This window comes from Colias philodice, chromosome 2 (genome assembly GCF_061535455.1).
Source record: "Colias philodice isolate Cphi_HAF_F1 chromosome 2, ilColPhil1 Martin Lab GWU primary, whole genome shotgun sequence".
Lineage (NCBI taxonomy): Eukaryota > Metazoa > Arthropoda > Insecta > Lepidoptera > Pieridae > Colias > Colias philodice.
Window position 1 is genome coordinate 12,679,880 of NC_143087.1, and position 144,179 is coordinate 12,824,058.

The following is a 144,179-nucleotide window of genomic DNA, read 5'->3' on the forward strand; positions in this document are numbered from 1 at the left end:
CTATATATTCTTGCAACTATCCTAAAAAAACATAAGGCTATTACATATGACCCTAACATAACGAATCGTAGAAGAAGAGACATTATTCCACTGTTTCATAAAACGAACACATTATTTAGTAAGCGTCAGTACAATAGACAGTCAGAAATTTTATACAAAAATGTAAATAAAATTTTAAATATATATGGAAATCGATATAACGAATGTAAAAAACATACCTTAAAATGGCTTAAAGAAATTAGTTATACCGAAGCAGAAGACATTTTAAAAACATGTAAATAGTAGGGAGTAAAATGAAGATGTAAAATAAAATAAAAAATCACATTGTTTTTAATTCTTGTACATTACACAAACATAAACATGCGAACACACATACACACACACACATACACACACACACACACACACACACACACACACACAAACACACACATACATCCATTCTACCAATTTTAGAGTATTTTTATGTTAACATTACCTTATTTTTTAAGCTTTCTTTTAATTGTTAACGCCTAGTAATTGTTATGGAAGAGAAGCGCCTTCTAACACAAGTGAAATTTATCACTTAAATGAAGGCACTTACCTCCAACCCAAGATGAAAACTTGTTTAAAAGAAATAAACAATTTTTATTTATTTATTATTTATTTATCATTGTTTCGCTTTTGTTTCGAGAACAAAATAAGTTACTTATGTATGTCAGAAACCGTAATAAAATTTTAATTCAGAAAATATATAATAGTGTTTAGCTAAATATGTAAGTGCATTGATGGGTTGCATCTGGAGGTTTTAATTAAATAAAACAAAGAAATCAAACAGTCGTGTTTTTATTAATCAGACTCATTTCGATACAAAATAGCTTATTTAATAATTACGCTATACTTCTATAGACGTGCACCGAAGTGGCCAGACTTAATAATTAATTTTATATAATTATACACAATATTTACACGCAAAACCAGCGGATAATATTAGTGTCTTTTCTTTTTAAAAGAAAATTGAACATATTATAAAAAAAAACAAAGTAACCACAGATTAAACAAAAAAATAAAGTAATGTATTATTGTCACGTACACTAATTATCTAAACTTGTTGGCTTTTCCCAGGCAACAAAATTTTAAATGAACAATTTTATGAAAGGATAAAATATGTTATGCGTTTATATTCCTAATGTAAATGACTTTATAATATAAGATTTATATTTACTACCTATTTATTTCAAAAAGCTCACACTTTTTCTACGGTTTCATTCTACTATACTATGATCTTTTTTGTTTCAAAAATAATCGGCAAAGGTCTAATAACGATTTGTTACGTTATTATAAAAGCATAATAATTTAGGGTAAAAATAAGATCGAGAGGTACTAGAGCAAGAGCTAGAGCACCAGCTTGATATAAAAAATGAAAGCAAAAAGAATAAAAATGTTGTGTGGTTTTATGAAACCACGGTAAAAGTGAAACTTAGGCACAAAATTATTGTATTTGTACGATAATTATTATCGTACGGTTCGACCGTCACGCGACATGCGCTACACAGACCAAAAAGTTTGAGACAATGTAATAAAAGTTTCACTTTAAAAACTAAAGTTTTAGATGGAATCTATTCTCATTTCTCAAAATTTATTTTATTTTAGAAATTGTGGGAATAAAAGTAAGAAAAATAAAGATACATATTTAATTTAATGTTCGTATATTTTAATCCACATTTATATTTTAGTAAGTAATATTTTTTTATATTTATCTAATGGGAAGGAACAAAAAACTCGAGTCTGTTTTAATACTGAATGTATATTTAAGTGACACAGGGACAATTATTTACAAAAACCTCCTTTTTTGAAGTCGGTTAAAAACACTTTTCAGCGATAAACATGAATATACAGTAGAATAATGTAAATGTGGGCTGCCATGTTCATTATTTATTATTATTACACTACTGAACAATTTTACTGCAATTTGTTATGCTGATAGATGTTTTTAAAAATAGTTGTTCTTTTTAGTAATTACATGTAAATTACCAGTCTTGGCTCATAAGTTTAAAAGTTAGAATGGTGGCTTTTTTTATATCACAAGACACTAGCTAAAAAAAAAATTTTTTTATAAGCAAAATAGGAACAGCAGAATAAAGGCTTGTTGCCTATAAAAAAGTACAAAAATATTTAACTGTAATCCAGGAAAAAATCACATTAACACCACCATTAGGTCAAATCAATATAGAAAAAAATCTTTATTTAGATTCTAAATGAGGCACTTATACAAGAATAGACATATATATACACGTCTTATACTATATTTAAACAAAATATCAAAAGCAGTCAGCACAAAATAATATCAATATAAAGTCTAATCAGTTTATAACTTTTCAAATTGCCACAATCACTTTACTAATCATATCAAGTCCATTTTAATCAAGACACATTAACATCTGCACAGTTGCTTAATCTTTGACGAGATTTGGCACCCCCCAATTTTCAAAAAATCAACTACTATAACTCCATATCAGTTTCAATTATCATCATTGTCCTTCATAAACAGTTTTATTCCCTTGAACACTGTAACTTAGTTAACACTTAGTCACTGTAACTTAGTTAACACTTAGTCACTTAGTAAAATTTTGTCACTTAATTAACACTTTGTCACTTAGTTAACACTTTGTCGCTTTACACTTATGTCGAGTATCGTGCACAGGCACAATGGCAGCAAGTTTGTCAAGCGGTGTTCTTCACCAACGCCTCGGTGGCCATCAGCAGCATACGGAACTGCCTGGTGAGCCCGTGGCCAGGGTTCGCTTGAAGGAAGGACAGGATCTGCTTCTGCAGTTCACGGATCACTGTGGGTAAGTGCTCTCGGGTTACAGGGTTGGTTGTGTCCAAGTTCATGATTGCTTCTTCCAGGTATCTGTAAATGGAGGATGTAGTTAATTTATATCAAGTAAATGTTTTATTGAATAATGAGATTTTCTTGTCTTTGTTCGTCAGTTTAACATTGTAATGTATCATATTCCTTTCCGATAATGACTTTTCAAATGAAGATTACACGTATTGAAGTTTGCATTGATCCTTCATGTTGTTTTGCCCTCTAATAACACCACGAGGTTGAGCACTAGCTGGATCGCTGTTTTGCCGTCCTACTAACACACCAGCAGACTAAGCGCGAGCTGGATCGCGCCGCTGACGTCACACTCACCGCTGCTTCAGGTGCGTGTCCCGCGCCATGTCCGCCGCGAGCTGCTGCACGAGCGACAGCAGCACGTGCTGCTTCAGCCGGCAGGTGACGTCACACTCACCGCTGCTTCAGGTGCGTGTCCCGCGCCATGTCCGCCGCGAGCTGCTGCACGAGCGACAGCAGCACGTGCTGCTTCAGCCGGCAGGTGACGTCACACTCACCGCTGCTTCAGGTGCGTGTCCCGCGCCATGTCCGCCGCGAGCTGCTGCACGAGCGACAGCAGCACGTGCTGCTTCAGCCGGCAGGTGACGTCACACTCACCGCTGCTTCAGGTGCGTGTCCCGCGCCATGTCCGCCGCGAGCTGCTGCACGAGCGACAGCAGCACGTGCTGCTTCAGCCGGCAGGTGACGTCACACTCACCGCTGCTTCAGGTGCGTGTCCCGCGCCATGTCCGCCGCGAGCTGCTGCACGAGCGACAGCAGCACGTGCTGCTTCAGCCGGCAGGTGACGTCACACTCACCGCTGCTTCAGGTGCGTGTCCCGCGCCATGTCCGCCGCGAGCTGCTGCACGAGCGACAGCAGCACGTGCTGCTTCAGCCGGCAGGGCGGCCCGAACACGCGCGTGGGTTCAGCTCCCCTACAAGCACCAACTACGAGGCTCAGGTCTGATGCGGATAGCGCGAGCTGGAACGCGCCGTTCACGTCGCCATTCATTATGAGCGATTGGATCTGGCTCACTTGCAACTGTGGAACGAATGGAGTTGTAAGATACTTGTCATAAAGGGAGATGATGATGGTGGTTCATTTAGATTTTAGAACAATGTAAATTTTGTGTGACATACATAATGTTAAACGACTGAGGCAGCGAACTACTGAACATAAAACTAAAATACATTTACAATAACTTGTTGTCACTAAAACTGCTACAGGTACAGAGTTGTAACTTGAGAAAGAAGTGTTATGTAGTACAGAATGTTTCTAGATGTAGTAAGTATTATAATTCTCACAAATTTCAAATCTATTTCATACAAATTCGAAACATAAGATACTAGATTATTGCAAAATAAATTCTACAATAATAGTTAAACATATTATACTCTGAGTAAATATGGCAAGGACTCTTGGACACAGTTTCGGGGCATGTTTCGGGAGCTTTTCTGAAATCGTTATTGAGTTTTATAATAATTTATTTTGAGAATTTAGAATTATTTTGTTTCGAATTTTTAAAAGAAAGAGCATTTTTCAACCAACAATAAAGAAAATTACTTATTTTTATCAAAAGTAACAATGCTTCAATAATCAGTTTTAGTAATGTAATGGGCACTTTTAACTGCCATAAAATTTTTAAAAACAGAAAAAAAAATCTCAAAATTGCATTTTCACGTACAAAAACTTCCCTACCACCACCACCCTACGACACATTTTAGAACCTAAAAAATCCCAAAAAAAACTATCATACAAAACAAACAAACAAACAAACAAACAACGCACCTGTCTATCAGCCAATGAGAGTGCAGGCGTGGCGGGCGAATGCGCGCGTGAAGCTTGCGCAACACTACGCGCTTGTTCACGCCACCAACTCATCTCCTTCTCTAATACGCTGTAAAACAATATAATTAATATCACAAAATAATTTATTGGACACCATAGAAACAAGTAAAAAAAATTATGATTAAATCAAATCAAACTAAAATATTATTTACTGTGCACCACAGATATAAGTACAAAATATTAGAATAAATGTCAACAAAAGAGCTACATTACTGTGTCATCCGGCTCGAAGGACCAGTAAATATGTGATTTTTTAGTGGTTAGGTGCATTGCAGATGGCATTGGAAATGTGGGTGACGGTGACGTACTTTATTACAAATAGAAACGATTATTAAATATCATATTATGTAATATGCTTGTACGACTTGCTAATATAGAATAAGCTGCAGTTGGCGCTCCCTGTGCGAGTTCAGCTGTGTAAACTGTCCCTCTGCAGCTCCGTTAACTGGTTGTTTAATGAACCGCTGCGACTGCGTTTACTGTACCGCTGCACATGCGTTAATTGTACCTCGGTAGCTTCATTAACTGTGGCCCTGCAGCCGCGTTAACTGTAACACTGCAGTCGTGTTATCTGTACCCCTGCAGGCGCATTAACAATACCATTGCAGCCACCTGTACCTCTGCAGCTGCATTAGCTGTATCCCTGCAGCTACTCACTGTACCCGTGCAGCCGCGTTAACTATTCCCCTGCAGCTGCGTTAACTTTGCCTTTGCAGCTGCTCTTACCTATGGGCCACCTCCTGCAGCTGCGCGGCGAAGTGCTGCGGGTGCAGCGGCGCGGCGCGGGCCAGCGCGTCCGCGTGCTGCTCCAGCGCTGCTCGGAGCGAAGCAGCCGCTGCTGCGCCGCCGCGTTCCGCTGCTGCACGCGCTGCCGCTTCCGTGTTCGCTGCAACTGTTATGATGACAAATTTTAAATAAAATCTCATTTTTTTACAACATCAAACATTACAGAATTTAAATATTGATTAAAATTACTATTCGTGAACAAATATTTAATACTACCCGCAATTTTGGGTGCAAAATTTATTTCACTTATAAACTTTGCGTTTAATATAGGCTGAGCAATGATTTTTATACAACACGCACTATGTATTCATTTAAATTTAGCCCATAATCATTCATCAATCTACCCGCAATCTTTATTCAACTACACTACTTATGGATATTTTTACACGAGATCAAAAAGTGTTCTAGGAGTGAGTACTACATTATATACCCAATAAGTGAGTAATACATTATAATATAATACACAAGCTTTCAACCCGCGGCTTCACCCGCGTTTTCAAAGAAAAACCCGGATAGTTCCCGTTTCCAAGGGATTTCTGGGATAAAACCTATCCTATGTTTTAATCCAAGTTACTCTTTATGCTAAATTTTATTGTAATCGGTTCAGTAATGTTTGCGTGAAAGAGTAACAAACATACACATCCATCCTCACTTTCGCATTTATAATATTAGTAGGACATGTAACATACACTCCTTGGTGCCGGCCTGGAACGCCTGGTTGATCTGGCGGAACACCTGCGCGTGCGCCTTCTCCATGAGCGGCAGCGCCTGCTCGAGCAGCGCGTCCCGCAGAGCAGCCCGCGCTGCTTCACCCACCGCGCCCGCCACCAGGCTGCTCAGACGGTCCGCTAGCACCTGTGTAACAAACATTTTAATAAATACGAAACATTTTGATCGGACTGAAGTTAGGCGCGAGTCAATGAGTGGAACGATCCCCAACAGCTCTAACCACTAGACTGAAATGTCTGCTAGGACCAGTATAACGTAACATTCTTTTAACGTGATAACGTTTTTAAAATCGTTTTAGTCAGGTGACATGTTCAGAAACTTGTGTCACACCAAAACCTCACGAGCGCGATCGCAGGTATAACGAGAGAGAGACGGACCGATCTCCCGTCTCATCTCGAGCGCTGCCGTCATCACGTAAACATCTCGATCGTAAACCTACTTTACAAACAACCAATTTTTTCATGGATACAATAATGCGGAAATGGTCCGCTAGCGCCTGTATGTGATAATTTAATTAATAAGTGTATGTAGGTTCGTGACTAATCACGTTACTTACAACAAAATCAAACAATGCTGAAATACACACAAAAAATGTGTAGTATACTTATAATATACTTTGATTTACAAGCTGCTCATAAATTTGAGTGCATATATAGATCAGATTAAAAATTACATTTCACACTGAATAATTTGAAGAAAAAAACAGATATTAAAAAATATTTTTCAATCATCCGTGTTTTATCTGCAGCAGCAACAGTGGTTATATCATGTTTCAAAAATTGTACTTGTATTGTATGCTAACCCACACGTAAATTACAAATGTTACTGTTCGAGTAGCACCAAGAATTAAGTGCTACTTAAGTTATGGACTATGGTAGCCCAACATTACCTTGCTATTAGCGATCTTGTCGATATTAGTCCGCAGCATCTGATCAGTAGCGGCCAGCTTGGTAGCAACTTCCCGCTGTAGGTTAGTAGATAACTGTTCCAATGTCCGAGTAGCACCAAGTCCTGCAGCTTGTGCAGCGCTTATACCGGCTGATTCGCCGATACGAGCTATACGTTCCCAGCTGTAAGAAAATATGATAAAAAAATCCTTATTTATATGCTATTAACAAATTTTAAGTAACATAATTGTTAAAAATTTTGAACACGCATATACCCGCATATAAATTAATTTATGTTGTTGTGTAAGTTATGTTCGTTAAAATACCCTCCAGGATTTGTGTGGACGTATATTACAATGTGTGTGCTCAGACATGTACAACCGTAAATATTAAAAAACCATTTAAAAAATGCAATTCTGTTTGTCTGTATCGGCGAAAAGTTATCATAGAGTTAGACCAATAGTAGTTCAAGAGTTAACATTAAGGATAATATTATACTATATTAAAAAAAATTCACTCCTAAAAAAATGTTAAAAGCCCGTCTGCGGTTATTTCTCTTGTAAAACACGGACGCCCACAAGCCTACTACCTATATGATTGTTTGATTTAACGCGAATATTATTATTCATTATGAGATTAAATGGATTTTAAATGCGATTTATTCATTATATTATTATTCCGACGTTTCGCACACTTTGTAGCGAAGGTCGTCACGATTAAGTGCGTCAACATAATGAATAATTCGCGTTTAAAATCAGTTAAAATCCTTAACAAATACACAAATAACATTACCCATTAGCAAACGCCGTCTCCATAGCAACATTAGCTTGTTGCGTGTGCTCGTGCAGCACGCGCTCGAGCTGCTCCCGCGCACTGCGCGCTTCGCCACGCGCCGCGCGCACTTCGCGGGACTGCGCTGTTACCAGCTCTGGGAACACCATAAAGAATAGTTTATTAATTAGGGGGAAATACGGGCTTATTAATGTGAGAGGGTAAAGTCCAGTCGTGGAGCAGGTAGAATTTCGTACAATGACCTCTTTACCTACTGACAGTGGTCACAAACATTTTTGAATGAAGTGCAGTTTACACGAAATATTTAGAGGAGAAAATGTTTTTTACTAACTTATTAAATAAATGTATTTTATTCATTTACAATACTTATTAGTTACAGTTTAATTTTTTCAATAACCACGATATATTATATGATACGTTTTGTCGTGACTCAAGGTCAATAGAAAAACCACATGCAATCAAGAACAAACCTTACGCTCTCAGGTTAAAGGTTTACAATCCCCGAGGACGGCGGTCATTACGGTGCGAGCAAGACACATTATATTTACGCGGGAGTGACAGTGACAGGTAATAACAGGTTAATGTACGAAATTCTTCCTAGTTCGCGTTCGGACTTTATATATACACACACACACACCATCTCATCACCTCCTGCTGTTACCAGTTCTGGGAACATACGCTTATCATAGCATGTGTGCAGTGACTGTAGGGCGGTGTAGGTGTGTTCGGTGAGGCGGGGTGGGGGTAAGAAAGAGCACGAGTCAGAAGTTAGAAAGAAACAGAACGGTCGGTACTCTCCCCAACCTCGCCGCGCACATACACAAACAGCCCGACAGCCACTGCACACAAGCTATAATAAGCACTCATATAAACACGCATACATGCCCACTTATACATACGAAAGGGATATTTTTATCAATATATCCCCCACACGCACACACACGTACACGCAATGTCGTGAAGAACCACCATAATATTGGCCATCACCTGTTACGCTCATAAACGACAGTAATTACGCATTTCTAAAATTAACACATTAAATTGATTTCAAACAAAATCCATTATCAAATGAAGAAATAATAAAGACTTGGATGAAGAAAGAATTAATACATTTTTCGAACAATTTCTTTAACAAAAATCAGCCGATCTGATGGAAATCAGTACAATTAATTAACCTGTACAATTATATACCTGTCAATTTATCAATCTTCTGTTCGAGCGCATCTAATTTAGCTCTCGTGACGTCATCCACAGGAACAGGCGGCGCCGGTAGCGGTTGGCTTGTTTTATCACTAGAGGCCTTCCTTTGATTGGCTTCTGTGATCTGAGCTAGCGATATTTGAGGCCAGGATACGTCGCTATCTGTAAAATGATTGATTTGTTATGTATTGAGGTACAATGAATAAGCAGATTTACAGAAAAATTGTCCAACACAAAACTCTGCTTACGCGTTTGTTAGGCAGAGTTTTCTAATGAGCGTATACAATACATTTTGAACTTTACTGCCATGAAATATGGTGCTTATTTGAATGGATATTTTGAACAACGCCGATCGGACATTTTTTGACGACCTTTTAATAGATAATTGTGAGTGTTGTTGTTTTTACTACTTCAAAATCTGATAGAATAAGGATTATTAATTATGTACATATAATTAATAATTATATTAAATATATCTCACTCGAATGTTGTAATTTGGCAGGCGGCGGTGGTTTCTCGGGCGACACGTACAAGTCTGCAGGGAAAGTTGTTTCCCCCTCCACGGGGGATGGTTGAGACTCTTCTTCTTCTTCCTCCTGTATAACATAAATAAAATATACAATAACATTAAAATATATTTTTTGAACTCATAAAATGGTACAATATGTCAATGTAAGGTGGCATGATTGAACTATCGTAAGCGAAAAAGAGGCTAATTAAAATAGGCAGTAAATGTGGCTAATTAGCCACTTTTCTTCATGCCAATCCTGGATGGATAATTACTTATATCTACACTTTTTTATATATTATGTGAAATCTATGCTAATATTATAAAGCTGAAAAGTTTGTTTGAAAGCGCTAATCTCAGGAACTACTGGTCCGATTTTCTTTCGGTGTTAGATTGCCCATTTATCGAGGAAGGCTATATATACCTAGTCTGGTCATAAGTTCTGTCACATATGTTTTATTGAATAAACAAAAAGTTACTTTTATATATTTATTGTTTTATATGTGGCAATAAAGCTTACATATTACTTAATAATTTCGTATAAAAATTATTCAAAATGGCATCCATGTTATGCGATACAAGCTTTCAACCTCCGCGGCCAGTCGTCTATCGCAGCACGCATCATGTCCATGTTTATTTCAGCAGCTACTTTAATAATGGATGCTTTGAGTGACTCCAAATTTGGGTGGGATTTAGCGCAGGTTCTCTCCTCTAAATATAACCAGATTTTATAATCCAGAAGATTCAGGTCCGGGCTAGAAGTTGACCAATCTTCATGACGAATGATGTCAATCTGATGGGCGGCCAGCCAATTTTGGATACTCTTGGCTTTGTGGGCAGGTGCTGAGTCCTGCTGGAATACCCAGTGCTGATTTTTTAACATGGTCTGAGAAGGAGGTTTTACGAGGTTTGTCAGGACCGTATTTTGGTAAACACTGGAACTTATTTTCACACCCTTTTCACAGAAAAACACCTCTGTTAGGATAAAATAAGACACTCCCAGGAAAACCATTACTGATAAGGGGTGATGGCCGCATTGGACTCGAAATACACGTTGACACGCTTCTTCACTACTGTGGGTATACACTTTGATATTCTGTTTGTTGCAGCACTCCTCCACTGTAAAAATTTTTTCATCTGAAAACAGGATTTCACGATACATTTTTCTCGCGTATCGTTTAAGTAAAGCGTGACATTTATCCAGTCTTAATTTCTTCAGGCGTGTGTTAAGAAGATGCGATGTTTTTCTACAATAAGCCCATAGTCCTAGGTCCTCGTTCAACACCCTTTTAACTGTGGTACTGCTAAGGCCCATCTGCAGTGCTAACTGTTTTCGATTTCGGACCGGACTTTTTCTTATTCGCACCTTTACTGCATTTATCACTGCTGTCGTCCAAATCGTACGACAAAGACCACTTCTATTCCTATCTTCTACTATTGAATGTTACTTAAATCGTTTTATAGTGCAAAAAAAAAATCTCTGTGTTATTTGTAAATTTTAAAGCAAACTGAAAATTTCTCTTGGCGCGTAACCGCTACGATGCAGAGCGAGAACAGCGACTCTGTCTTCTTTTTGCGTCCACTACATTGTAACAAATACGTTAGTCTACTAAAGTGTGTCGTTTTTTAACGCGTAAAATAATCAAAAATCGAACGTGAAAAAGAAATTTGCGGTAAACATTAAAAATTTGAAAATCTGACATAATGACAGAACTTATGACCAGACTAGTTATATATCATCACGCTCAGACCAAGAGAAAAAGGAGAGGAGCACTGCGGGTAAAACCGCAGGGCACAGCTAGTCTAATATAAATCCAAGAAACTTTTCATAAAATAGTATTTAATAGAAAACTGACCTTGTAATAGTCATTGTGCGACATAATCTGCTGCACTTCTCTACTTGGCGATGAGCCGCCCGACACCTGCTTGACCGATCCCTCGCTAACTAACACCTCTTCTTCGCATTCTGTGCAAATTAATAAATAAAATCTTATTTAATACCTATTAAAATCACACAACATATCGACGACAGCGACAAGGTGATTGCACAAAGTCCAAAAACCATAGAAAGAAACAAACAGATCATTTATGTAGAGACTGTTTTGTTTTGAAAAGTGTTACATAGTGCACTGCACAGCTGACTGCTGACTTAATAAGCATTCTTTATAATAATTGATTAAAATATATTGATAATCTAGAAACTCCGGTCGGAAAACCGAGCAGAGAGGTGTATAACTTCATCTTTAATTATTTTAAAGTAGATCTACGGCTGTAGAGCTCGTAATTCCCGTAAAAAAATCATACAACATAGACAAAGTGGTGGGCGTTTAATAATATCTAATGAAATATCACTTACCAGCAGCCAATAGGGGATTGCCGTTCTCTTGTGCTGTGACAACCACTTCCTCTTCGTCGCGTTTGCCTGGCGAACTGAAATAAAATATATATAAATATTTTATCCTATCAAACTAGCTGAATAAAGCAATATTTGGATGTTTGGATGTATAGAAAATTAGGTTCAGAGATGTGTATTCAAATAATGTTACAATTCACTTGTTCCAAAAGCATGCTATGAATAATATTGTAAGATTTATTTATTTATTTATGACACTTTATTGTACAATACCAGTAATAAGATTTTATTGTTTTTCAATTAAAGTGCATTCAAACAAAAAATAAAAGATAGATGCATGATTTTTGAAGTGAAACTTCTTTATCGGGGTTGGAAAAAAATTTTGTGTAACATTTTTTCGTGACGCGTGACATTTTTCCGTTACGCGCCATCTTTTTCTATCACGCGACATATAAGGATAATAATAATGCGAGCGAAGCGTGTAGAACACTAATTTATTACCTAAAGGCATCTGGTGTCATCAGATTCAACTGCGGCATGCTGCTCGGCGATTCTGGTCGAGGATTGATTAGGCTATTTGGTTGTGGCTGCAAATAATAATAGTAATTATTTTACACATTTTATCTGGTGAGTATCATCCGAGAAATATTTTACATGCTATAAAAGTAATAGTGATCAAATATTAAAATATTGATCCACAAAAAATACTATCTGTTTCATGCATCTCATAATAGATTGAACAAAAATATTAATAATTCATTATACAGTACAAAGTTTGTATTGAAGTCTATTTATCATTTTGCCATTCAAGCCTACATAAGTTGATTCTCTAAAAATCGCTAAAAATTTAGCCAAATCTCGACACTATACCATAAATAAATCACATTTAAACCCGTTAAATCGACCCACCTGCGCTCTCATCAGCAAATTCTTTAGTTGCTGCGTCTGCTGCTGTAAGATATTAGCAGGCATCTCATCCTCTGCGGGCTCTTCTAGTGTTAGACTTTCTACATCTGCGTCTAGTTGTATCATGTCTGTAAGAGAATAGTGTTATAAAATTGTTGGACTTGTGATCCAGGTGATCATATTAGATAGAAGTAAATGTTAAAATTTTTATAAAATCGTGTGGAAATAAATTAATGTATATTGTTTTAGTTTTTTTTTTATTAATTCACTCTCTTTATTGAAAAAGTGAATAAATTAGTCGAATTGATAAAACTTAATAAGAAAATTGCTTTCAAGAATATTTTTTTTTTGTTTTGAGAAGAATGTATGTGTGTGTTCCAACCTTAGATCATTAAGTAATGGATGGAGCACGCTGGCAAATGTTCTAACTAAACTTTCTGCCGGTTTTGGTGCGGGGAGGGTAACTCACACTTTGAAACACAATCACACATTCACAAAAATAATTTGTGTCTTTACAAACTCAAACTATTACAAAATGGACAGACTAGCATGTTTTTGCACACATACATCGATTACACAAAAAAATCTCTATAAGTACATATACGTAATAATACAATCGCTGTAAAGGGATGTAACCATATCGATATTACAAAAATAATAATTTTGTTGAAATTAGAAATAACATTAATATTATATTCATAAAAAATACTACACAGGTCATTTGTAACGTTTTCATCATTATTATATGCATACGAAAAAACAATAAAACGCCATTTTATTTGTATTTAAATATGTATTTATTCAACACATCACATATTATATTCAATAAAATAAACATCGGGCCAGAAATTTTTATTATTTCTGTACCGAGGTGTCCATTCTGATTTTCTCCCACAGCATTCAATCCACCTTAGCCTTAAAGCAGGATTTTTTGTAAATCTGAAATATACGCAATATTCGTACATACATATAAACAAAGTAGCTGCTCCGCGCGGTTTCACCCCCGTGGCTCCACTCCTGTTGGTCGTAGCGTGATGATATATACCTTCCTCGATAAATGGGCTATCTAACACCGAAAGAATTTTTCAAATCGGACCAGTAGTTCCCGAGAATAGCGCGTTCAAACAAACAAACAAACAAACAAACTCTTCAGCTTTATAATATTAGTATAGATTACATAATATAAAGGTTACAAGATTAATATTACAAAAAAACGGCTAAATGCGAGTCGGACTCGCGCACGAAGGGTTCCGTACCATTAAAATGTTCTGCCAGTTAAAAGTAACCGAGCGTAAATTTTAATAAATACATATATACATTATACAAGACTTACAAAATAAACATTATACTCCTTTTTATGCAGTTGTGTAAAATTTTAATATAATAAAGATTAATTCTCATCTCATTTCAAATTATACTTAGAAAAATATTTTTTTATCGACGTTCAAGTTAAAAGCAGTCCGTCACTAAGAAAGTCGTAAAAATTTACGACCTTTTAAGCGACGAGTTTTTAAATTCAACTCTATCACTAAGTTCATAAAGATTAAATTTGAATTTCTCTTCAAGATAGTCTCGCTACATCACTTTATAGTCTCGTGGGGAGTGCGGTTCAATATCGCGTTCTAAATTCAACTTTATCGCTTAGTTCATAAAGATTAAATTTGTATATTTTCTCTTCAAGATAGTCTCGCTACATCGCTTTATAGTCTCGTGGGGAATGCGGTTCAATATCGCGTTTTAAATTCAACTTTATCTCTTAGTTCATAAAGATTAAATTTGTATATTTTCTTTCCAAGATAGTCTCGTGAGGCCGCATCAATGATCGAGTACACACATGACTCGATTATTTGTCTTGATCATATCGCTAAACGATACATCGACGATTATTAGAAATTGCATTTAATTAGAAATGTACGTTAAAAAAATAAAAAAATATACACAAATGAAAGGTTATTCCATCTTTTTTAATATTCGACATGTTTGAATTGCTTCTGCAAGACTTGACAGTGCAAAACGGCATTTTTAGCGGAGCACTCGCAGACGTCCTTTCGATGTTTTACGAATACGCAGAGTGTTCGTAATCGATTACGCAAGTAGTTTTTATGAAAGCATAAGATTTTTCGATTCGAATAATCTTATACCTCGGCAAAAGGGGAAACGCCTGCGTGTGTTATCCATTACTTAATGATCTAAGGTTCCAACACACCGTTACCGTGCGAATGGCTCGTGACTGCGCGGTGCGTATGAGTGCGTGCGTGTACGCATATGTGCGTTCCCGCGTAATTGTATTTGTGTGAGCGTGTTGTTTATGACTGCATGTGAGTGTGTATGTGCATATTTCCATGCGTGTGTGTATATTACCGTGCGTGTGTGTCTCAGGCGCGCGGTGCATATACAGCAGGTCGGCCTCCTGCAGGCCCTTGGGTTGCACGAGATATAATCGTAGCCGTGTTCGTTTTGCACCTGCGCCTATATCCGCGCACGTTATGTCGTTGTCCTGTTGATAAAGATAAAAAATTTATTATACAGGATGTTCCTGTAGATAAGAATTTTAATTATACAGTGTGTCCCAGATTTGTTGTGCTATTGTATTTTGGATGGTGATTATATAAAACACTTGATCACAGTACACCGAATCTTTTGCACCCTGTATAACATTACACAACACTTAAACAAAAACAAAAAATCTCCACAATTTCATTGTTTAAAACAAATCTTCAATACAGCACAGCACTTTATATAAATTTAACATAGTTTTAACTTTTAATCACTCAAAAATCACTTTTTTACTTATCAAATTTTACTTACATGTAAGTCAAAGTGAGTTGGTGAGTCGTCAGCGGCTGAACCGTTCCTGTGGAAGGGGTCTTCGCACCGCGACTCGCATTTAACTGCCTGCTCCTCTGTAGGACAAATAAAAAAATCACATACCAAATGTGTTTGAGTGTGTGGACACACATACATAATATGATATTTTACTCATACAATTTTTGATATATATAGTTCTTTGGAAGTCTATTATGCGAATATTTTGTGCATACAAAAATATTACATAAATTTAATAGACTGATTAAACTCATATGACTCATATGAGTTGAATCAGTTCTTAGATTTTTCATGAGTAAGCAAAATATTTATCAAAAATGCATAAAAGGGCTATATTGTATGTCACTACATAGTATAAAACAAAGTCGCTTTCCCTGTCCCTATGTCCCTATGTCCCTTTGTACGCTTAAATCTTTAAAACTACGCAACGGATTTTGATGCGGTTTTTTTTTAATAGAGTGATTCAAGAGGAAGGTTTATATGTATAATAACATCCATTAAATAGTGGAGAAGTACTGTTATTTTTGAGGTTTCTAATGTGATGTCGTAAAAAATTACATTTTTTTCCGCTTACATTGCAAACGCAGGCTGAACCCTACGAGTTTTATCAAAATAATGTACTAAGTATTATACACATTGAAAAGGTCAACAGAAAAGTCTGCGATGGTATATGTCTATCTCTTATGGATAACCCACAATAACTTTTTTTGTCATTTACTTTTTACGACAAATAATGGCTAATTTTCTATGTGATTTTAACCAATACAGCATTAATCCTTAACCAATTAAATACCTTGAATACATTGTTCATTTAATATAGATCTATATGGCCCTTTACACCGAATGATTTAAGTGAATATTTTCGAAGATATTACAGATTTAAAAATTGCGGGACGTAGCGTTTGCGGTACCCGTGCGAAGCTGGAGCGGGCCGCTATGTTTTTATATACAACGTTCACAGTTTTTCTGTAGGTAGTGTATTTAGTATCAGCATTGCACCCGTGCGACGCCGGGGCGGGTCGCTAGTGTTTATATATGAATTTATAACCGGCTAGCACAATATACAGTATAGTACATTCTATACATAATTTTATTGTCATGAAAATATATACATCCACTAGGAAATCAATGTTCAAAACGTTAAACACCCACCGGCATCCACAATACAGAATCCCAGCACTTGATACGGCAGCAGAAACTCGGCCACACTGCGACAATACGCGGCGCTATCCCCACCATCTCTAGCCATGTTCAGCACATATAGACTCCTCGCTTTGAAGTCCGACAGTAACAAGTAATTAGCACTGATATCCAGTTGGGCCTTCATCCCGAGGGCCGGTTCTGATCCTAACGGTGGTGTGAAGGTGATGCTCTGGAGACAGGTCCACGATTTGCAGGACCAGATCTTTATGTTTGTGTTATTGTCTGCCCCAGTTACCGCGAACTTCCAGAATTGGACGCTGTAAGGTAAAAATTACGTTAGGACAAACGAAGTTCGATCTTCTGAATATATTTCAAAAAAGAAAAGATAGTGTGTGTGGAGCACACGTTTCAGAAGTGAAATTTCTTTTGCAAGATTCAAAGATATCAAAATCGTCGCCTTACTCCATGACGCGACCTTGAAATTTAACTTTCAAAGCGCCTAAAGAAGTTCGCTTCAACAACTATGTACATATCTTCAATACTCATCAATTCTCTTGAAGTTATTCTTTGCGAAATGTTACATCGGAATGTAAGATAAGCATTGAATAAAGTCACAATTTTTAACTATTGCATTTATTGCACGCCTCATAAGCGAAGCGTTGAGGTGGGTACTACTGTCACTTCGCGCAAAACATCTGATTTTTCAAACTTAAAATGTCTTTATGTATCATACTTTGCACTTGTAAGATAATACATACACACACATATTAAGAAAAAACACTATTTTTAACGTTCATGATATTTTTGATGTCATTTTTGTTATTTAAACTAGTTAAAAAACAGTTTAAAAAAGTTCTGTCTTGGACGTCCGTGTGTCTGTATGTGCGGATCCTTTTTCTTGTTAACACGATAGCGACCGAAATACTTTACTAATCGAGTCTTTTTTTTTCTCTTACGCTTGAGTATGCTCAGGAATAGAACCCTTTCATTTTTCAGGGTCTGATTCGATGTGGTTTAATTGTTATTAAATAAACAAAAATAATAATTAATAAATATTTATTAAAAAAAAATTATGAGGCGTGCACTTTTGGATTTTCCAAATTATTTTTGAACTATATTTGAATTTAGAAAACTTAATTACTTACTCAGCATTATAATTTTTGTGGTTGTCCAAAAAGAAGAGGCAAGTGAGCGGCTTGCCTTCGTGCGGCTGCCACTTGTGCAGGCAGCGGGGACTTGTTGAACTGTTTATGTACACCTATAGATTTGTTCAGCTACATTAATTCGGATTTTAATTAGATTTCTTTTTTTGTCTATAGGCAAGCGCTTGACCACAAGATATGGGATAGGCAACTGCAGGATTGTTTTGTTCTTTGTATTCGCTATGTATTGAATTTCAAATTAGATTCAGATGATATTAAAAAAAAATAGTATAATTTTATAACGTTGTATGAATGCAACTGCTCTAATTCAAGGATTTTTAAAAATAAATTATTAATTACGAAACATTTAATGCACCAAACCAACTTACTTTCGCATAATAATACAAAAGTAATTTTATTATCGCTTTCGTTGACACAGTTATATCCAAATAAATTTTACACATCTCATCTTATATATATAAATCTCGTGTCACAATGTTTGTCCTCAATGGACTCCTAAACCATTTAACCGATTATAATAAAATTCGCACACCATGTGCAGTTCGATCCAACTTGAGAGATAGGATAGTTTAAACATGTAGGTACCACGGGCGAAGCCGGGGCGGACCGCTAGTACAATATAATGTGTAACACCCTGTATCCCACCCACCTGCGCAAACATAACATAGCCATCATCCGCCGCGGTGGCCAGCGCAGTCCCATCGGGCGAGAAGGCCGCCGCCCGCAGCGGGGCCGCGTGCGACCCGGCCGTTCGGCCCGCGCCCCGAGCGAGCGCGGTGCTCGCTGCCACTGAGGGCGTAGCCCCCGTGGGCGTGACCAGTGCGCATACTTCGCGCACGTTCCACATACGCGCTGTGAATAACATTTTATGTTTTAGCTGGAAATCGGTGATTGGCACGCGTGGTAAAAAACTACTAGTAAATGTAGCTTTAGATAGTGAAGTAGAATTTAGAGATTACTATCTCCAGGTTATAAATCATAACATAAATTCACTCCTTTGCGACGTGAAAGAAGGACAAACACAAGATTATTATTAAAAAAACAAAATACCCGACTGCACACTAAATAAAGGGAAATTTAGAAAAAATATTATTATGTCTTTATCCCGTGGGACTTTTAGGATAAAATGTATCCTATGACACTCCCGTAATCAAGACAAATCTAACGATACCTCATACATCAAAACCCATCAAGCCGTTTAGGCTACAGGTGGTCACAAAGGAAAAGACATACATACATACTTACATACACTCGAAAAACATTACCCTCCTTCTTTGGCAGTCGGGTAAAAAAACACATCTCCGCATTTATAATATACTAGCTTCCGCCCACGACTTTGTACGTGAATCCCCGTTTTTCCCCGTTCCCGCAAAAATTTCGGGAAATCCTTTCTTAGCGGATGCCTACGTCCTAACATCTACCTGCATGCCAAATTTCAGCCCGACACGTCCAGTGGTTTGAGCTGTGCGTTGATAGATCACTATATCAGTCACCTTTGAGTTTTATATACAGTGTAAACTCTATATAACGTCACTTATGGGACCGTGCATTTTTCGACGTTATAGAGAGTGGTCGTTAAATGGAGAGAAAGGGAAAATTGCATGATTGGTCCAGAGACAGGAATATTATTTTGACATTGCCTATGAAACCATGTTATCATCGCTTGATCAAGGTCTTCATATTGAGGTTTCTTCAATTTTTTGGCAGATCGCCCATCTTCTTCGGCATGCAGAATTTTTTCTTTATTTTTCTACGACTGCATTTCTGAGAATCTTCGGTATGTCAGTAAAAAAGAATGTAAACAACTACATTTTCATTGATTTCGGCAACTTAGCCAGTACTTCTTAGTCCTAGTTCCTAGTGTTAATGTCTTATTGTGGTCGTTAATTAGAGTGAGCGTGATGCTATATGGAGTGTATTATTGTATAGACAACAATATAAACCAACCAAAGTCGAGAAATCTTGACGTTATACGGAGTTTGACGTTAAATGGAGTGTCGTTATATAGAGTTTACACTGTATATAATATATTATGACAGGATAAGGATATTGGTTATAACAATCAAAGAGAGACCTGTGCCTCAACATTAATTTCACACTTTATATAATATTAAGAACAATTTATAAACATCACTCACATTGCAATAAAAGCAGGTTGATGTGATACATTTTTATACAAAAAACTGAATATTATTATTTTTTATAATGTTTGTTAAATGCCAAAGTATTAAGAGAAAATTGTGTGAACTTAAAAATGCATGCACAGCAGTTTTTCTAGAAAAATACCACTAGTATATACAACACCTATCGAACTACTTACCAACATTAGAATGTGTGGTCAGCAGCATCTTAGCGACATCGTCATCTGTGGAGTCATCCTCTTCGTCAGGTATGTACGGGCACCACGCAAGGAGATGGGCAGAACCACCCATGCCAGTGTCCTCTTGAATCTCCACCATTAGTGTACATCTGAAAATTTTAATCCATACTAATATTATAAATGCGAAAGTAACTCTGTCTGTCTGTCTGTTACTCAATCACACCTAAACTACTTAACCAATTTTCATGAAATTCGGTATGGAGATATTTTGATACCCGAGAAAGGAAATAGGATACTTTTTATCCCGGGAAAATGACGCAATCCCGGAAATCCCACGGGAACGGAAACTTAGCGGGTTTTTCTGTGACTGCGCGGGCGAAGCCGCGAGCGGAAACCTAGTAGTGAATAAATGAAGTTGCTTTTTCTTAGAATATTCTTTTGTCACAATTTTCACGAAAAAAATATTTCAAATAAGGCTAAGTGCTCACTTCTACATTACATGTTTATTAATGCTATATATCTTTACTTGAAAATTTTATTATCACTCAAAATTTATAGAATAACTGGGTAAATAGAAAGGAAAAAATCTTTCTATATTTCATACTCATCAATTAAAAAACAAGCAGCCAACAAATTCATTTATAATCTGCGTACCTTAGTCTATTATCTATTAGTTCAATTTCATGGATGTAAATGTACCCCAGTTCATCGATACAAGCCAGTAGCACTTGATTCTGTATGAAGGCAAATGCTAAATCTTGAACCTGAAATAAAACATTTCAAATTAACTTACTGGCCACTGAAATTTATTGGTCAACTTATACCTATACTTGCTATTTGAAAAAAGAAAAAAACAATTAAAATTAAAAAGCTGCTATCTATATTAGTTAGTTTGCAATAAATGTAGGAATTGATTTCAATAAGACATGAATGTGACTAATTATATTTGATACATGTTATTTATAAATCTATATAGATCTTGTGCAAAATAAATATTAATCCATGTATATAAAAGAAAGTCGTCTTAGTTACTTCACTTATAACTCAAGAACGGCTGAACCGATTTAGCTGAAAATTGGCAGAGAGGTAGTTTAGAGCCAGGAGAAGGACATAGGATACTAAATATGTACCACGGGCGAAGCCGGGGCGGACCACTAGTATTTGTATAAAATATGTACAGTATTCATTTCATATATTAAGTTATTTTAAAATATTTTTAAATTCATTCAAATTTGAATAGTTGATCTTTGAAATAGTAACAAATTTTTAAAATGCAATGTATATTTTAAATTTATTATAATATAATTCTGTTTGAAATAATCATAAATATTTACCTCTCCTTTCATCCCTTTGATGAGTGATCTCTCATTGACACCTGGCTCCAAATACACCACTCTGACCATACCATCCACTGAGCTAGGTGCTAAAATGTATAAAAATTATAATTAATGATAATATACTGTGAATTAAATCTCAAAGGGATGGCATATGATAGAAATATTTGTGAAGCTGGGCATGGAAGACTGTTAATATAAATTAATAACAAAACTAACACAGAGAAACAGGGAATTCATGTTACTCAACAATGCTTTAGTGCACATTTATATTATGGTGTATATTGTTGTTAATTTACCTCATTAATTTAAATATTTGTGAGATCCACATTTACATGTATAATAAATGTGTTACAGTCCCATACACTCACCCTTAATACAGTATGCCAAATATTTTCCACTATTGTGTACGTCTATCAACCGGCCAGGGTAAAACTTAGCCTCCCAGTTGTAATCTACGAGATTCGTAAGCTTGACTTTGGAACTCCCATGGTTATGATTACCAAGATTTGAAGTGACCACAACGTCAGTGGCGAACACCTCCGCGCTGCATGTATCATCTTCCTCGGAAAATGATCTATGAATATAAATTGAGAGTTAAAATTATTATTCAACTTGTCAAAAAGACAGCAGGTTATGAAAGAAACGAGTTTACGAATTGTTTTCTAGATCGTAAATAATCTGAGGTAACATAGCTTTAACTTGAAATTAAAATTGTATTATGAATGAGTTGTTTTGTGACCATCATCAATAAAAATAAAACTAAAATTGATATCTTACATAGTTTGGGTTGTGTCAGAAAGTTTAGGAAGCATTGTTGTAGGTTGCATTTTTCTCCTAGTATTCCACTCGCAACATTAATAATGTGATAAAGAATAAAAGTGATAGTATTACAGTATTATCTGCAAAACTTAAAGTTATCCAGGCAAATGAATATAATTTGCAAAGCCGACACAATCTTCAATCACAACAATTTTTCGCCATTTAAACAGATTAAAAAATTTTAGCTAGGTATGAACTAAGGTACATTTAATAATTTTAAATATAATATATTAACAGCATAGCATAAAATTAATTATTTAAAATATATTAAATGTATATATTCATATAATCTGATACAATTAAAACTAATTTTTATTTTTTTAGCTATTGTATAGCTTCTTTCGCGGGCCTTGAACGCGGGGACCGAATCCAATCCGAATTCCGAATCCAGAAATTTAGTAACGAAAAACCTCACGCTCCCCACTACGACGGGCGCATAGGTGTGGCTTGTCCCCGAGTGCCACACGTCTTTTTTTTCAAGTACTGGTCATTTGCTTGCTGATGTAAAACATTCGTACTAGCTATAGATATGTAATAAAATATTTAAATCTGAAAAAATACATCTGTAAATGCTGTCGACTACACTTCTGGGTTTGCGTATTTGTCGTGGGCATGTGAATGACTGTTTTTTACCTACGCATAAAAATAAATTCTTATCAATCTGTGTGAAATGAGCCTTTGCATGGCCTTTGCCAAATTTCTAACAAAAATTGACTGCGTTTGAGTTTTGACAGCTGACACAGCAGTGCCAACTGCCAAGGCGATTGATTTTTCGAAGATGGTAAGTGGAGTTAATAAATGTAAATAAAATGAATATTAAGCCTGAAATGTATATTCTTCCAACGTTTCTTTCTATTTTAGTCCTTCGCCAACAAGATTTCTATGTTATGGGCCCGCCCAGGCGCCGATAATGTCCAGAAAGATGATGTTCCTTGGACACTGCGTTACGCTGGTCGGGGGTTGGGAACAATTGGCAGTTTCAGTACGTATTTTATTTATATTTATATAATGAAAAGAATGAATGCTAAACAATGCAATAAGTGCATTGTTATGACGATGTGAATGTTTCATTTTATTTACTTTCTTTATCTTATCAGTTTGGTATTCAAACCTGATTATTTTTTTATTTAATCGTGACCGCCTCTTTAAAATGATATTATTTGCATAGTATTTTAAAAATTATACCTTCTAATTATTTTCTATATACTAGAATTATCTTGACTGTTTCTATACTTAAAACATATGTTTCAATCAAAAGGTTAATTATACTTTTAGTTGTTATTAATTAATTGCGTATATACCTATTTGTGAGGTAAATCTTAATAATTTGTAGGTGAAGTAACCCTTTGTTACTTTAAATTATATTGTACAAATAAAATCAGATATTTTATCAATGAAAAATATTGAGTACAAAATCATTAATAAAAACAACACAGAGCACTTTCAATCTAATCACATAAGTAAAATCCATTTAAAAGTCACTCAAGTGTGTATATCATTAATTGTATTATAAACACTATTGAATAACTAACTTTAGCCTGCAGTTTTACTCTCTTTCATATAAAATATAGCCTAAAAGAAATACAAGTCTGTTCTGTAATAAATCTTCAGGGAAATAAGTACCTTTAGAATAATTATTTATGTAATAAAAAATTCATTAGTAGGTTAGTTATTAGGTAACAAAGTATATTCCCTGTACACTGTGAGCGTAATACATAATTGATCATATAATTATTATGGTAACAATTAGAAAGTATGAAACATTAATTTCATGCAACATGTAGTTATACCTATTTAATTTGTTCTTTCTTATTCATGTAGATAAGACTTTATTTTTAATCAAACTAGTTTGCAAAGATATTATTAGTATCATCTTTATCAACATTTGTCCTTTTTCCTAATTATATTTATGAAATCTTGAGTTTTTGCAATTAAAAAATGCCGAGTCAATAATCCCAGTCAATGATCATAAAAATTGCAATGTCATTAAAAATAAAATAGATAGCTTGATTTTAAGAAACTAACAATTTTAGTTCTTTACAATGGAGAATTTGTTTTTTTTCCATGAATTTCCTGACAAATGCAATGTTTTTTATTGATTATAACTCAACTTGAGCAAGCAAAACTAATTAACCCTTCAAATTTCCAGTTGCAATAGTACTGGGCCTGATAAACTGCACGGGCATCATTGTTTTTCAAGTGACCTGCCTCATAGCTGGTATATGGCAGATGCTCGCTGGCTTCATAGTGATTGTGTGTGAGGCGCCTTGCTGCTGCTTCTTCATAGATTATGTGCAAGCGCTGTCCGATAAGATAGAGGGCCGGCCGTATTGGAATAAGGCAGCTTTGTATATTGGGTGAGAATTAATGTTATTAAAACTAGGTACGGTTTTATAAATTTTAGAGGAAAGAAATGAGCAGTTTTAGGCTGTGAAATTAAAAGTTAAAACTCTACTTACTGTTATCTGTTGGTCAGTAGCTTGTTTATAATTGAAAATACTAATTTTAATTTAGGTAATTTAATAAAATCAATGAAATTTAGAAATAAACTATCTTGTATTCTTAGATATTATGTTCAAGAATATAATATTTGTGATAATATAAGATGATACAGCATTAATACTTAAGTAAATTTGAATTTTAATGTGGTAATTCCCATGTGCCACTCATATTTTAAATGCGAAAGTAATTTTATACCTCTGTTACGCTTTCGCGCTTAAACCAATGAACCGAAATTGATGAAATTTGTAAAAGGCATAGAGTTAGAGAAAGATATTTTTTTTAGCCAAGAGCACAAAACTTGAAATGAGTGAAATAGGGTATGGAAAAAATTATGGCTTTGATAGCGAAAAGTGTAAGTGAACGACTAAATTCGTAAAACTAGTTTTATATACTACTACTAAAAATAATTTCTCAATTATTGTAAATTCTTCAATAACTAAATATTGAATTTAATAAATTATTATATGAATTAAGAATAGTATGTTATACAAATATTGTCATAGTTTATAGAGATAAAATAAATGAAGTGAATTAAAAAGTCCATTAACTAAATGTATATTTTAACCTTGAATGACAAAGCAAGAAAACCACTAGATTGTATGATGTGACTCATAAATGTTTTATTTATGTCGAATATTTATTTCTATATTTAAAATGAACTCGACGACGCCCCCGACATTTTTCATATTATGTGAGATTAATGCCCGTTTTCACCAACATCCCCTAAGTTTATGGGATCCCCTAAACATGCTTAGGGGACCGTTAAAAGATGGTTTCTGTTTCACCAGCCATTAGGGGTCAACTAAACGTTAAAAAGTCCCCTAACTTTAGGAGGCCGACATTTTGGCCCATAAACCGGCACATAAGTAAGTGATCCTTTAAGAAACAAAGATGGATAGTGATTTATATGAGTTTTTAGAAAATTTAGACACGGTTTCGACTATATTCGACGTAAATAACCATCGTAGACCAAAAATATACCGAAAACGACCAAATTACTTCGAAAGTTTTGATGAAACTGATTTTTTTCGGAGATATAGGTTAAGTAAATCATCAGTGTTGTATTTATTGGAAAAGATTGAACACGCCTTAGAATTTCCTGATAATAGGTGAGTACAATCTACTAATTACAAGCTTTTATAAATAGGTTTGTATTTATGCACATGCTATAATAGTGCGCGTGGTATTTTTTTTTGTTTCTAGTTACGCTACGATTATATTTTCTTTCAAAATTGTGTAGTTACAAATGCTGTCCTTAACTATTTCATTTGCTTTTATTTCAGAAATAATTCTATATCTCCAATAAATCAATTATTAATGACATTGAGGTTTTATGCTACGGGGAGTCACTTGTTAGCTGTGGCAGACATGGGTGGTATCAGTGTGGCTACTTGCAGTCGGATAATAAAGCGAGTATCTGCAGCGATTGTAACTCTACGACCAGAGTTTGTCAACTTCCCTAATACAAGTGAGGAGCAAGAAAACGTTAAGATGGAATTTTATAATATTTCAAGATTCCCTAATGTTCTTGGCTGCATCGATTGTACACATGTGAAAATTCAATCACCAGGTGAAACTTCAAGACTAAACTTTATTATGTTAACAAGTCAGTATTTTACACAAAATAATGTCGTTTTGTATTTTTTTTTTTAAGGTGGCGATGATGCAGAGTTATTCAGGAACAGGAAGGGATACATGTCCATAAATGTTCAGACAATAGCATCAGCTAATTTATTAATAAGGGATGTTGTGGCACGTTGGCCAGGTTCAACACATGACTCGGCTATTTATCAAAATAGTCATACATATAGAAAATTTGAAAGAGGAGACTTTACTGACAGCTATTTACTGGGTGACAGTGGATACCCGTTGAAGGTAAAATAGTTAAGCAAGTACAAGTATTTATAAAAGGAAAATATGTATAGAAATAAATACAATCCATGTGTCATAGATAATCAATTTATTTAAAAAAATACAATTTCTCTATTTAGTCATTCTTTGGCACACCAAATAAATTCTTCAGATTGAAGTTTCCACCTGTAAAGTAAATTATAATATTATGAACTTATAAAACAGCAGATATTTTTTTCTTTTCAGAACCATTTGTTGACTCCTTATTTAAATCCTACGACAAGAGGTCAGCAGAAATACAACGAGGCTCACATAAAAACCAGGAATGTGGTAGAAAGACAATATGGAGTCTTAAAACGACGTTTTCCTGTGTTAGCTGTTGGTATAAGACTGGAATTAAAAAATGCAATAAATGTTATTATTGCGTGTTGTGTTTTACACAATATATGTATTTTAAGAAAAGAACGTGAGCCGGTGAATGAAAATAATGTTCCTAATATAGAGGAACTCATTACAAATGGGCAAATAGGAAACATTACCAACATCACATCTCAGAACACACATGGATACAGAAGACTACAAATTACAAATTATTTTGAAAACCTGTTACGTGAAATAAATTAATAATAGCATACCCTTTATTTGGTTAAGAACTTCTATTTTTATTTCTAAATCTTTTCTTGCTGACTCTATTTGTAAACTGTGTAAGGTTCTTTTAAATTCTATTTCTTCTTCCAGCAATTTCTTTTTTAAATCTTCAATTTCAATTTTTTTTTCATTTATCCCCCTGAATCCTGTACACAGGGTAGACACAACTTCCGTCTGGGGATGGTGATTTTCTTTGAGAATTGGTCTACGCCTTTTCCAAAGAGGAGTTCCTAATATATTAGAACATGATGGTGTGTTCACTACATTGTGTTCGTCTCCCTTAACTTCATTTATACCCATGTTCTGGAAACAAATTAATGTACTTTAAAAATTGTTTAGTTTTAAATTTTATACTTTTCTTTTATACTATTTATTTTCTGTATTACTGTGTGCACTTTGGTGTGTACCAATAAACGTTTTTTCTTTTACTCACATGTAGCTTTTTTATATAATTAACATAAGTAGCCCGTCCTCTTTCTATATACAAAAGAGTCATCTTGTTTGTCAAGATCTGATCGGCTTGAGTATTAAGTGAAAAAGTAATTTAAGAAGAAAAGAAAAGATAGAAAAATCCTTTTACACTTTATTAACTTAATACAGTACTAATATTGCCTATAATTAAATTGTTGATTGAATAAAAATTATATATCTAGCAGTACTTACCGTAACCAGTTCAGCGTCTAAAATTGTACCCTGCGATTCTTCACTGGTCACTTCTGGATCAATAACATTGATGGATGAAATTGGGATAACTGAATCTGAGTCTAGAACATCAGCAATACCACTGCAACCTCGACCCATTAATTCGCAGACTTGTTCTAATATTGGGTCTGTTTTTATAGTTGAGGGTCCTCCACCGGTTCCAGTTGCACAACTCCTGTTTCTCGAGTTGTACGTTTTTGCTTCGCTTTTCATTTTCTCCCAGACTCTCATGAGAGCATCTTTACTCCTACGATAAAATGTAGATATATAATATGTATAGCTGTTGACCATGTGGTAGTTATCATTAAATGATAAAATATGGCATGTTTGTGTTTATTTAACTAACCTGTACATATTTCCCGTTGCATTATATTGAGAACAGAGGTTTATCCAAGCCTCGTTCTTAGCTTGGTTGGTTGTACCATCTGTTCTTTTATTTAAAATGATGTTTTTAAAAATACACACCAATTTCACCAACTTATCTTTTTCGTCCACTGTAAAATTTTGACTACGCTTCCTTTTTTCAGCCATTTTATTATGATAATCGATTGTCGAACGCAACTAAATTATTTGTGAAATTTAAAAATAACACGGAAGCTAAGAGGCGATTAAAATGAGATTAAAACAAACATAAATGTCAACCAACTGTCAAATACAAGTTACCACAGATTAAATGCATGTTTCGTTATGCATATACAGAGTAAAAATGCTAGAAAATATTAAATTAATTAAAAAAATGAATGAAATTATATTTATTATTGCTATGAAAACATTATTTATCATAAACTACATCTATTTGTGTAAAAACTTCAGAGAATTTTATGAAAAACGATATTATTTAAAAGTATCGATAAGTCTACAAGTGAAACAATCACTAACATCGAAAAAAAAACGTCACATAGTTATGTAACCCCTAGTTAGGGGATAGAAATGATGGTGAAACGCAATTTTATATAGGGGCTAGTTTAGGGGACCTTTTAAGTAAAGGGTCCCATACTTATGTGGTAGTATAGGGGATGTTGGTGAAAACGGGCATAAATGTCTAGTATGTATCAAATTAATTCATCCAATTAAAAACAGTTGATAAAAAAGAGTTATCTGGAGAAACGGAAAGATAAATAGACAAATAACAATTGAAAGTTCTTGAATAGCAATGATGAAAGATTGATACATACATTTTAATTTTATTGATGTATAGGTGTAGACTATTAAATGAATTTTAATATCTTCAGTATCATATAGAACCTAAATGGAAACATTAAAAAGTAATTTTCGATATGTGACGACATTGCAATAAACTTCGTCTTAAATATATATTTGGATGGTGGGTAGTTGTGAAATTAGGTAAACGAAGCAGTACACACACAATGTATCTTTTTATAACGAAAAAAGAAATAACTTTGTACTGGTGTGTGCAGTACACCTTTTCCTTTATTTTCCTTTGTTCCTTTTGTATAAATATATTTTTAAATAATAATAAGTAAAAGTTATTTAGTTGTTTTGACATAATCTTATATATAAAATTCTCGTGTCACAATGTTAGTCTGCACTCTGCATACTCCTCCGAAACGGGTGGACCGATTCTCATGAAATTTTCTGTGCATATCGGGTAAGTCTGAGAATCGGCCAACATCTATTTTTCATATGTACCACGGGCGAAGCCGGGGCGGGCCGCTAGTATAATCTATATACATATTTCATGTACAAGCTTGCTTTCTGAACAACTAGATGGCATCAAATGCAATGTCCAGTGATACCTATATTTACTTAGTTGTTTTGCAAGTCCTTAAAATTAACCCATTGAGCCCCGAACGGCCTGATCGGTCCACGACACAATAGATTTTCTATTGTGTCTGTGATTCCGGGGCCTGAGTTATTAAAACTATTTTTCGCCTTTCCAGATTATCATTGCCACCATTTTTTCTCTGTTTCCTGAGTCTCAGTACATGGTTCGGCAGTGGATTGATATTCGCAACGGGCATCGTGTACGGAATGATGGCGCTAGGCAAAAAGTGAGTAATTCGTTACATCAATATAGCACTTGTCGCTTAGGAAATAAGGTTCATAATGGGTTGAATGCTTTATACAGTTGTGGTACATTTTATGTTGGAGGATGTATGTGTTAAATGTTTCTTTTCAAAGATTATTCAAGTCACAATCGTTTTGTTGGTATGAATTATTAACAGTGTGTTAGCTTTGCTTTAATGTTGTTTATCTAAACAAATAATAATAAAATATATGTTTGTGAAACTAATACTTACGACACACATATTTGTGTGATGTTTTTTTATGTGTGTTTTTAATTATCTAATGATTTAACATTGAAAAAGTGGGGTAACAATATAATGACGGCTGATTTTAATTAATTACTTATTGATAAAATTTATTGAAAGGTTGTAATGCAATTTTCACGTAGGTAAATTCTTATGAATTTGTCTTTATAAAATTCGATGGATCTATCAGTGAACCTGATTTCGATTTGTAACTGCAAATGTAACGAAAATTGGAAGAATCCGTTATTTTATATTACTTCGAACTTTTATAAACCCTTGCATTAAAAAAAAATATTGGTTGTCTGTAAAGTTGGTTTACTGACGATAGTTGAACGTGACAACGTCCGATTGTACTTCTTTGTCGCTCGTTCCGCGCTCTCGCTTGCACTTCAAGCCTTACATGGAACGCCTCAGAGCGAGGTAACGCCGCATGAGTCATGTTTTTTCGTGCGTGCAACCGGCTCTATCGAATTATAAGACGTTGTCACGTCAAAAACAAACCAAACAGTCATGATCTGCCGATAGCAGCAAAAACTGCTAATAATCTTAGTAATGCAATTTGAAATTTCACAATCAAAAAGAGCTCAACAAGGCAAAATTTAATAATCAAGAAAATCTTCAAAAATGTTTAATTTGTACAAACTAATAACTTAACTCGGTAATTAAATTTTAAATTACTAAACCAAGAAATGCTAACATAACTTAATAATGTTTCACTTAGACAAAAAATATGCGGTAATAAGCTACAAATTACATTTCAAAAATGCCAAATTAGCTAAAAATTACGCAAAAATAATACCAATTTTTTTTTAAATTACACTAAACGACTGTCAAACTAGCTAAAAATACATTAAAAATACCAAATTAGCTAAAAATGACACTCAAAGAATACCAATTTACAAAAAATTTAAAAAAATGTCTATAAATAACACAATGCCGAATTATATTGTTACCCTTGGTGGGCGGTCTAACATTGCGTGCGGGTAGGGGCTCGCGGGACGACATGGCCGCGATGGCGGGCGGCACTACGCCCCCGGGCGCGCCGGCGCAGGACCACAGCGTCACGCTCATGGAGGACCCAGACGTGTGGCGTCCTAACTAAGGCAATACGAGTTTGGGGCACGGTGGAATGGGGGTTGGATGATAAATGGTGTAGAGTGTGATCTAATTGAGAATAGGAATGATGGTCTTTGTCAAACGTTGTTTGAAAAGAGTTAATACAAAGATTGTTGCTTAACATAGATTATTATGAATTCGTTTGAATTAACAACAATCTGTCGTCGAATCGATCTTATTCTTAGTTGGATCGCAAAGTACATCACCTTTTCTGGACGTTCGCGTAGTCTAAATCTTGATTTTAGACTTTTATGAATAAAGAGAAGTTTCTTATTTATCTTCATTCCACCTTTATCGATATAACCCCACTGCTATGCTTTGCACGATATTTTCTTGTTTTTGGGTGATTTTGCTTGGCACGATTTATTTTCAATAACCAGTGTTACTTTTACATGATTGTATTTTAGTCTTTAGTCGATGTTCTTCTTTATAGTTTTCCTTAAAGCTATTTATTTTTCATTGCAAGTAAAAGCTACTAGCACATTGATGTCGGTGTTTAGTTATTCGAAGGCACTTGCTAGAAATATAGCGACGGTAATAAATTGTGGCCCTTTCAGCACTTTTCATTTATGCTTCGCAATGAATAGACTTACGGATTGCATTTATTTTGTTGTTGCTTAGTTTAAATTAAATCTGTTGCCTTTAGAGCGTCTATTGAAGAAATGAGGACATCAGCGGCAACGTTAGAGGCCGGTGGTTTCCAGCCCACGACGGCGCCGCGAGCTAACCTCGTCACCAACGAACAACCATTCAGTTTCTCAGGACCCCCTCTCAACAATTGACCTGAAAATAGATTAAAGTGACTTTACATACGTCCTACATTGTGAAATCACTGCGCTACCCACAATAATAACACATTAGTCATTAACATATACGAGGAACAAATGTGAACCTTATACAGATCCTTGCGGTACACCAAAAATGTTATGAATACTGTGGTGAAATAACTGTTTAAATTTTTTCCGTTTTAGTATCGTGTGCTCAAGTTAGTTAGATTGTTAGATTTCTGAAGCGTATATTTTTGAAAGTTAACTTCGTAAATAACTGTATTTGATTACATATAGTAAATTGTGAAAGCAATCGTGACTGGACGTGAACAGAAAAAGGCTATAATGCATTTAAGGTGTAGCATAAGCACTTTAAATATAAGTCTTGCGTGGTTTGCGGGTGAAATTTGAATGTTTGTTTCATCGATTTCCAATATAATATGTCCTCCATAAAAATAGCATATTTCACTGGCGTGAAAACACAAACTTTGAACGTAAATATAAGTGTGAACAATACGTCAGTGCGAAGCCAAACGAAGCAACTTTCTTTGCTTAGACATAAGAATTTTGAACTATTTAATATCGAATGCATAATTTTGGAAAATATTGACCAAATAATTTCCAAAATTATGCATTCGATATTCTTGTATTCAAGGAAAATCTTGTATTCAAGTCGACGATCTTGGACCAATCTTCATCAACATCTCTTTGAAGCAATTGTTGTCGCTTTATGAATGTCTTGTTAATAAACCACGTAAAGTTATTTCTAGATTTAACGATCTCTCACAAAATAAGACTTATTTCGATTGATACGAAAATAGGTCTAAATTGAAACGCGAAAAAAGACTGCAGAAACCGAAAGATTAGTCATAATTATGCTGGCTATATGGTTTTGTCTCACTTGCACGTTACACATTATCGCGCACGACATTGTTGCGAGTGGGATAGAACTATACCAGCCAACATTTTCAAATCGATTCTTTAATGATTCGGACTATTCAAGAGAAGTCTTTTACGTCGTTAAATTATTATAATATATCTTCGCGTCATTCTTTGCGTCTACATTAAAGTACTTATGACGTATAAAATAACTATATCACTTTGTTAAAGGTTGACAAATGCAGTAGATAGATAAATTGTTATTCGTAGGTAATTATTTCATTTCCCGTTAGATATTTGTTTGTGATATGTTACAGCTTATGAGTGTTTGTACGTAGTTTAGTTCATGTTGAATTAGAACATATCTATCGTTATTTATAAGTTGATTCGATACATAAATATATATAGCATGGATCAAGAAGCATAGACATAATACACTGGAGATTTCAGTATGAACATTAACTTGTAACAAGAAAATATGACCTTGAATGACGCCTGTATGTTTTTTTATCCCTTTCACACCCACTTGCCAAGTTAGGAGTGAAAGGGATAAAAAACATACAGGCGTCATTCAAGGTCATATTTTCTTGTTACAAGTTAATGTTCATACTGAAATCTCCAGTGTATTAGATATAAGCTTCTTGAGCATGGATAATAAAGATTAATACATACATGTGCACGATTCCAGTGATCTAAGCCCGCTAGTGTAGCATACAAACAGATGATGTCTTAACCATAGGCCTTTTTTAGATAATAAATAGTGCGTCACTCCGTAGTCATTAAAACAAATAGGGTAAATTTTTGTATGCGTGACCCTTTTGTATTACTTTTAACACTTCTAATTTTCTCTATACCCCTCCCCATTTAATCTGTTTAAACTATGAAGAAGATTTGATATTATATATTACATGCTAGCTTTGTTCGTATAAGTTCACAGAATTTGAAACAATTCCTCTTATTTCATACTAAAATATCATTTTAAAATGTAAACGGGTTGGCCCTTAATAAAAAATGAAAATGATAAAATTTCAGTCCTTAGAATAAGCTGTCATAATATAGTTCCTAAGGATTTTATTCTATAGTATTTATGTTAAACGAATTATTATTATAATGTTGTATACATTCCAAATTCCAATAGGGTCTCATTTACATACGTCCTTATGCAAATTAATTATAATTATTTTTTAATGTACCCACGGCTGTAAAACTTTTATATAGAAACGTGTGTCAATTCATGCTATCTGCCCTTGAATGTTCGAATTAATCATAATCAAGTGTGATTTGAAATGTACCTTTTATGGCGTGATTGTCGTTTTTTTGTAGCTGATTTGCCGTGCCATCGCCGCAAGTGGTGTTGAATTTTTGATCATTATTGTTTTTATAATTTTAAGCACTTACATTAAATAATGCGTATATAGGTTCATACTTATAAACTTTTATAACCTAAGTATATCTTATCTTTTCATTTTTGTTTTTACGCAATGTGAGAACGAAAGTATTGATAATTATAATCAGTGTAACGCAGCTATATAAAGTTTATTATTGAAGGAAATACACATAGTTTAAATGTATTATTAACTGTAACGGGAAAAATTAGAACAATTTTTAAAAAGCATGGATATTTTTATTGTTAATTTTTAAATTAAAAATTTAAGACGACTAAAGTAGACCCTAGTCTCATAGTTATATTTTATCATTTGCTCATCTAAATTGAATTTATTTGAATATTTTGTTCGAAAAATTGTATCAACATACAAATGTATTTTATGTTTAAAATATGTTAATTATCTATGATTTGCTTCCATAGACAATCTGCTTGTGCTCCTTATTATTTTACGTTAAAATATGGCAACTAATTATTATGTTAACCTCAATGTTCTTCCTCATTCAAAAGCGAATCATTATTTTATTACATTGTAAGTGTAAATTATTCCCTCTTCAGTTTGTATATAATTTTATGAATAAAGCACTAAGTATAGATTAGAATTTGTTGTTAAGATTAGCGAAACTGATATATGTTGATGTATGAGGCAACATTGTTACCAGAATGGCCTTCAAAAAGGAAATATTTATGTCATATTTACGGTTTCGCAGCGTATATGCTTTGTTGGTATTGAGGTTTGTTCGAAAAATATCCCCTATAAATAAATAACTATGAATTATGTAAAAGATTTCGTAAAATATTGTGTAAATAAATAAGTAAATCTGGATCAATGTTTCATCATTTTGTAGGTATAATCATATTTAAATTACTGTGTGACGTCATTTGAAGGCTTTACATTTTGGAGTTAAAAAAAATAAACATAAATATTGGCGATTTTCTTATTTATTTACATAAACAAAATATACTGATTATTTTATTTTGAACTAGCTTCCGCCCGCGACTCCGTCCGCGCGGATGTCGGTCTTCGCGTGGATGGTTTATTTCTCCATTTTGAGTAACTCTGACAATGACATCTTATAAATATCTATTGGACCCAAATACGGCTAGGCCTATAATAATACGCAAAGTGTGTTCGCGGTTCTACAGAACAACGTCTATGGATAAAACTGAAAAATTAAGATTATTTTTTTTTTACGTATTTTTCCAGGATAAAAAGTATCCTATTTTACGCCCAGGATAATAAGGTATAATTATACCAAGTTTCATCGAAATCGAACCGTTAGTTTTTACGTGATGCCTGAACATACAGACAGACAGACAGACAGACAGACAAAAATTTTTTTAATCACATATTTGGGTTTGGTATCGATCCAGTAACACCCCCTGCTATTTATTTTTTCAATATTTTCAATGTACAGAATTGACCCTTCTACAGATTTATTATATGTATAGATAATATTTTATTGAGGCTTTTTACATATCTTGACAGTTATATGAAATCATAAACATTATTTACAAAAAAAAACATATTTATCAATGAAATAGTATTATCATTATGTACATAGAAATTAATATGAAATTTATAATAACTTAAATCTTTACTTCTATGGCAGATAGACAGGTCCAATAATTAATAACAAAAAAAGATTTCATTGTATTTAAAACAGATTTTTATTAGAGTCCAGTTTAACAAACTCTGGTCTCTGATAAATTATCTTTTAATACTGTAAATTCTTATTACATATATTTGTTACTAGCGGTCCGCCCGTGGTACCTACATGTTTACGATTTTTCATAAGAACCATCCTCGTACTTCAAGGAATAGATTCCGCAGCGCACGCGATGACAGAATTTTTATTAAGGAATTTTTTACACCTTGGGTTACATTATCGTATTTTTGGTAAGGATCTCTAATTTTTTTTAAAATGCAATATAGCCTATGTTGCTCAGTGAAGATGCAGCTTTCTAATGATGAAAGAATTTTTGAAATCGGCCCAGTAGTTTATGCGTGAAAACCATACATACATACATAATTACAAATCTTTCCTCTTTATAATATTAGTATAGATGAAATTGGCAATGTTTAGCAATTTTGGTATATAATTCATATGTATAATAAGTAAAAAAATATACAAATAATACAGAGCCTCCATTTTAGGAAGTTTTTAAGCAAAAGACAAACAATTTTAAAAATATTGTCATAGCCCATATTTCTCTGAAACCTGCTTTTGACATATTTTTAATACATAATGTGTACAACATCCATCAGGGCCTATCCAACCAGTCATATTGACTGGTTGAAGATACTCCCTTATTTGATGGAGGAATTTCATCCTCCTTCTACAAGCAAATTTGTTTACAGTTCACCGTAATCTCTATATATAATAATGAATCCCTATTCCCCTTGGTCACAGCATCACACGTGAATGGCTGGACCGATTTTGATAATTATTTTTTTATAATATTCTTTAAATAACAAGGATGGTTCTTACGGGAAGAAAACACAAACATGTACCACGGGCGAAGCCGGGGCGGACCGCTAGTACGCGATAATTTTTGGATCTGTCTAATCTTTGCTAATATAAAGAAAATCTTGAATATGGTATGTAGTAACAAGTTGAAGTTATATGTATGTTTGAGTATGTTATAGTTGTAGAAGTGGTTACTGCATTGTTCTTGTCATATATTACTGTTAGGACAGCATATCTGTAATAAATGTGTGTATATTGCATTTTTATTGTATTATTTCTACATCCCTGCCATAAACAAAATGTTTTTATCACAGCTATGATTTGTGAGGTGTTTCTTGAAAATGCTTTTTATAGAAAACTAGCTTTCCGCCCGCGTTTTCAAAGAAAAACCCGTTCCCGTAGGACTTCCGGGATAAAACCTATCCTATGTCCTTTCTCGGGTATCAAAATATCTCTATACCAAATTTCATGCAAATTGGTTCAGTAGTTAAGGCGTGATTGAGTAACAGACAAACAGACAGAGTTACTTTCGCATTTATAATATAAGTATGGATAGTAAATGTACGATCACAGGAATTGAAACAAGGAATGAAGTAAAAAAAAAAATAATTTATGCATTTTCTCATCTGGAGTAAAATCTTATAATAGTATCAGTATCCAGAGATAATTATATATTCATAAATAAAAGAGGAAATAAAAGAATATACCTAAAATATGGAATTTAATAACTTAATTTATTAAAATAATAACAAAAAACTTAAAAACATAGCTAAATCTATATAGATACATACTCATGAATTCTATACATAGTTAAATAATACAAAGAGAGATTTAATAGAACTATTACATTGTTATAATAATGTATAACTACTTTCTTCCTTTTGCATAATGTTCAATTAATGTGTATCTTTACATCATTATTTAACCATTTAAAAATTGCCATTTAATTATCAAACACTGCCAAATTAGGCGAAATATTTGTCACTTGTGTTTCTATGTCTTCAATTTGAAAATTCCTCCTGTAATAGTACCGTGCCGTTGAATCAAGCACATTTTTTGGTCAGTCTCTAGGCACACGGTGGGCGGTTTCAAATTGGGCTGTAGCTTACAAGCCTGCTCGGATATGGCTACGAGAATCCCTGCGGAGTCTACATGAGCAGCGCCTTTGGCTGCTAAACACAGGCCTTTGTGATCAGCAAATATACACCCAGTCACGTTGGGTGTTGACATTATTTCCTCAACAACTTTGTCCAAGTCCTTTTCCATGGTTTAATTTGTTAAGTTGTTAACGCTTACAAATAATTCACCCAATTAATTAATGAGACAAACTCAAAAACACAATTTTAAAATGTTTATTTGATTTGTAACTATTGTCACTTGTCAAGTTGACAAGTTGTCAAATTCAGATTGCTAGCCATAAATATTGTTTTCATATTTTCCAATGAATGGATCTTGTGAATGAGTGTGAATGGATAGATTCCTGTGAAAAGATCAAATTATAGTCAAGCCAGTTTAATAGGCAAAATTTGACTGTCTATTCAATTTTATCAATTTTATCTTCGAAGAGAGGAGAAAGTGAATTAATCGTGATCGATACGGACTTGAAACATTAATTATTGTCAATCGAACTTGAAACACATGTCAATTTTAAAATTCATCAGGCGAATTCCTGTCCCAGTAATACACTTTCTTTCGTAAATTTAAGGAGCAAATTAGACAAGTATCTACTTAATTAAAAAAACACAACGCATTTATTAATTTATGGTTATTTTTATTTACAAGTAGGTAATCAATGCATTTGATTCTAGATGTCAGATTTCGATTTTTATTTTTTAGAGTAACGTCTCTGGTATAAAAGAAAAAAAAATTGGTTGTTTGTAAAGTAGGTTTACGATCGAGATGTTTACGTGATAACATAATGCGGTGGCAGCGCTCGAGATGAGACGGGAGATCGGTCCGTCTCTCTCTCATTATACCTGCGATCGCGCTCGTGAGGTTTTGGTGTGACACAAGTTTCTGAACATGTCACCCGACTAAAACGATTTTAAAGACGTTATCACGTCAAAAAGGTTTATTGCCACAAAATTGTAGGCGTCGACGTCAGTTCTTTAAATCAGAAATTGTTTATTATGTTTAGAATGGTTTATCAATTACTTAAATCAAATCTTTAAATTACGTCTTGTATCAGTCATTATTATTATAATTAATATGTAATCGTACTTAATTGAAAAAAGTTAAGCAAATTTGAAGTTCTAACAAAACGAAATACAACAACGTAACCTAGTAACGGCGACATAGAATTACGTTTTTGAATTTTGTTGAACGTTCAAATGTTGCCTACTAAAATTGATGATGATGATGATTAACAATTAATTATTTCAATAATCATTATATAGTTTAGACTTTAGAACTTAAATAATATGTACCAATTATAAACAAAAAAAAATCTAAAATGTCAAGAACGACATCATTCTATTCCGTTTTATTCCAAACACAAAAGATTAAATTTATCTCAAACCGTCAATAGTACCTATATTTTATATTTGTTTTATATGCGTAGAATATTGCAAGAATTTAAAAGTACAACAACGTTTCGTAAAAAAAGACATCTGAAGGTTTAATAACTTAGCCATAAACAACAGCTGTACAGGGTTTAATAGCGCTTACATTTACATAATAATTAACAATTAACCATCTATAGAATGTAGTTAGCAATGCTATATTCTAATGCGTATAAAATAATTATTGTCAACGAAGTATAATGTCTAAAGAGTAAGGACAAACCTTTTATATGTGTATGGTGTACACAGTAAGTAGTAGGTAGTTTTCCTACCATAAAATGAACTAAGTATAATTTAAAACTATTACTAACCAAACAAATCAAATATCTTTTTATTAAATATTTAAGTAATGTATTTAAAAAAGAGTTGAGTATCATTATTATTCGTAGATAAATTCTTATGTTAGCTAAAGACCTAAGATCAAGATACAAAATAAGATTGTAGAGATCTCATTGAAGAATTGATTGATTCAAGAAGTTGTAAAAATGTAAATCTGATATTGAAAGTCAAAATTTTATCAAAAATAAATAAAACATCGATGACGCGTCATTAAAAGGACACTGCATGCAGTATTACCTACAAGATGTTTCACCATGCACGTTAATCCTCTCTCGCGAGCCGCAAGTCAGTGACCGGAACCAGTTAGGAATCGAATATCGATATAAAATAAAAAGCTTATTTGATACAATAATCTTATCACAATGATGGAGTTTTTGATTTATTATTTATTAGGAACTTTAGTATTTATATTCTTTTACGAAGTCTTCAAGTTTATGAAGAAAAAAGGTATTGGAGCGAAGATTTGTAATTTTGGTATGTATAAAAATGTATTTATAATATTTATAATATTTGCAATATAGCTCTATATTATAAAATAATTTGGAAAATCCAAAAGTGCACGCCTCATAATTTTTTTTAATAAATATTTATTAATTATTATTTTTGTTTATTTAATAACAATTAAACCACATCGAATCAGACCCTGAAAAATGAAAGGGTTCTATTCCTGAGCATACTCAAGCGTAAGAGAAAAAAAAAGACTCGATTAGTAAAGTATTTCGGTCGCTATCGTGTTAACAAGAAAAAGGATCCGCACATACAGACACACGGACGTCCAAGACAGAACTTTTTTAAACTGTTTTTTAACTAGTTTAAATAACAAAAATGACATCAAAAATATCATGAACGTTAAAAATAGTGTTTTTTCTTAATATGTGTGTGTATGTATTATCTTACAAGTGCAATGTATGATACATAAAGACATTTTAAGTTTGAAAAATCAGATGTTTTGCGCGAAGTGACAGTAGTACCCACCTCAACGCTTCGCTTATGAGGCGTGCAATAAACAATTTTTATATTGATTTGGACTTAAATCAATTTATAATAATGAATTATTATGAAACTACATAAGTAGGTAGTCTAGTTGTTAAGAACATTATACGAATATAGAGCAAGTTTAACGATTGTATTTGATTTTTGAATTTGCATACAATAGGAATTATTAATTGCATGTTATGACGTCGCGTTTTTTTTTAATTAATATTATTAAAATTTTGCAGCGAAACCAAATCAAAGGAAGGAAATAGTGATAACATTTGAAGAAAATGGCGGGAAGGGAATAGAAAGTACAACCAATGACGTCATTGCATAAGAAAACGAAAATGCGTTTTTACTTTTTGTTATAAATATATGTTACCAATACGTTATAAATAAAAATTTTACATAGTTTTTGTTCTTTTAATACGAGTTTTAACTTCAAGAAGTTTAATTTCATTCTGTAGTCATAAATATTGAGTCATAAATATTGAAGACTGAGGATGTAGAGGCTGTATGAATAATGAATATGATACCTAGGTACTTTCATCGAGGAAATGATTGAGTATATAATTATATACGTTACAGACAATACACAGCTTGTTGTTGATATTTACATTTAAAACCTTCAAAAAATAAAAAAAGTATTCACTACTGTACCTATGCGTTTCATTGCCAACATTGCATTGGCTAAAATTGACTTTAAAAACGTGTTACATATTTTAATAAGAACATATTTTTTTAAGTATTTTTATATTAATTTTATGGATAAATTTGTATAATACAGAATATAAAGTGATAAATTTTAATGCATTAACCTAGCTTATAACTAAAATGTTTACGTGCGATATATACGTTGTACCTATACACGCTCCAAAATATAACTAAGGAAGTCAGGTAATTGCCTGAATCGTGTAGGCGAGTAAACGCAATGTAATTTTTTTCAGGTTCTACTACTACATTTTATACCGGGAGTGAAAAAGTGCGGCTTATAAAGTAGGTACTTGTCGTTTTGAATAAACCTTAAAACGATCATTTTATTTTGGATTTCTATAAATATTTAAGAGTTAAAACCTACTCGCATGAACAGGATATTTTGTTAATAATATTGTTATCCTTTAACAGCCTTATATTTTTGAAAAGAAATAACGTGTTATGCAAATAAAATGAATAAAATTATCAAATTGTTTAAACTTGTTAGACAAGACTATCCAATTTTGAGTTTATCAAGCCATTGTGTTGATATCTATCTTTATAAATGAAAGAAGAATGTAGCGTAATACACAACTTATAACTCAAGAATGGCTGAACGAATTTTAACGATTTTTCGTTTGATTGATTTGTCTCCACTGTAATTAGGAAAATAACTAGGTGGTAATATGTTGAGATGGATAAGATGCCATCATGCCTGGATATCTAGGTACTTAAAAAAAATGTGTGCGTGTACCTACTTGTGTACCTACACACGTAAGAAGTGAAACTTCTTTATGACCTTATTTTTCAAAAAATAATTTACTATATGCAACTTTACAGAAATACGTTGAATGGTAGGGATAAGAAAAAGATGGCGCGTAACGGTAAAATGTCACGCGTAACGAAAAAATGTTACACTAAATTTTTTTCCAACCCCGATAAAGAAGTTTCACTTCAAAAATATCTACTCAGGTAGAGTCGATCCGTTCTGATACATATTTATAAAAAAAATCTGGAAGAAGCTTCTATATTATCTATCTACTTCATAGCATGCTTCATAGTATGTATGACGTATGTTCACAGAAGTTCAGAGAACAGAAAAATATTTAATTAAATTTTAAGTAATTTATAATTTATAATCTTAGGAATTCAGGCAAAATTATATTACTACGAGTTGGCTTTAAAAAGACTAAGGCGCAAGAAATTTGATTGACGACCGCGACGGAGCCGCGGGTGTTTGTTGGTATTCTACCGCGACCAAAAAAAAACGCATCCTAAGGCCGCATTACGATTTTTTTCCGCAAGCGGTGAATCTTAGCGTCTTTAATAATTAGTTAAAAGAATTATAGTTATAATTAATGTAATATGCAGATACTTTACCTAACAATTATAATTTATACTAATTAAGTTTGGCTCTACCTAAATTTTTATTGTAATAAAATACAATGTGTCGAATTGAGAAACTTTTTTGTTTTGCGTTATCTCAACCAATCTTTAAATAAATTAAAGCTTTACCTTCTGAATGATAAATTTTAAAGTACATGTGAAATACTGCTATAGTATATATTGTAATAATTGGCAAAACAAAAACCCTCCGAATGAAAAATGTAAACTTGGAAATTTTCGTTGCTGGTAATTATGGTCGCGGGAGAAATTGGGAATAATATTATTATGATAATTTGGTAGGTATTCGACATAAGTTTACAAATGTTAGACGATGATCAAGTATTATTCAGTAATTTGATGCTCTTGAGTCCTGACCATAGAATTGGGAAATATTTACCAAATTCACAAGTGTGAGATTTTACAATAATTTATAGTACATAAAGTGCGGGTAGTTGATAAGAATGATTTTGATATTTGGTAACTCAGAAAGAGCTCTACATCTAAATTCTTGTACTAAGGTTAGGAGCAGACTAAATCTTAAAAGCAAGTAATATCCTACAATTGAATCGATATGCTAGCCGCTAGATTATGTCAGGAAATAACTAACAAACGTAATATCAACAATGACATAAGCATTGTAGGTCAACAAGATTTGATAGTTTAACTTTTGATACAACTCCCATGAAGCAATAGTCGACTGTGAGTTGTGACCGTATTTATTATAAATACTATTTAGTTGTCGACGAGTCGTCGCGTCAGTATGTTGTGCGCTTACTAAATTATTGTAGTGAATTTATATTTTAACCATGTTTTTGGTATTTATATTAGCTATTGTAGGCGCACTGGCCGTCGCATGCATTTTAATAGATTCATTTAAAAGTGTAGTAGAATTATTAATATCTTATTTAACACCGTATTTTATTCCTGCTGAAGACTTTCCACTATGGAAGAAATATGGACATTGGGCTGGTTCGTACCTTTGATTTATTTTGAATTAAGTTGTTATCGTGACATTGACATCAATTAATTATTGTATATTTGTTTCATTTAATTAACGATTGTGTGATCTGTCATCTGGTATCATTTTAAAATATATATATGTTGTCTTTGAAAAAGAAAAAAAAAAAAACAACAAAATTAGCGGGAAATATTGGGGTTTCTTTAGAGAACTGCCGCACGTATTATAGGTTTTTTGTGGGGGGGGATGGGGGGGAGGAGGGGGGGACCCTCCCACCAAAAGGGGAAAGTTAGGAAACCAATAGTTTTGGAGAAAATTCAATTTTCCTATTCTAACCTCAAAATGTATGGAATTGGTGTAAAATAATTTTAACTAAGCATTAGACGATAGTAACATATTTTACGATACATAAATAAAATACAAACAAGTTGTGAAAACCTACGTAGTTTTTTTTATTTGAGTGGGAATCGCCCTAAAGTCGCTTCTGGCACTCGCCGGCCGCTGCCGCGGCACGCTCGCTTCGCTCGCTCGGCTCGTGCGGCAGTTCAAAAGTTAACCTAACACGCTCGTCGCTTCGCTCCTCGCTACCTATTTAGATATTAAAAATAAAAGTTTAATAGTTTTTTAACCTACCTACGTAGATTATTTTTTGTTTGAGTAGGAATCGCCCTAAAGTCGCTTTTGGCACTCGCCGGCCGCAGCGTAAAGACACAGTGCAGTGAAATGAAACGTCTTGGTCCGCTTTTTTTGCACAACAAAACGGATAAATGCACTTTTTTCGCACAAAAAATTATTAACTTTAAAAATTAATAACTAAAAAACTACAAGTTTCCTAACGATAATATTTTGGAATTACAATCTTACATTACCTAGCTAACTAAAAATATAAATATTTCCAACAAATTCGTGCGGCAGTTAACTAAAGCCAACCCGAAATATTTGTTGCCTATGTCTGATTGTTGACTATATTATTATAGTTTCTTAGTGACTTTGAAGAAACGTGTTTAACCCGATTCGACCATACAAGTTAGTTTCGTATAACAAAATACATGACATTCTTTTAAACAGCTGATTTTTAAAGCGCAAAGCGCACTGTTATTAATTATTATTTTATGCACTGATAAGATAAGAGATATCTTCAAATTGTTGTGGTCATTCACTTATTGTGTTTACCCGAGGAAAATGATAGATAGATAGATGTGTAATTATTAAGTATTCATTATTTAGGGAGTTAGATAGGTATATTATCATTCTAAATTTGAGATAAAAATTATGAACGAAATACATATTTAATTTTTGTTGCGGATATTTTTGGTCAATTTGTACAGCATTAAACTAAAATTTACGTTCTAAAATAAAACAAAATAGTTGTATAAACCTTTACTCTTTATGAAGACCAGTTAAAATATTATTACTTAAGTGAATAAAATTAAATGTTATTTTAACCCACTAGATCTGTGTTTTAACCACATTTTAAAGTGAAGGAAAAGAACTTGACCGGTCTATCGAGTTTCCACGAAAATGTAATACCTAGTAATTTGTAATTACCATTATTTTAACCCGTTTATTCTAAAAATAATTAAACTGTCATGTTTGCCTTACATTGTTATCGGTTTAAGTCTTAAGTATTGGTTATAGCTCATTTCTCTGTCTCATATTATGATCATTCTGAATAGTAGGTATGTACCTAACAAGTACCTACCTACCTAACTACTTACCATCTACTTAGGTACTAACGTTTTTAACCCACTCTCTCAAAACTGTGAAAAGCTGTTGGCTGTCATGGAAAACTACTGATATATTTTTTCATTTCAGAATAATTTCACCTGAAATTTTCACTTATAATATTTCCTATACATCAAATAACATAATTTTTAAACCGCTTAATTCTATGTATAAACATGGTTTTAAATTTTAACAATTATTATATAATATTTTTATTAATATATTTATTTCAAAAATTACATCGCCAAATAGTTTAGGTACATATCCTAGGTACATTGAAATTTGTTTTAAACTTAACTAACTATACACCAACTGCAACGTACCTACCTACGTACTGAATTTTCAATCTTGTCTTCTTTTTACTTTTACATGATGAAACAAATACAGGAGGTACGTATATTCCAATAATCCTGCTCTAGCTGAGTGTTCGTTATCTGCGCAAATCTCTACACTAATAATATTGCTACCTATTGATTTGGGTACCTAATTGGGTAATATACAGATGGTAGGACCTTTTGATTTGGGTAATTGGGTAATACCTATACAGATAAAAAATGCGTAGTTAGGTCTTTTTTGTGGTAGACAAAATTGAATTAACAAAATAAAAAAAAATGTTATAGCTAGATCAACATTCCTTACTATGGGAAAACCTGTTAAATATAGCAAAATGTATTTAAAAGTTCGCTCGTCTGAAGGACGCGCAAAAAAGTTTAGATTTTTGAACTTTGATATTTTATCTAATTATCTTAATAAAAAATCGAAAATCTTTTATTTTTATGATTTAGGTGTTGAATGTGCTGTGTGGCACCTTTGACATTCATTTTATTCATGTTTTATTACACATGCATTTTAAAAACAAATTAATTAAAAACTAAAAATATTAATACGACCGGAAAATTTACAGCCGCTGTTTTGTTTGTTAAAATTCTATGATAAAAAATATAATTTTTAGACTGAAATTATAATATTGTATTTTCTATAGCAGATTATAATAATTATGATGACTAAGTAAGTAAGTACCTAATTAACATTTACGTGAGACGTACCTGACTACAATCATGGACAAATATAATTTAAGGTTATATTTGTCTATGCTACAATACAAATTACAATGCGATATTAAATATTAATATATTTTAATAGTTAACTATCTCATAGTTTATTAAGTAACACATATGCAACATACTTATATGTACTTAGTGATATATAAAACTTCCTTCAATGTATCTATTTGATTAAATCTTAAGATTAATATCTGGCCATAATATTTACGTAGGTAGATACGTAAATAATTAATCTCATCAAATAAATTCTTAGTTACTACACTTCGTACATATTTCAAAAGAGATATTGAAAATACAGCTTAAGGCTTATACATGCGCTAATAACCTTGACCATACTTGACGGATCTCAAACCTCTCCCGCTGCACCTTTTTTCCTCGCATTTTGTATTTAAAAAGATACCAATCAGTGAAACAAAAAATCCTCGTCAGGGACTGTTGTGTAACTGATAATTTATTTTATTAAACATAAAATTTTCAGAGCTCTAAGTCAGCAGGTTACGAAGTTTATAGAGTATTTGCGGAAAAATCGATGACCACGGCACATTTTTTTTCTAGAAATCTATTAACTTTGGAAAAAAGTCCTCGCGAGCAATTAAAGATCAAAGACCATCCTATTTTATATATTTTTTTCGGTATTGTGCTTTATGTTGTACCAGACTTTATAGAGGTTGAACATAGTCGAAATTGCCGGGTAACGCCTTAAGCTACCTAAGTACTAATGTGGTCTATTTCTAACTAGAGGTCCGCCCCGGCTTCGCCCGTGGTACATATTTCGCAATAAAAGGTAGCCTATGTCCTTTCTCGGGTATCAAAATATCTCCATACCAAATTTCATGCAAATTGGTTCAGTAGTTTAGGCGTGATTGAGTAACAGACAGACAGACAGAGTTACTTTCGCACTTATAATATTATATAGTATGGATTACAAGTATGAAAGATATAATATAAATATAATTAAGAGAAGTACACAGAAATTAAATTTGCCTACACTTCATACGAATAATATGCAATTATAAGTTTTTCAAAATAGGTTGTTACCTAGCCAACTGTAAAAACTAAAAACTGTAAAATCGTTCATTATTTTTTTGTTTATTCTCTGAATGACATGAAGAAATATTTAATTATCAGTAGATATATAAAAACTTAACTGTAATTATGAAAATTAAATTATGTATGTGTGTATTTCCAACAAAAGAATTTTCAGTTAATTAGCATAAGTATTTAAATTCAAAATATCTTCATTTTTGCTCATTAAACCGAAATATGTAATTTATTTAAAGCTATAAGCCTATAACTACGTAAGTACATACTATACATCAATAAATAATCAAATGGTTGACAGAGCTATCAATACTATATCTATAGTTAGCAAAATTAAAAAAAAATTATATCAATCTACAAGTAAAATGTAGATCATGCATGAAAACAATTCGACTTACATACATATTTTATGCATAGTTTTCGCCTTGTACTCGAAATTAATTCGTGGGTAATTATTTGATAAAATAAATAATATGTTATAAACACATCAAAAACCGATTTTTAAGTAGATAGGTATATGACCATATTTATTGCTCTATCTAATAAATGTAGGCCTAGTTCTTCTTCTAGGCGTTACAATGCTAAAGTTGTTACGGTAAGGTACCTAAATACCTAATGAATTTTCGTAATGGTTGATTACATCACTACGTAGTATAAAACGAAGTCGCTTTCTCTGTCCCTATGTCCCTTACTCCCTTGTATGCTTAAATCTTTAAAACTACGCAACGGATTTTGATGCGGTTTTTTTAATAGATAAAGTGATTCAAGAGGAAGGTTTTAGTATGTAATTTATTAGGTTTTAGAAAAAGCGGACGAAGCCGCGGGTGGTAAGCTAGTAACTTATAAGACAGATTAAGTTATGTCATAGGTCTCTGGACGAGCGCCAAAATGCAACAATCTACAAAAATAGTCAAATTTCAATTTTCGGTAGATACATATTATAAAGTGTGATTTAAACCGATGAACCTGCGTTTTTCTAATATATTTCTTGAATACTAAAAAGTTACCCTATGAACCTATATGCATTTTTAATAAATCAGACGCCGTTTTGTATTCTATATCGTATTTTTATACGAAAATTCTTATACATCGGGAAGTTACATAAATTATAAAGGATAAGTTACTATCCTTTATACATATGTGATTTCCCTTCAAAATAACAACAACAAAATCATTCCTTTGCCAGCCCTAACGACGAAGTCATTAACAGTGAACAATGGAGAGAAAGTCGTGTATGCAATACTTGCATAACACTTCGAAGATGATTTTCGTCATGGGCTTGAAGGTTGAGCAATGTTCTGCACGTTTGACCGATAGGTACTGCAAAACACTTGGGAAAGATGCTATGAATAAAATCCTAGGATTTATCTCTGAATACATAATGTAGGTTTATTTTTTCCTATCCGATCGGAATAAAATTGAAATTTTGGTATTAGACTGTAGTTGTAGCCGCGCAGTAAGAAATATTCCTATATAACTGCGAAAAATACGAATTCGTTGTTTTTATGGATCACGGGTCACGATAGGCGTAATAGTTCATTCAATTATACCTTATTGGAGCATAAAATGCTGCAATTTTTCACACAATTTACCAGGTACTAAGATTATGTCGTCGCGAAGTGGTAATAAACTCAAGCTGCAGGTAATGCAGTGGGGATTAGTCTAAAGAAAGAAAAGGTATTTATTGCCAAAAATAATTAAATAAATACACGATTAAATAAATTTATATGAAGCAAACGGAGAGAAGCTTAAATTTTTAAAGTGAAACTTTTTTAGGCGCGTTGAGAGTAAAATTTCAAGGTCGCGTCATGCCAATACCGTCACGTCATGGAGTAAGGCGACGATTTTGGTATCTTTGAATCTTGCCAAAGAAGTTTCATAGGTGTCACTTCTGACACCTGTGCTCGGCACACACGCTCTTTTTAAAGTGAAACTTTTATTACATCGTCTCAAACTTTTTGGTCTGTGTAGCGCATGTCGCGTGTATCGCGGCTGCCGAGTAGGTATACCTACTCGGCAGCCGCGATACACGCGACATCGACGACAATCGTAAACAATGGACTATTGTTAATTATTTAAAATAATAATTTAAAAAATATATACATGAGTTTTCAATCTATAGTGGTTTAAAGTTAACTCAAAAATGGAGCATTTTCGTAAATTTTCTAAAAAATCTTAGAGAAAGTATAAGAAATTTTATAGTATGCTATATATTCGTGATCTACTCAATAAGTTCTTTCATTTGATACCCCACACGGCATGTTTTGGAAATTTTTATTTTTTTCTTTGTATGCCATATTTAATTACCGGGGTGGGGGAGGGGGACCACAAAACTGGTTGGCAACATCTGTCTATAGGATGTCTGGGATCTATACAATATAAGTATATCAGAAGTCAGATTTAGGTCCGCTATTTTTGCAAACGAACATCTCCTTGGAGCCTGCTCTATGAAGGAAGAAACTTATGTGTGTCACATTTTTTCTTTAATATGGATACAAATAAACATTATCTTTTCACATTGATTATACATAATTAAGAAATCAACTCCTCTGAAACGGCTTGACCAATTTTTATTATTTTTTTAATATAAGAATAGCTAAGCTAATATTTATTTGAGCAGTTGCTAAGTTGTATTATATTATCCGTGGTAGTATTATACATAATTTTAAACCATTTTATAATTAACTTATCGCAAATAAACAAAATTAAAACATCGGGTAATATGAATCGTGACCCCGCACTTTTTCTTTCAGGAAAAGTATATAATTTTTTATGTAAATTTATTTTATATTTGCATTTTTTATTTTAACTAATGTGCCGTTTTGCATATAAATAAATTAATATACCTAAAGACCTTTAGGATTACATTATTTTGCTTTAGTAGTTCTCGTAATGGTTATATGATAGATAATAATAATTTTATTCCACACCATTTAAGATTTTAAACTATTTGTTAATAATTTTAAAAGCAACAAAGCATAATAAATGCGTAATATTATGTGGAAGTAAAGGTATCATATTGTCGTAAAATTAAATACTTTGTAAAATACTTTATGCATATAAACATAAATAGAACCTTGAAATAAATATAAATTTAAACTTCATATAATAGAATAATGTAAATATTTAAAATAATGTATTCAGTGTTTATTCGGTTCAAATGCTAGAATTTATATGCCGCAGTGAAGTAGTTAAATCGGTCATTTCATGAATAGTCAAGTCTCTTTATTAATCTTTACTTACTTACTTATTTTCTTAATGTAAAGCGTAAGAGTGTTTTTTTGATTGTATTTCATTTCATTCACGTCGCACCGGAGCTGTTTTAGTGTGCTTTTCCACCAATAATGTGTGAGGATGTGTAGCGAGGAACAGAGGCGGCTCGCCCTAAGGAGCGCTGGTGCAGTGAACTCCCATAAATAATTATAATAAAATCATACTCCTTAATTTAATTATTAACATTAATTATTACTATTTAAAATCAATCGTAATCTTTAAAACTACTGTTAATACCAATGAATATATCCATCATTCCATCATCCCATACACCTGTATAATACCTACTGTATTATGTAACGCGCGAAGCGGTGCGCTCACGATTGCGCTCCAATGAAAAAAGATTTAGTACATTTCCTAATACGAAATCCAATAGGAGTGAAAGAGAGGGTTTTGCCAGAGCCCTGCGCGTGAAACAAAAGATTTTCTATGGAAAAGTAGCAAAATTCGGTGCGCCGCACCCGCAAACGTTGCCGGTTCGTTTTTACCGCCCGGCAGGACAGCGATTGCGACGTTGCCAGTTGCTACGTCTATAATATAAACAAACACTCGACTCTCGAGTCAACTTCAATGCACGCGCGCGATTCATGCAATTTTCTAATTAAAATTATAAAATACGTGTTGAAATAGCCTGTACTTATCAGTATTACTTGTGAGTGTTAAAATGAACAATAATTATAATGTGGCGTTCATTAAAAAGTGTGATAAAACGTTACAAATTCGGCTTGAATGTAAAGCTAAGGGACCGCCACGGCCTGAACTTGATCTTACGCAAAAATGTACGACAAAAACGAAAACATATACGCGTGTGTTTAAATCTGAACAATATGTAAAAAAAACCGTGGTTGTGTGGTTGTGATGAAAGCAACAACAGATATTTACGAATGTCTTGTCGCTTTAAGTTATAGATATTTTTGCACACCAAAAAGAAAGACGTATGTATTTCCTTTATAAGTAATTTTTTTGATAAATGTACTGCTTTACACCATGTATTTTCAGTGTTTTATTTCAAGTGAACACCCATAAAATTTTGTCACGAGCCGCCTCTGGCGAGGAATATGTTTGTAAATAACAAATAGTATCACTTCAAACGCTAAAAGCTTCAAACTTCAAACTAAATGAAGCGATATGATTGGTTATTTAAAACACATTCCTTGCTACACAGCCTGGCACAATATCGGTGGAAATGTACCCTTTGATTTCGGTGTTTGGAGACAGTTTCGAGGATAAAGAGGCTACAGGCTTTTTACCACAGAAATACATCTCGTTCACATGAGAAGATCGTTTACGATGCATATTATAATCACTCCGAGGCACTTCATTTTTCAACTGCGTCGTTTAATCAGGAACTGGGCTTTAAATTAAACGCCTGATTTACCATGTTGGCAGCGACATATCATGAGTCAATCTTGCGCAGGTCGTCTTTCAATCACTTAACTGTAATATGTATTCTTGTTAAGATTATCCAGCTAGGAAGAACCTTGATGCACGACATGAATGTTTTTTCAATTTCAATTTACTATAAAATTCATAATTAACTACAGAAAATAGAAAAAAAGGCAAGTGCGGTTTGGAAGATGTTAAAATTTTGTTTCATGCCGGTTTCCTTTCGATGTTTTTCCTTCACCGTTTGCTATTAATGTGGATAATGTGCAGATAAATTGAAAAATTAATTTATTATTGCACGATTGTCTCGATCCCTCCACTTTTAGAGGTCCTAACCACGGAGCCAATACAGCATATTATATTTGAGACACAGATGAATTTGGATTTTCCAAGTTATAGAGGAAAAAATGTTGATTTTTATGAAAATTATTATTTTTAAGCATGTCAATTAATACGTAGATATTATTAAACTAAGTTCTAATATTTAATTTAGGTGTTCTTATTACTTTAAGTACGAGGCAAGCGACTGACGCATACTTATAATTTAATCCGAAAGTTACCTTCGTTGGATAATGATAATAATTAATTACCTCAAATTGTATGTGATGAAAATTTTAATTTATTTCATAATAAATGAATAATTTTGTTTTTTTTTTTTAACGGCCTACGAATAAATTTATGCAAAAGTTACGGCAACAAAAAGCGTACCTACGATTTTGAAACATGCAATATACAAAAAATGCCTCCTTGAAAATTATAATATCGTAAAAATATATTTAGGCAATCCTCAATTAAAATTCTGTTTTAAATTATTGGCCTCTACTATTTAGTATTTACTAATCTGTCGTCTGTGCTACTACCTACTATACCTACTTCTATTAAGCTAGACTTCTTTTAGAAAAGCTTTTCAATACTACATTGCAATTACTATACAAATTTTGCAATCAACTGCTTCAACACATATAATAACCTTCCAGAACATTCTAAATTCATTTTCTATAGATACATTGTGCATCATAATGCTGTGGTCACGCCACTCGTGTCACGACTCAATCCTACCTCGTGACCCTTATTACAGTACTTAGTACTTTCAAGTAACCTAACCTCACTTACCTCATACGTTGTGGTTGTGAAAGGAGAATTTTGTAAATACATAATTGTCTGACATACTAGCTTTCCGCCCGCGGTTTCGCGTAGACTTGAGAAATCCCACATAGTTCCTGTACGACTAAGTACCCTAATCATACAAAGAATGGGACATCGCGAAAAAGCCCGTTCTCGTGCGATTTCTGGAATCCTAAAAACTAGTACTATATCATTCGTACCATATTTCATCCAAATCGGTTCAGTGGTATAGCCCTGCAGAAGAGACAGACAGACCGCCAAACAGACAAGCAGTTCCTTTCGCATTTCTTATATTTTAGTGAGGAAATAAGGATATAGGATCTCATACCGCTTCATCGCTTCCAACTACTACTTTCGTTCCTTAGTGAAGACATCATCAATAGCTGTTTCTTTATTTTCAATTCATCAGTATGGAAACGTTTTTAAAAATATTAAGAAATAATAACTGCAATACTTCTTGATTGCCTGTTATTTTACTTGCATGATAAATTCACATTTGATAACTTTTTGGTGGTTATTATCAACACGCTCGCCTTTCTCACTGTTATGTCACCATTTTGTAATCAAAAGCTTACTTATATCGATTTCTTTATGATATTTTTATACACTGGTACATATGAACTAAATATTTACCTACACGTTTGTGTAATCTCTATCAAGGCTTTTTCAAGATTATCCATTCGTATGAAAAGAACATCCAAGTTTCAATATTTTTCATTCATTTTGTGTTATACTTAGTTTCTGCAAAAAAAATAAACAATAATTTTTTGTTTATGTTTTTGCCGGAAAAACCATTTGGAAATGTACAAAAATATATATGCAATCAGAATAAAGACGTGTACACACTACACACATAATACTCTTTCAATATAGCATACCCAATCCAAATCTTGCAAGATAGTAGTCTCTATATAGAGATTCCAAATTGAGGCATTTAGATATTTAGAGAATCAATTATACCACTTCGTCTGGTTCGTCATGAAGCCCTAGCACATAACAGATTGTGTACACCGGTTGTTGACACATTGAAAACGGTGATATTTCCAAAACTCCACAATCAAGGCCCGGTTATGATTTTGTAACATTTTCGTAACTTGTTGCAACAGCTATCCGATTCGACTTGTATAATTATTGAACGGGGTCAATGTCAGATTTGCTTCATGCAAAGGTATTCTATAAGTTATAGATAACGCCGCGGCCGTGCGAAAGAATGGTATTAATTAGGTACTTAAGATTAAAAGAGGTATTACTAAAAAGAACGCTTTTATTAGGATCAGACTTCAGAATGGACCATTGTTAAACTCAAAAAATTGTCATTTATCGTTTTTAGGAATTTTTCGTTTATTAATTTGAGAATTTTGAGAAAGAATTTTATTCTTCTTATTCACCATAGTTTTTTTTTTGTTAGCGATATTACCAACAGGTTTTAGTCTCCATCATCCATGACAATCGTCAAAATATTCAAGTTATCAAAACTTGATTTAATTAGCCCCTTTTAACATGATAAATATGTACATAACAATTCTAAGTCAGAATTCAAGTTTATTTCAATGGAATATCTTTATTGATGAATTTGAAATTATTTTATCATTTATGGTAGTTTTACTGGATCCCAAATAAAACAATCACAAATTAGTTAAATCAAAATCCTTTTTACGATGTGCATCTGCAAGAAAATTTTCTTACGACATAATCTTTTGAAATAGAGCAATTGTTTTATTACAAGAAACTTCGACATTTCAGTAAATTAGATCAAAAACCACTTATTTTAATGTCGAAACATTAAAATATTTAGGTTCATCTCATCATTAAAATATCAGGTTAAATTACATTTTCTTGAGACGAAATACCTAGTATGATCTGCAAGATTCATCACTCGATTACACTATTATATCGATATTACACTTACCTTAACACTTACAATGTTATATCGACGCGCGACGTTCGTAGAGACTCATTTAAGATTCTTATGTTGACTGCCGTTCTTTAGATAAAACTCAATTACTGTTAAGTAATATTATAACCTATGTATTCTTTAGTATTACCTAGTTCCGGAAAATCAAGTTCAAAAATACTATAATTAGTAATCTATACTAAAAAGTAGTACGGCAAAATACGCAAGTTCAAGTTCCACCTCATGATGGAAGCTTTTCCTAATCTTTAGGTAAATTTTTTATTATTTTAAAAATATTAATGATCAATAATTATTAATTATTTATATTTATGAGCATTTTATTTTATAAATCGCATGGAAAATTAACAAGGGCGCTTATGTTAATAGTTTAATTAAATTGGACTCGTTTATTTATATTTATATCTGGTAGTCATAAAAATTATAATTTGAATTTTATCTAGAGAAGGTAGGTGTCTATTACATAGGTAGGTTTTAAACCCATTACATACTATTATGTTTATCGTATGTTTCGAAAAAAATATCGAATCAAAGGAGAATTTTAACACATTTGATACGTCATCTTCTTATATATATGTTACGGCTAAAGGTAGGTGAGAACATAAACTTAAGATTAGCCGGCTAAACTTAGGTTTATTTTCGACGAGGTGTTAATGTTAGTTTGTTCTATCTTTAGCCGGCTAAACTTAAGTGTAACCGCAGGCCCGTGGCTAAAAATGTCGGGGTGGGTAGATTTGGTTACTATAATACATGTAAGGAACAGGGCGAGTGTTTTCTGGCACTTCGCCGGCTGCTGCCGCAGCACGCTCGCTGCGCTCGCTCGGCTCGTGCGGGTCTTAAGAGTTCTAACCTAACCTAACCTAGCCACCAGCTTTCTGCCCTGAGTCGGGGTGGGTAGATTTGGTTACTATAATACATGTAAGGAACAGGGCGAGTGTTTTCTGGCACTGTGCGGGCCCCTCAAGCCCTCCACCGGCCCGGCGCTAACCAAATCTACCCACCCCGACATTTTTAGCCACGGGCCTGCGGTTACACTTAAGTTTAGCCGGCTAAAGATAGAACAAACTAACATTAACACCTCGTCGAAAATAAACCTAAGTTTAGCCGGCTAATCTTAAGTTTATGTTCTCACCTACCTTTAGCCGTGACATATATAAAAATGAATCGCAAAATGTGTTGGTAAGCGCATAACTCGAGAACGGCTGAACCGATTTCGATAATTCTTTTTTTATTATATTCCTTGAAGTACGAGGATGGTTCTTATGTAGAGAAAACGTAAACATGTACCACGGGCGAAGCCGGGGCGGACCGCTAGTAATACAATAATTAGATAAATACCACTTTTGAGAAATTCATAAATTCGATGCTAATGTACAAAAAAATTAATTACATTCAAACCGGTTATTTATCCAAATAGACAATTATGTAGTTGCTTTGCGGATACCCACAGCTTGTTAAAATTATTATTTGAATTTTAATGTAAATAATAAAAGCTAAGTGCGAGCGAGTTGGTCTTGCTCTCAAAGGGTTCCGTATTAAACTTTTTATATTGAAGCCAAATCATCGAGCGCATTTCATACCTTATTATTTATTATTATTAAAAATAACTTAATATCCACCATACCAATCTCCATAAGAAATAAATTAACAGTACCTTTAAATTACTTTAATTCTGTTAAATACAGTGTCAATACATAGTACAGTGACTAATGCAAATAAATCCCGTCCGACTAGGGCCCGTTCGGCCTCCTCCACTCAAGCGACGCCCTTGCGCATGTCGCTACCAGGGTGAACCTTCCAGTTCACCCAAGCGTTCGTGTTAAGATGTAGAAGACCTTCTGATTACATCGAGAAACACCACACAAAAAAATGCAAATAAGTGACTGGAATCTATGCGACACCTTTTTTGATACAGAACCCTAAGTTTTTACCATGATTTAAGCAAACTTGGTCAGTGTTATTACAAAAAAGATGTTAAACAATGTCTAAACACGTGTTTAGTTAAACAGCATTTAGAGCTTTAAACTCTGTCTAAAGATGTGTCTAACTTTCTCTATTACAAAACAGTGTTTATCTTTTGATTAGCTAAAACATCGTTAGGCAGCCAAATGTTATTTTAAAATAGCAACACTACATAACTTTCGTTCAAATGTCTACAGTTCATTCCATAACGTTCCTTTTTAAGTAAATCAGTTACGTGATCCTATGCAGAAAATTATGTTTAAATCGTTTAAATAGTCTTATTATATATTTGGTTGCTTGTATTCTGCGAATATTTGTACTATTTTAATGAATACGCTGTTATACACAGCTGTTATAAATAAGTTTTGGAACAATGAAAATAATCTAACAAACAACAGTTCGAAGAAATGAAACGCGCTTGTCAGTTTGTCATTGTCAGTTGTCACAAATTATTGTTGCGATTTGTATCTCTATTTGTATTTTCGTGACGATCGTTTAAGTACCTATTTGATACAAATATGAATGCAGAGAACGAACTAGTAAACAAAAAGAATGGATGGTTCGTGGATCTATAGTTTGACCGCGAGCATCGTAAGGGAAATCTTCTTTTATTACATCGTATATTCGATTAACATAAACTTTACTAAATCTAGTTTTCCTTTTGAACCTAAGATCATCAAAAGTTTCAAAAGGATCTATATACGTGTACGATTCACTTGGCTGTCTCGAAAATTATCCATGTAATCTAAATCTTCTCTATCAATATCATCAATAAAATCAATGAAGCCTAGATCCATTGCTATTGATGTTTTTAATTTGTTTTAATGTTTTTAGTTTTGTTACAAAATTTTTATAGCTCACACTCACACAGATTTAATTATTTAGCTGTAACTTTGAGGTTAAATAGGACTTTAGACAAGCGTCGACTCGTGTCTAAACTTAAACAGTGTTTAAACAGTGTCTAACACTAATCAGGGGTTAAACGCGGTTTTGTAATAGACAATTTTTTAAACACGTGTTCAACATGCGCTTAACTTTTTTGTAATAACAGTGGGTATGTTTATCGAGTTTCAATCGCTCATTATGTTTGCGTTGCTACGGCCAATTGTTGCTTGAGATTTGTTGATGAAACTGTTTCTTAAGGGCTTGGTCTAGTAGTGCAAACAAATGCATCCTGTCATCCTATATGTAAATAATACAAATGTACTAAGGGAAAGTTGCTCCACTTAATTTTTAAAAATTAAATCATTCGTATGCATAATTTAATATTCGTAATAAGTACCAAAAATGACAATTTGAAACAATTTTCGTGAAAATTACACCGGGTAATTTTTTTTATCAGTACACAAAATTTGCGAATACTTTCTATAATTGATATCTTCAACTTCATGTTTATATAACTGATCAACTTTTACAAAGAAATTTGGACGAAATATAAAAAAAATAAGCTTTCCATACAAAATGCATAACTCTATACATTTTTTTCGACCTAAGTTTCTTAGTGAAAGTTGTTCAGTCTAACTAATAAAACGGATAAACAAATTTTGTATATAATAAAAAAATGTAATGTTTGTGTTAAAAAATTATAAAATAGAAAAATACGCAAATGAAAACAAAAGATATTTATTTCTGACTAGCTTCCGCCCGCGACTCCGTCCGCGCGGATGTCGGTCTTCGCGTCTTCTACAGATTTATTATATTATGTATAATATATAGATTTATATTGATAAACATAATAAATATTTTGCTAGCATTCTGATGTTTTATCGGTTGCACTGGATTTATCTCTTTTTTTTTCAATCGCTTGAATGATATAGGATGGGTCCTTGATGGGCATCGAATGCTGAAGTCTCGAATCAATCAATTCTGACAGTAGGCAATTTATGTAAAATCTTGATAATGGTCCATCATTTTATTTTGCCTAAACGTTACATAATTTTTTATATATTCTATTTTTAACGAATGATTCACTCCAGTCCAAACAGCAAAGACTTCTGCTTATTTGTATTTCAAAAGTGTTATTTTTTGCATTGTATTTCAAATATTATTTTTTTTATTTTTAACCGCATCTTCCGCATTCATGTCTTTTGCCGGAATTAGACATTTAACTTCTACTAGTCCCAATTCCCTTTTTGATATGGGAGTGTATAAAGTAATTTTTTTAGATATTTCTCGTTATACTTTTAAAAAGTTATTATTGTCATTTTGCTCATTAGGTAAAGTAATTTCGATATCAGTTTTAAGTTTTTTGATACCTGCAATAATAACGTCATAATCGCCCGCACATACTTAACGATTACACCCTGTATACAATCCACCATCCACATTCATAATGTTTTCCTGTCCTCCTCTCCTTTACGCTGTTCACCGATACATTTTAAATGAGTAAATCTGCTACCACTGAAGGATGTTTCATTGTGATCAGCAAATTTTCACCACTGTTGTCGATTATTTGTTTTTCATTTTTAATCAGCAATTGGGAATCATCAGTTTTGTTTTTTGCAGATTGGTGATGTACCCTAACAAATTAACAATACGTCGAAAAGGGAAAGCATCAACGAATTATCGTTTTCGTCCTCTTTTTTTATTCTTCGCGTCTCTGTTACTTGTGTTTGTTTAGTTCTCATCACCCACTGAATTTTCTATGTTATTGTGATCTTCCATTACATCTGAGTTTTGATGATGTGATGATAATCCATTCGTTTTAATATTGGTACTTAGAGTTGGTGGACTAAACTAGAAATGGCGGACTAAATTTGTCAGCGCGTCTGTAAGATCAGAATATAAAACCAACATCCTGTATTTAAGTTACAAAATTAATAATCAAACAACATGCCGCTACGTTGAAAATGACTAGAAGAAAAAATTAAAACACCTCGGGACATAATTTTGGAGTAAACAAATCATTTTCCCCGTATGGGGATTTCCCCGGATGAACTTGGGAAGTTCAAGTTCTCAATACAAGTTTATATTATATTTCGTATTTCTCAAACGAAACGAAAATGAAGTTCCAAAAATGTTTATTCATTTTTGGAACTTCAAAAAAAATATATAATAAGAAAATTTATGAGCTTACTTTAGTTTTAAAGAAATATACATCCCTTTACTGACACCCCGTAAAATAAAGAAATTGTTGCCAATCGCCTTTGCAATCTATTTGGTTTCATTAACTTTATGTTCGAAGATAATTTTTTTTCTAGTAGTTACACGCGTATTTTTTTCGTTTATTTTCCATATCGAAATCAAATGTTTAAAAATACGAATATTTGCACAAAGCTAAGATAAAAATAATCAATTAACAAAAATATTAAATTTAATGAAGTAGAGCAACTTTCACTTCGGTATGAAGGAAAATCGAGCGTAGAGCACACGTCAGAACGCTCCGGCCCAAGGAGCGCGACTAAAGAAATTCGCTAGGATTTTTCCTAATTATTTTAAATATTTTTTTAATATTTAAAGAATTATCAAAATTCAAAAAAAAATTTTTTTAAACGATTAATACTCATTGGTCTTCAACCAAGTCGAATAAATTAATGGAAAAAATAACTTTTAGCAGTATTTATCAATAGATTTTGTAAGGCAAAAAATGGGAAATTTAATGAATTTATAACGTTCTAATTAGGAAAATCATAAGTTTTTCGGAAATTGTATTCAGCACTTTTTAATAACGACTATATAAGGATAATAATGCGCTGATCAGATTGTATAAATTGTAATCGGTTGCAACGTAGTGAGTGCACAAACTTAGCTCGAAATGTCTTTGGGGGAAAGAGACTTATCTTGAAGGCCTGATTAAGGTAACATAAAGTAACTTTATAAATGTGAAAAAATTCACGCGCATTGCGTATATAACACTAATTGATAAACAAGAAAAAAAAATTCAGTTTATCATTTCATTAGCCGGGAAAAAATTGTCAAATAACTTGTTGAAAACGCAATTTTGCTAGACTGCAGCCTTAACATCGATGATGCAAAGTTTGCTTTTCGAAGATGGCTCTGCAAACAAATATATGCTTGTTCATATTTGAATAGAACATAATATAATCGAGAAATGTTCATTATACGCACGATTTGAAAAAAAAAACATTTTATAACCTTAGCACCTATTTAACATTTGGGTATTTAAACAATAATGTTTTAATTGTCAATAAAATTGTATAAATATATCTGTACATAGTTAAAAAATATTGTAATTATTTGGATATATCATTCTCTGAAAAGCACGGTCATTTTTATCGAATTAGATAGTAAAGCATGTAAACGGAAGTAATGAGATAAACAAAAAAAATGCTGTACTAAAAATTAGGCCGTTCAAAAATCAAACATAAATAATAAAACCACTGATCCTAACAATTCAGTTATCATTCTTTCAATATTTTTATATTCGAAAATGCATTATAATAACAAAGAAATACATCTTTTCAGTGATAACTGGCAGTACGGATGGCATCGGCAAGCACTATGCGCTGGAGTTGGCGCAGAAGGGAGTAAACATTGTCCTCATCAGCAGAAATCCAGACAAGTTGAGGAGTGTCGCTGGAGAGATTGGTGAGTTTTACTAGATATAATTAAATATGTAAAAGGGATGGTTACACGACTGATTAACTGATATACTTAACACATAGCTCTTTTTAAGAGTCAATGTTTGGTATGAAACTCGGTCAGTATGAAAATAAAGTTAAATCTAACAATACGATTGAATAAGATAAACTCATGATATTATTGCATTGTTAGGTAATCCTTGATAAGTTTTCTTAGGTTCGAATTTATCCGTCCGTCTATTTATGGCGGGTCGAAGTAAAGTGCAGTGAGTTGCTTAATTGTAAGTAGATACTATAGTTTTTATTTTTAACTTACTTTTATGAGAAAAATAGAAGAATTGTAACTGACAAACTTGAAAAGGCAAAAAAAGACTTGGTTTATCCGAAACTAATGAAATACATTTTATTTCCAGAAAAGCTTGGAGTAAAGACGAAAACAATCGTCGCAGACTTCAGCAAGGGGGAAGAAGTATACCAGCATATAGAAGAAGAACTGAAAGACATACCTGTCGGTATATTAGGTAAGATTTATTTCGAAAGAGTGGAAATTTCTGTTTCAAGAGAGTGAAATTTTATGCATATGTATCAATATTCTTATTGGTTACTTAATTTTGATAATTTGTTTGTATCAGCGATTTTATTACCAATTTCAATCATATTATGAATGTTGTAGCTTTTAAAGTCGACCATCTTATGAAAAGTTTAGCAAAATCACACATGTTACATCAATTTAGATTTATTATCAAACTAGCTATTTTCCGAGGCCGATGACATCAATGTTTAATATGTTGGTCTGGCCCGAGACGAGACGATATTCAAAGTCAATATTTAATGGACTGGCCAAATATTGGACTAATTTTCACACTTTTTAATGCTAATTACCTAGCAGTCAATATTTGTTAGACGTACTTGAATAGTCGGAATAAATTTAACAAATTGATCACATTACCTTTTTTCTATTGAATTAATAAAAAGGGGCTCAAAAGGGGCTCCTCGGGGAGCGATATTTCAGATGTGAAATAAATAATAACTAATTAATGGGGATGGCAATGGTATAGTATGATAAGAAGGAAAAAGTGATGCCTTTTCTTTTTGTTACTACTACCGAATTTTCTCCGTAGAAGTTATGCTCGAAAACTATCGCTTACGATTCTATAAAATTAACCAATGATCTTCACCTTTCCAGTGAACAACGTAGGCTTACAATACGACTACCCCATGCCGATATGCGAGATGCCCCTCTCGAAAGCTTCCGAGATCATAAACGTCAATGTTCTGGCCGTGACCGCCATGACTCGGCTGGTGCTACCCGGCATGGTGGGGAGGGGGAAGGGAGCGTTGGTGAACATCTCCTCAGGGTCGGAGCTGCAGCCGCTGCCGCTGATGGCTGTGTATGCTGCCAGCAAGGTGGGTAAGAGAAGATGGATCTTATAGGATAAAAGAGCACCTATATGATCGAAGAGTAATTATTATTGTTGCGTACTGCGTAGAAACTTTTTCATAATCTACTAGGATAGTGATATGGTTCCTAAATACAATATGAAGTAAAACGTGTAGAATCAATACTGATTAGTTGTGTTATGATTTACGTTGTTCAAATAGTCTCTACTTGCAACAATTTTTTGATATCGTGGTGTGCTACGTTTGTACATTCAGTAGATATTTTCTCATGTGCTCATATGCTGTCAATCAAAACACTGTCCCTAATTCCAGTGCCGGCGTTAGGGGGGGGGAGAGGGTGCGATGGCCCTGGGCGACAAATTCTGGGGGGCGCACATGTCTCTACAAGCACTAAATTAAATTGACATTTAACAGGTCTACGTCCGCAACTTTACGCTAGCAGTGCGCAGGGAATACGCCCCACTGGGTATCCACGTGCAGCACGTATCCCCACTGTTCGTGGCGACCAAGATGAACGTCTTCTCGCAGCGGCTGCTGGATGGGAACAGTCTCGTGCCGGACGCGCGCACGTTCGCACGTAGTGCTGTCAACACACTCGGGAGAGTTAGTGATACTACTGGCTATTGGACGCATGGCATTCAGGTGTATATTTCTTACTTACTTACTAGACTAGCGAATCCTGCGCCATCTCTTGCCAGTTTTCAATCTGGAGGGTGCGCAGGTCTTTGGCTATTTCGTCTTTCCAGCGGTACCTGGGACGTATTACGTTATTATATGGTGTATTTCTATATTATAGAAATTATAATGATTTTAATAAAATTGAGGTCATGATTAGGAGTAGTTAAAAAGTTCCTGAGTTTCCCAGATTGAAGGTTTTTTGCTATAACTATTTTTATGTAATGTCTGGTTTAGATGAGATTTTGGGGGTACTTAAAGTGCCAGATTTAAATTTACTTGACGAAACTAATATTGCTTTTTAATTTGGTAGTATGTATATGTATGTTCCTATATGTGAACCATTTGGTCACACATTTGTGATTTGGGTCTCTGCTATTCATTTCTATAGATTTAGATAATAACAATACCTCTTTTATATTTCAGTACTTTTTCATCAAATGTGCGCCAGAATGGTTAAGAATTTACTTCGGGGAGCGATTAAACAAGGAATTCCGTCAAGAATACTTAGAAAATGCGAAAATCAAGGCTCAATAAGGAAGAAAATAGAACATTCTAAGTCAAATAGTCAATGGGTTTAGTAGGTATCGCAGTTATTAGATTTAGGTAATAAGTTGTAAGACTTGATACAAATACCTACGTGAAAACAAATAAAAAGGCAAATGAGCATTTAAGGCAAAGGTATTCAGAGCAAAGTCAATTGATGTAATTCTTGTCTCTTTCTTTTACAAGTGCAAAAGAAATGAGATAAATGGTCTTAGACAAATTGCCTAAAATCTAGACCATGTCTACGAATATTTCGGATGCTTTTGCTTAAGTAATTATAATATATCACCCTAGAAGAAAAGGATAAGGGCGGGAAAATATGAAATTATTCCATTTTAATATTTTAAAAGCCTTGTATATATATAAATACAGGTATGTGAAAAAGCTGAAAATATTCTGTTCAAATAATTTTTAGTTTAAAAAATTCAAAATGGGTTTTATTTTGTTTGTAAAATACATATCAAGTTTGTTGCATTGAGCTACGTAGTAATGATGCATTGAGCTCGTGAGTGAACTACTCACGAGCTCAATGCATGGTTCGTTGTTAAGGATTATTAATAAGAGTTGATCATTTTTGCGATGAGATGTTAAATAAGAATATTAAATATTAATTATTACAATTCCTGTGTTTTATTGCAAACTATATCCCGAGGTTTAATTCGCAAATATTTTACTTAGTGTTAGTGTTAATGGACAGACATTAACAGGTTTTTTATTTATTCAGTGGTAAGTGGTAGTAATTTAGTGTGTCAATTATAAGTAAAGTTGGGTAGATAGGTTATTAACACAACATTCGATCTACAAAAACGGCTATTCTGCCCAATTAGCCATCTTCCAATGCGTCGGAGCGCTTTTAACCTATCCTTTTGAATTCATGAAGACACTATCCTGTGGTAATATTATGTGATTAAGGTCAGGTGGGGTAAGAGGAACATATTTCATTTCCAGTAAAATATTTTGACTGCTAGGAACAACATTTATAGCTTTTTAAGATGTTTGAAACACACAGAACTTACCTTTATGTATTAGCTTCCCGTAGGCTAAATGTCATTACTCTAATAACAGTTCTTACGAAGATATTGACATTAATGTCAAGATTGAGTAATCGTTCCTCTTCCCCCTTACAAGGGGTAAGAGGGACAGTCATTGTATTTCCTAAGATTGGAGTTTGAATTAAAATATTCGTTGCTAAATGTTCGTTAATTTGTAGATAGAATGTCTTTGGTCAATATTAGATCTTAATGTCGATGAAATAAGGTATAATTTGGAATAAAAAACAAGAATACATCAATTCGGGGTAAGAGGGACATACAGGTTCGATCAGGGGTGGCAAACTAAAAAGAAGTCGACTAGTTATAATTCTATTTTTATTTAATCATACATAGTAATGGTAAACAGTCTGTCCCTAACTAGTTTTCCTAGTTAGTTACTCTTTAAAAATAACAATGGCACTATGTGATGAGATCAATATTGCGAATCAATATTTTAATTCATCTATTAAGAACCTTCTCCTTTTTAAGAAGTCAGTTAAAAATATAAATGATCTTCTTGATCCAAAAGAAATTCTTTGGAATTTCTGGAATTTTGAGACAGGCGAACTTAGCGAAACTTGGCGAATAGTGGTGCTTGCATCACTGTGTTCCGGTTTGGTGGTGAGATGAGGCCCTGAAGTAATTACTGGCACAGGAGGCATAATCCTTTAGGCCAGCAACGCACTTGTGACTCCTCTGGAGTTGCGAATGTCCATGGGCGGCGGAAATCGCTTAACATCAGGTGATCCGTATGCTCGTTTGCCCGCCTATTAAATAAAAAAAAAAATATAAAAAAAACACATGAGCGAGAAATTTTTAGTTATAATTTAAAATTGTAATAGGTACAGAACAGTCAGTCACTTCTTTTCATTTTATCCACATATAATTATAAATTAATCAAAATGTTGGTCACCCCTCACACGGGGGAAGAGAAACATATGTTCCTCTTTCACCGTCAATAGTGAGCCTCTTACCCCAGCTATTGTTTTTGAAGTCTAGGATTTTCAAGCGAAAGAAACTCACAATATTTAGTTGTTTCTTAACTAAAATGATTAATAAAAGAAATACTTACAGTTTTCTCCGTGTATCAGGATATTTAAAATATTTCTAGCACACTTTTATCACTAAAATATGGGTTCGCAAAAAAACGAGCCAACTTGGTGTTAGCCGAATTCGCAACTGTCAAATTTGTTTACATTTTTTGTGATGTCTGTGCTACGTAGCGACATCTACTCAAAACCGCTCAAACTAATTCGCCTTCACTTTTTTATCGACGGAAAGTACATAGTCATAAACGCTTCGGTTTACTAGTTATGGTCTCTAGGCCCTCTTCCCCCAGTGACCCTCTTACCCCACCTGACCTTATAAACAAATGTAATTTTGTCGTCTTCATAAGGTTATTGAAACTTTTTGAAAGAGTATTCTTGCAACAAATGTAATTTTGTCGTCTTCATAAGGTTATCGAAACTTTTTGAAAGAGTATTCTTGCAACGCTATAATTTATTGACTTGTCACCTCTTGTCACGTCTCATTGGACGTGATGAAATGATACTAAACAAAGAGACGAAAAAGTTTATTTCCTAATTTGGCAAGACCTTTGTATTGTTTTTGTGCTATGAGAGAAAGTAAACCAAATATTGCCGATAGTAGAGGCAGTGATAATTCTAGAGATGTGGAATTGCTTGCTATTTTGGAAAGAGATGAGGTACGTGGAGGTTATTTATTTACTATAGGGATACAGTACAACTTGTCTCCTGGAAAATATTCTCTCCGATATTTTCAAAATCGTCGAAGTCTCTAGGAAATCGTTCTTACCCTACTGAAGCGACACAATTATCTGTAAATATGCCTATCGTACAAGCATATCGTATAGTAATAGGTTTTAATAACTTTTTAAAAAACCCTACAATGCTTTACTGCTCTTAAGTAATTTATTATTGTTCTGGCTAAGGTTTCAGGTTTAAGCTTTTATTCTATAAATCACAATAATTATAACATTAGATGCAAGAGCTGCTGAAACAATGTCTAGAACATTCTAGAATGATATTGATGCAAATTTTATAGAAACAATATCCCATGTGGTGGTCGCACGACAGCATCATGCGCACCTTCTACCACCTCCCGAACAAAGCTCTATGGAACTGCTACATTTGCGCCATAGTCCTGGTAGCGTTGGTCCTGGTGGCAACAGTGAAGCTGAAGGGAACCGTCGTGGACTGGATATATAACGTGTCATATACGATACATGTATTGGCCATTTTGTGCCAAGTGCTGGGACGATTGCAGTATTCGTATATCGATTTTTGGACCGCTGGTAATTTTGTTTTGTAATATGAAAAGTAGGTGCTATTGTGGGGTTATACTCAATGTTAAATGTAATTGCTAAAATGATAGTAGTTGTATAAGGTAAAATAAATTTGCAGTTAGTTTTCTGATGGATCTGTTCACGTATTCTCACTACATGGTGCAAACGGGTGATTTTGAGCTCTATGAGATTCTCTGCTATTACATGCGCCTGCACAGACCGTTGAGATATCTTTGTAAGTACATAACAAATAAAAACTTGCCTTGATTTTTAAAGTGAAACTTTTATTACATCGTCTCAAACTTTTTGGTCTGTGTAGCGCATGTCGCGTGTATCGCGGCTGCCGAGTAGGTATACCTACTCGGCAGCCGACCGACACGCGACATGCGCTACACAAAGCAGTGTTCGGAACCGTCCGAACAGTTTCACTTTTACCGTGGTTTCATAAAACCACACAACATTTTTTTATTTATTTATCTTTTTGATGTATCCTATGAAAATTTGCTGAAGTATTTTTGAAGTGAAACTTCTTTAGGCGCGTTGAGAGTAAAATTTCAAGGTCGCGTCTAGGCAATGCCGTCACGTCATGGAGTAAGGTGACGATTTTGGTATCTTTGAATCATACCAAAGAAGTTTCACTTCTGACACGTATGCTCGGCTGATACGCTTTTTTTAATTCTTACAGAATTTATTGATTTTTTTTCATTTTCTCAGCTATAGGTCTACAATATTGGATCCACCAATACAGGAGAAGACTACAGCAATATTGTTTATTTTTACTTGCACAGTAAATCGAAAATTGTCCTTGTCCTTGTCCTTATCCGAAATGACAAATCCCGCTTTTTTAAAAATACTCGTTTTCTCTAGTTTTGCTCTACAATCACACCCAATTAAATTTAGTAAAATAGATTTAGTGAGCCATTGCTCGTCTGATAATATTTATCAGTGTGTTTATTTATTTATAGTGTGAAAAGCTAAACTCTCCATCAATGATAATTATGATCAAATGCTCTAGGGTCGTTAAACAACGAGAGTATGAAGGGAAGTGTTTTGGGCACTACACTGAAGTACTGCTACATATTCCTTGTATTGAGAGTGACATGGGCTCTCATCTGGTTACGCTTGGGCATTGTTAGTATTTATATTTAACTAGCTTTCCGTCCGCGGCTTCGCCCGCATTTTCAAAGAAAAACCCGCATAGTTCCCATTCCCGTGAGAATTCTGGGATAAAACCTATCCTATGTGTTAATTCAAGTTACCCTCTATATGTGTGCTAAATTTCATTGTAATCGGTTCAGTAGTATTTGCGTGAAAGAGTAACAAACATACACATCCTGACATCCATCCTCATAAACTTTCGCATTTATAATATTAGTAACTAGGATAGGAAAGTAAGTGGGATAGGAAGTGGGATCTATATTAAAACATGACAATTTTGAAATATCACGTTCCAACTCGATTTTGTATGGCAACACGATAAGGCACACTGACTCAAACTTATCACTAAAATAAGTCCATCGAGACCTTTCAGAGCATATTTAGAAAATACTGTACTTCATACATTATATTTATTTAAACTAGCTCTCTATCTCCTAAATAGTTTCTACATAGTTTAAAATTTATTTTACACAGTTTTCAGAAGTATATACTAGAGAAACAAAAGCCAATGTGCGACAGCTTTATAAACCAGGAAAGAAACAAGCGAGCGAACCAATACAGTTCATAGTCGTCTTTTATATTTTGAATAAGATGTTTATACCAATTGGGTAATGTTCTAACCACAAATTATTTAAAAGAATGTTAAAAAAATATGCAGGTGAAAATAACATAGAAATATCATGTAGGTACATCTACAGGTAGCTTTTTTTTTAAGTGAAAACTTCTTTAGCGGCGTTGGGTATAAAATCTGATCGAAAAAGCGTAAGACGGATGGATATCAAACATGCTCAACGTTATTATTCAAGTTTTCACTTCTGCCGGCACTCCCGGAGTGCAACCCGTCTTTTTTTAATTGACACCCGTCATCTCAGGGTGTTTGTTGTCTAAGCCTCCTCTGGAAAATAGTCCAGATTCTTTATTTTCTATTTATGTCCATTACAAATAATAAATATAATGCTTTAAATGCTTTAAATTCTTCACATTTGCAAGCCAGATATGCTACGGTCTACCGTACAGGTATAACTGCGTATACCAATCATAGGTAGGCTCAAAAAGTTTCAAAGGACTATTTCTTCACATGTGGTCTGTGGACGATGGACCTGTCAGGTGTACCGTACCATGTGTGGCAACCATTAAGAGGATATAATATATCCAAGATACCAACAAAATGATAATATTATGGTGGAATTGTTAAGATACTTGAGCGTAGTAACTATATTTTGGTAATCTGTCATCTGTGGTAGAGCTAATAGATGATCGTAGAGTGTACAAGTAAATCCAAAACTTTATAAGAACTAATAATAGGACATCTGTATTACCAACAAATGACGGGGAACGCATCGCGTCCCTACTAGTTATGCTGACCGGATGCTTCGTGGTGACGGGGGTGGCGGTGGCCTCTCTGTCCCTGGTCATAAGCCTGTATATGAGACCAGAGGAAACTTTCCGATCGAGATATAGACTGATTATCAAGGAAATGGTTAGATCACAACTATTGACACAGAATACTATTATTTGGAATTATTTTATAGGCAATTTCACTGACTCCATTTAAATTTATTTGTAAGCATACGTATAGCGGAATCTTTCTCCATATCCAAAGGTATAGAGCTAGAACAGAATATAACGACATAAAATACTAGAATATGATGTAGATCCCAGATGACGAAATCATGAAAAAGATTTCTAGATTTGCAGATCAAGATAATTAAGTGGTATCAAGTATCCTATGTGCCATACAATTATTTCTTTTGGTATCGTGTACCTATTATTTATTATCTTCAGAAAGACTCCCACGTTCCACCAGGCCTGCGTCACAAAGTGGAGACGTTTTATAAGATGTACTGGCATAAGCAGCGCGCAGTGTCTGCCACACGGCTGCTGCCGATATTTCCGCCTACCCTCGTTGCTACCATTTATACCGATATTTATTTTAGGGCTACGCAAAAGGTAGAGTCCTAAGGTTATTTTCATAACTTTATGAATGCTTATAGAAACTTTTTTTTTGGGTATTGATACACCATTTATTCAAGTTGAGTTATAAGTTTAATTCAAGTTAAATTATTAACAACCTTTATATAATTAATATTTTTACAATTTACCCATAACTTATATGATTTTTGCATCACCTGTTATTATTTACATCCATAGAGCCGTATTCTACGCGAGCTTTCATATCAGTTCTTATCAGAATTGGCGAAGAAAATGCAAACGATTCACTACATACCCGGCGATGCTATAATAAAGCGAAATACTAAGAAATCCTCTATTATTTATGTAACTTATGGTGATGTAGAGGTGAGTAAAAACACGATAAAATTAATTAAGTATTACACCATTAGTAGAAGTTCTATTACATAGATGATTAATGTATGAACTTGTTTATTGCTGCTATACATAATAACTCTTATTTATACATAAGTTATTTCCTTGAATTCATAGTGAATAGATTTCCACATATTTTTTTTGTTTATTCAAAGAGCTTAGTCGTTCAGCGACTATAACACTCAGTGTTCACATAAAGCCACTCCCACAGATGTTAACAGCAGAAGACGACTCGACAGCAATACTACGCATGACGCGCGGCACGATCCTGTCCCCGTACGCGGGGTGCGTGGTGGCGTGCGGGCGTGCGCACGTGGATATCCGCGCCGCGACTTTCTGTGTCGCGCACGTGCTGCACGCGGCCGAGCTGTGGAGGACGGCGCTGCGATACGGCCAGGGCAGCGTGATACTGGGCGCGTTCTATGTGAGTGCCATGTGGATATATGAAACAGAGAATATTCCGCATCTCGACACATACAGTTGGTATGTGTCGAGATGCGGAATATTCGATATAGCTAGAGGAAGAGGACCGTGATATTGGGCTCCTTTTCAGTATTGATCACAGATATTTGCCATATTGTTAGAAATATTTTGTGTAACGACGTACGAAAAGCTCGAAGACTGGTCTGTCAAAATGTATTTTTTTTTCCAGGATCATTTCGAGAGAGTCAAACGGCACTACTTGTGGAAAAATCCTGAAGTTGCACCGTGTGTACATTTAATTTTATTTTTGTATTTTGAATTCTATCCCAAAATTAAAACAAACACAAAAAATACTATTTTGTCTGTGTCCAGATTCAAGAGCAGTATTTTGCATTTCAAAAGGAAATTATTAGAGTTGAAAAAAGATAAGGATGAGAACGAATTGCCACAGCTTGCGAAGACAGACGTGATGATGGAAATTGCTGGGTCGTATGTGATGAGAAATGTAAGCTATGATACGAAACTATGTAGTGCTATACCACGTTATACGTAAAAAGTGGGCTGGAGACCCAGATTCTTTCTTAACATGTATAGTTTTCATAACATTTTTTTTCTTTCTGGTACATTACTCATATTCATAATCAATTTCCTTACATCTGTCTTAGTTGAATAAACACCAATTTATTTAAATTTACATTTTAAATGACCTTCCCGATTCAATAGTATTTATCCATGCTTATCAACATCAACAATATTATAATACGAGTAAACCACCTTTTTTATCTTTTATTTGGCGACATAGACCATGCTCCTACTCCTCTATCTACGTCAAATTATGATGTTAAATAAATATTAAATGATAAATAAATACCTACCTCAGAGGGCAGACGCATCCCTCACGGAGGAATCCGACGCCATATGCCTCCGCACGACGTTCCCTTGCATCCTGCAGCCATCATCCTCGCTGCTGGTGGCCTGGCACTCGTTCGTCACTTGCTTGATAGTAGCTGTTTGTATTGTACGTATTGGTTTTTTTACCGTTTTAGATTATAGAGAGTAACTTTCCAATACCTTGCAATTTTCTTTTGCTCAAAGTGGTAGATAAAACCACTTTGAGCAAAGCGCGGCCTCCCCTATCTGTGGTAGATCAAAAAAAAATTGTTATTCATAAACATTTATTAAATTTTACATTAATATAAAATTTATGAGGTTGAATAAAAAATAGATTTTCCATATTTTTTGCTGGAGTTATGGCCTATACGGCTATACACTTATGGTATGGAATTGAGGGAAATTCGAATATTGTACAATAGAAAGATGCATTTAAATTTATTATTTGGATATCTTATATATCTGATATCGGGTTCAACATTTAATTTTAGACTCATCCGTACTATATGGTGTACAAGAAAGAGATTCCAATAGGATTCCGATTCTACGACTACGCTGTGACCACCGTTTTCATATTCGACCTAATCGTCCACCTGTCCACTGGAGATAATGTTGAAGATGGTTATTTATTTTTTCATTTTTATAATATTATTAAGTAGCGTAGTTGTTTGAGGCAATTAGAAAATCCTCTCAGATTAACATTTGAATGAATGAATGAATGAAAAATACTTTATTGCATCTAAAATACATAAATACATATAACAAAAACAAGATACAAAAACAGAAAAGAACAAACAATACATTGATAAATGTACAAAATAAACATATACAAAGCAAACAAGAGTACTTACTAATAGTAATATAAAATACCTACATAAAAATAATTAACATTTTCTGCTTCCTGAAAAACATCACCCCTTTAAAATGACCAAGTGATCCGTTATTTTTGACATTTTAAATTGGGAACATTATTCTTTAACAGTTTTCTCTTCTTCAACGTTTTTTAACTAGGTGTACCGATAACTCTTGCGCAGACAGCGTCCCAACAGGCACGAAGCCGTTGGTTTCTTCTCGACGTGCTTGCTACTTTACCCATTTTTGAGTTCATAAAAGATGGCCATTTTGCTGGAATGAACAAAGTCGCTCGATTACATAAGGTACCTAATCAAAAAACAACCAATTATTTTATATTTCGAGACCTTTTAATTAATTTTGTTATTTTCCCTTGCCCAAATACTTTACTTATCGATTTTATATGCATAAATATTGATGATTACGTACCTTTCCTGCTATGCCTAAAGTCTCACTAAGATGCAAAGCCGCTCGATTTTAGCTCAAGCTTAGCGTTATGGTATGGTAGGGTGGTAAAAGTTTTTATGCAAGCGTGTCGTCAACGAAATATCCTCTATATCTGAACCAATTATAAACCTTGGCATGAAACTTATCCTAATTATATTGCAGTACGCCTACGCCACATAAAGCAGAATAAAGGAACAATCCTTAGTTAAATGTTTAAAAATTTGTAGTTCTCTATAAATGCCATATAAATTATAGTATCTACATGCAGGTGTTCCGCATGCTCAAGGCCGTGGAGGACGAGTGCGTGTACCACAGCAACCTGCTGCGCTTCTTCTCCTATTCCTTGCTGCTTCTGATCGCCTGCTACTTGCTAGCCGCCCTGCAGCAGGGCTTTATGTGCTATGGGTCTGTTTACGATGCTCTAGTTCTACTTGTGATTCAATTGAATTATGCTAATGCCAATAATGGTGTAATTTTTCGAACCATGCAGGGTCAAGGACAGCTTATTTTTAACATGTCGTGCTCATGATTTTAGAAATAAATTAAAATTTGGACATAAAAATATTACCTATAATGACACAATGGTTTTTACTTTTTTTTAAATAAGATTATATTTTGATAAATTTCTCACTGATGAAAGAAATAGTTATCGTATAGGAGCTACCAACGTTGACAAGAGAGAATTTTAGTATATGTAGTTGGTTCTTTGATATACTGTTTCTCTTCCTATTTCGGTTAGAGTCCGGGCTGTCTGGCTGGTCGCAGTGGTTGCGTTTATTAGTGCGCATCTTATCTGCACAGGAAAATATCCGTAATTTAAAGTCATTTTTTAACGCGTAATTTTTAATCTTTTGCCTTTAGATAGATCCATCAGACATATTTTTTTTTATTGCAAGACGTTTTTTTCGTTGTTAAATAAGTGCCAGACGCAATTTTTTATTTCAAAATCATTAGAATGTCATCGAAATAAGTGAAATTCCATCGAAATTCCATTCCAGAAATTACGCGTTAATAAATGACTTTAAATTACGGATATTTTCCTGTGCGCACTAATAAACGCAACCACTACCGCCAGCCAGGCAGCCCGGACTCTAACCGAAATAGCAAGAGAAACAGTATATCAAAAACCCAACTATACTAAAATGACTATTTTTAAAACGTTAATAGCTCCCGTACCATTATTAAAATCCCACATTAGATTCTTCTTTCTTCAGAAGAGTAGAATTGAATAATTAAGGTTAGATTTATTAAACATTTTCTCTATACTCATTGTACCATTCAGTTTCGGCTACTGCCTCGTGAAGAATATAACACACTCGCCATTCTGGAATGCTGAGCCACTGGACGATACAGTCGAGAGCAGACTCACTTTCAGCCTCTATTGGTCCATATCAATGATTACTTTTACATGTAAGTACTAACTAGTAATTACATTTAAATGTTCAAATACAGATATTGTAATTTTCTTGATGTAGGGACTATTCTATTAAAGATAGTAGGATATATGGTAGATGATTGATTATGAATTTATTGTCCAGCAATGTAACAATTTATTTAAAGTGTTCAAAAATCCTGCACAGTGGTAGGTAATTATAGATACTGTTGTTTAAAAACAACATGAACAACGTAAAGTCAAAAATATAAAAGGGGTGGGTACAAATGATAGCTCCAAGCAATGTTAATTAATTTTTTTAAGCCCATTGGAACCTTCTGAATCATAATTTATCCATAATAACAACGCAATTGCGTATAAAATAGAATAATGTCCCAATATTTAGCTTTTAAAAGGAATATAATAACTCCCAAAAACTTCCCAGCACATATGGAAGATTTCGGCACTGGGAATGAAGAAAATGTTATCTTCATCATGCTGGTACTCGAGCTGTGTATAGTTTTACACATCTTCATGGAAGCTGTCTATTCTGCTACTATTATGGTCACTACTGCTATGAGGTCTGGTTCTTCCTCTTCTCTATTCTCTTCCTCTTCCTTGTATATTCTTCTTATAATATAACTCCAATCCATCTTGAAAAAATGTATCACACAAAGTACTTATAACTTGATCCATTTCAATTGATTCAGCATTTTAGATGAAAATGCAAAGTAATTTCAAAAATAATAAAAATTACTAAAATTTTAGTTTTTTTAGTTAATTAATCAAATATGTTCCAGAGAGAATTATGACGCATGTATTGAAAATGTGACAAACTTTTTGAGACGTAATGAGGTCGAACCAATTCTGATACACCGCTTCAAATCTTATTTGGAACTCTGCTGGTATACCGATAAGGTGAAAATATAATCATAATAGTAATGATGTCGTATTGATAAGGGTATATTGAGAAACAAATGAGTGTGGCTAGTGGCCATAATGATGGGTGTAAAATTAATGCGTAATCTTGCAGTTGTATTTTATTAAAATTTGAAATTAAGTAGGTATATTTTGTGACAAACAGGCATATTCTATGACGAATAAGAGGAAGTCGATATTCCACGACTTGCCACCACACGTGCACCAAGACATAGTGACAAGGCAGAGGAGTAAATACATGCTGTGCATACCGTTTATGAAGGTAAGTTAGAGTAGGTATATAGATTGTCCTCAATGATTCGTAATAACAGAAGATTTCAATTTAAAGGAGTAGTAGCTATAATACATGTGTTCGTCATTGAAATTTTTCAACGTGGCCGGATTTTGATAAAATAATTGTACTTTTGTGTTCAAGAAGTATCCTAGATCTTAAAATTCGTGTAGAATTCGACAATACAAGCCTTAAAAAAGCTTTTGAATAAATTTTAATAATAAATTTAGTTTCTGCACAAAGAAGAATTGAAAACCATATCATCAAACGCGCGGCTTTTCTGTTCGTGTCCAAATGAAATACTTCTGAGCACTGGGGACATGTCGAATGAGATGTACGTCATCAAGCAGGGCATTTGTGAGGTAAAATGTTAATTTCGAAGAGGTTGAGATTGTGTTTAAAAATTATTTCAAACTCGGCTGCTTTCGCGTGGTCCTTGGATAGAGCCTTAGTGCTATTGTTAAATGATAAATAAGTTTTAACTAATTAAATTCGAAAACCAATAATAAGTTACCTAACATTAATAAATAACTTCCTTATTAAAACCTAGTAGATGATTGATTATGAATTTATTGTCCAGCAATGTAACAAAAAAGTAGGTATAAGAAGTAGTGGTAGTACTGCGTATATGCTAATATTTTTTGTTAAAAAGGTACTGTGTCCAGTTACCAAGACGGTGGTTGGAGAGTTATCTGCCAGAAATCATTTTGGAGTTGTCGCTTGTTTGTTGCGTATGTACATTTTTAAATTGTGCAGAAATAAATGTTTCAAAATCTATTTATTACTACTGAATAACACATCTAATAAACGTTAATAGGATTTCGTTGTTCCCTAGATTGCTTTTATTCGTCCAAAATTTAAATAACGAAAAAGAAGGGAACAATGATTGGTTTTCAAACTTTTGGAAATTTTCCCAGGATTACCAACCTTTTACACAATTCGAGCTGTGACGCACGTGCAAGTATTTTCTCTATCACGGAAGTATTTGCTAAACGTTATCGAGATACCGCAGATAAAGGATGCAATTGATCACGTCAAAGAATTGCCTGTGAGATATTTTATTGCATTCCTTCAAATGCTTTTGATTTAAATATACCATTATTTTCAACCAGAGTGAAAAGAGCTTTTTCTTATTTATCATAACTAGGCGATTGGAAATTACATTGTAAAATGCAATTAAAACAAACCAGGAATGGTTTTCATAGCAAATGGCGCCTCTATTGTAGCTTAAATTTTTGCTTCATTTTTAATTCCAGGGGAAGGCTCTTTAAATTTGTCCTATTTTCCGAAATTCCGAGACGCCCTTTTTTGTCTTATTTACCAAACATTTGTCGACATACTGTTATAATTATGAATTATATCTCAGGAATACGAGTATTTACAAACCCCGTTCCCACCCTTCGTTTGGTACGAGCCCGCGCCACCCACGCCTTGTGTGGAGCGCTTCCCATTGCCGAGGAAACATGAGAAAGATTTCGCGTTCCTGCATCCTTTTAATAGACTTGGCTTCTTGTCTGTACTGAGGTACGAATAGGCACTGACAGATAGATATCTAGAATACAGAATACCATAAAATACCTACATTTGTAGTTGTAGTAAACTTAATTTAGATGTCTGCGTTTTAACATCTCTTTTATTCAATTCTAACTGTGATTCTAACATACGTCTTAATCTTAATTCTTTACCTGTTTGATTTTTAGCATGCGTAGGTACACTATGCTGATATAATATGTCCTAACCTAAACTGCTAAAATATACAGACAAAATATCATGTATTCCAAATACATATTATTATCTATTACTTGATTAAAATTCTGTTTCTCACTATATCTGTTTCAAAAGTCTTCAACAAATAACAATAGATACATCTTCCCACGCTTCACGATTCGCCCTGACGGGCCGTACCTCGCCCGCTACGAGTGGCTGCGCGCCGCGTGTGCGCTGCTCAGCGCCGCGCTGTTCCCCGCGTACGCGTACCTCAAGGAGTATTGGGGCTTCGTCGAGCCCGTGGGCAACGTGCTCGATCTGGCCGCTTATTTGGATATGTTAGTATTGATATCGTCTAACCTTATTATTATTTTTCTAAGTCATGAAATTAGGATGGCCATACACATCTAGAAATGTTGCTTACCCTGTTCAAAATGTCATTGGCGTAGCGAAAATATTCGATTGTCGTAGAGAAAGACTGCGAGTTGCTGTAAATTTTGCTATAATATAATCGTGAACGAATCTAAATGTAAAAGGTGTCACTACTAGTTTGCAACGAATCCTCGTGGGCTACTACAACGAAAAGGGCTTGCTGGTGTACCACCCCGCGAGCACGGCGGCTCACTATTTGAAGGGCACCTTCCTGATTGACCTGCTTGCCTGTCTGCCGCTTGAAAAACTGGAGCTGAACGTTAAGGAAACGTATGGTAGCGTATTTTATCTACTGTCTTTCAATGTTAGCAGACTGGTAACTGGTATTTGATGAATACCATCCGCTTTAAAAAAGGGTTAATAATGATAACGATGATCTAACAGACGAGAATCTATTTGGTATTAAATCTATATATTTTAGAATAGGTCACGTTTCGTGAGAAATTTCAATAATTTTAACGACAAAGAGATTGAGATATTAAAAAGTTAGGTTAACTAATTGTTTCTGGTACAGAGGGTCAATACCATCTGCGGCCCATGTCACAGTACTTGTGTCTGAACCGTTTGATCCAGCTCTACCGGACGCCCAGTGCACTCATCAGCCTTAAGGGATATGTTCGACGGGACATTATTATTGTGTATGTATCCCAACGATTCTATTCCTAAACTCTTCCTCCATCAGATTACCACTCACTCTTTAATATTCTTTCTTATGATTTGCATTGAAACATTTAAAATATTCAAATCTACAACTACATCTTTAAAATAATTACCGAATATTCTGGATATTTTTCTTGTTTTGTTTATAATGAAAATATGATTAATATAATATACGGTTACTTATGTCTTTTAAAAACGTAACAGCTAAGATATAGTCGGCTGATTTTTATCAAATGATTCTATATTCACGTAAAGCACATATTGTTTCCTTCATTTTGCATTAAATTGTTTACCAGTTTGAAAGCGATCCCGCCGTTTCTGGCACTATTGAACGTGCTGACCTGCCTCATCATCTTTAACTCTGTTAAACTGCTTGAGTGTAAAGAGGGTAAAAAATTCATACCTTTCAATGACGATGGTGAATCGTGGATATATTTGTATCAGAATGTGTGTGAGTTACATTTCTTTATAACTCAACCCATAGTCACATTTATGCTAGTTACATTTTTTGGAAGTGCTTTTGAAGCACATAATCATCATTCATCAGTCATCACTTTACAATTTAATTAGAATAGAATGTAATATTTAAATCAGATTGAAATAGCTGGAATAATTCAAATAACTTATTTAGATTTCTTAATCTTAAAATCCTAATTGACGACCATCTCCTTGGTACTTTTGTTAACATAGCGATCACCGTTGAACCGTTAAGAACTGAATCTCCCTTTGAGTGTGGTAAATAAAATAAAAAAAAACTCTGTCAAGACGGAAGGCTAAATCTATTTGCCACATCCATAAAGTTACACGTGATTTCACAAGAATATTGAATTTGAATACAGTCCGTTTCAACATAACCGAGAATCCTTGGAACCTGCACTTGGCGTCGTACTTCTGGGCGGTGTACGAGACCACCAGCACGGGTTACGGCACGTTCAACCCGACCAACTTCTCGCTGATGAGGATTCTTATCGCTGGCATGATTATTGGTTAGCATTAAAGAAAAACTGATTCTATGTATTCTTAGAAATAATTGTTGAAGTCTTATGTAGATATTAAGCGAAGAAATTCCTTGCTTGATGGCTGTATAGTGAAAAGAATGTTAATCAATTGGTAGAGTGAACTATGCTGATAATGGCAATGGTCAATTGGCAATGGAATGACCATTATTCTTGTGACATTAGGTTTCTTTTCCTTGTAAATTAAAGATAATTAGGAGTTTACTTCAAAATTTGAAAATATAAAACTTATATAGCTTTATTTTAATAAATATAACTCAAAGATGTTTTCCAGGAGCGATGATAACAACATACTTCTCTGTGCGGATAATCAGCACGCGCTCGAACGTCAACAAGTCACTGGCGTCGTTCCAGCAGCACATGAAGGACATCGCTAGGTTCATGAAGCGGGAGAACTTGGACCCACGGCTTAAGGAGTAATGAGAAATGATTTTAGTTAATTGCAGAAAAAAAAGACGGGTTGCACTCCGGGAGTGCCGGCAGAAGTGAAAACTTGATTATTAACGTTGAGCATTAGGGTGGAGTGAAAAATATTTTTTTTCATTTTCGTTTCGGCATACCTGTAAAAAGATGTCATTATTGCTCATAAATACACATGCAAAATTATACTTTGCAGATGATACATTTAGAGGTGCCCCCAACATCATGAACTTTCAGAAATTCAAAAAATTTAGTCGAAAATCATTAAAGTTTAATTTTGACAAATTAACGCTAAATCAGATTCTGTGTTATCTCGTTGGTTGCCAACGGGATGACACAGAATACATAATATTTCAATATATAAAAAAGTGGCTATCACTGGCTACCAGTGGCTCTGGTCGGTGGCCCGTTTGCGTCGACTCTTATTGTAGGAAACGTAGGAAAATTTTAAACAGTGCCGTTAAGGAAATAACACTAATGTTAGTAATATTTCTTAATTACATTTTACACGTAAATACAATTAAGATCATAATTTAATATTTTTGATGTGAGTTCTATCTATAATTTCGCTTTGTTACAGTAAAGTGTTGCAAGTCAAAATACGACAAACGACATGTTGTCCTGTATTTTGTTTGCCAGAGAAATACCCAGTGTCTCAATTACCAACTTATACTGATGCTAAGAAACTATTAATTATTTATTAGATATTAATTTAAACCTGATAAAATAACAAAATTCATGATTTATCCGAAAGATTAGCTACGGAAATGTTTGATGTGTGGCGGAAAGCATCGCTTCCCACTATTAGCTTTAATAGAGTACTACAACTTATTCGACACACCATATTCGATGAATATAGACGCTTATTAAAACCTTATCAAGACCGACAAACTAACAAAAAAGAACAAGAAAAGATAACTGAAGTATTTTGTCACTCAGTACCAAAGGTTATTTGATATTTGAAGTTGCAAATGCATTTTTTTTTAACTCTCTTGTACTTGCTCAAAAGATTATACCGACTTAACTATGTGGCAAGAATGTAAGAAAACTGAGCCTCTGACTTCTAATTTATCTGAAGAAACCTTAAAAGACATCGTGAAAAGCGGTTTGACTACGTTTCAGAATATCAAAGATTTTCTATGCCTCGCCCAGGCCGTAAAGCATATTATCAAATTGGTGACATAGGCTTCAAGTGCAGTTTGCTGAAAAAGTAAACAAAATGATTTTATAATGGTAAGAGCATCAGTATCACGACTGCTAATGCCTAATTTTGAAAAAAAAAAACAGCGTTATCTATACTAATATTATAATCTATACTATAATATTATAAAGCTGAAGATATTGTTTGTTTGAACGCGTTAATCTCAAGAACTACTGGTCCGATTTGAAAAGTTCTTTCGGTGTTTGATAGCCCATTTATCGAGGAAGGCTATAGGCTGTATATCATTACGCTTAGATTAACAGGAGCGGAGCCACGCGGGTGAAACCGCGAGGCAACCGCAAGCGCAGCTAGTACTAAATAATTACTTATTTCTGATATTTTCATTCCTCTTTAATATCATTTTCATTAATGAAATACGTTAAAACAACTAATCAGGCTATTATTTAGTGTATCACAAAGAAGTTTGTTATATAATAGACTTGACGGCCATAAAAATACTGTGATTAAAAAAGAAATCAAAGTTTGCGAAAAAATCATATTTTTCTAATTTTCAATTGGGTTGGGGCACCTCAAAACATCAAGACAGGTAAACAATATTTTGTATGCTGAATTCACTCATTAAAAGGCACCTTTCTGTCGCTATGCCGTTTGAAAAAAACAAAAAAAAATTTCTTTCATACATTTTCACTCCACCCTATTGAGCATGTTTGATATTTTGTCTTACGCTTTTTCGATCAGGTCACCTGTCCTGACGCGAGTTTAAGATTTTATACCCATTATAGAAAAAGTGCTCAACACCGCTAAAGAAGTTTTCACTTCAAAAATATATTTACAAAATTGTGTATTTAAAATGGGGTTATTTATTTCACAAATTGAAAGAAAGGCTAGAATAGTCTACAGACTTGTTGAATCGTAATAAAATTGGACCTCTGTTTGTAATGTCAGAATTATCTATAGCTTATTATGCATTTATCAACCTGATAGCATGTAGTAAATTTATAAAAAAAAGACGGGTTGCACTCCGGGAGTGCAACCCGTCTTTTTTCTTTTTTCTTTTTTCCGGCATAAGTGAAAACTTGATTATTAAGGTTGAGCATGTTTGATATCCATCCGTCTTACGCTTTTTTGATCAGGTCACGTGTCCTGACGCGAGTTTAAGATTTTATACCCATTACAGAAAAAGTGATCAACGCCGCTAAAGAAGTTTTCACTTCAAAAAAACTACAATTAAACCTATTCGTCAGGCTTGCTGTCTTTTCTCACTAATCATCGAAACTGCCAGACTAATAATTAAATGTACCTCCTCCAGTAGATACATTACAGGGGATAAAAATACCCTATTAGCTAATTTGACCTTTGCAATTCAGACAAGTGCTCGAGTATTACAAGCACAAGTGGGACAGAATGGCGGGCATGGACTACCGGAAAGTGCTGAAACTGTGCGATCAAATTACATTACGCACGGATGCTATATTACACATCTATGGCCCTACGTTCTCTAAGGTTTTTATCCAATGAATCCTAATTATTATCATGAACATCATCCTATATGGTTATATTGGTTACCCCACACACACCTGTCTTAAATATATAAACTTATACCATTATGATATAGTCCATCTTGCTACGCTGCCTTTTGTTCATTGTTTGATTGAATTCTAAGCGTGTAAACACTGCTCTACCTCTGATCTTGATAATTATAAACTGTGTAAAGCAGAATGGCATCATTTAATGCATAGAATAGCGGCTGCCTATTAAAAGGTAATATTTTTTTTACTTTTAGTGTCCCATAGTAAACAAATGTGAAGTATCCCTATTACGAATGATCGGTCGAGCTGTGCGCACGCTACATTTCCTAAAAGACACTAAAATTATTTCCCGCGACGATATCGTCACAGACCTGTACTTCGTTGACCAGGGCGTGCTTGAAGTACGATATGAAGATATGGAGAGTGTTCAGTTGGGGAAAGGAAGGTTAGTATTGGGAACAATGAGACAATTAATATAGTTAAAATGTGTCTTTAAGTATGACAATAATATGATTACCATCTTTAATTTGAACACTACATAGAGCAAGCTAAATGGGGCAAGCTAATTTAATCTTTGAAATGACACTAACATTTCTCTTCTTCTTCGAAATCTTACGTATACTACGTGGAATTTCCTTTAGAGCTAGCGCGCACGAGCAACTTTGTCTCCGAAACTTTTTTGTCTCCGCAACTATTTTGTCTCTCCCACCTATGGGCTAGTATGAAAGTGCGCGCACGTAGCGACGCAACTCCCCATACAAATTGATGGGAGAGACAAAATAGTTGCGGAGACAAAGTTGCTCGTGCGCGCTAGCTCTTAGAATGAAGATTTTTTGTTCAGATTTGTGTTATATTTATTATTTATTCCAATGAAATATAATTCAGATTCAATCTTTATTTATCAGTATTTTTGGGAACTTAAGCTATGTGGAATCTATCCGGTCCCCAGTGGAAGTAATATCCATCAGCCAAGTGCATCTTCTACATATAAATACAATAATATTCCATGGCATTATTGCTGATTTTCCAATTGCCATTGACGAATTAATGGCTCGTTTAAAGTATAGTCAGGTAAAGATAGAAAACAAACTTAATTGAGATTAATCTAATAGAATATGTTTTCTTACAATTTGTAAAGACCCTTATCTGCTAATCTTTTTTCAGCATTACGTCATTGGTTTGGAGGAAATTATAAAACCAGATAAAAAAGAACTCTCAACCTACCATATGGTCAGGCTTGGCCAAAGATTCCTCAATTACACCCTCCAAAAGATATCTTTAGTTCAAATTTACTTAATAACGATATCTCTTGCGTGCATCTACACCGATGTATACAACGCTGGCTATCAAGATAATAGAACTAGTCTCATAATTGGTCTGTATTTAATGGACTTAGGTTTCTCTTGGAAGTTCTTAATTAAATATTTTCTGCCGCACTCTGTTGATCAGAACAATGAATTGATGGCATCTCTCTGGAAGGATAGAAAAAGGTTAGTATTTCTGCTCATGTTTTCAAAGATTTCACCATTATTATATTTTATCGATTTATTTACTCTTTAATTTCACCATCAGTCTTCTTCACTTATCCTTATATTCGTTCTGAATGTATCGCGTTGTTTCAGATATTTTGAGCGTGAATTTAAAATGGACGTTATATCGGTCATACCATTTGAATTACTGTGTCTGTTAAGTTCTAATAACAGACTCTTGATATTTTCGTGGTTGCGACTAAATAGATTTTTTCGCATCGTGAGTAATGTATTATCCTATCTTACATAAATTTCGTTTATGGAAAAAAATATGTATTTAGCAAACCTAACACCATATTGTCAAATGTAGTTTTCGAGCTAAGGAGATAAATTCCCAGGTTTTAGACAATTTGCATCCTGATACTTCAAGTTCAAATTTATGAAAACCATAATATGAAATTTGCCTCATTGCAAACTTTTCTTCCATTTTCTTCCAGGTGACCGTCTACAAGTGCCTTCAGAAGCGCCAAGAAAGCATCTCCTCCAATCTGATCCTCACCACCACCATCTCGGTGTTCATCTGGATGACCCTCTTCATCCACGTGTCGGCCTGCTGCTGGTACTTCATTGGGGTTATGGAAGAGAACGCTGAAGTTGGTTCATCATGGTTTTACAATGGTTAGACGAAGTTTTTTTTTCTTCCTTTCAAATAGGATCATCTGTGTTTCCGGACGAGTACAATATGGGGGTACACTCTTCAAGCGTAGAGTGAACAGGTACCTTCTAGAGAAGCGCGTACCATCTTAGACCACATCTCAGCTTAACATCGGGCGAGATTGTGGTCAAGCGCTTCCCTATCGACAGTAAAAAAATGAATACCAGAGATCACTTAACTAAACGTTTCTTAATAGCAGTATATTTTGTACTTCTTTCTTAGAGTATGGACAATACCAATGTTGGAACAAATACATCTGCTCGTTGTACTTTGTGCTGACCACGTTCACACAGAATGGTGTTGGTGACATCTTGCCCAAGAAACAATCAGAAGTAAGAGGATCATTTTAATATAATATGTACAATGTCGTCCAAAAATACCTAGAGTACTTTCTAAAATTGTGTATAATTATAATTACAGACTGATAACAGCCCTGAATTGATATTATGTATTCCCTAATCTAGATTCTGAGTTATTCCATGATAAAGCAGCATTTCCCTAAACGACTTTCTTCAAATGCTTCGAAGGTGTAACATAAAAATCATAGCCATTTCATTTCAGGTGATATTTGTATCGGTTCTGCAAATGCTCTCGATCATGGTATACATGATCTACGTGGGAGAGTTTTCCAACATTATACAGTATTACTCCTTCCGCTCATTTGGCTATTATTGCAAGATAATGGAGCTACAGGTATGGTACCAATTCTTATTAAATTATTTTGTGACTTCACATATTTACTTATGTTTTTGTCTGTAATTTGTTTTAGTTTAATTTTTACATTAAACATTTTACAAAACAACATCAATTATTTAAACCAAAATCCACTGGAAGTGTTAGAGATTATTTAAACTTCTAAATTACGTTTCCTTTGAACTAAAATCAACTGAACTAGTTATTCACAAAACAATACATTCATTACAATTGTTGTTCTAACCGGCATCAATCATCTTGATGGATCAGGGTTTGTTACGTCAACGATTGTGTTTAAGCGAAAATTAGCTGCATTAATGAGCTCAAAGGAGTTCAAAGAAAAATATTTTTACGAACGTGCCTTGTTCATCATGTCGACTGCTTGCTTAGTGGTTAGTGTTTGGAGAAATAAAACAAACAGGTTGAATGCATGGTAAAAAAAAGATAAATGTAAGGGCTTTAAAGTAAGATCATCAATTTTAAACATACATATCGAGACAGTTCAAATAATATTTGAATGTCCCGTAATTGGTCTAAAAATATATGGTTGGGCAGAAAACTAGCATCCCCACATCAAAATTCATCTATCAAATTGATATCGACAAGAGACAAGAGACTAGAAGAAAAATAGTTTGGGAAATCCAAAAGTGCACGCCTCATAATTTTTTTTTAATAATTATTCATTAATTATTATTTTTGTTTATTTAATAACAATTAAACCACATCGAATCAGACCCTGAAAAATGAAAGGGTTCTATTCCTGAGCATACTCAAGCGTAAGAGAAAAAAAAAGACTCGATTAGTAAAGTATTTCGGTCGCTATCGTGTTAACAAGAAAATCCTCCGCACATACAGACACACGGACGTCCAAGACAGAACTTTTTTAAACTGTTTTTTAACTAGTTTAACTAACAAAAATGACATCAAAAATATCATGAATGTTAAAAATAGTGTTTTTTCTTAATATGTATGTGTGTGTATGTATTATCTTACAAGTGCAATGTATGATACATAAAGACATTTTAAGTTTGAAAAATCAGATGTTTTGCGCGAAGTGACAGTAGTACCCACCTCAACGCTTCGCTTATGAGGCGTGCAATAGATTGGCCAAGATAATAATCCTTTTTAATTTCAGTATACGAGTATATTAATTTCAGGAATTCTTAAATAACAATCGCGTATCAAGAAACCTCGTTAATCTGGTTCACAAATACTCTATACACCTCTGGACCGAGTCTCGTGGGGTCCAGCTACCAATCTTCTTGAAAAAAGCACCAAATTGTATCAAACTTGAGGTGATGTCGGCGGCTTATTTGCATCATCTTCATGCGGTAAATAGCCATTATAACTTACAACAGTAATTTTATTACATACATTGTGATTTATGAAGTAGTTTTTCTCATGATGTCACGTTCATCAACATATTTTGTAGGCATTTAACTTTATTCTTAAATATATGGATGAAAATATAATTTATATCTCATAATTTAATTTATTACAGCATCCTATATTTAGGCAGTGTGAGCCAGTGTTCTTGCGGCAACTGGTTGGATGCTTTCAGCTTTACACCTATAATAAAGGTGATTATAGTCTATATTAAAAAAGTATGTTACAGAATGTATTTGTCTACTTTATATCAAAGATAAGTTGGTAAGGTATAAGTTTCTGGTTCACTACCTTATAATTTTTTAGAAGAACTCATTTTGCAATCATGTTTTAGTGCAAATTGATAGTTCCTTATATCCATAATAAAAAGAAAGATTATAGCATAGATTGTATTATAGGAATGCCTGTGGTTAAAGAAAATGAAAGAACAGACAGCATGTATTTTGTACACTCGGGTCGAGTTTTGGAAACTTGTGAAAACATCAGCACTACGCGACTGTACTTCGCCGGGGAGAGCTTTGGAACTGTACGTGTTGCATAAACTTTAGAAGAGTAATAAATTACTAGTGCTTGTTCGTGATATTGATAAGATACTTATAAAATAAATGTATTTGTCCCATGCTTAGTTTTCCACATTGATATTCATTACTACCATGTTATAATAATAACAGTTATTTTGTTAAAGAACTTTTAATCTATCGTTATTCTGTGGTTATTCATTAATTTCCTATTAATCATTTCAGATATATGGCCTTATCCACAACCTGCCTTACGCGTATTCGTACATTACCGTCATGAAGTCTCAAGTTTTAAGTCTCTGCCTTAGAGACTGGATCAATTTATTATCACATTTTCCCGATAGCAGGGAAATAATTGAAAAATCTTTGAAGTTTGATGACAGTTCCCCCGGTAGTAAACCAGATAGATCCAGAAAAGAGCGCAAAGTAACAATTGCAGAAAATACTGTAAGGGTCACTCCAGAGAAACCTTCCACTTCCGAGACAAAGACAGAAGAAGCACTCTTACATGAAGAAAAACAACAAACAATTCTAGATTATCTACCACCTATAGAACCATTAGATCATGATGAAACTGTCGATTTACCTGAAAATTATTTATGGCCAACGGACAACAGGCGACATTCCCTTGAAGATCAAAATACTTTAACAGAAGCAACTGATAACAATCAGTTAGATTTAGAAGTGACTCAGAGTGAGTCAACAGATCTTCCAAAAATTAATATAACAGATCAAGATTTATTACTAAATGAAGAAGTAGAGGAAGCTACTGATGCGTTACTAGCTAAGCTAGAAGGTACCGATACATCAACTGATGAAAAACGAAGAACACGATCATTCGTCATTGAAAAACTAAAACGAGAGATATCTGAAGGAATTTTGGAAGAATTAACTCACATGAAAAGTGTTGAAGACTATATTTTAGAAAGATATGGTGAAGACACCATAATGGAAGAACCTACTGAAACAACTGTAGGTGTTGATGATGTCCAGCCAACATCAACAGCTCGTTTAAAGCACAATGTTCACGTTCGTTATGGCGAAAATACAGAAGAAACGAAACACGCGACACTGGATTCTCATGAGATAAAACCTATCCGAGATTTATCTACGAATGAGAAGAATTTTAATTCTCTGGATAGTGACATAGATCCAAATGTTGTCATTGAAACAGATAGCATGGAGTCAACAGAAACACTAATGGACAGTGACAGTGAGTCAAGTATAGGCGAGGAGATCATAAGTTTAAAGAAGAAGAAGAAGAAAGGTTAAGAATTAAATCTTAATTGACTTCTTTCCTTAATTTTGTTTGCTTTATTATGTTATGTTACTGAATATACCATTTAAAAATATTGCTTTTGTTTCATTTCATTGCAAATAAACCTATAATATCGATATGAACTGGGAAAAATAGTGTGACTTTTGTTTAGTATTCGAATTTAAAAATATTAAGTAGCTATACCTAAAGAATTCGAAGCATTCGGAACGATTTAAATTCGTGTTTGGCAAAATTCTCATATATTTCGTTCGGATTTTGACCGGATTAAAACTAGTGACAGACGACAGTTACTACAATCTTTAAATTTTTATAAATATAAACATCTAGACAAATTGAATGACGCAAATTCATTTGAATCAATTCGTAATAAGTTGGTAGTTAAATCGTTTCTTCGACTTTCAAATCAAAACTTATTACAAAATAGGCAATTCTCATTACTCATAATAAACGATATTATGAGAATTGCCTATTTTGTATATATATTATTGATAGTTTTCCTTATCTGTGTTATCGCCTTTCAATTTTCATTCATACTATCAATCTGAGTTTGGATCAACGGGAGTAAATTTGGATCTTTGCCAGAACCTAAGTCTATTTCTGAATGCATTTATCATCATGGCCTCTTAACTGGTAAAAGCAGCATACCATTCTGTTTATTAAATCGTTAGATGCTCAATTAATCATTTTTGGAATTCTAGGTAATTACAATGTACTATTAGGTGCTATTAGTACCTATTATCAATACAATGTAGAGTTGTAGGGTAGACTGGGTACGGTTGTGCCAGGGTACGGTTGTGACAGTCGCTGTATTGTCGAAAATATAGGGATTAGCGGGGGGCGTGCAAGGGGAAAGACGGGCGCCTTGCACGTCTCAACCTGTGTCACAGTGTTGCGTCATCCGACGCGCAGAGTGTACGTGACCAGGAGCACATTTTGATTTTTGAACGCAAAAAGTAAGTATTTTGATTCATTATTATTTCGTAATTGCTATTACATGTATACTGATAGGGTATTGAGTGTTGTTCATCGATATAAATCAAATAGTAGCAGTGTAATATCAGTGGTTACATTTATTGTAGGTTATTTTGTTTTGACGTGGTGGTGTTTCTTTTATTAAAACGATCTGTGGGTACAGTTGTGACATTTTTACTGGGTACGGTTGTGACATAAGTAAAAGCGGTTGTTTATTGTTTTAGATGCCTAGAATACGCAAACGAAAGACTACAAGAGCACAGTGCAGCTTGAATCAGTATGAAGATGCTTACAAAGAAACTAAACGCGGGACTTCTTTGCGACAAGCTGCGGAAATGCATGATGTTAATCGCATGTCACTATTAAGGTATATTCGAAAACGCGATAATGCCAGCACGGGCGATAGTGAAAACAATAGCATTAGCATGGGGTATGTTTCTCAAGTGTTTTCCGAACAACAAGAGCAGCAGTTGTCAAAATATTTACAGCGTTGCGCGGACATTTATTTCGAACTAACTCCAAAAGAGGTGCGGAAGTTGGCTTTTGAGCTTGCAACTCAATATAACCTAAAGCAACCTGCTACTTGGGCTGAGAATGAGATGGCAGGCGAAGAATGGTTCCGTTCATTCCTGAATAGAAATCCTTCTCTATCTGTTCGAGAAGCTCAAGCTACAAGCCTTTCAAGGGCAACTAGTTTCAATAAAACAAATGTGGAAGCTTTTTACGACAACTTGCAAGTTGTTATGGAAAATGTTCAAAGATTTTATTTCTTTTGTTAGGAAAGTATAATTTAGTTGATTATTATATAAAAATAAATAAATATTTTTTGCAATTAAAGTGTTTTATTGGCATTTTAGAGTATTTTTATCTTATTTTGTGATCATATTACAGTATTTTCATCGTGTCACTATTGACCCCCAGTACTGTCACAACCGCCCTTGGGGTGGGTACGGTTGTGACAATTTACCTTTTTTTTTAAATTTCATTTTATGAATGGTTACATTTGATTTAGACATATACTTTCATGTTTATACGTTAAGCAATGAATAAACTTCATTAGAATACATTTTTTGTTCAGATTAATAGCATAAATAAAAAGCTATAGTCAATCATTTGAAAATTGTCACAACCGTACCCAGTCTACCCTATAGTTTTTCGTTTATTAGGAATTTAAAATGAATGTCACTCTCTCTCTCTCTCTTTGACGATTCATTAATATAAAGATGACCATCGGATAGTTCATCAGGTCATTATACCCAATTAATAACCTTTAATTTTATCTCATAGTAACTAACTGTCCTATAACTCCTATTGAAAATTCATTGAGATCGGTATAGTAGTTTAGAGACAACAAAATAAACACAAGATTTTTTATTTACCATTTTAATATATTTAAAGGATCACACAAAACATCACGCAAAATATCAAATTGAAAAATAAAACACAGAACTAAAAAAAACCTTTATTACAAATTAGTTCTTAACAATAACGATAACATTCTAGATAGATATGAAACAGAACAGTGTTACATCGTTGTAATTTGAGTTTTAGATGTCTTTCTCGTAAAAGTATTTTAGTAATTTCATTAATTGGAATGCCCAGCACTGAAATATAATCATCGTGTTAATAATTTTGTTTCCTAGCCGCTGTGTGCTCTTCGGTCTTCGTAAATGCTTGGGTATAAAATATACTTAACTAAGTTACTAACATTACGGTTTCTTACAGTTAACTTATTTAGTTTGTCAACCTCCCTTCATCATTGGTCTCTTTTGTTGTCTATGCCCGACCATCATCTGTAACAAAGTAAAAGATATTGAACATGTTTCATCGAGAAATAGGATTGGTTCACAGGTTCCTAATATAATATGTTTTCAAATAATAATTGTATTATTTACCAAATTTCCAACAACGAATTTAAAGAAATTTTATGTAGCTCTGTGCTGAAGAAAAATAATTTAACTAGAGCGACAATTATACTGAACGGTCAATTTTAATTAAAGTTAATTATTTAATATATCATACGTATGGTACATATTAGAACCTAGTAGATATAGATATAGTATTATATTAACTGTGATATTACTAATCTGTGAGCATCGTGGGAATAGCGGGAAATAGCGAGGTTAACTTTGTTTTAATCCTGGCAGAAGAATAAACGCGGACATAGAATATTTTGTTTAAAAGTTTGCAACGATTTATATTCATCTGGATAATGTAGATCGAGCACATTATTCATGTTTTACAAATAAACTATTTCTTCGGAACATTTAAAATTGTAGCACTAGTGCTACCTAGGTATATTATTAGGTATCCCGTATCTGCGTTTAGAAGACTAATAATTTTAGACCTATTTTGTCTAAACATCGACACTATAAACTAATAACTTCCTTTAAGCAAGCTGTTAAAATAGTAATTTTTATTCCACGAAATATATTAAACATTTATCAAGCACTACTGGTTGAACCAAAAACAACAGCTGCGTAACCGATAAACTCGCTAATTGTATCTTTCAACATAGTAGTATCTACAGGTTTGTAAATAAATCAATGGGATTAATTGCTAGGCATGTTAACAGTGATTGAAATGTAACATTGAGTTCACAAGACAAATGCCGTCGCCATTTGTCAAGACGCGTCGACGAGCCGTCTATTTTCAACATTCCATAACCTCCCACGTTTATTTTGGTCTGAATGATTAATTGTCATGGTGCTCATCACTTCAAAAGCTAATTATTGGTACTGGAAATTCGCAATTCTTGTTTTTATTTACTTTACTCGCCTATGGTTTTAAAATAAATGTCTAATAATAGCGTTCCATTGGTCTAGGGACGGAATTCTGCCCAACTTTATTGACATCGATTGATTCTTCAATCGAGAAAAAGTTGTAGAATAAAGAATTTATATTAAAATTGCAGGAATCAATTCTGAAAGGTTTACCTCAAAACAGTGTGAATCATCACATTCACTATGTTAACTCTATAACACAAGAAAATATATAGAGATTTTTACGTATTTGCCTATCGTTTTGATTCAGTTATTATCCACTTATCGATCGGTTTATTATTCCATTTCATAAAATATTAATTTATGAACAGTTCTTGGCAAGCCCATAATATTTGATAGCATATTTACGAGTAACTTCAAAGACGTACATCCTCTTGATCCTCTTGAGTTTGAAGCACTAAGTACTAACATTAACGATATCTATGTGATAAGAAAATCCCTGTTTGAGATATATAAACTGTAGTACAATAACTATTTACGTGCCTCTCCAAGACACGAATTATTGGATATTTTGATTTTTTATCCAATGTTATAATAATTATCATACTCCCTCCATACCTAGTTTGGCACAATTAGATTAAAATATGAGCCTACCTACTACTAATTGGAATTGGAAAAATGCAAAACAAAGAAAAGAAAACAACGACGAAAACTAGTTAATAATTGCTATTTGATCCAAAATATGTTTTCGGTTTGTCACTTATTTAGCCGCGATTTATTATTTATTTATTGAGAATAGGGAAGCGCTTGACCACAATCTCGCCTGATGTTAAGCCGAGATGTGGTCTAACTTCTAAGATGGAACGCGCTTCCCTAGAAGGTACCAAAAAATCAAGTTATAGCTGAAATCAAAAGAGCTCGTCCAGAAACACTGTCTCACACAACTTGTGAACTCTGTATTTTGGTATAATATTATATGCTTTACATGCTACATCATCTATGTAACGCTTTTCGCTAATTCCGCGCTGTCAAAATGACATTTCCCCCATATAAGTACCGTGTACTTAACGTTTGCTATCGTTAGGTAGCGATCCTGTAAAACATTATCACAAAAACTGCCAAACCTCTAGTTCTCGTTATTACCACCGTTCCTGGATGTTGAATAGTTCAATCAGAGTTCGATCAACCACATGTGTTTTCAGACGTTGATCGTGATTGAAATGTCTGACATGTTTTTATTATAAATGCATTACGACCGCGCCTCCATTTTGGCAGTTGTACAAATATTCTTTTGAGATTTCCGTCGTTACGTGTAATATCTGGGAAACTAAATTATACGAGTTATTTTAGAATGTTATGATTTCGAGAGGACTCGGCGTGGACATTTATAGAAACGTTGATTCCGAGAACATTGTAATTGCGACGTCAGTGCGATAGTGTTTACGCAGTCTTGAATAAAATTCGAATCGAGGTTTAGAGTTTCACTGCTTTTCCAGAGATATCTTTATTGTGTTAAAACATTATTGCTTAGAAAACATGAGCTTTATTTCAATTGATGTTTTCTAAAAGATTTTGTGCTTTCAAATTTAATTAAATTTATTTGTAGTTTAACATGATCATTAGAACTTTAGAGAACGTTTCTGAACAATATTATTCTAACTCTATAATATGTGTAGTAACTTTGCGGAGGGTAGAGGAAAATAATGCACTAAGATTTTCAAATTCTTCGAAACCATTCATCAGTATTATAAATTTTAAATTTGCATTTATTTCGTCATATAGATAGACGTTAATATAATTTCAATTTTAAAGGTAATTTCATTTCGTGAGCAGAAAGTTATTAGAAGTCATTTTTATGGGAAAAAATTTAAAGGCATGTGAGCAAAGCCGCGCATTTTAATAACAGAACTTAACAAGCAGTAAATCACGTAAAAATACTAAAATAAACATTACTAAAGAGGCTATAAAATATACATTAAAACCTAAGTTGTATACAATATTCAGTCGTTAATTTTATGTTTAATAAAATATATACAAATTAGTAAAAGTAATGGCTGTCTGAAAATTTCCGGACTGTTAGTTAATATATAGTTAAAATTTACAACCGTTTGTTGATGCCAAGTTGTTATCCAATACTGGAATTCAAATATATTTAGATATCGACGTTTCGCTTTGCTGGATTATTGAACTGACCACTTATGAGGATAGGCATTATATTTATTTTGTTTTATTTTAAGAACTGTATGATGCCAAATAAATATTTTGTCTATCCATTAACTTTAGCGTTCTCTATCTGCACTATTTTCTTATGCAAACCAACTATAATTTCAGTCCCTTTAAGTGTTGTATGACAGGAATCTACTTCTAATTAAAAATTATGATGAATTGTATGGTTGCGATAGAAATGGCTTAGAATTGAATATATTAACGACCATCCCTAAGATGACGGAGGTTATGAATATGCTGCATATTTCTTGTGACAATATTAATAATTGTAAAATTACATGTAGAGCAATCGGAGTTCCGTGAAATATGCTTCTAAGCGAAGATATAACTTTATTGACTACTGACACATAGTTTATAAATTCACCTAAACGAAGTATAAGGGCATGACACTTTCTTCTGATTAATTAAATTGGGACTTTAATGCAATACAGATTTTGATCAAACTTTTAAAAAGTTAACATTTTACTTGAGCAAACCACTAACTTGCAACCCAACCAAGATTTCGTGGAGAAGTCGTTTACACACACTACAGCACTTCCAAAAACGGCATTAAAAGAAACAAGTACCTCAGAACATGCCCGAATACAAGAGCCACAGGCTGGCCAACAGAAGCACCAGGATGAGGTAGGTGGCGATCAGGCTGGTAGTCTCGTGGTTAGGCATGGTGCTCACTGGACAGGACACCTCGGAAAACTGGCCGGGGACACAAGAGTGTCTCCCGCTGACCGGCCGCCCACGCGCCACGCCCCTCGCGATTCCACATATATAAATGCTTCGATAATTTTAGATCTGTCACCGATAGCAGTGGCCCTTGATAATAACGACAACAAACAAGCCTTAAGCCAAAGGACAGCGGATGGTTGAAGGTCACTTTCTTTGCTGAGTTTGGTTTGAGTTCCAAATGACCAAATCAACATATACCAGTATCCTGTTTTCTCTTGTTAATTACTAGTAACCTTAATAGATCAAAAGAAAACTTTGTACTTTCACAACTGAGGAGAAAACTTAACTTTTATGGTACACACTCATGATTTGTTAAATAATTATAGCCACATACATAGCTATATGCTATATTAAAATAGTGCTATAAAAAGTTATATTTCTTATACACTCGACGTCCAAATTGTAAGACTTCAGTTGCTATTAACTTGATCACTGTTGAAGTTAACATAGAGACAGGAAAGATATCACACCATGGATATCTCAATTTATGCGACTCTTTAAGCTAGAACCAACATCCTACTATTCTTAACAAACCAAAAACGTCACAGATTCACAACTTTAAAGGTACATGTGCCTTCACCAATAATACAATTGAACTTTTGCAACTTAACATTTTCCTTACTATTCACTAATAGAACATTAGTGCCACATTTCTCACAAAAATGATACTCACAGTCGGCTGACGGTAACTAGAACACAGCAGAGTACAGCAGCCAGAGGAAAAACAGTAGGATCACCAGGATCATATAAGTAGCAGCCAGGTTCACAGTCTCCGCGTTGATCGGCATGATTGTGAAGAAGCTGTGGTAGGACTGGCCGAAAAGGCCCTCAGCGGACCGACTGCGTCAGTGGACAGGGCCCTACTCGAGCGTTTATAAGGACGCAGCCAGGTGTATTCCAGGCCCAGTAGACAAAGTAACAATTACAAAACGATAACGAAGTTAGAAATCGCAAAAATGTATGGGATTGACATACGCCGCGTTAGATCACGTGGTCTATCTAATGTCAATCCCATACATTTTTGCGATTTCTAACTTCGTTATCGTTTTGTAATTGTTACTTTGTCTAAGGCCCCAGGTTATTGAGAAGTGACTGCATTTTTTATGTTAGATTGTAGATTAGATTCAACAACCTAATCTTGATTGTTGATTTTTAAATAAAAAGATACAAAAAACGCACGCATAGAAACATAGGTTGATAAAGATTGTTGTGGTCGTATTGGAGGTTGATAAGAACCTCTAAATGTTACTGAAACGCAAACCTAACACCAGTTATAGTAGTAAAATATTATTAGATGTGATTTTTAGTTATTTTTATGAGTAGTAAGTAGTAACTAATATATAACTTATTTTCATTAACTAAGTTTTTGCTCAAATATTGCTAAGATTCAATATGGTTGATTTAATCTCTATCTAATGTAGAGACAAAATTACATAGATTTTTATGATTGTTCCTGAAAGCTATTAAAATTAATTATATTACTTATATATTTTAATTTAAGTCTAATTTTGAATTAACGATGACAAATGTTACCCAGACGTTTAACAATAGAACATCAAAATAATTTGTCCACTTAAATTATATTCTCACAGAAAGATACGCGAAACGAAAATAGATTTATTAAAACGATATGTGACGCCTTCTGAATTGTCTCACGGGTAATTTACAACAAGAGACGTTTCAGAACGCATAAAAATAAAGTATGACAGGTTTGGATTCTTCTTATAGTAGTTTAGAAATAATAACATATTTTTACTCACAGTTGAATATTAGGAGAATCTTAGAAGACCGAGTACAAAAGCCATAAGGATATGAGCAACAGCAAAAGAATACAATACGTAGCTACTAAATTGGTGCCTTCCGAAGATGAGATCATTTTGTCTTCACGACCACTCTCCTCGAACTACTAATGGGAAATGCAGACAATACTGAAATAATTATAAAAATCGCTTTAAATATATATTTCTTTGTTTTTCACAGAGAATTAATCGTCTGTTCGTCGTCAGCTCGGAATTCATCCGTGAATCATGAGTTTCAATTGGCGTCTTGTTTTTCTTAAAACACATTTCTTTGCCAAATTATAAGGCTGTCGTTCGTTTGTTTACTTTGGTAATATTTTCTCTAAATAATTCGACGTTTAAGCAGACAGGCTGTGTACAAAATAACAATGTCGTTGTTCCTGTGTTTTAATTAGGGCTCAATAATTTAACCATTTCATTGATCCTCACTTATTACGTATGTATAGATTTAATTATATAATACTGTATAAAGACATTAACTTTAATTGAATGCCCTCGATTCAATTTTATATACTATGTTCTGCTGGAATTCTCCAGGTTTTGTTTGAATCCGTCCCTGTCGCTTCATTTCTGGAGTGTGTCTGGAGAATGATAAGCTGGTCTATATTCGTGTAGCATCGTCCGAGTTTTTCGCAATAGCCGTTGTAATCTTAAATCAATCGGTTCAGACTTCGAAGCAATACAATTGCCTTGTTCCTAATTATAGTTTTATTACATACGGAACGTTGCAACGCACGGATATAAGTTCGAACTTTTGTTTTATATCCTCGTGAACTGTCAATAGATAGGTGATCTAATCGTGCTTATAGAATAAACTTTAAGCAAATGTATTTAAAGAAAAAAAAGATTTGTTTATCTTCAGGATTTTCAGTGTTATCAGTGTTTATGGGCGGTGGCCACTTAACACAAGGGGGCCTACAACTATCCCTTTGCTTGCTCTGATATATATAAAAAAAATCTTGAGATATTTTATATGGACTTGCTAAAATATCATTATGAATGGTATTAACCTACCGACCTAATAAATACCTAAATCTCCAGAATGAGACTGAACTGAAATGAACTGGAATGTTATCATAGGTATTATTATATCAAGTAATAAATAAAAAGAGTTTAGAGTACACTCGTGGTGTAGCAAAAATTTAGGTACAACTACAATTTACAATTACGTATTACAATTTTAAATTAAAAACAACATATATGAAATACTAGTTCAATGAAATTCTTTTCATTCAGCTATTTCCTATGTAAACAATACCTACATACTAATGCAGGTTAAGAGCATCGTCACCAACAACAATAGACTTACCTATATTTAGAAACTAGACTATTTATATTTTGAGTTCAATGCTAAGGAGAAAATATCTGTCTGAAATTGATAGGACTTATTAACCTGGTAATAAATATGTGTATGTATGTTCGTCCCTTGGTCACTCCAGACCCAAGAGAAATATATCTGACTCCCTATATTTTATACGATCTGGCCAAATGTGGATGACAAAATAGTAAAACATTGACGATTTAACGATCTGGTCAAACTATGTTGGCCACATCATGAAATGCGACCATTTCACGAAATGATCAATCATTTCATGAAATGAGCAAATCTACGATATGGCCACGACATATCCATATTTCTATAATATGTGGGATAGATTATAATATTATGCGGGGAAGCGATCTGTGTTTAAAATATCGGTTATAAATATATAACATCAAATGCATGGGTAATTAAACTGTCAGTTTACTTTCTATTCATAAATCGTCGATAAAATAGAGGGGCTAGTTAATTCCTATGTATAATAAAAACTATATACACCGGAATATCGGATAGGACACTTTAAAACGTTGGGTAGCTTTTCTAATAAAAGTTTTCTATCTTTTCCTTCATAGTACGAACTGCTATAAACACCGGTGATATCTAATATTTTAAAAAGTGTTTCAAGAAGCATACTTATTATGTACATATTATATACATTTTAACGAAATTAAAGGTTTTTAACTATTATTTATTTCGTTGGCGACACCTACGTCCTAGGTACATGGACTAAATTTTTATCCCTCGGTTTTATAATAATTATAATCGCGGTTCACGAGGTAACTACGTTGCTCTGAAAAAATCAGTCGCAATCTGCAGACAGATTTACTTTATTCCGTAGTGAAATCTATATATGTATATAAAACTCAAAGGTGACTGATATAGTGATCTATCAACGCACAGCCCAAACCACTGGACGTATCGGGCTGAAATTTGGCATGCAGGTAGATGTTAGGACGTAGGCATCCGCTAAGAAAGGATTTCCCGAAATTCTTGCGGGAACCGGGAAAAACGGGGATGCACGTACAAAATCGTGGGTGGAAGCTAGTTTTATGAATATTTTCAGTTTTTACTTTCCTTTACATTCCAAAATTAAAGCTTCACCCGATAACTATTTTTAATAGGTATCTACAATCGTAAAATGAAGCCACTAAGCCAGCATCTTGAAATATATCAAAGTGATGATCTTCTGACATATCCCACAGTCGGAACCCATCAATTCGCACGTTTTATTGTTTTTTTATGATGCTTTTAGCATCTCGGCCATTAAATTCCGTATTTCGTAATTTTACGTTAGTTTTCTGGAGACAAATATCCCAATGTCAATGTTAAGCGTATGAGTACCTATACCTAGTATTAAACAAATCAAGGATTTTAGGCTCAGCATAGACTTTAATATCTACATAACAAGCACTGGCACTGATGAATTCAAAATTAACAAATAATCTAAACTATCCTGCGTATTTTATACTGCTACTGGCTACAGCATATTATGTAGTTATATTAGCTAATTGTTCTCTCAAACGATTTACTTACCTACGGTACCTACCTTATCTTCAAATAATAGCAATAGGATAGCAAGTACAATACATATATACAATTTACAACGATTTCATAATATTTATTATGTACACTTTATAAATAAAAAACCACTTCCCATAGCAATGAACGGCTGGAATAAATCCAATGAATTCCTTCGGGCCAATAACTTTGTATTATTTATATTTTCGTGTTATGCGTCAGAAGTCAGGTCGTGAAGAGCGGCCATGGAGACATTTTTATATTTACCCCACTTCAATGGCGATTTTAAATAATTTTTATTAAACATTACGTCGCTTAACGTTACTTTACGGCTTTCAGAGGTTATCTTTTAATATTAAATCTGTCGTTGTGCGCTCAATTTTAATATTTTTGAATTATGAGGTTACGATGCGATTGCTAGATACTTTGATTTGCGTACGTAAACACTTTTCATGTTATTTTAGAAGCGTTGTATTGAAATAATGAAAACTATTTTATTTTGTATTAAATTTTTGTATTAAACCACATTATGTATTAAAATTTTAATTGTACTCCTTATTATGTTTACAATATCCAATGTAAACTTTAATCTTAGAATAAAATATCTTCTAATCTTAATCTAAGTTAATATATATACAGGGTGTCCCAAAAAGTAGTGATATACTGAAGCTGGGAGGTAGAGGACTTAGAGGGCTATCCGAATCACCCCCATGTGTGTTATGCGATTTTTCGTATTTTCGGAGTTATTACATTTTTTTCAATTTTTCATCTATCGCCGAGTACGATGAGATTTTTATTTATGGTGACGTGAATTATTGCGCTAGATGCTTGTTTTTTTTTGTGTGCTAAGCTGAAAGATAGGCCAATTCAGTATGGTAACATTTACTATCGTTAGATCTTCGAATGGAATAAAAAAAAGAATTAAATGCTATGAAAGATAAAATTACCCAGTATGTTCATAACTTCAAGGGCCCATAAAAAAATAAAATCACATAAAAAAGGTTTTCCATTTGGCTTTTAAAAACTTGCTCTATCGATCAGGTAGCTACCCTAAAAATTTCATTTTATTATTCTGAAGGCTTCAATCGAAAAATTGAAATCTAAATGTGGTAAGTGCAAAATTTTTATTAACATGATGATTATTAAAACCAATAAATAGGTGTTTAAAAATGAATTTTTTTTAAATAGCCCCGCTGTTGCTCAATGCAAGTGCGACATCACCGTAAAAAGTTGTCTTTTTAATGTCTGAATGCTCTTTTATCATTTTTAATGGTTTCTTCTGCTACTATGAATTTCCGGGTTATTTCGTCCAAATTGTGGCAGTCTCTCGTCTTTGTAGTATCCCCACGGAAAAAATTCAATAGGGTTTATGTCCGGAGACCGTGGAGGCCAGGCTAAAGGGCAAAAATACCCTGAAAGATGGATTGGTCGTTGCAGCCTGCGCATGCGCCGGTGACGCCTGCTTTAAAGCCTGGCCTCCACGGTCCCTCGAATAAACCCCATTGATTTTTTTTCAATGGGGATACTAAAAAGACCTCGGCTACTTGAGAGAATGCCCCAATTTGGACAAAATAACCCGGAAATTCATAGTAGCAGAAGAAACCATTAAAAATGATAAAAAAGCATTCAGACATTTACTTAATGATCTAAGATCCAACTTGAGAGATACTTAATGATCTAAGGAGAGATAGGATAGATTAATAACATGTAGGTACCAGGTGAAGCCGGGGCGGATCACTAGTTTATTATACAATAAAGCAGTACCTATCAAAAAACATAATATGCTGCACAAAAACAGATGGTGCTGATTTTCAAATGGATCCAATTAACAATTGGGATTAGGATTCATTAAAAATCCATTGTAATTATTATAATACTATCTAAACATTTTATAAGCATACTTTCAGCAGTCGGATTTTTGGTGTTAATCTGATTAAAGTAAAACTATTGCATAGCTTCTATCGCGGGCCTAGAGCGCGGGGACCGAATCCAGAAATTTTGTAACGAAAAACCTCACGCTCCCCACTCTGACGGGCGCGGAGGTGTGGCTTGAAGGCATAGCATGCAATAGCTTTACCGCGGCAGTCCCCGAGTGCCACACGTCGTTTTTTATTTTTTTTCTGTCTGTCTGAGAAGTCTGAGAAGCCTTTTTTAATCTGTAATCAGTAATGTATAATTTTATAATCTGTAATCATGCGATCTGAAGTATTGCGTCATGTTGACAGTTGAGTGAAAACATGACAGTTGACAGTAATGACATTTAATAAAAAAAATTGATTGCGGTTTTCTATGTTCAAGATCAAGGATTCGTGCTTTTTGTGTTATTACTATAAATATTTAGTACATATTACGCAGCAGTAGGATGCGATGAGATTAATATATTGATATTGATGGCAGATCGGCAGCGTACCGTGCGCGCTGAAGACATGGCGACAACAAGCACCGCCGTGACGACGGTTCCCCCACAGGTAGAGGAGGTAAATATACACTTATCTAATGTATTTGACTTGTAAATACATAGTTAAATACATGTTTTGATTACGATAACTAGACTGGATGGAATTGCCACACGAATAGGCCGTAACTTGAATTGATAAATGAGATCGCTGTAAAAAATAACTATGATAATTATAAAGCCTATCTTTCGCGGGTTTTCACCGTCGAAGTTTATTAGATTTTCGTATTCGACTAATACGGGATTATTAAGCGATATAAATGTATTAGATTTGTCGAGAATCATCGCGGGGCCTGTGTGTACTATGAACCTCGGAGACTTAGGCGCGAATGTTATTAAAGTAGAAAGTTTTGAAGGAGACGAGGCGAGAAAATGGGGTCCACCATTTACTAAAGGAAATGATTCATATTATTTCCTATCTGTTAACAGAAATAAGAAGAGTATTTGCGTTGATTTAAAAAGCTTGGAAGGTAAGTTGATTAGCACAAAACAATATAGTATTTACTTTATTCATTGTTACCATTATATAGATCCGTGTATGTATGTGTTAATATGAAAAATCAATAATTTCAAGATCATATCTCATATCATTATTAACAAATAAAGATTTTTTCAGGGAAATCAGTTATTTATGATTTGGCGAAGAAATGTGATGTTGTTGTGGAAAACTTTCTCCCCGGAAAGTTAGATAAATTGGATGTTGGCTATGAGAAACTAAGTCAAGTTAACCCAAAACTCATTTATTGTGCTATAACCGGGTTTGGGCCAACAGGACCTTATGCTATGAAACCAGGGTATAAAGGAATTTTTTATGATATGTTTATCAGTTATGTTACTTAGGGCCGATTTTTCAATGCTTGGATAAAACTTATTCGTCGAATAATGTATAAAACTACCATTTTAAAAATGTATTCTAATTGCCTGTATTTGACAAATTACGTGACATTTTAATATTATCGTGTAATACTTTATTGGACAGATAAGTTTTATCCAAGCATTGAAAAATCGGCCCTTATTTAACAAACATTACATAAGAGTCAGTTTAAAGATTAAAATTCTGCATGCTTATTACTAATACTAGCTGCTCCGCGCGGTTTCACCCCCGTGACCCCACTCCTGTTGGTCGTAGCGTGATGATATATAGCCTATAACCTTCCTCGCTAAATGGGCTATCTAACACCGAAAGAATTTTTCAAATCGGACCAGAAGTTCCCGAGATTAGCGCGTTCAAACAAACAAACAAACTCTTCAGCTTTATAATATTATTACTAATATTTTCAATTTAATTAAAATGCAAGTGTTTTATTAATTGCAATTTCATATTTCATACCATACATGATTTATTTACTTTTCTTAAAAATCCATCATAACCATACAGTTATATTTCAGTTACGATGTGATCGCAGCAGCAATGGGAGGGTTCTTAAACTCAACTGGTGAGAGGAACGGTAGACCTGTAAAGGCTGGTGTGGCCATAACTGACGTCACCACAGGGTTACATGCTTTTGGTGCGATCATGACTGCACTTTACTATAGAAGAAATACTGGCAAGGGACAGAAGATTGACTGTAATCTACTATCCACCCAAATCTCTAGCATGATTAATATAGCAAATAATTACTTGAACTGCGGCATTGAGGGCGAGAAATGGGGAACGGCTCATGCTAATTTAGTTCCGTACCAGTCTTTCAAAACTAATGATGGAGAAATGGTTATAGGCACAGGCTCCAACGCTCAGTTTGCAGACTTCTGCCAACTCATACATAGAGAGGATTTGATCGAGGATGAAAGATTCAAAGACAACGCGGCGCGAGTAGCAAATCGCGAAGAAATTATAAGGATTATAAGTGACGTCATAGCTACGAAGTCGAAAAAGCAATGGTTAGAGGTTTTTAAAAATGCATCATTTGCATATGGACCAGTTAATACAATGAAAGAAATATTCGAAGATGAACATGTGAAACAGATAAAGTTGGTTAAAGAGTTGGAGCATCCGGATGCTGGAAAGATCAGGATGGTCGGTGCTCCCACTGTGTATTCTGAAGGTGGTAATGAGGTCAGGTTACCACCGCCAAAATTAGGGCAACACACACGAGACGTGTTGGCGAATTTCCTAGGTTATCATGATGCGAAAATTGAGGGCTTGATGAATAATAAAGTTGTCAGATAATTTATTGATTACGTGACATTACATTGTATTGTACATGTAAATTATTTATTATGTAGTTGAAAATGACCAATTTTGCATTATCTGTAGTGGGGTTTAGTAGGAAGGTATATTTAGGTATTTTAAAGAAACGTAAGAGAAATACTATAGTAGAAAAAGGTGATTGTGTATTCACATTAAAGAATGAGTTATATTGCATAAAAATCACCAATATTAACATCAGTCTTTCTAGAACGAACTTGAATAAAAATTATTATTATTATCAATGTTCAAATTCAACTATAATATGCAAATAGTATTACTGTAAAGTCGTTGAATGTATTTGAATAGCAAATGTTTTGATCTCAGATCAACTTTCAACTGTATTGTTTCACAGTATTTGTCATTGTATAGCCTACAGTATTCTGAGACGTTAGTTGCTACATTTGCACAGACAGAAAGATAAAATGTATCACATATTATCATATTTATATTCTTTGTAAATATATTGTATTGAAATATAATGTTTATTTTTTTTAGTTTTATCTAATGTAAAGAGATCAGATAAAAATACTTGAGATACCTTGTTGTTATGCATCTCTTGATATTTTACTGATCTATATGTACTAATGTTGTGAAATTTATAGTTTATATACCTATATTGTATTGGAAGAGGCTATTTATATTTGAAATAAAACTTTTAGAATTAAAAATGTGTTTTATTTTTGAAGTTCATTATAATTAAAAATAAATGTTTGCATTTTATGGTTTCATTTTTATAATTAAGCACAGTTAATAAGAATCAAATGCATAAAAAACATAAATGATCAGTCCATATATATTTGTTTCATTCTATAAACTATAATATACTTTAAATTTAAAGACGCGTTATTTACAACTTACAGCGCTGTAGTAACTCAGGCCCCGGAACCACAGACACAATAGAAAATCTATTGTGTCTGGGACCGATCGGGCCGCTTGGGGCTCAATGGGTTAAATGATTTGATTTGTTTATTTTTCTCCACTTGGATTAGAATAATAACAGTTAAAACTTACAAATAAATCTTGCCAAGGCGAGTTTCTATTTACAAATGAAATACCCACACAAAATCAAAGCCCAATCAATACATATAATAAAATTCTAGAAAAGTGGTGTCTGTACAATGAAAATATGTAAAAAAAAATTAGAAGGGGTTATTACTGAATCGATCCCAAACCCAAAACTGTTGTTAAAAAATTTTTTGTCTGTTTGTCTGTTTGTCGGTTTGTCTGTTTGTCTGTTTGTCTGTATGTTTGAACACGCTAATCTCAGAAACGGCTTATCCGATTTAGATGCGGTTTTCACTAATATATTGTGGTAAGCTTCATTCAACATTTAGTGTTTATTTCATGTCAATCGGTTCATAAATAAAAAAGTTATGACCATTTAAGTAATCACAGCGAACATTTGCTAAGGCATTCTATACATGAATTACTTTATTACGTAAATTATACGCTAAAGTTATTCCTTGACATGTCCAGATGATCATATCGAAAGTCCCCAAGCGTGGGGGGGGGTGGTTATGCTGAGGGGGTAGTAGGGGGGGTCAAAGGACCTTTATTTAGATTTTTGCTCATAAGTCTAAAACCTGCACAAATAGCATTATGGTTACTTCTAGGTAAATTTTCTATATAAAAGGTCTTTGAAATTATGTCGTAGGTATTATATTTTTAACCCCCGACGCAAAAAGAGGGGTGTTATGACCGCTATGTGTGTATTGCGTGTCTGTCTGTGCCACCGTAGCTCGCTAACGGGTAATACGAATTAGATGCGTTTTTTTGTTACATTAGTTGTTTATTATATTATATAGGGGTGAAAAAAACGCATGTTAGTTGTTAATGTAGGTTGTTAATGTAGGTTATACCCAAGTGATATATCAAATGAAAATAGACGACATGTCAGAAACAATTACTCAAATTTTATCAAAATCGGTTCATCCATTTATTTGATATAGGGGTAAAAGTGGGAATAAATAAATGAATTTTATCAAATATACTCAAGTGACGTATCTAATGAAAGACATGACGTGTAAAGTACAATAAGACATATTTTATCAAAATTGGTTCATCCATTTATTGGATAAAAGTGGCAATAAAAGTTGTCAAATATACCTAAGTGGCATATCAAATGAAAGGGCATGACCTGACGTGAGAAGTATAATGAGGCATAGGTATTTAATCAAAATCGGTTCATCCATTTATTATATAGAGGGGTAAAAGTGGGAATGAAAAAAACGAATGTTGTCTGTTATACCCAAGTGATATATCAAATGAAAAAAGACGACCTGTCAGAAACAACAAGTCAAATTATATCAAAATTGGTTCATCAATTTATTTGATATAGGGGTTAAAGTGGGAATAAATAAATAAATTTTATCAAATATACTCAAGTGACGTATCTAATGAAAGACATGACGTGTAAAGTACAATAAGACATAATATTTTATCAAAATTGGTCCATCCATTTATTGGATATAATATGTAGGTATAAAAGTGGGAATAAAAGTTGTCGAATATACCCAAGTGGCATATCAAATGAAAGGACATGACCTGACGTGAGAAGTATAATGAGGCATATTTAATCAAAATCGGTTCATCCAATAATTATATGTAGGGCAAAAGTGGGAATGAGAAAAACGAATGCTGTCTGTTATACCCAAGTGATATATCAAATGAAAAAAGACGACCTGTCAGAAACAATTAAGTAGTCCAATGTTATCAAAATCGGTTCATCCATTTATTTGATATAGGGGTAAAAGTGGGAATAAATAAATAAATTTTATCAAATATACTCAAGTGACTTATCTAATGAAAGACATGACGTGTAAAGTACAATAAGACATATTTTATCAAAATTGGTTCATCCATTTATTGGATATAGGTATAAAAGTGGGAATAAAAGTTGTCAAATAATATACCCAAGTGGCATATCAAATGAAAGGGCATGACCTGACGTGAGAAGTATGATGAGGCATATTTAATCAAAATCGGTTCATCCATTTATTGATTTATAGCGGTAAAAGTGGGAATGAATAATCGAATGTGGTCAAATAATATAATCAAGCGACATATCAAATGACGTGTGAATTACAATTAGTCATGTTTTATCAAAATTGGTTAATCTGTTTATTACATATAGGGCACCTTAGGGGTGATAGTGGGGATAAATAATCCAAATGGAGTACCAAACGAAAGGATATGACATGTACATATATTAGGTATGATTAGACATGGTTTAGATCAAAATCGGTTCTGCCATTTACTAGGGGTGAAAGGGAAAAGTTGAAAGTCTGTGAAAGTAGAAGGAATATGGGAGCGGGAGAATAACCACATCCTGGAAATTTTGAACTCTTCTGTACCTAAGTTTTATAGCTCAGTTTAGTAATAAATTTTACTAACAGTTCTTTTGTGTTATTATTTATTTTATTTCTTAACTTTATAATAATGTGTAAGTACTTATAATTTAGTTGTATATGATAGTACGTGTTTCAAGACGTGTTTACTCAATAATTGTGTGTTAAGTAGTAACTACTATGCAGTCACTATTCCACGCGGACGAAGTCGCGGGCACAGCTAGTAACATAATAAAAGTATGATTAATTACACGCTGTGCTCCGCGGTTTCACCCGCTCATTGCTCCGCTCCTGTTGGTCTTCGCGTGATGATAATATATATATATATAGCATATAGCCTTCCTCGATAAAATAATGGGCTATCTAACACTGAAAGAATTTTTCAAATCAGACTAGTAGTTTCCGAGATAAGCGCGTTCAAACAAACATACAAACTCTTCAGCTTTATAATATTAGTATAGATTATTTTAAAAACCATCAAGATATATTTTCAGGAGTCAGTGGAACGCGTGACCGTGATCACGTTACGGCCGACGAAACAACAAACACGCAAAAAGGTGGTGTGGACTGAGGACACAGTGGATAATGAACATATGAATAAGAAGAAATCGAAATGTGGGTACTTTTGTACTATTTTTTGTACTTGTATGAAAATTTTATGGATAACTGTCGCTTTCCACAGACTGTGTGTTTGTATGCTTATCTTTAAAATTATGCAACGGATTTTGATGGAATTTTTTAATAGACAGAGTAATAAGAGGAAGGTTTTAGTATATAATTTCTTATATTTATGATAACGCGAGCGAAGCCGCGGGCGGAAAGCTAGTATGTACATACTACATATAATTTAATGATAAATTAAATTGTAACAGCTTATAAAGGCTCAGTTCAAGTCGCGTTTACATATAAGCAAAATTATCTTTTTTAGCTGCCTTTTAAGAAAAATGTTGAAAAATGTAGCCGAATTGTACGAGCCGTTCTCGAGTTTTACGCTTAGCAACACATTTGGCGAAATTGAATTAGGTATATAGATTCCTGCTATAATTATAATTTTCAGGTTGTTGTATATATGAGAAGCCGCGGCGCTTCGACGAGTCGGACACGGAGAGCGACGACGAGTGCGAGCACTGCTTCGGCCATGTTGAGAAGCGGAAGAGACCCGCCGGCACTAGCGGTGCTGCAGTACAGGTGAACATACACACAAACATTAAATCCTACTACTATTATAAAGGCGAAAGTTTGTAAGTATGGATGTATGGATGTTTGTTACTCTTTCACGCAAATACTACTGAACCGATTACGATGAAATTTAGCACACATATAGAGGGTAACTTGGATTAACACATAGGATAGGTTTTATCCCGGAAATCCCACGGGAACGGGAACTATGCAGGTTTTTCTTTGAAAACGCGGACGAAGCCGCGGGAGGAAGTCTAGTAAATAAATAGTTCAGGACAATTTTCACACACGGCACGATCTGATCCCATACTAAGCTTTCGCTTGTGTTATGGAAACCAGATGGGTGCATACATATTATATAAATTTAAATAAATACTTTTATAGAAAACTAGCTGTCCGCCCGCGGCTTTGCCCGCGTTTTCAAAGAAAAGCCCGTTCCCGTAGGATTTCCGGGATAAAACCTATCCTATGTCCTTTCTCGGGTATTAAAATATCTCTATACCAAATTTCATGCAAATTGGTTCAGTAGTTAAGGCGTGATTGAGTAACAGACAGACAGACAGAGCTACTTTCGCATTTATAATATTAGTATGGATTAACACCCAGACACAGAGCAAACATCTATGTTCATCACACAAATATTTGCCACGGGTGGGAATCGAACCCAAGACTTGAAAGGCAGGGCCACTACCAACCAAGCCAACCGGTCAGTCAACATTATACTTCAGTCTTCTTAAAAAAATTAAAATGTATTAACTACGATATTGTTTACTTTATATGATTATTGCTACAAATTAATGTAAGTATATTTTATTTATTATTCAGGAAGCAACGGAACAAACCGCATCGATAACGCTACAGCCGCCGGAGCCTGCGCCCGCGCCGCCCGACAAGCCGCCCGCTGATACTTAGACACTTAATAAATATATTATTACTAAACATATTTCCGTTTTACAACCCATGATTATTCAAATAAAAGGCGTAGGTATATGTTTAAGTTAATTTGATTTTTAATTTTTGTAACGGAATAAATATGAAACATATGTTTGTCTCTCTCTTTCATATGTCTATCTATAGTGCTATCTCATTTCTGGTAAATGAACTTGTATGATAAAATGTGGCGTTGTGGTATTTTTAAAATTGTATCGTTTTTATCATTATACCTACGCCTTTATTAGAGCTAGCGCGCACGAGCAACTTTGTCTCCGCAACTATTTTGTCTCTCCCATCAATTGTATGGGGAGTTGCGTCGCTACGTGCGCGCACTTTCATACTAGCCCATAGGTGGAGAGACAAAATAGTTGCGGAGACAAAGTTGCTCGTGCGCGCACTGTCTTAACGTTCTCAAAGTAAACATTGCTATGACAACCTGCTTTAGGTTGAAATAAAAGTAAATCGTAATATTGCACATATGCAGATAATTCATGCTAAAACTTACAATTATTTTCAAAGTAAATATTATTAATGCTGTTAATTAAAATTTCTATAAGACTGGTATATGTGGGTGAAAGAGAGGAAGCATTATGCCATCTCTAGCGCACGTGCGTGAGTTTAAAAGTAACAAATTATACATATAGAATGTATTTTGTATGAAATTTAATATTTCATTCGAAACGATGTGATAGGAATGTTTATGAATGCTAAAAAAATACGTTTTAAAAATCATATTATTAATATTTTAATCTTTCGTGCTTATACCTGGTCTAGGATTGACATTTCTTACCTTTCCAAGTTTTGATATAGCAGGGTACTGATAACTGTAAAACATTGACGTACAATAAACAAATAGACTCAGAATCGCGCTCAAATATTATCCGAATCGAAACTCTGCCTATACATGTATTAGACAGATTTCCTAATGAACGATACAATGTATTTTGAACATTACTGCCACGAAATAAGGTGTTAATTCCATTGAAAGTCTTATACCACGTTGTTCGGACACTACGACCTTTTAGACGATTGAAGGTTGTTTATAGTATGTCAATGTAAAAATAATGTCTTGGAAAGTATTTGTCCCATATCCCATATATGGGATTAGGGCTTCCATTTGAAATATGGGATTGACTGTTATTGATGCATTTTAGTGATTCCTTCATATTTTACATTAAAATATAAGACATTCAATTAACATTAGTATTTTACTTTGTTAATAAAATAGTGAAGTTATTAAACATTTAACAGTTACATATTAATTCTAAATTTGCTGTGTACAAAATACTTGTATTTCAGCTAAGTTTATAGTTTAAAAAGTTTATTAATGTTCAAATATACTCCATATAAAATTTTACTAAAGTTACAAGAATAGTACGCATAAAAATTGTTAATAGCATGTTTCCTAACATTATGTGCTAATTGTTAATATAATAGTGGTTAAGTGTTTATAATTGAATAAAATTGATATAAGACTATTGGTGTTTTTATTACTTACTTATAACTTCTTGAAATAGGCATGAAAGATTAAGTAAACTGCAATACACGAAATGAAGAACTTACCATGAGAGCCAGTTAAATAGATTTTAACCCATTGACCACCGAGCGGCCCGATCGGGCCGCGACACAATAGATTTTCTATTGTGTCTGTGATTCCGGGACTGAGGGATTAAAATGTAAAAAATTAGCTGTCCCGTGCGGTATTTCTATCACCCGAGTAGATTAACTACCTATACAGAAACAAAGCTTCTTAAAAACGTACAATATTCTTACCTATTATGTTTTAAATAAAATAAAATTTATTCACTTACCAATTGTAATTAATCCTTTGGATGATTAAAGTATGACGTATTTTTATTGAAGTGAAAACTTCTTTAGCGGCGTTGAGCACTTTTTCTGTAATGGGTATAAAATCTTAAACTCGCGTCAGGACACGTGACCTGATCGAAAAAGCGTAAGACGGATACCATTCCAAAATATCAAACATGCTCAACGTTAATAATCAAGTTTTCACTTCTGCCGGCACTCCCGGAGTGCAACCCGTCTTTTTTTTTATAACGAAGTTCCCTATCGCGCGGTCCCAAAGGGGACTAGTTGTAAGCCGTGCGGCGTGCGCGTATTTCAGTGTCTCTCAAACTCAAACATTTATTTATTCAATTAGACTTCTTCTAGAAGCACTTTTGAAACGTCATTAAGTACATATTTTTAACATTTACCACCGATTCGGAAAGCAGTATCTACGGAGAAGAATCGGCAAGAAACTCCATAGTTGCTCTTTTTAATCATGTCAGATTTACAATTTTACAAATTACATATGTAATATCATAATATATTATCATAATATGCCAAAGAACTGTCCTGTGGTTTTTACGCGACAACCCTCCATGGGTTTTTATCTTCCATATATTCCTTAATACTGTAATAGGCTCTCTGGACAAGTACATTTTTTTATATAAGTTTTAAATTTAGAACTACTAAACTGTTTAATATTATGAGGAATTCTGTTGTAAAAGCGTATACCTTGGCCCATGGCTCTCTCTTTCATACAACTATTTTTGTGTTATACCAACAAAGCAATAAAAAAACCATTACTAATATTAAAATATAACCAACTTGCAACTGAAAAAACAAACAACAATGACATCGCGATTTGAGGAGAACTAATAGGGCCGGCCTAAACTATTTTATTTTTCAAATCTCGCCGTGTACAAGACAAGCGATAACATCTACAGTGGAAACCACAGACATACATTATGTCTGTGTACATAACAATACAATTTTGATTATTTTAATGTTAGGTAGGCAATATCGGTCTTTTTGAAATAAAACAAAAAGTAGTGTTTCATCAAAATGTAATAAATAAATATTCTCTAACAAAGTAAGGCTATAGGATGAATGCAGTCGCGGCACATAACGAAGCTATAAGACGCCATCACCTTCGCATTTTCCTGAAAGAAAATAAACTTTTTAGTGAAAATATTTCGCAATAAAGTTTATATTATAGTTAAACTATGTTCTATATTTTAATGGCTCTCATATTTTTATCAGAGGAAAATAAGATTATGGTACATTTCAACTTAGCTTAAAAATTACAAATCAGTAAATTTTTTTCAATACTCCCAAAAGTTTTGATTATAAGAAACATAGGTAATATCAATTGCACAAATTAATTAAAGTATTTGCATGCCCAAAAGTTGGATATTTGTGCTGGAAAATTTAATATCACTACATAGTATAAAACAAAGTCGCTTTCTGTGTCCCCATGTCCCTATGTATGCTTAAATCTTTAAAACTACGCAACGGATTTTGATGCGGTTTTTTTAATAGATAGAGTGACTCAAGAGGAAGGTTTTAGTATATAATTTATTAAGTTTTAGACAAAGAGGACGAAGCCGCGGGCGGAAAGCTAGTGTATGTATAAAATCTGTAATTTTTTGTAGCCACTAATTATTTGCCAAACCATACTAATATTATAAATGCGAAAGTAAGTCTGTCTGTCTGTCTGATACTCAATCACGCCTTAACTACTGAACCAATTTGCATGAAATTTGGTATAGAGATATTTTGATACCCGAGAAAGGACATAGGATAGGTTTTATCCCGGAAATCCTACGGGAACAGGTTTTTCTTTGAAAACGCGGGCGAAGCCGCGGGCGGAAAGCTAGTAAGTAAATATTTTGAACACTTACCGATTCAACGGTTTCTCCTTATAAATAATTGGTTTCCTTGCCCGCCTCGTTCTCGCTTCCAACAATAAGTCGCTGCTGCTGTCGCTCACGGGATCGCTGTTGCTGTTGCCGTTGCCGCGGCTGTCGTTGCTGTTGTTGCTGTTGTTGCTGTTGTTGCGCTTGACCCGACGGGCCACGTGCGTACACGGGTCTGACGATTCGCTGCAATTTTTTTGTTGTAAGTGAGGGTAGTAGTAGTTTTTATATGTAATTAGTATAATTTATCTTATCAACAGCTGTAAGGTAGCTTTTATGAATAAAATAAAATAAAATATCAATAGATTGCATTTTCATCATACCAAAAGCAAGATTCGTTTCGTTACAAATAAATACATAGTTTAAAAAGTTTACCGCGCAAAAACTATATAATTTGTTTCTATTAATAATATAAAAAAACTACTCACGACACAATAACCCTAGCGTCTGTAGACCCGTTAGGACTGGGCGCGTCAAACGACGGGAACCGCTCCAGCCTTCGCAATCTCACATCCGGGGAATCCCCGCTACCATCCAACTCCCGGGACAGTTTCACCCTATCCCGGGACACAGACCGTCTCGCCCTTACAAGCGGGGACTGATTCCCCGAACCCCCGGAATCCCGTCTCTTGGAGAAATTCCTTAAAATTGGCGACTGTGTATCGGAATCTCGCGACTCTTGCCTCTTCGAGAAGTTCCCTAAAACTGGGGATTGTGTTTCGGAATTTTCTGAATCCTGTCTCTTAGTAAAACTCTGTTTGAAGTGGCTTGTGTTCTGGGAAGTGGAAGCTCGTGGGGAAAAACTTTGCGGTGTGGATATCATTTGTCGTTTCGCTGGTACCTCGTCGTCTTCGTCTAGGCGCATTTTGGCGACTAGCACTTTGAGTACGCGGCCGTTGTTGCTGGAAGGTAATTACTTTATTGAGTTTTTTTTTTTAATTCTTTTGAGTCAAAGTTGCCAGTTTTCTTAAATGTTCCGACTTATTATGACGTATTATGTTAACTTTATTGTAACATTATAAGTTATTGTTCTAAATAACGGTACAATTATGTTTACAAATCAAATTATAAATCAATCATTCATTGTTAGACTACAGGCCCATGTTGAAAAAGTAATGGGTCATTTGAACCACCAGGTGACCTATCTAGAACGATATAAAGCATAAAATAATAAGATTCAGCACTATGCCGTCACTTGTTAGCTGTTCAACTGAGTGCAGCCCCCCTAGACAAGTGGCTTTCTATTAGCGTAAAGTTCAATAGAATAGATTATGAATGTATGAGATTGACGTTTGATTACGAAGACGACGACGATTGATTACGTCAATCTCATACATTCATAATCTATTCTATTGAACTTTACGCTAATAGAAAGCCACTTGTCTAGGGGGGCAGATAAGAATTCGAAAGTACAGGTAGAAATTTTTTCGCCTTGTGTCCATGATTTTTGTACGGCGTTGCGGAATAATGGATTAAAAGCAGTATTGAAATAGTATGACACAGATGCCGTACAAAAATGGTGGTCCACAAAGTCGGAATTTATTTTTATTTTCCGACAATTGCCGGGGTAAATTTGGTCATTTGATTTTGTTCAGCATCTGTGTCATACTATTTCTATACTGCTTTTACGCAGAAGTCGCTGGCGGAAAGCTAGTTATACATATTTAAACAATTATCACATGCATATACAGTTATGACTAACCTGTAGCGCCTGCGCGGCGAGAAGTGTGGCGAGCGCGGGGTGGCGCTGGCGGGGTGCGGGGACGACGCGCGCTTGCGCCGCTCCGCCCCCAACACGCACTGTGCACACACATACATACATCATTCCATTCATTCATTCTGGGCCGTCGTTCGAATAAAAACAGAACGTCTGGTTGGACTAAAGCAAAGGGGGCGCAGGACTTAGAAAATTTTTGATGGAGTTGGTGTCATTATAACACCTATTTATTATTGTTTTATCGTAAAGATTAGATTCGATTTGCTTTAGGCGGACCGAACGTCTCTTTTAGAGAGATCAAGATAATTTTTTACCATCGCTGAAGCACGCGCCCTACACTTTTTTGGATCTGCGTTATCCGAATATATTAAGTTAATAAATAAAAAAATTAATTTTTTTATGGTGACGTGATAATATTATATTAAAGTGATCAGCACAATCAAAGTGTTTATTTTAATTATTCTAATTCCAGTGAATTTAAAAAAAAAGTAAGTAATTACATATCTTTTTCTAATACTTAGGTGTAATTATGGTATTTATTTTTCTAAGTTATTTAAAATTAACCTCACTTTTTGATTGTATTTTTCAATTTTTTCAATTTTATTATAATATGTATAGATAATATGTATAGATACACTAGCACGTGGGTGGAATTATGTATAAATTTTTTCTAATACTTGAATGTTATTGTGGTACATATTTATTTTTCTAATTCTAAAATATTTACAGTTATTCTCAGTTTATGATTGAATTTTTTAAAACACCAACACGTGGGCGTGATCATGTTATTTATTTTTCAAGTTATTTAAGCTTAACCTCTGTCTTAATATGTATATATTATGTACTATGTGCGTCATTAATTTCTGACTGTTTCGAGATTTGGTGCAAAATAAAACAGTGTGTAAATAAAATTAAACAATTGAATAAAAGTATAATTTCATAGATAACACGTTGAGAAGTTCCCTGTATAAATATATAATATACATATCTTGTATAAATACATACATAATATGCCTATAGATCTTTACTCAATTGTTTTATTTTATTGATTTTTTACAAATTTTATTTACACACTATTTTATTTTGCACCAAATTTCGAAACAGTCAGAAATTAATGACGCACATATTATATGTATATACGTTTTAATATAGAATATTTTTTATTTTACAAGGAATTTATTACCTCTATTGTTCGAACAAAAATAAGTTACCGACTTTAAGAACGTGCCGACAATGTAAGTACACTATTGTTTCTTAGAAAACATTTTAGGAGTATACGATAATAAATCTATGACTCACGTAAACACGTGTTTGCTTGATTGGTGTCAGGTGTTCAATTATAATTTTATGAATTCAAAATTTATAAGAATAAACCTCAAACTCTCTGTCCAAACAAAATCCGCCTAAGTCGAAATCCTTTATAAGCTGAAAACGGCAGTGGCCGGCGTAAATATTCAAATAGGTAGCGAGGAGCGAAGCGACGAGCATCTTAGGTTAACTTTTGAACTACCGCACGAGCCGAGCGAGCGAAGCGAGCGAGTTGCAGCAGCGGCCGGTGTAAATATTTAAATAGGTAGCGAGGAGCGAAGCGACGAGCATCTTAGGTTAACTTTTGAACTACCGCACGAGCCAAGCGAGCGAAGCGAGCGAGTCGCGGCAGTGGCCGGCGTCAATATTCAAATAGGTAGCGAGGAGCGAAGCGACGAGCATCTTAGGTTAACTTTTGAACTACCGCACGAGCCGAGCGAGCGAAGCGAGCGAGTTGCAGCAGCAGCCGGTGTAAATATGTAAATAGGTAGCGAGGAGCGAAGCGACGAGCATCTTAGGTTAACTTTTGAACTACCGCACGAGCCGAGCGAGCGAAGCGAGCGAGTTGCAGCAGCGGCCGGTGTAAATATTTAAGTAGGTAGCGACGAGCGTGTGACTAACGTATTTCTTTAATATTGTATATAGTAAATTATTTTTTGAAAAATAAGGACATAAAGAAGTTTCACTTCTTACGTGTGTACACGTACACGCACACATTTTTTTTTTTATTTCAAACTCTTATGTTTTATTTCGCTATAACTTATTACAATTTATGTGTTTTAGGGCCGATTTTTCAATCCCGAGATAAACAGTCTAATATCTACCCCTCGAATAGATTTATTCAATTATTTATCTAACTCATAACGGCTCGCCTATTTTTCAATCGTGATTTATTTGATGAACAACTATCTGACCAAATATTTCCATATTGGCAGCTCTGCTCTCGGAGTGGCGAAACAAACATATTAAATTAGTCAGGTTAGAGCGGGATAGAGTCAACTCTTGCAATTTGTCAACAACCGTCATTATGACTCACGTCTTGTATTGCTCTTGTCTTCTATGATTGTTGATTGTTGTTTTGATTCGAGTAAAGAGTTTGGTTAAATTTGTGTTTCAATTTATATATTTTACGATGGAAACGACATACTTAAAGGCAGCGTTCGGCAAATTTTCAATGGCATGGTCATCAGTACTATCAAAAACATCAATTTCAATATGATTTTAATTGATAATAATTATATAGAAAGAGGTTTAATTGTTAATAATTCTACGCTCTATGTTATGACATACGAAAATATCCCAAATTTGACGCATCAGTTGTCAACTCAAACGCCTAACCGTCGAATAGCGCGCTATCTGGCCGTTGGAGCGGCAAATAGATTTATTCCTCAAATAACGTAGTTATTCGATAGATACGTCCTATTCGTCTGTAGAAAAATTGAATATTTTGTTAACTGAAGAATAAAGTCTATCTAGCTGTTTATCTGGGCATTGAAAAATCGGCCCTTACTTACTTAAATTTATTCATGTAGAACTGGAAATATAATTTAGTGCTGATTTTTTTAATCCTTGGTTAAAACTTATTGACCAATAACCAAGCTTGGATAAAATTTATCCGTCCAATAAAGTATTACACGATAATATTAAAATGTCACGTAAACTGTCAAATACGGGCAATTAGAATACGTTTTTAAAATGGTAGTTTTATACATTATTCGACGAATAAGTTTTAACCAAAGATTGAAAAATCGGCCCATAATCAAATAAATTTTTTGTCAATTTCTTTAAATAATGCTATTAAAATTTTAAGAACAATAATGATTAGAATTTAAACGCAATCGTGTATTAATAAGAAATGTAACATCAATTTTATGTATTTATATTATACTAGCTTTCCGCTTTGTCTAAAACCTAATAAATTATATACTAAAACCTTGCTCGAGAACCACTCTATCTATTAAAAAAACTGCATCAAAATCCGTTGCGTATTTTTAAATATTTAAGCATACATAGAGACAGAGAAAGCGACTGTTTTATACTATGTAGTGATGTATAACTCACATTAACTTTATCATTGGGTTCATCCAGTAACCAGCTGGGTCCTTCCAGTGGGTTGTCCAGTCTACTTCTGAAATATAATCATAATCAACGTAATTATTTTACGTTGATAATTATTTATACATAATATACATATACGCTTTGAAGAAAAAAATCCATACTATAATATTATAAATGCGAAAGTAACTCTGTCTGTCTGTCTGTTACTCAATCACGCCTAAACTACTGAACCAATTTTCACGAAATTTGGTATGGAGATATTTTGATAACCGAGAAAGGACATAGGCTACCCGGGAAAATGACAAAATCCCCGAAATCCCACGGGAACGGGAATTATGCGGGCTTTTCTTTGACTGCGCGGGCGAAGCCGCGGGCGGAAACCTAGTACTTCTATAAGTAAAAAAAATAAATCATTTGAATACTGAGCGAGACTCGCTGCAAATATAATGAACTAGCAATGCCCTGCGGTTTCACCCGCATAGATAGCGATATCGTTACAGTGAAGTCTACTATAGGTCGGACTATAGGTTTAATTTTTTAATCACATGAAAATCACCTTTACCCCGTCCCGCACTACGGCCTTTTTTTTTTGTTTTAGTGGGGAAATCTTTCATAGATACCCACGGCCTCCGGGGGAGGGGCCGTGGGTTATGTCGGATTCCTACCGACCAAAACCCCACTGTGTTCCGTCAAGACGCATATTGGTAGAATTCCTCCGTGACCCCCGCACTACGGCCTGCTCGAACAGCATACCTACTATTTTCTGTAGATTGACACTTTTAAAAATTCGTTATATCTATTGAATGGAATATCCAATTCTTTTCATTTAAAAAGTATTTTGCTGGTATTGAAACAGTCTATAATAAAACATCATTTAATGGGATAAGGATTAATAATGTGTATTGATAACATGGTTTGATTACTGTCGGCACTTCTATTTACTTTGAAAACGTAAAAAAGTTGTTGTAGTAACATAACTACTGAAGATGGACATATGGTATCGCGGACTTTCTTGTAGATATTGATCCATTCTATAATACCGTAGAACATTTTTTTGTTCTATCTTCAATAGATTCCGCAGCGCACGCGATGACAGAAGTTTTATTGAGGATTTTTTTACACCTTGGGTTACATTATTGCATTTTTGGTAAGGATCTCTAATTTTTTTGAAAATGCAATATAGCCTATGTTGCTCAGTAAAGATGCAGCTTTCTAATGGTGAAAGAATTTTTGAAATCGGTCCATTAGTTTATGCGTGAAAACCATACATACATACATACATACATACATACTTACAAACTTTTCCTCTTTATAATATTAGTATAGATAAATCGCTAAATTCGATATTATATGATGAAAAATTCGATTAGCTAATCGAAAATTTCTAAAATTCGTAATTAAAAATGATGAGTAGGTACATACCTATGTGGTGTGATTTCATTCTCATCTGATTCTTCAGCAACAGCATGCAATCTTCGTCTGAAATCAATATCTTAATATATATAAATCTCGTGTCACAATGTTTGTCCTCAATTGACTCCTAACCACTTAACCGATTATAATAAAATTCGCACACCATATGCAGTTCGATCCAACTTGAGAGATACGATAGTTTAAACATGTAGGTACCACGGGCGAAGCCGGGGCGGACCGCTAGTAAATATATAAAACAATAAAACAATTTCCTACTGCCCAATAAAAATGTATCCTGGCGGGACTAAAAAGTAGTTGAAGCATAATATGTATTATAATATTATTATAAATTTCAGTTTCAGAAACAAACAATAAAAAAACTGGTTCACTTGTTTGCTTCATATTCAAAGCAATATTGAATATTACAAGCAAAGTCGAAAAATAAGAATTGATTTAAAATAAACTTACGAGTCTTCAAATTCGCCTGAAATGTTTGGTTCCTCCTCAATTATTCTGTCATCGCTTTCTGAAAATAGGCAAATGTTCATGTTAGTTGTTAATAAATTAATAAATTAAATTTAAACGTACCTATTGTACTGTAAGTACCAATTGCACAAGAAAAATTTAGGTTATATTTTTAGTTTCTATTACTATGTACTAGTATTTTCTAGTGTTTGATTCACTACTAGTTATTCACTACTATATAACCGCGGTTTCACCCGCGGAGAAACGGAGAAACCGGCAAATCCGTCCGTTAACACAGGAACATATTTCAACTCTATCGCAAAAATAATTTCTATGTAATATTAAGATACAAAATGCTTTTTTTATATATTTACGTCTTATTTGTTCATGCTTCAATCTTCTTGTCATATTTCGTCTTATTGTTATACTTATGCATATTTAGCACAGTAAAAAAGACATTTAATTCATATAAATAATAAATAAATAAATATTATAGGACATTATTACAAAAATCAACCTAGTCCCACAGTAAGCTCAATTAAGGCTTGTGTTGTGGGTACTAGGCGACGATAAATATAATATTTAATAAATACATATAACTATAGATAATAACACCCAGACCCAAGAACAAATAATTGAGTTCATCACACAAATATTGGCCCTGACCGGGGATCGAACCCGGGACCGTCGGCTCAGTAGGCAGTTACTTTACCACTGCGCCAACCGCGTCGTCGAATATATTACACATATTTTAATACATTACCATTCAAACCCGTCCCGTCAATTTCGTCAGCACTATTATTAGCGATCTCCTCAGCCGCTCCATTATTTCTATTCAGTTCCTCTGCATCTATCCTCGTCAATGGTATATACACATCTGAAATATTAAATATTATTATGTTTATGACAAACAAAAATATATTTCTTATTAGACTTACCATTTTTATTCATTGAATTTACGTTCCATAAGCATATAACAATGTATGTGTCGCAGGCAAATTGTACAATTTCCTCTGTTTACAAACGGCGTCTGTCACTTTACAAACGCTAGGCATTTTGTTATATGTCGAGCATTCGTAATCAGAAATTTTTTGTTTGGATAAGGGGGTAGGTTAGGTCAGGTTCTTGTTTTTAAAACTACACAGAAATAGGACCCCGCGAAGCGAGGGCACCATCGGTTCGCAACCGTCTTCTTGTGGACGTTTGAAAAAAAATACACAGCACATTACAACGCGTCCGCGTTAAAATGTAGAATGCAGAAGCCCTTCTGGCTAACATTGAGAAACACCACACAAAAAAAAAGCATATTACAAAATGCCGCGCGTTTGTAAACGGCGAGATTATACAATTTGCCTGCGACATATGCATTATAATAATACAATTTATTTATTACCTGGTAACAAAGGCACGGGCATAGGCCTGAGACCATTTAGGTTTGAATTAGTTGTCCTACTTTCTGGCCCTAGAAATAAAATTATATCAACAATGTTACTGTTCTGTCTAATGATAATTTAAAATATTTAAAGGTTTAATTTTACATCACAATAATGTTGAACGATATAAGTTATTTTATGGATACAAAGCTTTCAATTTAACGTATTATGTATTTGCGATTACAATTATTTCTTTCAAAAAAATGGAACTGATTATGTATTTTTATAAAAAAAGACAAAATACTCACAATTGCTACTATTATTATTACTGGCAAACAAAGTCCTGCTCAACGACACCACTGGCTGTATGGACTTCCCGCCGAGCATCATCGGAGGTACCCTATGTACCTTTTCCGGGGAGGGCGTATTGCTAAGACAGCTCCAGCGAGGCATCACAGACTCCTGGTACTCTCTGTCTTGCATATAGCTCTTTGATAGTTCGGAGACCCGCGCCACCGCGTTCGATGCGTGCACGAGGTGCGATAGGGCCTCCTCAACAGCCGATTGTATGGCCGCGTCCAATTTACGAGCGTTTGTAGTTCCGTTGCTTCTAAGCATCTGGAAAAATGTGTACATTATTATTTTTTAAGTATAGTACAGTAGGCGCTTGCTAATCCGGCACCGGCAATTTTTCCTCTATGCCGGATTGTCGGAAATGCCGGATTATCGAATTAGTATAGGAAATAAGACTTCATATTTAAAATAAGTAAGTACAGTTCAGTTTAAAATACGTAAGTTGAATTTATTATAAAAAAAATACATAAATTAATTAAAATATTAATTAAATAAGTATTAAAATTACATATTAGGTTCATCATTAGTGACGTTTTCGTTCAGTAATCCGGCGTTCAGCTATGTAAAATGCCGGATTATAGAGCGGGCTCTCTGAGTCCCGAAGTGCCGGACTACTGAGCGTGCCGGATTGGCGAGCGCCGGATTATCGCGCGCCTACTGTATTTAGAAAAAAATTGGACATATGTATTTTGCAGTACTGTAACGACCGACCACTCAATCGCCTAACAATCAAATGTCTACTACTCATTCCATTTTAAGTACCTATGGGGCACCCCATACATTTAAATATTAAAAAAAAGACGGGTTGAGGTAAACTTGCGTCACCAGATATCCCGACGCGAGTTTAAGATTTTATACCCAACGCTGCTAAAGAAGTTTTCACTTCAAAAAAAATTGGTTGTCTGTAAAGTCGGTTTACTGACGATAGTTGAACGTGACAACGTCCGATTGTGCTTCTTTGTCGCTCGTTCCGCACTTTCGCTTGCACTTCAAGCCTATGGAACGCCTCAGAGCGAGGTAACGCCGCATGAGTCATGTTTTTTCGTGCGTGCAGCCGGGTCTATCGAATTATAAGACGTTGTCACATCAAAAAAATTATGAGATTTTAATGCAAAGTGCAAAATATATGAAATGTGACGAATGTTTATGAATTGTTTTTTTTTAAACTAACAACAAATTAGATTGTCTTCAACCGAAGAATTAGTAGGAAACTTTATGGTTAATCTTTTCACTTCTTTGTCCAAACTGGATAATAGACCAGAATTAAAATGTATTAGCTGCTAAAAATAAATATGTTGTTATTGTTGATCTTGTCTGTCCTGTTGTTGATTTTCTACACTTACACATTCCTTGCAATTTCATAATCAACATATTTTATAAGAAGATATTTTTTTATTGTGGAAGATGCATTTCCTAATTAGAGTAGATTTAATAAATACTTCATATCAGGCGATAAAATTGCGAAGTAACATGAGATGATATCTCATTAAGGCTTGTAATTTCAAAGTTTAAAGGCTCTGATTAGCAGCATCATAATATATTGTACAGTACATAGTAAATAGTTACTTAATTGATTTTTTTAAGAGGCGCCTGTGAAATTTTAAATACTATTGAGCTCATGTCTGAAGTTAGTGAGAGAAAATAGCAAATGCTTCGGAAATGGCGTAGGCTTCTACAAAGTTCTACTGAAAAATACTTACACTAAGCTTTAGCCTTAACTCACTAGCCTCTTTCATCAGTTTTATCTTTTCATTTTCCCTTTTAGCTGCAATCACCTTCCAATGCTGAAGTTTTTGAACTAATTCGTTATTTTTCTCTTGCAAATCTTTTAATTCACTTTCTGAATTCGACATCTTGAAAACACTTAAGGCACTTAATCTAGAAACGTTTATTCATACACAGTTACAAGTTTAAACAATAATAATTATTTATAGTGCATTAAACAAGACGCTTTTCAACGATTTCAATACAATTTTCTAACATAACATTTTCAAATACACAGATGACATTTTAATCATTTCACAATGACACTGACAGATACCAGGCATGGAAGCATGCATGGAAGAATGGAAAAGAATAGGAGAAAAGGAGAAAGGCTTAATGCCATTCAAGTGGCAACAAAAAGGACATTTTTATGCTGTGTTTTTATGCGAAAGTGTAAAGCTGCATTCTAAAACAACGTATTATAATTACAAAATACCTACTTTACAAATAATTGTTTACTTACCCCGTTTTCCAATTACAGAGCATAATGCGACTCAGTGCCGCACAATGCCGAATTATGCTGATGCTTAATTGGAACGTGAAACGCACCAGCAGGTTGCGCTCTGTGGTATATGCTATTAGCAATAACCTCATTTATGTGTAAATAAAGTGGTATACATAATAATTGGTTGAAAAATATTTACGGTTATTTTAAGTAATTTGGATTTTGATTTTTTCATTAACATTTTTTTCAATGTTTGTACCTTCATCCATACTTATATTTATTTTTTTAACACAATTTGAATTAACTTTGATTATTTCGAAAAAACTACAATGAAACGAAAGGTTTAAAATTTTTTCCAACAATTAATAATTACTAACGATAAATCGATTGCACGCATCAATTCACGCCACAATTCACGCGCATTACTTTTTCTAGTGCTCGATTGTGCGAAGCGTTGCTGTAGTTGGAACATTCAACGATAAGCATTATGCCGCATAATGCGCTCTAGTGCTGTAATTGGAAAACGGGGTTAGATATTGGAATATCAAAGATGAAATATTTATTGTAATAGCTGCGGCAGATTGGGTTCAAGTTATATTTTTAACTTCACAGCGATTGAGTAGGTATGTTTATTTCAAGTTCTCAATGCATTTCAATCTAAAATAATGCTAATAATTGTATTCTTTAAATGTTTGTTCGGTTTTAATCGGTATTAAGAATTCGATTCGTAATAAAACAACACTCACAACTATGTGACACGAGTATGACCAATGGATGGCAACAAGGCCAATGTGTCAAAAGTCAAACAAGTACAACCAGACACCTGTCAAGAAAGCGTGTGGTAAATACAACGCGGAGTGAGGTTATACCACAATAATTTTATATTATAAATAGAAAATGTCGTTTCGTGGTCGTGGCGGTGGCGGCGGCGGAAGAGGATTTGGAGGCCGTGGTGGTGGTGGGCGAGGAGGTGGCGGATTTCGCGGCCGCGGCGGCGGTGGCGGAGGCGGCTTCAGACACCAAGACGCGGGACCACCTGAATCAGTCATACCTCTAGGCCACTACGGCTGGACCGTGCAAGACGATCTCGTTTGTAAAGTCGACATTGAAGACGTGCCTTACTTTAATGCGCCTATATTCTTAGAAAACAAGGAACAGATAGGCAAAATCGACGAGATATTCGGCAATTTACGCGACTACTACGTGTCTGTGAAACTCGGAGAGAACATCAAAGCGAAGAGTTTCAAGGAGGGACAGCAGTTCTTTATAGATCCGGCGAAATTGTTGCCACTCAAGAGGTTCTTGCCACAGCCTCCTGGTGCAAAGCGTGGTGGTGGCGGTAGGGGCGGTAGAGGCGGTCGTGGAGGCGGCGGCGGCGGGTTCGGCCGTGGGGGTCGTGGCGGCGGTTTCAATCGCGGCGGCGGCGGCGGCTTCGGCAGAGGGGGTGGTGGCGGCGGCTTCGGCAGAGGGGGTGGTGGAGGAGGCTTCAATAGAGGAGGCGGTGGTTTTAACCGAGGTGGACGAGGTCGGGGAGGTTTCGGAGGCGGCCGTGGCGGAAGATAGTGATATACCTAGTTAAGTTTATTGACATTCTCAATGGTATGGGTAAAGCCCTTGCTATATGAGGTTTTGATAACTACAGTGAATGTTTGGTTTATGTATAAGTTGTAGAGTTAACTTTTGTATGTAAATACAATACATATAAGTTTTTTGAAAATTGTATAACTTGAATAGCATAGGGCTATATGTTATATCTTTATTTTAATAATTATATAAGACCACTTGGGTGTTTTATTATTAAATTTTGTAATAATTGCATTACTACCAAATTATTTTTGAACTATGATATTATTATTAACTAGATTTCCGCCCGCGGCTTCGCCCGCGCTTGCAAAGGAAAACCCGCATAGTAACCGTTCCCGTGGGATTTCCGGGATAAAAACTATCCTATGTGTTAATCCAAGTTACCCTCTATATGTGTGCTAAATTTCATTGTTATCGGTTCTGTAGTTTTTACGTGAAAGAGTAACAAACACCCATATATCCATACATCCATACATCCTTACAAACTTTCGCCTTTATAATATATATATACAGGGTGTCCCACTATTGGTATACTAAGCGCGAAGGGACTTGTAGTTTTACATACACTGATCACGTAAAAAATACTTAAACAACAAAATTACGTCAAATTTTTTTGCTAAATTTTTCCTGAAAATCCATGTTTTCTTCTCTCGCTTCGCGAAGCCGGCATATACCGCTTCTCTATTGTGAGCATTTTGTCTATGAAAACATAATCTTAAACGATAGCTCACATGCTGGTGGCAAAGTTGGGCGGGTTGCTTGTTATGAGTGTACACATAAGAGTTTTAAGAATTCATCTATTTGAAAAAAAATGCGTCTGGAATTTTATAAGTATTTTTTACGTACTCAGCGTATGCAAAACTATAACCTCCTTTGAGCTTAGTATACCAACAGTGGGACACCCTGTATATATATATTATATTGGATATCAAGGAGGCAATTTACATGAAAATTGAGATTAGAAATTGGTTTTAAATAATCCTTATATTTAAACAAAATTATAATTATTGCACAACATAAATAATAACTTATATAAAATAATAATTAAATTAAATATTTACTGAACCCTCACACTTATGCTCTCCACTAAAAAAAATTAACTTATTTGATTATGAAATTGCCTATTTACTGCTATTATTAAATGAAGTATAGAAAGCAAGATATGTTTCAATTAGAAGGATTTATCAATAAATAATTAATAATAGTACAATGTGGTTAAACTATTTACTTCACTTTAAAACTATTATGTATTGTTTTAAAAACAAACAGTAATATTATAAGCAAGTTACATTTGAGATGGCATCTATATCAACAACTGGCTTACGATAGAAAAATGTAGCCGATAAAAACCAAGTTACATCCACCAAATAAAAGAATGCTTATTTCCTCTAAAACTGTATTTAATTATTCTAAATTCTCCAAATCCCCTTTACCAGAGCTTGGCACATAATTACTAGTCAGCGCTTTCTCTCTATGATTAAATATATAAAAGGATGGTATGTTCTTCTGTGTCTCCCATGTAGTGTTGTTCATTTCAGCCGCAGCTTGGATTTCTCTGAGGTTGCCAGCTACATGCAAAACTCCCCACATTACTGCAAATAGACTACCAACTGCTTGGATGACAATCTGAAACCATAAAATATTTATTTCACAGACAAATATATTTCAATATCTTTATAGATTTCAAACTATGCAGAACTGTTGTGTAGATTTTGTAATTTGAAATTTAACCAATCTTTTGTAGTTTATGCTACAAATACTAACAAATTTGTCACATAGACTTTTTTATGACTCTTGAATACTCAAAAGAGGGGCAAATAGTTAACTAAAATCACAACAAATGTTTGGTCTAGGCTAACAGAGCACAGACAGTATCTTAATATGAATATGTTTACCGCCAGCACGATTTCCTTACTGTATAATATGATTGACAATATGATCATTTTCAAAGCCAGTAGACAGTTCATGCATGTTCATTTTTTCTGACTCAATCCCTCTGGACCTTCTATGACAAAACATAAGTTTTGGCAAAACTGTGGTTATACATAGCAGACACTTACATCTAAAGGTAGCGTTGTAAACTCTTGCGAGGTTATTCGTAGATACGATCGATCTGAAACAATTGTATAATTTTTTTGACTCAAAATGCAAAATAAACATGTATTTACTTTTGCAAAGATGCTATTGAATAACTTACGCTGAGCTGCAGAAAATGCTGAGTGGAACAAGGATATAAATCCAACAGTGAGGATAATTTTATGGAATGACATCTTGCAATCTGATTATTGCAATTCTTAAACTATGTTTACTTTGGTAATCGACTCTTATATTATTTTAATTCAGTAAATCAGAAATATTAGATCTCATTCATTTTTTACGAATCCTACGGTGATTATTATGACATTGACAATTGAGTTGAATAATTGACAGGCGACAGCTTGGCCATTTACGTTTCAATCTACGAGCGCAAAAACGAGAAAATTTTGACCACCGCTGTTTTTTTTTTTAAGACAGATAATTTGACCACCCTTGACCAACTATCAACTTTTTCTAATGGTAAAAATCCCAAAAAAATCAACAATTTTTACCTAGGCCCTAGGCGTATTTTTTTTTGTATGGAGAAAAATCTTAATTATTTTACCGACCGGTCGGGTATCTATACTAATATTATAAAGAGGAAAAGTTTGTAAGTATGTATGTATGTATGTATGTATGTATGGTTTTCACGCAAAAACTACTGGACCGATTTCAAAAATTCTTTCACCATTAGAAAGCTGCATCTTTACTGAGCAACATAGGCTATATTGCATTTTCAAAAAAATTAGAGATCCTTACCAAAAATGCAATAATGTAACCCAAGGTGTAAAAAAATCCTCAATAAAAAATCTGTCATCGCGTGCGCTGCGGAATCTATTGAAGATAGAACAAAAAAATGTTCTACGGTATTATAGAATGGATCAATATCTACAAGAAAGTCCGCGATACCATATGTCCATCTTCAGTAGTTTTGTTACTACAACAACTTTTTTACGTTTTCAAAGTAAATAGAAGTGCCGACAGTAATCAAACCATGTTATCGATACACATATATTAATCCTTATCCCATTAAATGATGTTTTATTATAGACTGTTTCAATACCAGCAAAATACTTTTTAAATGAAAAGAATTGGATATTCCATTCAAAAGATATAACGAATTTTTAAAAGTGTCAATCTACAGAAAATAGTAGGTATACTGTTCGAGCAAGCCGTAGTGCGGGGGTCATGGAGGAATTCTACCAATATGCGTCTTGACGGAACACAGTGGGGTAAGGGGTTTTGGTCGGTAGGAATCCGACATAACCCACGGCCCCTCCCCCGGAGGCCGTGGGTATCTATGAAAGATTTCCCCACAAAAACAAAAAAAAAGGCCGTAGTGCGGGACGGGGTAAAGGTGATTATCATGTGATTAAAAATTAAACCTATAGTCCGACCTATAGTAGACTTTTCACTGTAACGATATCGCTATCTATGCGGATGAAACCGCAGGGCATTGCTAGTTTAATATACAGCACATCAGTAGACTGAGATTTAGTATATTATGTACTGGTACTGTGACTGGTACATATGGTTATTTTTATGTATCCTGGGCCAAACCGGATCAAGCAGCTTAATATTAATTATTACTCATATGGAATACAAGTGCTTTAATATTAAATAATACAGTTTCGTCGGTCGTAGTATATAAGTAACTCTGTGATTTCAGTTCTCACTGTGCATTGCTTTCGTTATTTTATTTCTTTGAATTATTTTGTTTAATTTGCAGATTCTTTTGTGCTGATTCATAGTAATAAACCACTGCGATACTCGTATATCTGCTCTGCCATTATAAAGATGAGTTTAATTTAATCCTAAAATCGAACTAGTCTTTTTTCATAAAGTCGTAAATTCGAAGATGAACGGAAATTAATTATTACTCATATGGAATACAAGTGCTTTAATATTAAATAATACAGTTTCGCCGGTCGTAGTATATAAGTAACTCTGTGATTTCAGTTTTCACTGTGCATTGCTTTCGTTATTTTATTTCTTTGAATTATTTTGTTTAATTTGCAGATTTTTTTGTGCTGATTCATATATAGTAATAAACCACTGCGATACTCGTATATCTGCTCTGCCATTATAAAGATGAGTTTAATTTAATCCTAAAATCGAACTAGTCTTTTTTCATAAAATCGTAAATTCGTAGATGAACGGAATGGCCCATGAATGGACACTGAGACAGTGTACGAGACAGTGATATGATTTTGAAATTGACATTGACAGTTTGGGTGGATTCGTGATTGGAGTTGGCTTGGCTGACCGCTGATTGCTGAAGTTGATTACTATATTACTTGCTCTGTGAAGTTGATCATTAACAATTAAAATTGTAAGCGGCGTCCGTTGTTGTAGAATGTTTGTTGGTTATTTTATTTCATGAATGTACGTTTTGTAATTCAAAGTGAAGTAAACATTATTTGATTAACAAAATGATGCGAAATCCCAAGTTAGAAGAGTTCGAAATAGAAATGAAACCATTAAGAAAAACAGGACGACAAAAGTTTTCAGATTTCGTTTACAATGATGAGACTGGAAAAATTATGGGCAGGACTCCTGAAAGTTGGGGTTCGTATCTTTATTTTACTTTAAGTTTCTAGGTTCTATTTGATAATATTTACTCCGTAAGAATATTCACACGCACCGAGTTCTTTTTTGAAATTGTTAATGGGCGTGGCGCCTTTATGTTCAGAACTGAGGCTTTTCTTCATTATAATTTTGAGAAAGTTTTGTGCAAAAGACAGAAAACAATGTAACTTGATTAGTTAGTTCATTTATCATCACTTTTTCACACTTTTTCATTCATAAATTGTATACCTAATATTTACAATAACAGTTTATTTATATGCAATGGGCAATTAAATAAAAATAACTTAACGGTTTTTATCTAATTAATGTCGGCATATAAAAATCATTGATTTGTTACATGTTACATGGTTTTATAAAGTCGTCACATAATTATGCTGGCTCTATGATATGCATATTGTATTTTATATGTAACATTTTATATTTTTTTATAAAAAACTACTTTTAATATAAATTTTTAGATTGATACGAAAATATAAAAGTTGAAAATGTGTAACACTTTCAATACAGTATCTATACCAAGTGTCTACTAAGAAATTTAACCTCATTAATATTTAAAAATAAAGAAGACTAAATCTTTTCTTAAACTAAAAATATAATTACAATTTATGCTGCACTAATTCAAGCTGTAGTTAAGAAGCTTTATACCTAAATAATTTAAATTTTTCTCACTAAAAACCTATTTATTTTAAATGTTCCCTAAAACCTAGAGTAATAATCATCTTTAAACATTTTCTTTCTACACTAAGTACTTTAAATCAAAATATATATATGTTACGCAATCCCCAGAAGCCCTAAAGCTGTTTTATATTGCAGCGGTTAAATTGCGTGCTGAACAAATATGAGGGTTAGTCTGTAATCTGAAACCTCTTACAGTCAGGTGTCAAGCAGGCTTAAGCATTAATCTTTAAAATATAACGTCCTTGGGGGGTTTCTTTAGAGAACTGCCGCACGTATTATAGGTTTTTTGTGGGGGGGGTGTGGGGGGGAGGAGGGGGGGGGGACCCTCCCACCAAAAGGGGAAAGTTAGGAAACCAATAGTTTTGGAGAAAAATCAATTTTCCTATTCTAACCTCAAAATGTATGGAATTGGTGTAACAAAAATTTTACGATACATAAATAAAATACAAACAAGTTGTGAAAACCTACGTAGTTTTTTTTATTTGAGTGGGAATCGCCCTAAAGTCGCTTCTGGCACTCGCCGGCCGCTGCCGCGGCACGCTCGCTTCGCTCGCTCGGCTCGTGCGGCAGTTCAAATGTTAACCTAATACGCTCGTCGCTTCGCTCCTCGCTACCTATTTGAATACTAAAAGTAAAAGTTTAATAGTTTTTTAACCTAAGTAGATTTTTTTTAAGCTATTGCATAGCTTCTATCAAGGGCCTTGAGCGCGGGGACCGAATCCAGAAATTGCGTAACGAAAAACCTCACGCTCCCCACTCCGACGGGCACGGAGGTGTGGCTTGAAGGCATGCTATGCAATAGCTTTGCCGCGGCAGTCCCCGAGTGCCACACGTCTTTTTTGTTTGAGTGGGAATCGCCCTAAAGTCGCTTCTGGCACTCGCCGGCCGCTGCCGCGGCACGCTCGCTTCGCTCGCTCGGCTCGTGCGGCAGTTCAAGAGTTAACCTAACACGCTCGTCGCTTCGCTCCTCGCTACCTATTTGGATATTAAAAATAAAAGTTTAACAGTTTTTTAACCTACCTAGTTACGTAGATTTTTTTTTGTTTGAGTAGGAATCGCCCTAAAGTCGCTTTTGGCACTCGCCGGCCGCAGCGTAAAGTCACAGTACAGTGAAATGGAACGTCTTGGTCCGCTTTCTTGCACAACAAAACGGATAAATGCACTTTTTTCGCACAAAAAATTATTAACTTTAAAAATTAATAACTAAAAAACTACAAGTTTCCTAACGATAATATTTTGGAATTACAATCTTACATTACCTAGCTAACTAAAAATATAAATATTTCCAACAAATTCGTGCGGCAGTTAACTAAAGCCAACCCGTCCTTGGTATTAAAATCTGTATGAATATAGACTACTTGGTTTGATTTGATAGAATAAGATTAAACTAGGTTATGCTACTCTTCACTGTTGTGTATTATTTTGTATGACATTCAATAATTTATTTGATCAGAAATTGATTGTAAAAGCCTTAAAAACTATGTTTTTAAATTACTCATGCCTTTATGTAGGTATATATATTATGTATATAAAAAAAACAAGGCAGTTTACTGAAAACAGTAAAAATAAAATTATTAATTTACGGAATACAGATTACGGATTACTCTGTGGCTTTTATTGAAAACTAGGTTTCCGCCCGCGGCTTCGCCCGCGCAGTCAAAGAAAAACCCGCATAGTTCCCGTTCCCGTGGGATTTCCGGGATTGCGTCATTTTCCCGGGATAAACAGTAGCCTATGTCCTTTCTCGGGTATCAAAATATCTCCATACCAAATTTCATGAAAATTGGTTCAGTAGTTTAGGCGTGATTGAGTAACAGACAGACAGACAGAGATACTTTCGCATTTATAATATTAGTATGGATTATGTTTTATATTATTTTTGTCAGGCAATAATATTTCTGTGTTACTTTTTAGCCAATAGAACTTATAGGGTTTTTGTGACTGTCTCAAAAATTAGTTTACCTGTTGAGACACACAAAGTTTATAATTGACTAGCTGCTCCGCGCGGTTTCACCCCCGTGGCTCCACCCCTGTTGGTCGTAGCGTGATGATATAATATAGCCTATAACCTTCCTCGATAAATGGGCTATCTAACACCGAAAGAATTTTTCAAATCGGACCAGTAGTTCCCGAGATTAGCGCGTTCAAACAAACAAACAAACGAACAAACTCTTCAGCTTTATAATATTAGTATAGATTTAAGTCAGAGTACACAATAAAATTATTATTTCTCTCTCTTATAGGAAAGATCATCCTCTTCTACCTAATATTCTATGCAGCGCTCATAGCTCTATTCTCCGTATGCATGGTGACATTTTTGCAACAATTCATAAACCCAAGAGTGCCGAGGTTACAACAAGATGGTGGACTCATTGGTACAAGCCCTGGGCTCGGCTTCCGACCATTGCCTGAAGATGTAAGAAGTACCCTTATATGGTATAAGGGTACAGGGTACGACAGCTACAGGTTTTGGGAGGATCAGCTCATTGACTTTCTGTCAGGTAAGTGATAGAAGTGAAGGAACCTATGTGAAATGTATAGTTTGTGTGAAAATTTGTGAAATTATTACTGTTTCTTTGGCAAACCAGTGCTCACCAGTGCTTTAATAGTAACCCAAAATCAATGGACGATTCGAAAATAGTTCTTAAGTTAAAAAAAATTATTTCTCACCATATTTTTTTTTAAGATTGCATTTGTCTCATAACTGTATCGATTTTTCTCTCATGCTTTGTTTGATTATTTTTTTTAATGCATAACTTTTTTACTAGTTACTTAATATGATGAAACCATTTCAATTATAACTAATACTTAAATGCACAACTCAAAGTTAAGTGGCTTACAATGTTTATAATGCAATATGCTAAGCTAACATTAATAGGTATTTATTTATTTAAAAATAGTTCAACTTGGCAACATTATATGAATGGGACTTAACTTGTAATCTACTTATGTCTAAGTCTGTCTAGGTCAGAAATAATTATCTCAATGGCAAATGTTAAAGATAAGCTTTTAAAGACTTGTTACTATAGTATCAGTACAATTAAATAAGATTGACTGACCATATTTAATGTGAAAATAAAAGTATTATACATATTATGTATTCATAATTTTGTATCTGGACTAAAATGACTGTACTGAGTAATCTCTGACCTGCCTGAATAGATGGATCCATTTTAAAGGGTTATCAATAAAATTGATACCTAAAATTCTCAAAATAACTAATGCACATTCTGGTTATAAAAAAAAAATTCTTCTAACTCAACAAGAATTTTAACAAAAAGCGTGTTCGAACCTTTATAGCACCTAGTTTATACTTTTTTTTCTCATTTGTAACATAACATTTTCAGTTTACAAGAAGAAAGGTCAAACAGCGGGCGCCGGTCAGAACATATTCAACTGCGACTTCCGTAACCTCCCACCACCTGGGAAAGTGTGCGATGTGGACATACGAGGTTTCGAACCCTGTACTGAAGAAAACCACTTCTCGTACCATAAGTCGTCGCCGTGTATCTTCTTGAAGCTTAACAAGTATGTGCCTTAATGAATAAAAAAAAATGTGTGCGTGTACTAGTGTACACACGTAAGAAGTGAAACTTCTTTATGACTTTATTTTTAAGAAAATAATTTCTATATGCAACTTTATAGAAATACGTCAATCAAGCGTGTAAGGGATAAAAACAAGATGGCGCGTAACGAAAAAATGTTACACTAAATTTTTTTCCAACCCCGATAAAGAAGTTTCACTTCAAAAATCGTGTAAAGAAATTTGGGGCAAAATCAATTTTTGTACGCTTTGCTATGCTATTTGAAAATAAAATATCCATATTTTACCAACCCATATATCTATCAGAGTATTCAACCATTTTTTCATATCTTTGCAACATTTTTCATTTATTGATGAAAAAGGTTTCTTCAGAGTTTGGTAATCATGAAAATCATATACAAAAATTATTATTTTGTCGAACCAAGAAGTAGTTATTGAATATGTCCCTTTCAATAAACTCAGCTCTATGATTTTAAAGAAGGCAATGATTAAATTGAATACTAACATATTAATGTTTAAAATTTAAATACATGTATTAATACTAATATTATAAAGAGGAAAAGTTTGTAAGTATGTATGTATGTATGTATGTATGGTTTTCACGCATAAACTACTGGACCGATTTCAAAAATTCTTTCACCATTAGAAAGCTGCATCTTTACTGAGCAACATAGGCTATATTGCATTTTCAAAAAAATTAGAGTTCCTTACTAAAAATGCAATAATGTAACCCAAGGTGTAAAAAAATCCTCAATAAAACTTCTGTCATCGCGTGCGCTGCGGAATCTATTGAAGATAGAACAAAAAAATGTTCTACGGTATTATAGAATGGATCAATATCTACAAGAAAGTCCGCGATACCATATGTCCATCTTCAGTAGTTATGTTACTACAACAACTTTTTTACGTTTTCAAAGTAAATAGAAGTGCCGACAGTAATCAAACCATGTTATCCATACACATATATTAATCCTTATCCCATTAAATGATGTTTTATTATAGACTGTTTCAATACCAGCAAAATACTTTTTAAATGAAAAGAATTGGATATTCCATTCAAAAGATATAACGAATTTTTAAAAGTGTCAATCTACAGAAAATAGTAGGTATACTGTTCGAGCAGGCCGTAGTGCGGGGGTCACGGAGGAATTCTACCAATATGCGTCTTGACGGAACACAGTGGGGTTTTGGTCGGTAGGAATCCGACATAACCCACGGCCCCTCCCCCGGAGGCCGTGGGTATCTATGAAAGATTTCCCCACTAAAACAAAAAAAAAAGGCCGTAGTGCGGGACGGGGTAAAGGTGATTTTCATGTGATTAAAAATTAAACCTATAGTAGACTTTTCACTGTAACGATATCGCTATCTATGCGGGTGAAACCGCAGGGCATTGCTAGTGTATTAATAAAAAGTAAAGAATATTGTCATAAGAAGCGCCCTCTATGGACACAACTGGAACTAAGGACGTTACCAAAGTTTGCATTTGAGTTTAGAAAAGCAGCCACTAGATGTCGCCACGAGTGCAAAGAGGTTTTGTAGATCGCGCTATAGAAATTTTTTTTGAAACACATAAATACCCCTGAAACCGTAGCGAACTCATACTTACCTGGCGTAGGGGACACCGTGATCAGGAAGGCGGTTCCCCCAGAGCGAGGTCCCGCCATTGCACTGCGGCGGGGTTGACCTCTGCGATTATCCCTAATGTGGATAACTCGGACGCGTTATTTTTGGTAGTGGGGACTGCGTACGCGCCGTCCCCCATATAATAAATGTGTAATTAAAAATATATCAAAATTAATACTGAAGACTGATTTCTGATTTGAGATTATTTTGATTTTTAATTCTTATTGGTAGATCGTTCGAAGTTCTTTAAAAGCAACAATGTTGTAAATTAATATTATGAAAGGTGAAGAGGTTCAGAAATATTAACTTCTATTTCTATGGGGAAATCTATGTAGTTGTAGTGTGTGAATTCATAAAAAACAACTCGAATTTAAATGAAATACTTCCCTGAAAATTTTATAAGCAAGATTTTATAAAGTACTAGCTGTGCTCCGCGGTTTCACCCGCAGTATTAGTATAAATTATAATAAATTTCTAGAATATTCGGATGGCGACCGGAATTCTACAACGATACGAACAACCTACCACTGAGTATGCCTCCAGAGTTACAGAGCAGTATAAAGAATATCACTGGATATAATAGAGATGCAGTAAGTATTATAATATTATTGAAGTGAAACTTTTTTAGGCGCGTTGAGTGTAAAATTTCAGTGTCGCGTCATGGCAATCCCGTCACGTCATGGAGGAAGGCGACGATTTTGGTATTTTTAGAATCTTGCCAAAAAAGTTTCACTTCTGATACGTGCTCGTCACACACTCTGATGGATTTAATTGATAACCAAAGTTTCAACATTTAGGGCCGATTTTTCAATGTCCAGATAAACAGCTAGATAGACTTTATCCTTCAGTTAACAAAATATTCAATTTTTCAATAGACGAATAGGACTTATCTATCGAATAACTACGTTATTTGAGGAATAAATCTATTTGCCGCTCCAACGGCCAGATAGCGCGCTATTCGACGGTTAGGCGTTTGAGTTGACAACTGACGCGTCAAATTTGGGATATTTTCGTATGTCATAACATAGAGCGTAGAATTATTAACAATTAAACCTCTTTCTATATAATTATTATCCATTAAAATCATATTGAAATTGATGTTTTTGATAGTACTGATGACCATGCCATTGAAAATTTGCCGAACGCTGCCTTTAAGTATGTCGTTTCCATCGTAAAATATATATGGGCGGATGGCCATAATCATCAGAATCACCCATATCTTCAGTAAATTATAATGTTGGTGAAAACAAATGAATCATCAATGTTACAACAAATGTTATGTAATCGCACAAATCTATGCGCTAGTAATTAGGGAATCACTTGATCAATCGCTTTTAATTAGTTTCGATACAACAATGCACAAGATTACTCGGAACAATAGCGATTCGTCGCAAACGTGGTGCTCTAGCCGTTCTTCGTTTTTTTGTAACCAAGCAACGTCTGCAGCCGACCATCGACGCGACGCTCCGCCAGATCGACAGTTGTCAAATCTCGTTCCGATGTAATTCTCATCAGCCAGTAATAGTTCTACCAGCCAGTACACCTACACGGCCAGACTGACTTTCGACCGTCCTCGGGCGCATCAGATTGCAGTCCTGTAACAATAACACAATCTATCGGACGGGTGTCTGTCAATCTACCCGCTCGCCCAACCTGACAAGCTATGATAACTACTGCGTAATGTTACGGTCATACAACTTTGTCTCAGAACAGAAAAAGCGTGTGTCCTTTCGACCACTCATGGACCGGACGGCACCTTTTTAGGATCAATTCTTTACGCAACATCAATTTGGACCGGACGGGTGTGTCCTTTCGACCAGCCACACGGGCATGGACCGGACGACACTGTCCCTTCGACCAATAAACACTTAAGATTGGACCGGATGAATGTGTCCCTTCAACCAGCCGCTATCAGCTGCATGGCCCGGACGGCATTATCCCTTCGACCAATGAACACTTAAGGATGGACCGGATGAATGTGTCCCTTCGACCAGCCGCTATCAGCTGCATGGCCCGGACGGCATTATCCCTTCGACCAATGAACACTTAAGGATGGACCGGATGAATGTGTCCCTTCGACCAGCCGCTATAAGCTGCATGGCCCGGACGGCATTATCCCTTCGACCACCTTCCATACACCACATAACTCAATGACTGTTCTCACTCAACGTGCCAAAATAGTTAAGTAAACTTCATGCAAACAATGCTCACAGATTACACATAAGTTACGGATTGTCTTGCTCTACGTAAATTTCGACTTCATGATTATTTTTTTGCAATCTGAGATGTTACGTCACGCTTTATTGGGATCGTTTTAGATAATCGTTAGCAAACTTTTCAAAGTGCGCATCACACGCTCTACTTGCCCGTAAGATACCCAAGATCACTGCACACAGTATCTGGCAACTTACTAAGATAGCTCTATTTTATCAAAAAGCAAGACGATCCGCTTTCAAACAAAAAGGGGACTGACTCACCGGATGACATCCTCAAGGTGCCACTCGACTGCCGTTGTTCGCAGACATTGATCGCTTATTTTATGGTAGCTCCACTACCTTTTCCTTTTTCTTTACAAGTTGTTGCTATGTGTCCAGCTTGACCGCATACGTAGCAGGTTACGGTCGCAATTTTCTCGGGAGCACGTGTTGCAGTTAACGGATTTTGTTGTTTAGTTTTTCCAGAAAAATCTTCTCGAAGACGCTTTTTACAGTCGGCTTGCCGGTGTCCGGGGATTCCACAAAAATGACATTTATCAGGAACTCTTGCGTCTACAAATCTAGGTTGTTTTAAATCAGGCTCTTGGATTTCAATAAGCTCCGATCTTCGCTTTAGAGAAATGCCTCTTAAGATTCTAAATAGCTGAGGTTTGGTAGTGACAGTATATGCGTTTAGCTCACGGCGTATCAAACCATCCATCTGACATAAAACTGATATGACAAATCCCGTTATAACATCTTCTGGCATTTGAGTTTTAGGTATAGTTTCGATCATATTCCATAAGCGCAGGCCAGCTTCTGCTGCGGTTTCTTTTGTTCCAATTTGAAAATTCAATATTTCATCAAAGTAGTCTTGAAATAATTTTGGTTTACAAAATCTGGCCATTAAACTTTGCTTTACAGTCTCCCATGTGAGCTCATTCAAATTTAACTTTGTCAAGCAAGAGGCGGCGCGGCCTTTCAGTGCATTGGTAAGAGCCACAAGTAAATCTACTCCCTTTAAATTTTTAGTCAGTACCATAAGCTCTGTAATCTTACACCAACCTTCTACATCCATGTCAACATCTTCCGGATTAAACTCAACGAGTTTCACTGCACTAGACTGAGCGCTAGCAGTTGCCATCGGCACGGGCGGTTGCGTCGTCGCTAACATCCGAGTAAGTAAGACTTCCATATTGCTTAGCAATTTAGTGGCGCTATTTTCGTCAGGTGATTGATTTTCCTCGGTCGGAAGCGCATGGTATCCCACTTCTGATATGGGCGGATGGCCATAATCATCAGAATCACCCATATCTTCAGTAAATTATAATGTTGGTGAAAACAAATGAATCATCAATGTTACAACAAATGTTATGTAATCGCACAAATCTATGCGCTAGTAATTAGGGAATCACTTGATCAATCGCTTTTAATTAGTTTCGATACAACAATGCACAAGATTACTCGGAACAATAGCGATTCGTCGCAAACGTGGTGCTCTAGCCGTTCTTCGTTTTTTTGTAACCAAGCAACGTCTGCAGCCGACCATCGACGCGACGCTCCGCCAGATCGACAGTTGTCAAATCTCGTTCCGATGTAATTCTCATCAGCCAGTAATAGTTCTACCAGCCAGTACACCTACATATATAAATTGAAACACAAATTTAACCAAACTCGAATAAATAATAAATAAATAAATAAATAAAAAAAGAATGAAAACAACAATCAACAATCATAGAAGACAAGAGCAATACAAGACAAACTAAATGCATCCCTGACGTGAGTCATAATGACGGTTGTTGACAAATTGCAAGAGTTGACTCTATCCCGCTCTAACCTGACTAATTTAATATGTTTTTTTCGCCACTCCGAGAGCAGAGCTGCCAATATGGAAATATTTGGTCAGATATTCATCAAATAAGTCACGATTGAAAAATAGGCGAGCCGTTATGAGTTAGATAAATAATTGAATAAATCTATTCGAGGGGTAGTTATTAGACTGTTTATCTCGGGATTGAAAAATCGGCCCTTATTCATACAAATAGGTATCTTTGATGTAATATTTTTTAACTATCCCATAGTTTAGATGAAATTTCATAAATCATAAATTAGATAGAATTACTACCTAGATAAAAAAAAAAACAGTATGGCTACCAATCTACTACATTTAATAATTATTTACTTTATAATAATAGAATAATCTACTGCTAGGATCAAACACATAAAATAAACTACTTCAACTGCCATTCTATACCACTATAAATATTTTCTTCCAGGCTAACATGATATGGGTGTCGTGTCAAGGCGAGACCCCAACAGACCAGGAGAACATCGGACCGATAACATATTTACCGTATCCAGGGTTCCCGGGTTATTTCTACCCGTACAATAATGCCGAAGGGTATCTGAGTCCCTTGGTAGCCGTGCATCTACAAAGCCCTGCGAGTGAGTACATAAGGGAAATTTATTTAAATATTAAAATTATGATTTACTGGATTTCCGTCCGCGGCTTCGCCCGCGTTTTCGAAGGAAAACCCGCATAGTTCCCGTTCCCGTGGGATTTCCGGGATAAAACCTATCCTATGTGATAATCCAAGTTACCCTCTATATGTGTGCTAAATTTCATTGTAATCGGTTCAGTAGTATTTGCGTGAAAGAGTAACAAACACACACATCGTCGCAAACTTTCGCATTTATAATATTAGTAGGAAGTACATAAATTAATTTTGTTCACAATCATCATTCCTATACTATTTTTAGTAACAAATCTGAAAAAATAACATCTTTAACTTGACATTATCTAAGTAATTTAAAGCAAAAAGGGTTAAAAGATGCGGAATTTGAACTTATAACGTTTTATACCAAACTAGCTGCTCCGCGCGGTTTCACCCCCGTGGCTCCACTCCTGTTGGTCGTAGCGTGATGATAATATATAGCCTAAAACCTTCCTCGATAAATGGGCTATCTAACACCGAAAGAATTTTTCAAATCGGACCAGTAGTTCCCGAGATTAGCGAGTTCAAACAATCAAACTCTTCAGCTTTATAATATTAGTATAGACTAGATTTCCGCCCGCGGCTTCGCCCGCGTTTGCAAAGGAAAACCCGCATAGTTCCCGTTCCCGTGGGATTTCCGGGATAAAAACTATCCTATGTGTTAATCCAAGTTACCCTCTATATGTGTGCTAAATTTCATTGTAATCGGTTCAGTAGTTTTTACGTGAAAGAATAACAAACATCCATACATCCATACATCCTTACAAACTTTCGCCTTTATAATATATATTAGAATATTAGATATTAGATTAGATCTGATCTTTGAAACCTCAATGCTAAGTAAAACATTAGTTTTATTATTTCTCTTTTAAATATCTATAGGAACACGTTTTATACAACATATTATTATCATAATTTTAATTTATTTCAATACATAAGAAATTAATTTGCTTTACAATTGAAATTTTATCAAAAAATGTATGTTTGTTTCAGCCGGTATAGTCATTAACATAGAATGTCGCGCGTGGGCCAGAAATATAAAATACGACAGAAGAGAGAAGCTTGGAGTCGTCCATTTTGAACTCATGATCGAGTAGACTGTTATTTACCTCCATGACATTCGGTCTTTCCAGAAGACCGCGGTCTTAGTAGACCAACAGATTGATCCTATTTTTATAGGTATTTTAGTTAAATATTTAGCAATAGGTTTGACATGAAGGATATTTTTTTCGAATCTCGTGTTGGTCTTTTCAGTAGAATATGTTTGTGCTTATATGATATTTTTATTTTATCGTTATGTATTTATATAAGTAGTGTGACTTTTATCAAAAGACTTTAATAGACCAAGTGAATCCCAGTAGACCAACGAATCTCAATAACTTCTACAAATTAGACATTTTATATCAATGTAATTAATGATGAAGATGATCTGAATTTTTCGGCTGAATTTACGTAAGTATAATGATTTTTTATACTTTTTATTTTTTAATCTTTTATAAAAAAAGTTTTCTTTTATGAATTTGTATTTTCCGAATTCAAAATAGCCGCCAAAAATGTTTTTTTTTTTAACTTTTGTCATGACAGTGTTTATTTTATATTATAAGGAATCTTTTTTAATCGGCAACTTACAATGATGATATCTCATATTATATTATTTTACTTTTTTTTGATGACGTATAAGAATGGCTGCTATATTTTTAGTTGTAATATCAGACTCGTAAAGTGAAATTAACATAATCCGTCCAGATTATTGTGCATCTAATAAAATAG

General features: G+C 34.2%; 12 protein-coding genes, 2 long non-coding RNA genes, 1 other non-coding gene and 1 pseudogene across 17 annotated transcripts in view; 10 read left to right on the forward strand and 6 right to left on the reverse strand.

The window, feature by feature from the left end:
• Positions 1-809: 809 nt before the first annotated feature.
• Ge-1 (Enhancer of mRNA-decapping protein 4 homolog Ge-1) lies at positions 810-22,624 on the reverse strand. Of its 2 annotated transcripts, XR_016317410.1 has the most exons (24): positions 22,440-22,624; positions 22,031-22,236; positions 21,660-21,748; positions 20,980-21,089; positions 20,326-20,474; positions 18,655-18,857; positions 17,988-18,100; positions 16,852-17,159; positions 15,682-15,776; positions 15,235-15,370; positions 12,877-13,001; positions 12,469-12,554; positions 11,971-12,044; positions 11,471-11,580; positions 9,588-9,702; positions 9,098-9,268; positions 7,907-8,042; positions 7,117-7,297; positions 6,188-6,353; positions 5,439-5,604; positions 4,653-4,761; positions 3,682-3,905; positions 2,617-2,893; positions 810-2,572 (listed from the first exon to the last, which is right to left on the reverse strand). XR_016317410.1 is itself a non-coding variant. In XM_089709313.1 (23 exons), exons 1-23 carry the CDS (start codon positions 22,487-22,489, stop codon positions 2,704-2,706), a joined length of 3,312 nt encoding a protein of 1,103 aa, XP_089565439.1. In that variant the 5' UTR covers positions 22,490-22,624; the 3' UTR covers positions 810-2,703. The 2 variants fall into 2 exon arrangements, 1 of the variants encoding a protein (XP_089565439.1); XM_089709313.1 differs by having other exon boundaries at positions 810-2,893.
• A 613-nt stretch (positions 22,625-23,237) lies between these two features.
• On the forward strand, positions 23,238-32,357 carry fwe (calcium channel flower). The gene is made up of 6 exons (XM_089709350.1): positions 23,238-23,262; positions 23,343-23,463; positions 24,631-24,838; positions 30,086-30,196; positions 31,445-31,560; positions 32,220-32,357. Exons 1-5 carry the CDS (start codon positions 23,260-23,262, stop codon positions 31,557-31,559), a joined length of 558 nt encoding a protein of 185 aa, XP_089565476.1. The 5' UTR covers positions 23,238-23,259; the 3' UTR covers position 31,560; positions 32,220-32,357.
• Positions 26,927-28,778, reverse strand: LOC149490871 (uncharacterized). The gene is made up of 4 exons (XM_089709330.1): positions 28,531-28,778; positions 28,146-28,431; positions 27,470-27,785; positions 26,927-27,020 (listed from the first exon to the last, which is right to left on the reverse strand). The coding sequence occupies exons 1-4, from the start codon at positions 28,713-28,715 to the stop codon at positions 26,971-26,973; spliced, it is 837 nt and encodes a 278-aa protein (XP_089565456.1). The 5' UTR covers positions 28,716-28,778; the 3' UTR covers positions 26,927-26,970.
• A 5,423-nt stretch (positions 32,358-37,780) lies between the features above and the next one.
• Positions 37,781-38,456, reverse strand: Lamtor5 (Late endosomal/lysosomal adaptor, MAPK and MTOR activator 5). The gene has a single exon (XM_089709362.1). The coding sequence runs from the start codon at positions 38,338-38,340 to the stop codon at positions 38,068-38,070; it is 273 nt and encodes a 90-aa protein (XP_089565488.1). The 5' UTR covers positions 38,341-38,456; the 3' UTR covers positions 37,781-38,067.
• Positions 38,457-40,023: 1,567 nt separating this feature from the next.
• LOC149490873 (uncharacterized) lies at positions 40,024-41,362 on the forward strand. Its single transcript, XR_016317734.1, has 2 exons — positions 40,024-40,448; positions 41,195-41,362. It is a non-coding gene; the product is annotated as an uncharacterized LOC149490873 (long non-coding RNA).
• Positions 41,363-43,756: 2,394 nt separating this feature from the next.
• On the forward strand, positions 43,757-65,257 carry LOC149490874 (inactive hydroxysteroid dehydrogenase-like protein 1). Its single transcript, XM_089709374.1, has 6 exons — positions 43,757-43,997; positions 61,900-62,022; positions 62,429-62,536; positions 63,202-63,422; positions 63,831-64,058; positions 64,518-65,257. The coding sequence occupies exons 1-6, from the start codon at positions 43,835-43,837 to the stop codon at positions 64,626-64,628; spliced, it is 954 nt and encodes a 317-aa protein (XP_089565500.1). The 5' UTR covers positions 43,757-43,834; the 3' UTR covers positions 64,629-65,257.
• Positions 65,258-67,283: 2,026 nt separating this feature from the next.
• Positions 67,284-87,625, forward strand: LOC149490875 (uncharacterized; annotated as a pseudogene). Its single transcript, XR_016317575.1, has 37 exons — positions 67,284-67,373; positions 67,733-67,982; positions 68,092-68,208; positions 68,989-69,104; positions 69,606-69,739; positions 70,437-70,611; positions 70,917-71,081; positions 71,283-71,429; positions 71,668-71,880; positions 72,109-72,164; positions 72,252-72,384; positions 72,760-72,897; positions 73,262-73,391; positions 73,782-73,927; positions 74,338-74,474; positions 75,352-75,479; positions 75,887-76,022; positions 76,242-76,359; positions 76,526-76,642; positions 76,882-77,013; positions 77,304-77,403; positions 77,569-77,699; positions 78,018-78,175; positions 78,514-78,696; positions 78,908-79,065; positions 79,305-79,428; positions 79,747-79,872; positions 80,291-80,436; positions 80,741-80,882; positions 83,416-83,551; positions 83,832-84,022; positions 84,483-84,648; positions 84,742-85,067; positions 85,200-85,326; positions 85,544-85,724; positions 86,323-86,454; positions 87,612-87,625. The product of XR_016317575.1 is annotated as an uncharacterized LOC149490875 (transcript).
• On the forward strand, positions 87,558-89,630 carry LOC149490876 (uncharacterized). The gene is made up of 4 exons (XM_089710439.1): positions 87,558-87,785; positions 87,956-88,034; positions 88,239-88,366; positions 88,584-89,630. The coding sequence occupies exons 1-4, from the start codon at positions 87,753-87,755 to the stop codon at positions 89,628-89,630; spliced, it is 1,287 nt and encodes a 428-aa protein (XP_089566565.1). The 5' UTR covers positions 87,558-87,752.
• A 2,429-nt stretch (positions 89,631-92,059) lies between these two features.
• LOC149490877 (uncharacterized) lies at positions 92,060-96,547 on the reverse strand. Its single transcript, XR_016317738.1, has 2 exons — positions 96,125-96,547; positions 92,060-92,402 (listed from the first exon to the last, which is right to left on the reverse strand). It is a non-coding gene; the product is annotated as an uncharacterized LOC149490877 (long non-coding RNA).
• Positions 96,548-103,158: 6,611 nt separating this feature from the next.
• Positions 103,159-111,850, forward strand: LOC149490878 (E3 ubiquitin-protein ligase PPP1R11-like). The gene is made up of 4 exons (XM_089709651.1): positions 103,159-103,396; positions 109,407-109,527; positions 109,970-110,100; positions 110,917-111,850. Exons 1-4 carry the CDS (start codon positions 103,310-103,312, stop codon positions 111,001-111,003), a joined length of 426 nt encoding a protein of 141 aa, XP_089565777.1. The 5' UTR covers positions 103,159-103,309; the 3' UTR covers positions 111,004-111,850.
• LOC149490879 (succinyl-CoA:glutarate CoA-transferase) lies at positions 103,437-106,233 on the forward strand. Its single transcript, XM_089709542.1, has 3 exons — positions 103,437-103,844; positions 103,991-104,168; positions 104,764-106,233. The coding sequence occupies exons 1-3, from the start codon at positions 103,541-103,543 to the stop codon at positions 105,542-105,544; spliced, it is 1,263 nt and encodes a 420-aa protein (XP_089565668.1). The 5' UTR covers positions 103,437-103,540; the 3' UTR covers positions 105,545-106,233.
• Positions 111,851-113,859: 2,009 nt separating the features above from the next.
• Positions 113,860-125,434, reverse strand: LOC149490880 (uncharacterized). Its single transcript, XM_089709950.1, has 11 exons — positions 125,117-125,434; positions 123,371-123,680; positions 123,083-123,151; positions 122,453-122,566; positions 121,693-121,750; positions 121,234-121,290; positions 119,815-119,881; positions 116,431-116,546; positions 115,157-115,630; positions 114,714-114,914; positions 113,860-113,972 (listed from the first exon to the last, which is right to left on the reverse strand). The coding sequence occupies exons 1-11, from the start codon at positions 125,267-125,269 to the stop codon at positions 113,957-113,959; spliced, it is 1,635 nt and encodes a 544-aa protein (XP_089566076.1). The 5' UTR covers positions 125,270-125,434; the 3' UTR covers positions 113,860-113,956.
• A 988-nt stretch (positions 125,435-126,422) lies between these two features.
• Positions 126,423-127,406, forward strand: Gar1 (Gar1 ribonucleoprotein). Its single transcript, XM_089711324.1, has one exon. The coding sequence runs from the start codon at positions 126,523-126,525 to the stop codon at positions 127,186-127,188; it is 666 nt and encodes a 221-aa protein (XP_089567450.1). The 5' UTR covers positions 126,423-126,522; the 3' UTR covers positions 127,189-127,406.
• Positions 127,407-128,174: 768 nt separating this feature from the next.
• Positions 128,175-129,608, reverse strand: EMC5 (ER membrane protein complex subunit 5). The gene is made up of 3 exons (XM_089711332.1): positions 129,407-129,608; positions 129,270-129,322; positions 128,175-128,835 (listed from the first exon to the last, which is right to left on the reverse strand). Exons 1-3 carry the CDS (start codon positions 129,477-129,479, stop codon positions 128,614-128,616), a joined length of 348 nt encoding a protein of 115 aa, XP_089567458.1. The 5' UTR covers positions 129,480-129,608; the 3' UTR covers positions 128,175-128,613.
• Positions 129,609-131,596: 1,988 nt separating this feature from the next.
• The window catches only part of LOC149490883 (sodium/potassium-transporting ATPase subunit beta-2-like), a 13,192-nt gene continuing 609 nt past the window's right edge, over positions 131,597-144,179 (forward strand). Inside the window, exons 1-6 of the mRNA XM_089709579.1 lie at positions 131,597-131,853; positions 134,796-135,053; positions 135,900-136,080; positions 138,198-138,309; positions 142,191-142,359; positions 143,403-144,179. The exon at positions 143,403-144,179 is cut by the window's right edge and continues 609 nt beyond it. Coding sequence (XP_089565705.1) covers positions 131,718-131,853; positions 134,796-135,053; positions 135,900-136,080; positions 138,198-138,309; positions 142,191-142,359; positions 143,403-143,506 — 960 coding nt within the window. The 5' untranslated portion in view covers positions 131,597-131,717 and the 3' untranslated portion in view covers positions 143,507-144,179. The remainder of the gene's footprint in view (positions 131,854-134,795; positions 135,054-135,899; positions 136,081-138,197; positions 138,310-142,190; positions 142,360-143,402) is intronic.
• Positions 137,695-137,856, forward strand: LOC149490884 (U1 spliceosomal RNA). Its single transcript, XR_016317760.1, has one exon. It is a non-coding gene; the product is annotated as a U1 spliceosomal RNA (small nuclear RNA).

Coding starts and splice junctions, on each gene's coding strand:
- Ge-1 (XM_089709313.1), bottom strand. CDS start 22,489: ATGCAACCTACAACAATGCTTCCTAAACTTTCTGACACAACCCAAACT. Junction 15,371..15,681: donor CAACTCACTTTGACTTACAT/GTAAGTAAAATT, acceptor CTTTATCAACAG/GACAACGACATAACGTGCGC. Junction 5,605..6,187: donor CCAGGCCGGCACCAAGGAGT/GTATGTTACATG, acceptor TCATCATAACAG/TTGCAGCGAACACGGAAGCG.
- fwe (XM_089709350.1), top strand. Junction 23,464..24,630: donor GGGAACAATTGGCAGTTTCA/GTACGTATTTTA, acceptor TCAAATTTCCAG/TTGCAATAGTACTGGGCCTG. Junction 30,197..31,444: donor ATGATGGCGCTAGGCAAAAA/GTGAGTAATTCG, acceptor GCGTGCGGGTAG/GGGCTCGCGGGACGACATGG.
- LOC149490871 (XM_089709330.1), bottom strand. CDS start 28,715: ATGGCTGAAAAAAGGAAGCGTAGTCAAAATTTTACAGTGGACGAAAAA. Junction 28,432..28,530: donor GCAACGGGAAATATGTACAG/GTTAGTTAAATA, acceptor ATTTTATCGTAG/GAGTAAAGATGCTCTCATGA. Junction 27,021..27,469: donor AGTTCTTAACCAAATAAAGG/GTATGCTATTAT, acceptor TTTACTTTACAG/GTGGAAACTTCAATCTGAAG.
- Lamtor5 (XM_089709362.1), bottom strand. CDS start 38,340: ATGGAAAAGGACTTGGACAAAGTTGTTGAGGAAATAATGTCAACACCC.
- LOC149490874 (XM_089709374.1), top strand. CDS start 43,835: ATGTTTTTGGTATTTATATTAGCTATTGTAGGCGCACTGGCCGTCGCA. Junction 62,023..62,428: donor GAGTGTCGCTGGAGAGATTG/GTGAGTTTTACT, acceptor TTTTATTTCCAG/AAAAGCTTGGAGTAAAGACG. Junction 64,059..64,517: donor ATTGGACGCATGGCATTCAG/GTGTATATTTCT, acceptor TTTATATTTCAG/TACTTTTTCATCAAATGTGC.
- LOC149490876 (XM_089710439.1), top strand. CDS start 87,753: ATGTCGGCGGCTTATTTGCATCATCTTCATGCG. Junction 87,786..87,955: donor ATTTGCATCATCTTCATGCG/GTAAATAGCCAT, acceptor AATTTATTACAG/CATCCTATATTTAGGCAGTG. Junction 88,035..88,238: donor GCTTTACACCTATAATAAAG/GTGATTATAGTC, acceptor ATTGTATTATAG/GAATGCCTGTGGTTAAAGAA.
- LOC149490878 (XM_089709651.1), top strand. CDS start 103,310: ATGGCAGATCGGCAGCGTACCGTGCGCGCTGAAGACATGGCGACAACA. Junction 103,397..109,406: donor TTCCCCCACAGGTAGAGGAG/GTAAATATACAC, acceptor ATATATTTTCAG/GAGTCAGTGGAACGCGTGAC. Junction 109,528..109,969: donor GAATAAGAAGAAATCGAAAT/GTGGGTACTTTT, acceptor TATAATTTTCAG/GTTGTTGTATATATGAGAAG.
- LOC149490879 (XM_089709542.1), top strand. CDS start 103,541: ATGATAATTATAAAGCCTATCTTTCGCGGGTTTTCACCGTCGAAGTTT. Junction 103,845..103,990: donor TGATTTAAAAAGCTTGGAAG/GTAAGTTGATTA, acceptor AGATTTTTTCAG/GGAAATCAGTTATTTATGAT. Junction 104,169..104,763: donor CCTTATGCTATGAAACCAGG/GTATAAAGGAAT, acceptor GTTATATTTCAG/TTACGATGTGATCGCAGCAG.
- LOC149490880 (XM_089709950.1), bottom strand. CDS start 125,269: ATGTCGAATTCAGAAAGTGAATTAAAAGATTTGCAAGAGAAAAATAAC. Junction 123,681..125,116: donor AGTTAAGGCTAAAGCTTAGT/GTAAGTATTTTT, acceptor ACATTTTTCCAG/ATGCTTAGAAGCAACGGAAC. Junction 116,547..119,814: donor AACCCAATGATAAAGTTAAT/GTGAGTTATACA, acceptor ATGGAATGATGT/ATGTATGTGTGTGCACAGTG.
- Gar1 (XM_089711324.1), top strand. CDS start 126,523: ATGTCGTTTCGTGGTCGTGGCGGTGGCGGCGGCGGAAGAGGATTTGGA.
- EMC5 (XM_089711332.1), bottom strand. CDS start 129,479: ATGTCATTCCATAAAATTATCCTCACTGTTGGATTTATATCCTTGTTC. Junction 129,323..129,406: donor AGCATTTTCTGCAGCTCAGC/GTAAGTTATTCA, acceptor CAATTGTTTCAG/ATCGATCGTATCTACGAATA. Junction 128,836..129,269: donor TTACAACGCTACCTTTAGAT/GTAAGTGTCTGC, acceptor TTATGGTTTCAG/ATTGTCATCCAAGCAGTTGG.